At 37.6% G+C, this 144,179-nt stretch overlaps 2 protein-coding genes, 3 long non-coding RNA genes, 4 other non-coding genes and 1 pseudogene across 9 annotated transcripts; 8 read left to right on the top strand and 2 right to left on the bottom strand.

Annotated features, from left to right (window-relative positions):
- Nucleotides 1–44,871: 44,871 nt before the first annotated feature.
- Nucleotides 44,872–47,502, bottom strand: LOC122023404. The gene is made up of 2 exons (XR_006123114.1): nucleotides 47,239–47,502; nucleotides 44,872–45,106 (listed from the first exon to the last, which is right to left on the bottom strand). It is a non-coding gene; the product is annotated as an uncharacterized LOC122023404 (long non-coding RNA).
- Nucleotides 47,503–52,893: 5,391 nt separating this feature from the next.
- LOC122023410 (GBF-interacting protein 1-like) lies at nucleotides 52,894–73,503 on the top strand. Its single transcript, XM_042581504.1, has 11 exons — nucleotides 52,894–53,246; nucleotides 54,768–54,811; nucleotides 54,920–55,016; nucleotides 55,474–55,600; nucleotides 58,537–58,813; nucleotides 58,924–59,062; nucleotides 62,194–62,584; nucleotides 63,030–63,336; nucleotides 68,842–69,006; nucleotides 70,397–70,891; nucleotides 72,717–73,503. Exons 1-11 carry the CDS (start codon nucleotides 53,084–53,086, stop codon nucleotides 73,008–73,010), a joined length of 2,499 nt encoding a protein of 832 aa, XP_042437438.1. The 5' UTR covers nucleotides 52,894–53,083; the 3' UTR covers nucleotides 73,011–73,503.
- A 2,224-nt stretch (nucleotides 73,504–75,727) lies between these two features.
- LOC121997555 lies at nucleotides 75,728–76,214 on the top strand (annotated as a pseudogene).
- Nucleotides 76,215–109,070: 32,856 nt separating this feature from the next.
- Nucleotides 109,071–110,059, bottom strand: LOC122002425. Its single transcript, XR_006117651.1, has 3 exons — nucleotides 109,632–110,059; nucleotides 109,386–109,499; nucleotides 109,071–109,131 (listed from the first exon to the last, which is right to left on the bottom strand). It is a non-coding gene; the product is annotated as an uncharacterized LOC122002425 (long non-coding RNA).
- Nucleotides 110,060–112,746: 2,687 nt separating this feature from the next.
- Nucleotides 112,747–121,187, top strand: LOC122023419. Its single transcript, XR_006123120.1, has 3 exons — nucleotides 112,747–112,882; nucleotides 119,397–120,370; nucleotides 120,479–121,187. It is a non-coding gene; the product is annotated as an uncharacterized LOC122023419 (long non-coding RNA).
- On the top strand, nucleotides 112,943–113,036 carry LOC122039369. Its single transcript, XR_006128199.1, has one exon. It is a non-coding gene; the product is annotated as a small nucleolar RNA R11/Z151 (small nucleolar RNA).
- On the top strand, nucleotides 113,151–113,244 carry LOC122039371. The gene has a single exon (XR_006128201.1). It is a non-coding gene; the product is annotated as a small nucleolar RNA R11/Z151 (small nucleolar RNA).
- On the top strand, nucleotides 113,375–113,468 carry LOC122039370. Its single transcript, XR_006128200.1, has one exon. It is a non-coding gene; the product is annotated as a small nucleolar RNA R11/Z151 (small nucleolar RNA).
- On the top strand, nucleotides 113,620–113,713 carry LOC122039367. The gene has a single exon (XR_006128198.1). It is a non-coding gene; the product is annotated as a small nucleolar RNA R11/Z151 (small nucleolar RNA).
- Nucleotides 121,188–123,786: 2,599 nt separating the features above from the next.
- LOC122002431 (protein MONOCULM 1-like) lies at nucleotides 123,787–126,811 on the top strand. Its single transcript, XM_042557595.1, has 2 exons — nucleotides 123,787–123,950; nucleotides 125,208–126,811. Exon 2 carries the CDS (start codon nucleotides 125,350–125,352, stop codon nucleotides 126,511–126,513), a length of 1,164 nt encoding a protein of 387 aa, XP_042413529.1. The 5' UTR covers nucleotides 123,787–123,950; nucleotides 125,208–125,349; the 3' UTR covers nucleotides 126,514–126,811.
- Nucleotides 126,812–144,179: the final 17,368 nt, after the last annotated feature.

Below are 144,179 nucleotides of genomic sequence, written 5' to 3' on the forward strand. Positions count from 1 at the left end.
ATAAATCCAAAATCTGTAGAAACCAAAACGTGGAAGCAAAACATGGAAGAGATCATCAGCAAGCAAAACCCTTCTCTTCCATGTTTATCTATTTCATTCGTTAAACTAGAACAGATCTAAACCATTCAAATCCCTTCTCTTCTTTCTTTAGGGTTCACGGCAGCAAGCAAAACCGAGAAGCTTCACGGCAAAATCGAACAAACAAGGAAACACCAAAACGAATCGAAATCCGGAACTATCCTACTGCAGGTGAGTAGCGACTTACCTTGCTGTTCTTGAGCTTACTACCGAAAGAAAAAGGCGGCTCTAGGGTTCCCGAGATACTTGAGTTCCCGGTTCCTCCTCGTGCCCACAAGCTCTCCTCGACGAGAAGATCACAATGGTGTAGAAGACTCTCGGCTTTGATCCTATGCTGGCTGCCGGAGACCAAAAACCCAGCTCCTTCGCTGTCGCCCGAGCAGAAACGCCGCACGCAGACGGAATCGGGAGGAGGGAAAAGAATTAGGTTTTGGTTACGGAAAATTAAGGCCTTAAGTTCCCCTCTCTTATAACCTCATATTCTGTTAACTTGTTAATAAATTTTCTTACCTTTTTTAAACAAAACATACGGTTGGATCACTTTGTCAGCCGGATTTTAACCAATTCTAAGGTCACGGCTTCGATTCCTTAGCCGCGCACTTTCTGTTTTGATTTATTTCCAATGTTCCTAACTATACCTTATATACATTTTATTCCATATATAATTAACAAAACCTTTGCAGACCAGCTGGTTGGTTGGGTTCGGTTAAGACACGGGCTAAGTCCGAGGTCTTGCGTTCAAAACCCGGCTGCCATATTTTCTTTTTCTTTTCTTTTTTTTAAACTTCTTCCGTTTGGTAAAAATACCAAACGAACTCCAAAAATTACATAAAAATACTCTATAAATTCCTAAAAATCTCTAGAATTTTTATAAAGTATTTCTAAATATTTTTAAGAACTTTTAGAACTCCTAATGAGGAAAATTGGGTCGTTACAATCCTCCATACCTTATAAAAAGTTCGTCCTCGAACTTAGAATAATTATGTGACTATTGTGGGGCACCGGCAGCTTCTTCCTTAGTGACTGAGACAGGGTCCTTCTAGCGATGTTGCCATGTGGTGTAACTGTGCAGGCTCGTCTCTATATTGCAGTAACTGTTGCTGAGGTGCCTTAAACTTATTAGGACATGCTCTAGCTAGATGTCCTTCTTGACCACATGAATAACATCCAGTTGTACCCAAAAGACAGGTTCCTGGATGTACTCTTCCACACTTAGGACAGGGAGGAAACCTGGTCTGCTTGTTTGCTGGGCCTTCCTCTTGGCTACCTCCAAAATTCCATTGTTTCCTTTTGTTACCCTTGCCCTTCCAATTTTGATCACTTGACTGGGGTGTCTGATTCTCCACTGTCTTGTTTTTTATCTTGTCTGGCTTGTGTTGCTCTCGTTGTGCCTTGATGTTGTTCAAATAATGCTCAGCGACTAATGCTCTGCTGACCAGCTCTTCGCCAGTCTGTGGCTGGTGTGTTCCACTACTCACATTAAGTGCTATCACTGGTCTCAACATCCTAAGCATCAGTCTGACTCGTTCCTTCTCCGTACTTACTAACTCTGGGCAGATGTGAGCCAGCCTGTTGAACCTCTTGACTGCTTCTTCCACTGGCAGATCACCTTGTTTGAATTCTATAAACTCCTCATAATGCTTGTTGGTGATTCGTTGACGAAAGAATTCTTCGTAAAACTCCGTCTCAAAATCAACCCAGTTCATCTGATTGACTATTCTCTTGCTCTTCACTCTTTCCCACCACATACGGGCATCTCCAGATAAGCATAAAGAAGCACACTTGACCTTCTCGACTTCTGGCCAATCAAGAAGCTCCATGGTGCTCTCCAGTGTCTTGAACCAAGCCTAAGCATCCTAGGGCTCATCGTGCCTGAAAAACTTTCTGGCTTCAGCTTCAACCACTGTATCAGGTAAGCTTCTTGTCTTCTAGGTGCTGTGGGGACTCCCAAGGCGGCTGGTGGAACCTCAGTTACCACTGGAGTTTCCACATTAATAGTTGGAGGAGTGGGAGGGACTGGCTGCTGATTCGCCATCAGATTGACGATTACTTGTTGCTGCTCCGCCACTTGTCTCTGGAGTTGAGCAACAACTTCAGAGAGATTCGGTTCAGCTATTCTGGGCTCTTCGTTCTCTTGTGCTCGGCCCTCAGTACGAACGGTACGGGGACGTCCTCTTCTTGACATCTAGTTATGTAGAGAAACTTAAAATCGTCCCTACGCTTTCTAGACATATATACATATGTAAACAAAAGAAATCAAGAACTTCTATCTTACTTAAACATTTCTAAGCAAATACTCTATACTGCAATTAACAAGAAAAGTATAAAAGAAAACTTAAATACTTTCTTACTTGAAGACGGCAAGGATGGTGCTGATGTGTGATGCTGGAGAATGGGAACTGCTCTGATACCAACTGTAACGACCACCCTTCTTACTACTACTATTCTCTAAGGATGACCGTTACTTAACTACTAACTCTACTTAACCGGTGTGATTAAAAACCACATGGAAATCCTACCGAAAAATTTCGACAGAATCTCCCCTGTACCGGTGACCTTATTCAACAATACATGCAATATATATACTCAGCCACATGCGGCTGGAACGCATATCAATCACCCAAAGAAATAACATCACCACGCAGTTTAATGAAATCAAATCATGCAAGTAATGAATAAAATAAAAATATACAATTAACTAACAGCGGAAGACTAAATGACTCATCTAATACATTCTTAATAAATGACAATCTTAATAAATTCTTAAACTGAGTCCCAAGGCTTCCATAGTCCTGGCATCACACACCATCCGCGCCACCTTGTCGCCTTCCTTTCTATATCTTTTCCTTTCCTGTATCTGCAGTAAGAGGAAGTGTAGTCTATAAGCAAAATTTGCTTAGTAAGCGCTATCTAACTCACAAAATCTCGATATGCATGAGAATATACTGAAATCTAAAACTGAATGCTCAAAAGGAAATCTACTCATGCTCATCTACTAGCAAAAGAAACATACTAAAAGACTAAACATGTAAAGCAAAGCTATACCATCATGCTAGCATAAAGAAAGCTAAACTTACTGAATTCTAAGCATCTTCTGAATCTTATTTCACTTGCTTTTAGACTTATTATTTAATACTTATGTGAAACTTCTTTTACTTGTTCAGAAACTTATACTTATAATACTTCAAAATAATAATCAACTTCTTCTTAGGCCCAGGCGTAGTACCATCTTATGCGCGTTCCCTAATAGGTTGGGGTAGCGAGCCACCAATCCTAAAAGAGCAGACCTCGGTCTACCAGGGCCAAGACCTCGGAATTGGACACCTGGATTTGTTTAACGACAAGCTCTTGGATGTCGGGTACTAGCCTCTTCTTAAAAGTAAAATATTTATAATCTTAATTACTTCTTCTTTTAATGCCTTGGCATTTTAATAGGCACCTTGTGTGCCAAAATCCCTAAAGTCTTGACTTTTGGGATCTACTTAAGGCCTCGGCCTTTTCTTTCTTTTCTTAATCTTTCTTATACTTTTCTTAAACTCTTAAAAAGAACATAGGTATGCTACAGCAGAATTAAATCAAAGGAAAGAAAATCTGACTTCTATAAGCATGCTATATCAGAGGCAAATCAAAAGAAAGCATATCTAACTTCTTCAAACATGCTACAACAGGTTTAATACAAAGGAAAACAATTCTGAAAATCCTGAAATAAACAACATATATATAACTGCTCAGGTTGATCTAATAGCACAGGAAAACTAGAAAGTATACTCATGCATATCTCGTGGCAAAGGAAACTGATCATGCTCAACACATAGCAAACAAAACTAGGAATTAAATCAATACTGCTCATGCTATAATTAATAACAAATAAAAACTAAAGAAACTGCTCATGTATATCTAGTAGTAAAGAGAACTACACATGCTTAACTAACAACAAATAGGAAGGTCTAAACAACATGCTAGAATAAATCAAAAATCTGCAAAGCAAGCTCTGAAGCCAGTATAGGATTAATGGGATGTTCGTGCCACTACATAGTACAAAAGGGTCTAAACAGATGCTAAATATATATATATATAGGGCTGTTCATGCCCACTAACTAGCACCAAAAACTATGACTGAAACTTAGCTAACTTGTTGAAGGAAAACTAAATTAACTAACCTGCTGCATGTGTAACAAAAGGAATAAAACTTGCAGAATTGAAACAAAAGGAATCAAGCTTGCTTAATTGCAACCTAAGAAAATCAACTTGCTTGCTATCAGAAGCCTAACTATTTGCCAAACCCAATGGAACCCCTTCTCATCTTCCCACAAGAACATCACGGCAGGGAACCAAAGGAGGTGAATGCTGTGCTAAACAGATTTTTTACAGCATAAATCCGAAATCTGTAGAAACCAAAACGTGGAAGCAAGACATGGAAGAGATCATCAGCAAGCAAAACCCTTCTCTTCCATGTTTATCTATTTTATTCGTTAAACTAGAACAGATCTAAACCATTCAAATCCCTTCTCTTCTTTCTTTAGGGTTCACGGTAGCAAGCAAAACCGAGAAGCTTCACGGCAAAATCGAACAAACAAGGAAACACCAAAACGAATCAAAATCCGGAACTATCCTACTGCAGGTGAGTAGCGACTTACCTTGCTGTTCTTGAGCTTACTACCGAAAGAAAAAGGCGGCTCTAGGGTTCCCGAGATACTTGAGTTCCCGGTTCCTCCTCGTGCCCACAAGCTCTCCTCGACGAGAAGATCACAATGGTGTAGAAGACTCTCGGCTTTGATCCTATGCTGGCTGCCGGAGACCAAAAACCCAGCTCCTTCGCTGTCGCCCGAGCAGAAACGCCGCACGCCGACGGAATCGGGAGGAGGGAAAAGAATTAGGTTTTGGTTACGGAAAATTAAGGCCTTAAGTTCCCCTCTCTTATAACCTCATATTCTGTTAACTTGTTAATAAATTTTCTTACCTTTTTTAAACAAAACATACGGTTGGATCACTTTGTCAGCCGGATTTTAACCAATTCTAAGGTCACGGCTTCGATTCCTTAGCCGCGCACTTTCTGTTTTGATTTATTTCCAATGTTCCTAACTATACCTTATATACATTTTATTCCATATATAATTAACAAAACCTTTGCAGACCAGCTGGTTGGTTGGGTTCGGTTAAGACACGGGCTAAGTCCGAGGTCTTGCGTTCAAAACCCGGCTGCCATATTTTCTTTTTCTTTTCTTTTTTTTTAAACTTCTTCCGTTTGGTAAAAATACCAAACGAACTCCAAAAATTACATAAAAATACTCTATAAATTCCTAAAAATCTCTAGAATTTTTCTAAAGTATTTCTAAATATTTTTAAGAACTTTTAGAACTCCTAATGAGGAAAATTGGGTCGTTACATAAAATCTCTCTTTTAAACATTATAGATAACTACAAATAAGGAAAGATTTTAACAAAATTAAAATCTCTCTTTAATCTTTTGTAGATAGCTATAAAAGGAAAGATTTTAAAATTTTAAAACTCTCTTTTAAAACCATGAGGATGGCTATAAAAGGAAAAATAAAATCTCTCTTTTAACCATTGTAGATAACTACAAAAAAGGAAAGATTTTAACAAAATAAAATCTCTTTTAATCATTATAGATTTTAACAAAATAAAATCTCTCTTTTAACCATTGTAGATAACTACAAATAAGGAAAGATTTTAACAAAATAAAATCTCTCTTTTAACCATTGTAGATAACTACAAATAAGGAAAGATTTTAACAAAATTTTGTTTTAAACAAAACTTCATTTTCCTTTTATTCTCCATGTGGTCGGCCCTTAGATTGGGCACCAAGCTATGGCCGACCACCTCTTGGCTTCCAAGCTCATGCTTGGTCGGCCCTTTGCACCAAGCAAGGATGTGGTCGGCCCATTACTTGGGTAAGAAGTGGGCTTTGTGGATACAAAAGGTTTTATAGAGGCTACAATAGGGATCGAGAGGAGAAATTGGTTTTGGTCTCCCGATGAGCTTGAGCTTCCTGTGTTCTCCCCAAACACCCAACCCAAGTTCATCAATAATAACTCATACCACTAAAGAGTTATTATTGAACTACCGTACCAATTCCAAATTACATTATGGGATCCTTCTTATTATGAGTGAATTAATCTCCCTATGTTTAAGATATAAAATGTCCACTAATTAAATGAGTTACTGACAACTCACTTAATTAATATCTAGCTCCAAGAGTAGTACCACTCAACTTTATTATCATGTTGGACTAGGTCCACCTGCAGGGTTTACATGACAATCTTTATGAGCTCCTCAAGGGGACATCATCAACCTAGATTACTAGGACACAGTTTCATTCTATAATCAACAACACACCATATAAATAATATCATTTCACAACTTATCGGGCATATTGATTTAACGAACTAAATCACACCCTTTGATAAATCAAAGAAATAACTATTAAGTATACATGTTTGTTATTATATCATGATTAAGAGCACACATTTCCATAATAATAACAGAGGTATTGTTCTTTTATATAGTTAGTATAAAAAGATACTACCTCAAATGGTCCTGCTCAATACACTCATAGTGTACTAGTGTAATTTATTAGTCAAGATAAACTAATACCTATTTACACTACAACCACTCCAATGGTTTGTCCCATTCCATCTTGGTTGTGAACAACTGTTTATAATTTATAAGGAACTTATAACATGAACTTCTGTGTGTCTCCTCACACCATGTTATCTTCAATATAAATTAAATGGACAACTACACTTTGCATAAATGTAGATATTTGACCAATGTGATTCTTAAATATTTATACAAAAGCTAGACTTTTAGTATACACTCTAAGAAGATTGAGGTAGGTTTTTCCTCCAAGATCTTGTTTTAGGCGTGTGGGTGTTGTGCTGATGAGTTGGACAGTCAAAAACAAGGTTAGGCGGTGGCGTATTATCTTGTCCAGCAGATCACGTTATTTCCATCAGCAACAGTGCATCTTGTGTAACGACCCAAATTTCCTTATTTAGAGCCCCAAAAATAATTCAAAAATATTTAGAAATACTTTTAAAATATTCTAGAGATTTTTAGAAATTTTTAGAATATTTTTATGCAATTTTTGGAGTTCGTTTGGTATTTTTACCAAGAGGAAGAAGTTTAAAAAAAAAAAAGAGAAAAGGAATATGTTGAAGCCAAGTTTTGAACCTGCAATCTGTGATTTCGAGCAAAACTAGCCCAACCAGCTGAGCTACATGATTTTTGTTAACCTTATCTGGAGCGAAATGTATATATGCAGTAGATGGAACGTTTAAAATAAATTGGACAAAAAGGGGGCGCGGACAGGAATCGAAGCCCAGACCTGCGGCTTCGAGCAAAGCCCAACGGACCAACTGGTCTAGCAGTTGTTATTTAATCAAATAAGGGTCGAATTATACTTAAGCCGTAGTTGGGAAATCAAAATTAATTAAAACGAGAAAGGGCGCTGCGGGGGAATCGAACCAGCAACGGTTTGATTTGATCAAACGTTGCTGACCAGGTGATCCAACGGGAATTTCATAATAAAAAGGAAGCGAAATATTCTTAAGCTGTAACAGAAGTATTAGGTTATAAAAGAGGTTAAGTTAAGAGAGGAAATTTATTCTCTCGATCCCTCTCCCCTTCTCTCGAGTTCGACGGCGCGACTCTTCTCGGCGAAAACGCAGCCGAGCTTTAGGGCGTCTCCGGTGGCCAGCCAAAGGCTCATTCAAAGGCTTCTTCATCTCCTTGCGTTCCTCTCGTCGAGGAGGAGCCGTGAGCACAAGGAGGGACCGAAAGCTCGAGTTCTCCGAAGCCCTAGAATTGTTCTCGCCGGCTGTAAGTCTAAGGAACCGATGTAAGTTGCTTACTCACCTGCGGTAAGAGTAGCTATCGAGTTTTTGCTTTACTTGTTGTTTTCTGTGATGAATGCCGTAAGGAGCCTGTTGTGAGGTTGTTGCCGTGAGTCTCAAAAGGGAACGAAGAAGGGAAACAGATTGTATTTCTTTGAATTGAAGTTTGAATTCGGTGGATAAGATTAGTAGCTTGTGATCCCTTGCTATGAGATTTGCTGTTTCGAGATGGTTTTGTTTCGTTTCCAGAAATCATTACAAGGTTTTAGATTGAATTAACAATTTGTTGTTTTCTGCTGTAACCAGTTATGTTGTTAGGGAATTAGTGCACTTTGTCTTTGCTTTGGAACCTGTAACAGATTTAGTCTTATTGGTTGGCTTCCTTGTAGTTTACAAGCCTGCACAGTTGGGTGATTTGGAAGTTTAGTTTCAAATCTTGTAGTAAATTCCAAATAAGAACAACCCATTCCTTTTGTGCTATAAGTTGAACAAGAACAGCCCATTAAACCTATCCTAGCTTTAGAGCTTGCATTGCAGATTTTTGATTGTCTAGCATAGCAGATTTTGAATGGTTAGCATTGTAGATTAGCATTTCAGTTTTTTTTTGGTTTATTCTAGCATGCTGTTTGGACTTTCCCATTTGCTATTGAATATGCGTGAATAGATTTCATTTTCTATTTCGTTGCTATAGGTTTGAGCATGAGTAGATTTAGAGTTCTAGTTCCTTAGGTAATTAAATGTGCATGAGTGGCATCCCTTTAAAGCAATCAGTTTCTGGTTTCTTTTGTATTGGTTAGGTATGCAGAATTTGTCATTGTAGCTTAGTTTTCCTTGCTAATTCTATACACATGATTAGTTTTAAGGTTGGTTTCTCCTTGTTAATTCCTTAATTGAAGCATGTGAACTCAGATTATGAGCATGGACAGTTTATGTTAAGTTCAGCAAGTCTAGTTTTGTGTTACGCTTCAATTTCAGCAAGTTTAAATTCCAGTTAGTAGATCTTGTTGTTTCATTACTACCTCATTTAGCATGGGCAGATTTATTTCGGCTTTAGTTGTGGTTTCCTACTAAAGTACCAAAAGATAAGAGTAAAAAGGAGATAAAGAAAAGAAAAGAAAAGGCCGAGGCCTTAAGTAGATCTCAAAGTCGAGACTTGAGGGATTTTTGGCACACAAGGTGCCTATTAAAATGCAGAGGCATTTAAAAAAGAAGTAATTAAGATTATAAGTATTTTACTTTTAAGAAGAGGCTAGTACCCGACTTCCGAGGTTGTCGTTAAACAAATCCAGGTGTTCAATTCCGAGGTCTTAGCCCTGGTAGACCGAGGTCTGCTCTTTTAGGATTGGTGGCTCGCTACCCCAACCTATTAGGGAACGCGCATAAGATGGTACTATGCCTGGGCCCAAGAAGAAGTTGATTATTATTTTGAAGTATTATAAGTATAAGCTTTTGAACTAATAAAACAATGTGTTTACAAAAGTTTACAAGTATTAAAGAATAAGTTTTAAATAAGTGAAATAAAAGAATAAATTTTTAAGCAAGTTTAATAAGAATCAGAAAGTGTTTAGAATTCAGTGAGTTAAATTCTTTATGCTAGCATGATAGTATAGACTTGTCTTACATGTTTAGCCTTTCAGTATGTTTCTTTACTATTAGAAGAGCATGAGTTAGTATGATTATTTGCTATTTATGAGCATGAGTAGCTTTTCATGTTAGCATTCAGTTTTAGCATGTTTTTATTTATATACATGCATATCGAGTTTTTGTGAGTTAGGTAGCGCTTACTAAGCAAATTTTGCTTATATACTACACTTCCTCTTACTGCAGATAAAGGAAAAGAGAAGATTTAGCAAGGAAGGCGACAAGGTGGCGCGGATGGTGTGTGATGCCAGGACTATGGAAGCCTTGGGACTTAGTTTAGGAATTTATTAAGATTGTCATTTATTAAGAATGTATTAGATGAGTCATTTAGTCTTCCATTGTTAGTCAGATGTTTTATTTTGTTTCTATTCATTTCTATTTCGATTTCATGAATACCTGGTGATGTTATTCCTTTGTGTGTTTGATATGTGTTCCACCATATTATGTTATGTATTAATGATTATGGTCACCAGTACAGCGAAATTTTCGGTAGGGTTTCCACGTGATTTTAATCACACCCGTTAAGTAGAGTTAGTAGTTAAATAGCGATCCTTAGAGTAGTAGTAGTAAGAAGGGTGGTCGTTACAGTTGGTATCAGAGCAGTTCCCATTCTCCAGCATCACACATCAGCACCATCCTTGCCGTCTTCAAGTAAGAAAGTATTTAATTTTCTTTTATGCTTTCTTTATTAATTACAGTATAGAGTATCTGTTTATATGTGCTTAGGAAAGAAGAAAATTCATGTTTTAATTTTCTATGTTTGGATACATATGCTTAGAAAGAATAGAGACAATTTTAGTTTTGTTTCTCTTATATTCATATATACATAAGTATGTTTAGAAAGGATGGAGAAGATATCAGGTATTATTATTGACATAACCATCAGTTGAAAGTGAAAGGAGAAGGAAGAGTCCAGAACAGTTTTCAGTATCCGATATGGACACTACGAAGTTGTAGTCAAGCCATTTGGTGACTAATGCACCTATGGTCTCTAGAGACCTTATAATAGGCCTTCCAAGGACCACTAATGGGTATGAATTGATATGAATGATAGAGGACCGAGAAGTTAAGAGATTAAGGAACAAAGAGTACCGTTAGTGAAAGTCATTTGGAATCCGAAGTATGAGGAAATTACCTAGGAGTGTGAGGACAGTATGAGATAGAAATATCCGAAATTATTCTAAGTTCGAGGACGAACTTTTTATAAGGTATGGGGAATTGTAACGACCCAAATTTCCTCATTTAGAGCCCCAAAAATAATTCAAAAATATTTAGAAATACTTTTAAAACATTCTAGAGATTTTTATAAATTTTTAGAATATTTTTATGCAATTTTTGGAGTTCGTTTGGTATTTTTACCAAGAGGAAGAAGTTTTAAAAAAAAAAAAAAGAGAAAAGGAATATGTTGAAGCCAAGTTTTGAACCTGCAATCTGTGATTTCGAGCAAAACCAGCCCAACCAGCTGAGCTACACGATTTTTGTTAATCTTATCTGGAGCGAAATGTATATATGCAGTAGATGGAACGTTTAAAATAAATTGGACAAAAAGGGGGCGCGGACAGGAATCGAAGCCCAGACCTGCGGCTTCGAGCAAAGCCCAACAGACCAACTGGTCTAGCAGTTGTTATTTAATCAAATAAGGGTCGAATTGTACTTAAGCCGTAGTTGGGAAATCAAAATTAATTAAAACGAGAAAGGGCGCTGCGGGGGAATCGAACCAGCAACGGTTTGATTTGATCAAACGTTGCTGACCAGGTGATCCAACGGGAATTTCATAATAAAAAGGAAGCGAAATATTCTTAAGCTGTAACAGAAGTATTAGGTTATAAAAGAGGTTAAGTTAAGAGAGGAAATTTATTCTCTCGATCCCTCTCCCCTTCTCTCGAGTTCGACGGCGCGACTCTTCTCGGCGAAAACGCAGCCGAGCTTTAGGGCGTCTCCGGTGGCCGGCCAAAGGCTCATTCAAAGGCTTCTTCATCTCCTTGCGTTCCTCTCGTCGAGGAGGAGCCGTGAGCACAAGGAGGGACCGAAAGCTCGAGTTCTCCGAAGCCCTAGAATTGTTCTCGCCGGCTTCTTCTCCTAGCAAGAACCAGCCACCAACAAGAACTCCAAGAGAGGGATGCACCAGCCACTAAAGAAGAAGAGAAGAGGAGAAGAATAGGGTCGGCCACACCAAGGAAAAGAGGAGGGGAATACTAGAAGATATGTTGTGAGGTGAGGCACCTCTACCCTCTCTTTTATATTCCTTGGTCTTGGCATATAAGGAAATTTAATTATAATTAAAATTCCCTTATTCTCCTTGTTATTGCTTAATAAGGAAATTTTAATTAAAAATTCCTTTAAACCCTTTACATGGCCGACCACCTCATGTGCTCCAAATAAGGCAAGTTTTAAACAAAAAATTAAAACATCCTTATTTGTTTCTAGAAATTTTTAATAAAAATTTCTCTAAGAATTTTTTCCTTCATGGTTGGTTATAAAAGGAAATTTTATAAATTAAAATCTCTCTATTAAAACATGTGGATGATTTCTAAAAAGGATAGTTTTCTTTAAAATTAAAATCTTCTTTTTAATCTACAAATAAGGAAAGATATCAAATCTTTTCTTAATCTTTTGTAGAAACTATAATAGGAAAGATTTAATTTTAAAACTCTCTTTTAAATCTGAAGATAGTTACAAAAAAGGAAAGTTTTATCAAAAATTAAAATCTTCCTTTTAACTACAAATAAGGAAAGATATCAAACCTTTCACTTAATCTTTTGTAGAAAGCTATAAAAGGAAATATTTAAATTTTTAACTCTCTTTTAAAACCATGATATCCACATAAGAAAAGATTTTTTTAAAATAAAATCCTTTTATTTTATATATGGCTAGCCACACCAAGCTTGGGCTCCAAGCTAGGGCCGACCACCTTTACTTGGCTCAACCTTTGGCTTGGCTGGCCCAAGCTTGGACTCCAAGCTTGCTTTGTAACGACCACCCTTCTTACTACTACTACTACTACTCTCTAAGAGTGACCGTTACTTAACTACTAACTCTACTTAACCGGTATGATTAAATCCAAATGGAAACCCTACCGAAAAATTTCGACAGAATCTCCCCTGTACCGGTGACCTTAAACTGATATACATACAAAGTATACATCAGCCACAGGCGGCTGGAACATTTATCAAACACTCACGCAGTTAAATGAGTATCAAACACATAAATATCTACTTACTAAACTGAACTCATCCTACATGCAATCTAAACAGAATAATCTTAAATGACGTGAACTTAAAATACAACTCAAATGTTTACAATAACTAAAATGTGGAAACTAAAAATAAGGAAAGAGGACTAAAGGAACTCCTTTCTAGTCCCAAGACTTCCATAGTCCTAGCATCACACATCATCCGCACCTCCTCGTCGTCTTCCTTAATCTGCAGTAAGAGGAAATGCAATCTATAAGCAAAATGCTTAGTAAGCGCTATCTAACTCACAAAACTCGATATGCATGTGAGCATACTGAAAACTAAAACTGAATGCTCAAAAGGAAAACTACTCATGCTCATCTACTAGTAAAAGAAATATACTGAAAGGCTAAACATGTAAAGTAAATTTATACAATCATGCTAGCATAAAGAACTAAACATACTGAATTCTAAACACCTTCTGAATCTTATTTCACTTGTTTAAAACTTATTCTTTAATACTTTATACTTAGGTAAAACTTGTTTTACTTGTTCAAAAACTTATACTTATAATACTTCAAAATAATAATCAACTTCTTCTTGGGCCCAGGCGTAGTACCATCTTATGCGCGTTCCCTTAATAGGTTGGGGTAGCGAGCCACCAATCCTAAAAGAGCAGACCTCGGTCTACCAGGGCCAAGACCTCGGAATTGGACACCTGGATTTGTTTAACGACAACCTAGGAAGTCGGGTACTAGCCTCTTCTTAAAAGTAAAATACTTATAATTTTAATTACTTCTTCTTTAAATGCTTTGGCATTTTAACGAGACACCTTGTGTGCCAAAAATCCCTAAAGTCTTGACTTTAGGATCTACTTAAGGCCTTGGCCTTTTCTTTCTTTTCTTTATCTTTCTTATACTTTTCTTTATCTTTCTTATGCTTTTCTTAAACCCAAAATACTGTTAGGGTATCCTTCGTATGCATCTATGAATGAAACTAACTATGTAACACATAATCATGCATAGAATACAAAAGAAATCTGCACATACAATACTTATCAAAAATCTGCACTAATGCTTAACAGAAATCTGCATACTAGCTTAACAAAAATCTGCATATAAGCTTAATAAAAATCTGCATTCCAAGCTTAAAAATCTGCACACTAATGCTTAATAAAATTCTGCTCTAAACAAGCCACTGAAATCTAACTAAACACTTATTACCGGTTGCTACATATTATCACTTATCACTGGTTGCTACATACTAACACTTATACTAGACAGGGAAGATAGATTCTCTAGTATAGCATTTAACACTTACCAACATAGTTGCTGGACAAAAGATGAAAACTCCAATCATAGCATTCTTCACATAAAGACACGAACTAACCAAAAAAAAATCCCACGGAACTCACAAAATTGATTTGAACAGCCGCTAAGCCATTATAATCAACTCTAGCTCAGTTCATAGCATTTAGCATAGTTTTTTTTTTCCACAGGTAATGCATACTATCCTCCATGTTACTCTAGTTTTGTTCCTAGCATTGAGCACACAATATATATCTGCTGTCGAGGATAATCAATTCATAACACCTATAGTCCATACTTGCCTATTCTTCTAGCAGCAAAGCAACCTAAATGAATCCCGTATCAATACCTTTAAAGAACTCAAAAGCACACAACGATCCAGAAAATCACCATGTACCACATCAAAATCTTTTGCATAAACCTTGGAAATCCACAGCTAGATTAAAAATCAGAGCAACATTGAACAGAACCCGAAAATTTCCTCAATTCCAAACACCACCACTATTTTCGGATTGGATCATTCTTGACTTAAATCCGAAACAATACAAGGCTACATAGACTAAACTAAAACACTTCTATAATTAAAAATGCCCCTTTCATTAAAACCGGAATATCTTAACAAGGAACAAGCCTAAATCTCTTCAAGCTTCCAATTCTTTAAACATGCTACTGCCAAATCAAAAAGGAGAAAGCAAATCTCTTAAACTCCTAGCAACATTTCTTTAAGCATACCACTGTCGAACGCAAGGAAAGGAGAAGAAATCGAAGCTCGAAACTACCCTTACTGCAGGTGAGAAGCAACTTACACTTGATTGCTTGGACTTACAACCGAGAGGGAGGGGCGGCTAGGATTTGGCAAGACTCGAAATCGCAGCTCTTCGTCGTGCCCACGGGTCCTCCTCGACGAGAGAGTCTCAATTAACAAGGTCCGTCGGAAGGAAGCCCTCGCCGGCCGCCGGAGGGAGGAAACCCTAGCTCCGTCGTCTCCTTCGCCCAATCACAGCACTGTCGCACGCAAGAGAGAAGAAAGGGAATAGGTTTTGGGTTCGGGAAACACTCCAGCTCCCTTTTAAAAATCTAGGGTTTCCATTATAACTATACTTTATATATATCTCGCTTCATACTTATTAACAAACCACACGTAGCCCAGTTGGTTGGCTGTGTCCGGTTGGGTCAGGTTCGGCCGGAGGTCTTGGGTTCAAAACCCGGCTTCAACATATATATTTATTATTATTTTTTATTTTTTTTAAACTTCTTCCTCTTGGTAAAAATACCAAACGAACTCCAAAAATAGCATAAAAATACTCTAAAAATTTTTAAAAATCTCTAGAATTTTTCTATAGCATTTCTAAATATTTTTGAATTATTTTTGGGACTCAAAATGAGGAAATTTGGGTCGTTACAATTCTCCACACCTTATAAAAAGTTCATCCTCGAATTTAGAATAATTCTAGATCTCTCTGTCTTATATTGTCCTTACACTCCTAAATAATTTCCTCGTGCTTCTGGTTCTAAATAACTTTCACTAATGGTACTCTTTGTTCCTTAGTCTCTTAACTTCTCGGTCCTCTATCATTCATATCGAATCATATCCATTAGTGGTCCTTGAAAGGCTTGTTATAAGGTCTCTGAAGACCATAGGTGCATTAGTCACACCAAATGGCATGACTACAAATTCGTAGTGTCCATTTCTGGTCCTGTAAACCGTTCTGGGTGTATCACTTCCTTTCACTTTCAACTGATGGTTCCCCACAACGCAGGTCTGTTTTAGGGAACTCTATTGTCCCTTCTTAGCTGATCAGATAGATCATTTATTCTGGGGAAGAGGGTACTTGTTCTTAACTGCTACTTTGCTCAGCACTCTAAAATCTATGCACATCCGCATAGATCCGTCTTTCTCCTTAACGAACAACTCTGGAACTCTCCGGGGTGAATAACTAGGGCGGATGAAACCCTTGTCAAGTAGCTCCTAAAATTGTTCTTGTAACTCTCTTAGCTCTACTAGAAAAATTCGATACATAGCTTTTGAAATTGAACTGGTATCAGGAAACAACTCAATTTCAAACTCTACTTCTCTGTTGGGAGATAGTCTAAGTAGCTCTTCTAGAAATACCTTTGGATATTCACAGACTACCCGAACGTCTTCCTGCCTAGGTCTTTCTTGTTATCATTGTTCTTCTAGTTCTAATTACTTAACTGGGGCTTCTGACTCCCCACTGTCTTGTCCTCTATCTTAACATCTAGTTATGCCAAGAATAATACCTGATATCTTCTCTATTCTTTCTAAACATACTTATGTATATATGAATATAAGAGAAACAAAACTAAAATTGTCTCTATTCTTTCTAAGCACATGTATCAAAACATAGAAAATTAAAACATGAATTTTCTTCTTTCCTAAGCACATATAAGCAGATACCCTATACTGCAAATAATAAAGAAAGCATAAAAGAAAATTAAATACTTTCTTACTTGAAGACGGCAAGGATGGTGTTGATGTGTGATGCTGGAGAATGGGAACTGCTCTGATACCAACTGTAACGACCACCCTTCTTACTACTACTACTACTACTCTCTAAGAGTGACCGTTACTTAACTACTAACTCTACTTAACCGGTATGATTAAATCCAAATGGAAACCCTACCGAAAAATTTCGACAGAATCTCCCCTGTACCGGTGACCTTAAACTAATATACATACAAAGTATACATCAGCCACAGGCGGCTGGAACATTTATCAAACACTCACGCAGTTAAATGAGTATCAAACACACAAATATCTACTTACTAAACTGAACTCATCCTACATGCAATCTAAACAGAATAATCTCAAATGACATGAACTTAAAATACAACTCAAATGTTTACAATAACTAAAATGCGGAAACTAAAAATAAGGAAAGAGGACTAAAGGAACTCCTTTCTAGTCCCAAGACTTCCATAGTCCTAGCATCACACATCATCCGCACTTCCTCGTCGTCTTCCTTTATCTGCAGTAAGAGGAAATGCAATCTATAAGCAAAATGCTTAGTAAGTGCTATCTAACTCACAAAACTCGATATGCATGTGAGCATACTGAAAACTAAAACTGAATGCTCAAAAGGAAAACTACTCATGCTCATCTACTAGTAAAAGAAATATACTGAAAGGCTAAACATGTAAAGTAAATCTATACAATCATGCTAGCATAAAGAACTAAACTTACTGAATTCTAAACACCTTCTGAATCTTATTTCACTTGTTTAAAACTTATTCTTTAATACCTTATACTTAGGTAAAACTTGTTTTACTTGTTCAAAAACTTATACTTATAATACTTCAAAATAATAATCAACTTCTTCTTGGGCCCAAGCGTAGTACCATCTTATGCGCGTTCCCTTAATAGGTTGGGATAACGAGCCACCAATCCTAAAAGAGCATACCTCGTTCTACCAGGGCTAAGACCTCGGAATTGGACACCTGGATTTGTTTAACGACAACCTCGGAAGTCGGGTACTAGCCTCTTCTTAAAAGTAAAATACTTATAATTTTAATTACTTCTTCTTTAAATGCTTTGGCATTTTAACGAGACACCTTGTGTGCCAAAAATCTCTAAAGTCTTGACTTTGGGATCTACTTAAGGCCTTGGCCTTTTCTTTCTTTTCTTTATCTTTCTTATACTTTTCTTTTTCTTTCTTATGCTTTTCTTAAACCCAAAATATTGTTAGGGTATCCTTCGTATGCATCTATGAATGAAACTAACTATGTAACACATAATCATGCATAGAATACAAAAGAAATCTGCACATACAATACTTATCAAAAATCTGTACTAATGCTTAACAGAAATCTGCATACTAGCTTAACAAAAATCTGCATATAAGCTTAATAAAAATCTGCATTCCAAGCTTAAAAATCTGCACACTAATGCTTAATAAAATTTTGTTCTAAACAAGCCACTGAAATCTAACTAAACACTTATTACCGGTTGCTACATATTATCACTTATCACTGGTTGTTACATACTAACACTTATACTAGACAGGGAAGATAGATTCTCTAGTATAGCATTTAACACTTACCAACATAGTTGCTGGACAAAAGATGAAAACTCCAATCATAGCATTCTTCACATAAAGACATGAACTAACCAAAAAAAATCCCACAGAACTCACAAAATTGATTTGAATAGCCGCTAAGCCATCATAATCAACTCTAGCTCAGTTCATAGCATTTAGCATAGTTTTTTTTTCACAGGTAATGCATACTATCCTCCATGTTACTCTAGTTCTGTTCCTAGCATTGAGCACACAATATATATCTGCTGTCGAGGATAATCAATTCATAACACCTATAGTCCATACTTGCCTATTCTTCTAGCAGCAAAGCAACCTAAATGAATCCCGTATCAATACCTTTAAAGAACTCAAAAGCACACAACGATCCAGAAAATCACCATGTACCACATCAAAATCTTTTGCATAAACCTTAGAAATCCACAGCTAGATTAAAAATCTTAGCAACATTGAACAGAACCCGGAAATTTCCTCAATTCCAAACACCACCACTATTTCCGGATTGGATCATTCTTGACTTAAATCCGAAACAATACAAGGCTACATAGACTAAACTAAAACACTTCTATAATTGAAACATGCCCCTTTCATTAAAACCAGAATATCTTAACAAGGAACAAGCCTAAATCCCTTCAAGCTTCCAATTCTTTAAACATGCTACTGCCGAATCAAAAAGGAGAAAGCAAATCTCTTAAACTCCTAGCAACATTCCTTTAAGCATACTACTGTCGAACGCAAGGAAAGGAGAAGAAATCAAAGCTCGAAACTACCCTTACTGCAGGTGAGAAGCAACTTACACTTGATTGCTTGGACTTACAACCGAGAGGGAGGGGTGGCAAGGATTCGGCAAGACTCGAAATCGCAGCTCTTCGTCGCGCCCACGGGTCCTCCTCGACGAGAGAGTCTCAATTAACAAGGTTCGCTGGAAGGAAGCGGCCGTCGGAGGGAGAAAACCCTAGCTCCGTCGTCTCCTTCTCCTAAGCACAGCGCCGTCGCGCGCGAGAGAGAAGAAAGGGAATAGGTTTTGGGTTCGGGAAACACTCCAGCTCCCTTTTAAAAATCTAGGGTTTCCATTATAACTATACTTTATATATATCTCGCTTCATACTTATTAACAAACCACGTGTAGCCTAGTTGGTTGGCTGTGTCCAGTTGGGTCAGGTTCGGTCGGAGGTCTTGGGTTCAAAACCCGGCTTCAACATATATATTTATTATTATTTTTTATTTTTTTTTTAACTTCTTCCTCTTGGTAAAAATACCAAACGAACTCCAAAAATAGCATAAAAATACTCTAAAAATTTCTAAAAATCTCTAGAATTTTTCTATAGCATTTCTAAATATTTTTGAATTATTTTTAGGACTTAAAATGAGAAAATTTGGGTCGTTACATGCTTGGTCGACCACCTAAGGTTGGGTAGGAAGGTGAGTATATGTGGGTATAACACTTTATAAATAAGAGGCTACGATAGGGACCGAGAGAAGGAATTGGTTTTGGTCTCCCGATGAAATTAAGCTTCCTGTGTTCGCCCTGAATATCCAACTTAATTTCATCAATAATAATTCATACCACTAAAGAATTATTATTGAACTACCGCACCAATCCCAAATTACATTTTGGGCTCCTTCTTATCATGAGTGTGTTAGTCTCCCTGTGTTTAAGATACAGAATGTCCACTAATTAAATGAGTTATTGACAACTCACTTAATTAGTATCTAGCTCCAAGAGTAGTACCACTCAACCTTATACTCATGTCAGACTAAGTCCACCTGCAGGGTTTATATGACAATCCTTATGAACTCCTCTTGGGGGCATCATCAACCTTGATTACTAGGACACAATTTCCTTCTATAATCAACAACACACACTATAAATAATATTATTTCCCAACTTATCGGGCCTATTGATTTATCGAACTAAATCACACTCTTTGATAAGTCAAAGAAATAAATACTAGATATATGTGCTTGTTATTATATCAGGATTAAGATCACACACTTCCATAATAACAAAGGTCTTGTTCTTTTATTCAGTCAGTATAAAAAGAACTTACCTTAAATGGTCCAGCTTAATACACTCTGAGTATACTAGTATAATTTTATAGTTAAGATAAATTAATACTAAATTACACTACAACTATTCCAATGGTTTGTTCCTTTCCATCTTAGTCATGAGCTACTGTTTATAATTTATAAGGAATTGATAACATGATCTTCTGTGTGTGACACCACATACCGTTATCTACAATATAAATTAATTGAACAACTACACTTAGCATATAAATGTAGACATTTGACCAATGTGATTCTTTATTTCAAATATAAATGTTTACAAAAAGTTAGACTTTTAGTATACACTCTAACAGATCTAGTCTAAACTCTTAGGTCTGAGTCTCATATTATTTGTTCAATTGGGTGGTCTGAGCTGACTCTTATTATTCTAGGTTGTGTTTATTCTTGTAGTTGATTTTATTTAACTTTATGTTCATCTATTGGATTTTCACTTGCTCCCCCTAGATTAGTGCTTGCTCTAGCAAAATCAATTCGTTGGTATTGAGATTGAGTTGAGTTAGGTTCTTTGGAGTTAGTAATTTTGTCAAATTTTACATTGGTTGTTTCCACAATTCTTAGAGTGGTTTTATTGTGAACTCTATATCCTCTACTGTTTAGGGAGTACCCTATAAAGATTACATTTTCTACTTTTGAGGTAAAATTTTCCAAATATTCTCTTGTATTTAATATGTAAATAGGACACCTAAATACCTTAAAGTATTTTATATTAGGTAATTTATTATATTAAATTCCAAATGGGATTTTATTATGTTTTTTATTTATTGTTGTTCTATTTTGTACATAGCAGGTTGTACTAACAGCTTCTGCCTAGAGATATTTTGGTAATTGGTATTCATTAATTGGAGAGTTTTATTTTTTCTTTTTACTATTCCATTTTGTTAAGGGGTATTTGGGCATGAGAATTCTTGATGGTACCCATTTTCTAAGCAGAAATTAATAAACCTATAATTTTTAAATTCCCTAACCATTATCACTCCTAATTCTTTTGATTTTTGAGTCTTTTTCATTTTCAGTTTATTTACAAAAATTACTAAATATTTCAAATGTTTCATCTTTATTTTTTAAAAATTTTACCCAAGTGAATCTTGAGTAATCATCAAATTATTACTTAGACAACATAAATTTCTATTAATAGATTTTATCCCATGTGAGTCAAATAGATCTAGGTGTAACAATTCGAGTGTGAATTTGTTTGAATCTGATTAGTTGGTTTGTGGGTTTATTTGATTTATTTTCCTTGTTGACAGGTATTACAAATCGTTGATTCTAAGTTAGGTAGTTTTGGTAGTCCTCTAACTAAGCCATTTAGTTTAGTGAGGTTTCTAAAGTAAGTGTGGAATATTCTTCTATGTTATAGCCAAATATCCTCTTTTATGTTAAGTGACACTTAAATGAGGAGTTGGCTAGGTTAATTGTATAAATGTTATTATTCCTAAGTCCTTTCAATTTTATTATAGAATCTTTGATATATTTAATTAAGTATTCAGTGGATGTAAACCTAACCTTAAATTCAGAGTCACGCAATTGACTAACACTTAGTAGGTTAAATTTGAAATTTTCAACAAGGAGTACTTTATTGATAATAAAATTAGATTCTAATCCAATATTACCTATTCCAATTACCTTTGGTTTGTCATTATTTTCAAAGGTAACTCTTCCTAGTCTTTTGAAGGTCAACTTTGTGAATATTATTTGATCCCTGGTCATGCGTCAGGAGCAACCATTGTCCAATATCCATTAAAATTCCTAAAAATTAGAAGAAATAAGCTTTTAGCTCAAGTGTGAAATATTTGATTTAATTTAAATTTTATCCTTATTCATCTCACCCAGTCTTAGTTTTCAGACAAGGGATTCTATAGTTTTGTGAGATGAGTTAGGTAGAATTTTAAGATTTGGTTTAACTTGTGTTAGATTCAAGTTTAGCTTAGGGTTCAATAAACTGTCATTCTTTGGATAAACCTCTAAGCTGTGGTGAGTCACCTGGGCATCATTAGAGTAACCATGCCTTCGAGGTTTTCCAAATAGTCCTATCCACTGAACTTAATAACAAAATTTTAGTCTAACCAATTAGGATTGGTAAGGGGTAGCTTCAGTTAGTTTCACTAAGCTAAATGTACCAAGTTGGAGTCATATCTTCCTAGACTGCATAGACACAACTTCCATAACCTACTATCATCCAAAACTTCTCCTGTGCTATTTTTTAAATTAAACTTTTATCCCTTTTTATCCTAATCTTGATTACCCAGTCAGGTAAACTATTATTTTAGACGTGCCAGCTAATTTAGAGCCTCCCTTTGAATTATTGAACTTTTAGGTTTTAAGTTTATGTCAATTATTTTTGTAGTTATAATAAACTTGATGGTAATTTAAATTAACCTTGTAATTATTTGATTTAAATTTATTTGAGTTTGAATTGTTTGACTTCATTTTACGATTTGATTTATTTGATTTTATTTCATTCTGTAGTTTGAAATTTAGCTTTGAAGGTTTATTTTGGTTTGCTTTTGAATTAATAGGTTTAGTTTGATTTGGTTTTAGAAAATGAATTTCATTTTTAGGTACATAAAATTGATTGAGTTTTACTTGTGTGGTTAGGCACGCTTTCGAAACTCAAACTTTAGTTTGTTTCTTATTTTGGCTTATAAGTGATATAAATATTTTGTTTGTTGAGTTGAACTGGTATCCGAGCCCAAATTTATTGTATACAGCTTTTTAGGTTTTAAGAATTAAATCCAAGTTTTTTGATCTACTGGTGAAAGTTTCTAATAATCTTTTAAGTTTATTAATTTTATTTTTTTAAATTTGTATTTTCCTCCTCAAGTCTTATATTTTTATTTTTAATTTATTCATTGAGGTGTTGATTTCCCTCAAGAAGTGATTCATTTATTTTTCACACCTAATTAATTTTTGGTTTAAACATGCAATTATTCTAAAAAAATTAGAGGTTAGGATAGAAGATACCTCGTTCGAACCTTCATAAACGAGTGTGGACTCGTGGCTTGATTCATTTTTGGACTCGTCATCTTGTTCTGTCACGCTTTCTGATTCCAGTTCCATTGCCATCAGTGCGAGGTAGTTGTGATGCTTCTGATCTTCGTCATCCCAAGTCATCTTTTCTTCTTCTTGCATTTCAGTGTTAACTAATTTATTTATAGGTGAGTTTAGTTTGGTTACCTTGGCATTGTTTGTTACCTCGTGTAATTCTATAAGTTTGTCCCATAGCTCCTTTGCATTTTTGTGTGGGTCGACGCAGTTCAATTCTTCCTTCGTTAGCCCACACCAGATTATGTTGAGTGCCTTGAAGTCTATTTGAGCCTTTTTCTTCATCTCCGAATTTCAATTTTCCTAGTCCATTGGAATTCCAGTGCTTTGGTTGATTGGCCCTCATATCTTTTGGTGTTGTTGAACCATTAGTCGAAGTCAGTCTTTAGGTACACCTCCATCTATTTTTTTCAGTATGAAAAATCATCACCATTAAATAGGGGAGGACAAACAGTATTGTATCCCTCATTTTGGGCCATGAACCATGCACACAAAAGACGAAAAAGAAAAGAAATCTCAAGACTAGGTCTTGGATTAGCAGTGTGGGCAAAAAATAAGGGTATTAAGGCTTGATTGGTGTTACACCAAATCAGAATAGTTTGCAATGAAAAATTTATCCAAAGAGGTAATTATACCAGTTTGGATTTTATTGAAAAGCTCAAAAAATGGAAGATAAGTATTAAAAGCAAGAAAAATCACCCCTTGCCTGATTGGTGGTTGTACCAAATCAGAGCGGTACCTACTCTGATACCACTTATAGGATTGGAAAGACGCTAGAGGGGGGAGGGTGAATAGTGATCATCGAAAATTGAGAGCGAATCGAAGTACACAGCGGAAGAAAAGATAGCAATGCTAATAATCCAAGTTTTACTTGGTTCGGAGCCTTTGACTCCTACTCCAAGACCCGCACTCGTCGAGTGCTTTCGTTGGGTAATCTACTATCAGTTTGTAAATGTATTACAGGAATTAGTTACAAGAATTGAAAAGAATAATGTTATCAACACAGAAAGGAAATCTGAAGGACTCTTCGTTCTTCAAACTTTGGAGTAGCCTTTCAGTGTCATCGGAGCTTTTTCGGAGCCACACGCAAGAGAGAAGATTATAGTAGGTGTTGTTCTGAACCTCCTAGTCAAAGGCCTTTAATTAGACCCATTTTGGGTGCCTAGACAATGTGGCTCGGCCAGTTGACACGCTCCACATAAGCTTGTGGATGAATTTTGTGGTCCGGGCGCCTGGACAAACTCCTGGTGCTCAAATCGCTAGGGCGTCAAGTTACTAGCCCTGGCGAGACTGGTCCGGCCGCTCGGACCTCCTTTTTCAGCTCCTTCTCTTCTTGTAAAAAAGGGTTAGTCTTGAGCAACAAAAATAAGTTCATCCTGCAAAATAGAGTTAGTACAACTTAGCATATAGGAGTAGTAATTAGATCTTATCTCCTCAAGACCAGGATTTAGTCAAGATCTCAATTTAGATTACCTAAATAGATCTAAATTGGATCGACGCCTATAGTTCCCTCAATGGGGAACACATCCTCACTGGATCTCTCCTCCAGTTGCCTACCTTCACTTACCAACTACAGTCACTTGACTTGCCTTTAACCCACCAGGTCTTCCTGCTAATTATCAGGTCTACAGACCTAACTGGACTTTAGCCAATTGTCAGGTCCCGCGAACCCAACCAGACTTCCCGCCAGATATTGGGCCCTTCGGACTTATTTGGACTTTCCACCAGCTATCAGGTTCCGCAGACCTAACTAGATTTTAGCTTGGTGTTAGGTCTTTCAGACCAGTCGACTCCTGCATACTTTGTAGAAAGGTTAGACAAATATCACATCTAACTTTAACCTATTTGTCATACATCAAAACTATATTATTAGTGCAACCTACACCAATAAGTACCCATGACATAACTTCTGCTTTATATACTACATTTGTACTTAAAGATCTCTTTATAGGTTTCTTTGTTACAGGTATGTAAAGGTGATTTGTAGCTAAATATCTTTGCATTGCAACTACTTTGTTGTGCATAGGTGTGTGATCAACTTTTAAATAATATTTGCCTTTTGTTATATATAACACAACATTGGCTATTTGGAATTTTTTAAGTGTAAGCAGTGTATCCACTAATGTAGTTTGTATATTTAGGTTTGGTTGATTCAATCATGTAGAGGCGTTGGTTGTGGCCTGAATTTCAATTTTCTAGTTGAAATACATCTTGCATTAGAGTTCTGAATGGGGTGTATAAAATGTATTCTAACCAGTAGCTGCTATAATAGAGAAAATTATATTGTTGTTGCTATTAGTTAGTAGTTGTTATAATGTGTTTGCTAAGTAAACTTTGAGAGGTCATAATGTTTGACTCAAATTAAACCATGAGACGAACAATATATCAAATCAAAGCTTATTCAGAGATCTTTGATTTGATATATTGTGTATTATATAGTTCATCCAGAATTAAAAGTTATGACTTCTCAAATTTTACTTAATAAATACATTGTAGTAGCTACTAACTAGTAGCTGCTACAAGCCTATGACACAATTTTCTCTGTTGTAGTAACTACTAACCAGTAGCTGCTACAACATAGTTTTTACTATGTTGTTGTAGCATCTGCAATCCAGTAGTTGCTATAACAGAGAAAATTGTGTTGTAGCAACTACTAGTTAGTGTTGGACCGCGTTGGCTGGCTAGAACGAGAGTTGAATAGCCTGCAAATAATAAAAAGAAACCCTTCTCGACTTTTCAAAAGAACACTTGCATAACTTATAAAAGCAATAAATTAAAATAGAAAAGAAGAGCCACAAGATGTTTACTTGGTTACAACTGGGGAGGTTGTTAATCCAAGGAAAGTGTCGCACTAGAATATCTCCTTCAGACAGAGAAACCTCTTACAACAATGAAGCACATAAATAAAGAAGCTAGACTACAAACGAAGCACATAAGTATTGAATGAATGAATTGCTTGGAATGATCTCTAGCTTCTGGACCAAGGCTGTATTTATAGCCTTGGTCGGGGCGCCTGGAAGGGTTTCGGGCGCCTTGGGGAGGATAAAACTTTATCCCCGATGCACAGATCTCGGTTTGACTAAGATCCTGATAACTTTTCACTTTGGGCACCCGAAAGGGTTCCGGGCGCCCCGGACTGTTCCGGGCGCTCAGAATGGATTTGGGCTCCCGGAACCCCAAAGTCAACTCCTGTTGACTTTTTCACTCTGGGCCCTCTAATCTGGTTCAGTCCACCTCCGTCCGAGTCTTCCGCTCCGGCTCCGCTTGTTTGGGTGATTTTGGCCAACCGAAATAAGGCTCACCTGAACCCAATTTCGGCCTTCTCGAGTAACCTTCCGCTCCGGCTTCTCATCCCTCAGAAACGTCGAGCGCCTCCTTCTCGTCCGCCCGAGTACTCTTCCGCAACACCTCGTACCTTAGACACACCGAGCCCGTTGGCTCCATTCCGTGTCATCCTTCTCGCTAACTACGTCTTTTGCTCGACTCCCTATGTTCCGAAGCTCCTGCACACTTAGCCACAAGGTTAAAATATAACAGGACCTAACTTAACTTGTTGATCACATCAAAACACTCTTGGGGCTCCAACAATCTCTCCCTTTTTGATGTGAGCAACCCAAGTTAAGCTAGGGTAAATAGACATAAAAAAGAAATAACTAATATTGTAATAAAGTACAAAAAGATAGAGAAATTGTAGAAAAAAAAATGGTCTACCTCCCCCTAGACTTATACTTTTCTTTCTCCCCCTTTGATCATATAAAAAATGGGGTTCTGAGAAAAAAATCTAAGGCTTAAAACCTAGAAAATTTTGAAAATAATTTTAATGATTTTACTTAGCAATTTGCAATGATTTTCAACAATGTTTCTAAGTTTCTTAAAAAATTTTAAAAAAAATCCTAAGTTAGATAATTTGCTAAAGAAATATTTTTGAAAAAAAAAAATCTAACTTACATCTGAGAATTTTCTAAGTAAAAACTTTAGGTAAGAAAATTTTCTGAGTAAAAATAAATTTAAGTAATAATTTCTAATTTTCAGAAGAAATTTTAACTTAGACAAAAATAATTTTGAGAATTTTTCTAAGTAAAAATTTTACGCAAGAAAATTTTCCTATGTATGAAAATATTTTTGAAAGATTTCCAAAAAAATGTATGAAAAACTTTTTAAAGAATTATTAAATTTCAATCTTAATACTTTATCAGAAAGTTAATTAAATATTTTATTTCAATATTTTGGCTTCCAAGCAGTGGTGAGACACTAGACCTTCTTGGTTATTGGAGCAACAACCACTTTCTTAGATAAAGCCTTATATAGAAATTTAATGTCTAACTTTCTCGCTGAAAGCTCTAAATCTAATAGTTCAAGTTAAACATGACTTTGGAACCCAATATAGGTTCCAACCTACTAGATTGACTAAAAATTTCTTAGGGGCATATCTTTTTGAGATATTTCTAATTTGCCCCTTGTGGTATTTAAAATACCAATTTAGATTATTAAATTTTCTAACATTTGTATTAGATGAGTATGCACGGGTTTTCAAGTTATTTACTTGTATTTTTAAATTATCATTTTCTAATTTTAATTTATCTAAGTCCTCTAAAGGGCAAGATTTAGCAAGTATTACTTTTAAAATTTTAATTTCTTTTTCTAACTTATAGCAATCCTTAGTTAACAGCTTAATAAACTTAAATAGTTTATTGGGAGGAAGAGATCATACCTGACTTACCTTGTCGTTCTCATTGTCCGTGTCTCCCCCTGAACTGCTGCTATCTTCTGACGTAGCTCCCCCTTCATCGATGCTCTCGATGCTCATTTCGAAAGAGCTTGACTCTCAGTCATTGTCTTGATGACTTGCCATTAGTGCAAGTCCGGAGAAGACCTCGACTTCCGATTCAGACGACGTATTGTCCCACGTTGCCTTTAAGACCTTGCGTTTTTTGATAGACTTCTTACCTTTGTCCTTGTTCTTATTCCTCAGCTTAGGGCAGTTGTCCTTGACGTGTCTCGAGTGCAGATGCGCAGTTGTTTCATCTTCTCTAAGTCGCAGGTTGGTGAGCTGGTTGCGAAGTAGATCCCGTCTTGTGAGCTTGGCTTCGGACGTCCCTTCATGCAGCTCAAGGAACTTCTCCTAAAGTTCCTTCGCGGAGTCGTAGTTGCCGATTCGATTGACTTCTTGTGGTGGAAGAACGCTCAACAGATGGTACTCTGCTTTGTCGTTTGCCACGTTGTCGGCCTGCTCCTTTTTGTCCATTGATATTTTTCTTTGCCCTCCGGTGCTACAAAATCAAATTCCATTATAAGAAGTAATTCAAAGTTGGTTTTGAAAAATACCTGCATTCGCTTTTTCTAGGTAGCGAATTCCCCGTCGAACTTCGATGGGTATATGCTTGGTCCGACCATCGTCTTCGCTTCGATTGGCGGTTAGTCCTCCTGAAGCAACCTCGCTCTGATATCACTTGTTGGACCGCGTTGGCCGGCTAGAAGGGGGGTTGAATAGCCTGCAAATAATAAAAAGAAACCCTTCTCGACTTTTCAAAAGAACACTTGCATAACTTATAAAAGCAATAAATTAAAACAAAAAAGAAGAGGCACAAGATGTTTACTTGGTTACAACCGAAGAAGTTGTTAATCCAAGGAAAGTGTCGCACTAGAATATCTCCTTTAGGTGGAGAAGCCTCTTACAGCAATGAAGCGCACAAATAAAGAAACTAGACTACAAACGAAGTACACAAGTGTTGAATGAATGAATTGCTTGGAATGATCTCTAACTTCTGAACCAAGGTTATATTTATAGTCTTAGTCGGGGCGCTTGGAAGGGTTCTGAGCGCCCTGGGGGGATAAAACTTTATCCTCCATGCACAGATCTCGGTTTGACCGAGATCCTGATAACTTTTCACTCCGGGCGCCCGGATGGGTTCCGGGCGCCCCGGTCTGTTCCGGGTGCCCGGAATGGATCCGGGCACCCGAAACCCCAAAGTCAACTCTTGTTGACTTTTTCACTCCCGGCCCTCTACTCCGGTTCTGTAAAGCCCGAAAAAAATTCCCAAATTTATTTTAGAATTATTCTATGATTTTTCTGGAATTATTAGATATTTTTCCGGAATTTTCCGAGTAGCGGGAGTAGCAAAAACAAATAGGTCGCAAAATAGCTTAGGCGGGAATCGAACCCGAGACCTATGGTGTAAGGGATAATGTTAGTAACCAGTTGAACCCAGCAGGGCCGTGCTGAAAGGAAGGAGAACCAAATATATTTATATTAGAGTTGGGTTCATTAAACCACTTAATATAAATAATAACCTTAAGTGGGGTTTGGTTTATTTTGGTTCGGCACCTCTTCACCTCACGACACTTTCTCTTCCAAAACCTCACCGCCGCCTCTCCCTTCTTCTCCTCTTCCTCACGCACGGCACACCAAGGCAAGGGTCCATAGGATCATCTTCCGGCGACGACTCCAACACGAAAGGGGCTCTTCTCCGCGAGAGGAACGCGAAGACGTAAGCGGTTCGTCGAGCGGACGTTTTCCGAAACCCCTAGCGAATAGAATCGTAAGAAAACCTTACGATTGAGGTAAGAAACCCCTCACCTGCAGTATAGCTCTCGCTTGTTAGTTTTGGCGTTAGTTCAATAATTTTATAGTTTTCAGTTTTAGGGCATGCTTTTAGTGCACGCCAAGCATTGGTAGAATGCCCAGTTCGAAGGATGTACCAATAGGCGTCCTAACGGCATATAAAATGTAATAGAAACATTTTATTCAGTTTATTATTAGTTATTACAGCTATATGGATCAGATATCCATTGGGTGGGCTCCCACAAGAGCCTCTAGGTTCAGATAACCTAGCTCTAGGTTCAGATAACCTAGAAAAGCAAGTAAAATTAAAGCATGATTCAGATTTTACTTTTATTCAGTGGCATCGTGCTTGGATCAGATATCCATGGGTTGGACTCCCACAGTCGTCCCTAGGTTGAGATAACCTAGTAACCCTACTGGATTCGAACTACCTCGGGTCTCGTAGGGATGCGCCAAGAAGTTACACTGTTGTGGCCCCAAAGAAGATGTTTAGTATTTTCATCTATTATATGTATAGTTTTCAAATTTGAAACCAGTGATGAAAACACTAATTTAGCTTTCAGTTCAGTTCAGGTTCAATTTACATGATTTGAGTTCATGTACAGATTTAGACATATGCATGACTAGTTCAGTTTCATGCTCAGTTTATATGTTATGCCATGTTTCAGTTCCAGTTTATGCTTGGTTTGATATGCCATGCCATGCTTGCATGTTCAGTATGTTTTTTCAAACAACATGATTTAAAATCATAATTGCATCGTATGCATGATTTAGTGAGGTAGATGGTTTCTTACTAAGCTTTAAGCTTACAGGTACTACTTTTCTTATACTGCAGATACAGGTAAAAGAAAAGTGGACTAGCGGAGGCTGGAGGGCGATGCTACAATGATGTGTGTGTGCAAGGGGTCTGGAATAAAGATCCTAGGGATCTAAACAGCTTAAATTTCAGCATTTAGGTTTCAGTTTGCTTAATGTTCACTTTTGAGCTCGTTAAATGTTTTAATCCAATAAAACTATGCACTATTCAGTTTGTCAAGTTTAGAATGCATGTAGGTTCATGTTAGAATGTTTTCATGTATTTAAAATTCATATCTGTGAGTTGTGGCACGTTTAGTGCCGGAAAGTCCTGAAGAAACTCGATTTCATATCAGAGTTGGATCGGTCCCCGACCGATCCGCATAAAGATCAGATCCAGATCGGCCACCGATCGATCTGCAGGCATACAAGATACCATCAGATGCTATCTCGACGGTCGTCCGATCGATCCAAAGACCAAGAGAGTTCGGACGAAATCTGCCGCCGATCGGCCGGCCGACCGATCGGTGAGCACCGGATCGGTCGGCGCACCGACCCGCAGGCGCAATGAAACATAAGAGGCACGATCGTCTACCGACCATCAGAGTGCTTCCGATCGGTCGCAGACCGATCCGCCAGAATGAACGCAGCAGGCTACGAGGCCACCGATCGGTCTCCGACCGATCCGGAGGGTGCCTCCGCGAGATCACCGAACGATCCGTGAATCGTTCAAGGCTCAATCGACTTACGGATCGGTTGAAATGTCCGATTAGCAGGACCTTCAAGAGGCATAGATTGTCTCTCCTAGTATGTGTACAACACTTAGGTACTCTTAGAATGTCAAGTTGAGACTTTACAGATTAGTTTAGCAAATTTCAAATTTGCTCAGTTTTCCGCACAGATTTTCAGTAGTTAATGTAGCGATCCGGCTCACACCTAGTACCCGGGAGTTGCAGAGTGGTATCGAGCAGGTTCCTTACTTCCTACACACACATCAGCATTGTGCCTACAGCTTCCAAGTAAGAACATCTCTCACTCAGTTTGTTTTCACTTTCATATCATTATGTGTGCTTCCATGTTTGCTCTCATGTTGGTAGTTAATTAATTTATGTTTACAGTGATAGTATTTAACATGTTACCGATAGTTAACTATAACATGATAGCTTAGTTATATATATGTGTTCTCTGCTATTTAGAAAATGGTACGAGGACGCCCACTAAGAAAGCAGAGCCGAGCCCAAAGAGAGCGCAGCCAAAGGCCTCCCGGACCTTACAAGATTAGTGGCTCACCACAAGAAGAAGCTAGTCGAACAACAGCAGGAGATAGCCTCCTTAAAGGCTAACCACAGACTACTCCGTCACTCCAGAACCGAACCTCACGACTCCAGTAATCACAGAGGTAGTACCAGCTCACCTGCAGTACCGGTCCCAGTAGCCCCATAGCGGGGCTAAGAGAGAAGCTTACCTTATCCGATGGCAGAGAATTAAGCCCGAGAACTTCTCGGCACCAATGAACCATGGGATGCTCAGCATGGTTTAAAACACTGGAAAGCACGATGGAACTTCTAGACCGCGAGCACGAAGGTGAAGTGTGCCTTCTGCTTAACAGAGACAGACGACGTGGTGGAGCGGATTAAATCGGCGGCCAAAACCGATGACATGGGTTAACTCGAGAAAGAATTCTTCGAGGAATTCTTTCATATGCAAGTCACAAACCGACACTACGACGAGTTTACTGATTCGTCGGCAACCTATCGGTTGAGGAGGCCGTGAAGAAATTCAACAGTTGGCCTGCCTGTGTCCGAACTAGTCACCGTAGAAAGAACGAGTACGCTGATGTCAAGATGCTCGCACTGAGATCGCAATGAATGTAGCCGGTATGCTCATAGGCCACAAACCACGAGGAGCTAGTGAGTAGTGCTCGATCACCGAGCACTATCAGCACAATATCACCCATGAAGCGGTTTCCACAGAGCCCAAGGGACAAACTAGCTCGGTACTCAACAGAAACAACAGGGACATAGCTCCAACTGGAAGGGGAAACGCAAGGCAAGTAGTGACCCAAAAGGAGGACCAGGTGGAAAACATTCCAGACATCCCAAGTGTGCTACTTGTGGGAAACATCATCCAGGAGTTTGCCGCAAGGGTACGCGAGGTTGTTTTGAATGTGGATGTGAAGGGCACATGGCTTCGAACAAGAATAGCCTTCCTCCGCCTCACCGATACAAGATGGAGCTCACCAAATGCCCACACCAGATGTATGTTGTCTTAGATGGTCCACGATCACCAAAGGCATTAGAAGCCCCACACTACCACAAATGCCGTGATTTTCTCACCCACCGCAGAGGACGTAGCAAATGCCTCGCCTTTCAGGTCGATCGGTATTTTCAGATAATGCAACTGTCTTATTCGATCTGGGGCAACCCACTCTATGTATCCAGGCATTTGCCGAGAAACTAGCAACACCTCCGTATACTCAATAGTCGGGCCGACAACGCTACCCTCGGAGACATGGCATCTACGACGGCTCAGAAAGGCTACCATTATAGCGCATGAGGAGCTTTTGGTGATCCGATAGTGCTAGAAATGACACTACGATGTCATCTTTGGAATGGATTTTCGATCGACACGCTATAGAGTGCCGTAAATGTAGTCATATTCCAACTCAAGCAGAGTAGAGCAGATACGGGAAGCAGAGGCTAGGTTTCCTTCAATTGATAATAGCACAATTTTGATCTGTGGATTTCCAAATGTAGTCAACACCATCACTGACAAGATCACTAGGGCTGAGGTTGATGTCCAGCCATATGCCTTCACACTAAGGCTCACTTTGTTGGCAGACAGATTGAGATAGCTCATTCCCAGACAACCAATTTCCAAGGCACCATATCGCATGGCTCAGAATCAAGGAACTTCAGAGCAATTCAGGAGCTTTGACAAGGGTGTTACGCCCCTAGTCACTCACCATGGGAGCACCTGTGTTGTTTGTGAAGAAGGATGGAAGCATGCGCTTATGCATAGACTACCGTGCCTTGAACCAGTCACAATTAAAAGCAGATACCCTCTTCCCGGGATAGATGACCTGTTTGACCAGCTAAAGGGAGCCACAGTGTTCTCTAAAATTGACCTCGGATCGTGATATCACCGAGTTAGAGTCAAGGAAGGTGATATACCTAAAACAGCTTTCAGGACCAGATACGGACACTATGAGTTCGTAGTCATGCCTTTCGGCGTGACAAATGCTCCAGCTACTTTCATGGACCTCATGAACAGGGTATTCAGAGAATACTTAGACAAGTTTGTCATCGTGTTCATCGATGACATTCTTATCTATTCGAGCACTCAGAGGACCATGCAGAGCATCAAAGACAGTTTTGCAGATCAGCAAAACCAGTTGTACGCCAAATTCACGAAATGTGAATTCGCTGGACCAGGTAGCTTGGTCACATCATCTCCAAAGATGGTGTTATGGTAGATCCCGAAGATAGAAGTAGTAATCGGAAGAGACCCAGAACGCCAAAGGAAATCAAGTTTCGGGATTAGCAGCACAGAAATTGCAGAGGACTTCTCCAGATAGCCTCCCACCGGCCTCACCAGAAGAACAAGAAATTTCAAAGGATGAGGATCATGAGAATTTTAGCGAACTAAAACGAGATTGACCGGTTCTATTTTAGCTATACCAAAACATGCAACTTGACATCTACAGTGACGCCTCTAAATTGGGATTAGGAGCAGTGCTGATGCAAGATGATGCCTCCCGACAACTCAAGGATTATGAGAGGAACTATCCTACTCACGACCTTGAGCATAGCAGTGGTGTTCGCCTCAAGATTTGAGACAATATTTGACGGAGCTCAGGAGTGTATATGGATCATCAAAGTCTCAAGTATTTTTTACCGTAAGGATCCGAATATGCGACAACAGAGATGGTTAGAACTAGTCAAAGATTATGACATAGATATCCTCTACCATCCAGAAAAGCTAATAAGGTAGCAGACGCACTCAGAAGTCCAAGGCTACCTTATTATCTTTAGCAACTATGTCACCACCCCTAAGGAAGGAGATTACCTTTAGTCTCGAGCTTATAGTCGGACAACTTTCCACTATGACCTTAGAGTCTACCTTGCTTGGTGATATTCAGTCAGGATCGGGACCCTGAAATTCGGAAAATCAAGCAAGGGCTAGCAGAATCGGAAAGTGGAGAATTGAGTGTCCCAATGGGTGTTGTATTTGGCCATGCACTGTGTTCCGGATCGAGGAGCTACGAGATGATTTTAGACGAGGCTCACAGGACTCCTTACGCTATGCATCCAGGCTCCACCAAATGTATCAAGACCAAGAAACGCTTTTGGTGGCCCGGATGAAGCGAGACATCGCCAGATATGTTAGCATCCGCCTCACCTGTCAGAGGGTCAAGGCTAACATCAGCGACCAGGAGGAGTTCTGCAGCCTATACTGATTCCAGAATGGAAGTGGGAGGATATCTCCATGGATTTCATAGTGGGACTACCCGGAACCACGAATGGTTTTGATGCCATCCGGGTAATAGTCGATAGGTTGACTAAATCAGCCCACTTTTAGCTATCAAGATATCCTACTCTATGGAGAAGCTAGCTCGGTTGTATCTCCGAGATCGTCGGACTACATGGAGTCCCACGAACCATCATTTCGCATGAGACAAAGATTTACATCACACTTCCGAAGTGTGTACACCATGGGCACCCGCTAAAATTCAAGATGCCTTCCATCCCCGCATGTATGGTCGACGAGCGAGTGAATCGTGCACTCAAGATATGCTCCGAGCTCAGGCCCTAGATTTCAAGGAAGTTGGTGCAAATATCCCGAGTCAGCGTAATTGCATACAACAACGCTATCGTGCCACCATCTGCATGGCTCCTTATGAGGCACCCATGGGCGAGGTGCGATCACCAACTGTACGAGAGTGGTGAAGAAGGAACTAGAGCTTCAGATGCATCTAGTGGCGATACCACACAGCCCATACAGCAGATTCGCCAGAGGATAGAGACAAGACAGAGTCCAAGAGCTATGCCGACACACCACGCACCCTAGAGTTTCGATAGGGACATGCTTTTCGAGTAGCTCCCATGAAGGGAGTCATTCGGGAAGAAGGGCAAGCTAGCTCCAGATATGGGACCATACCTTATCACGAAGAGAGTGGGCAAGGTAGCATATGAGCTAGAGCTACCTCGGGAGATGTCAGCAGTCCACAACGTATTTCATGTCTCCATGCTGAAGAAGCATATTCCAGACGCCACCCAGGTGATTGAGCCCCAGTTGGTACAGGTCCGTGATGATCTCAGCTATGACAGTCGGCCTATTCGGATAATAGACCGAGCAGTAAAGAAATTACGGAACAAGGAAGTACCATTAGTTAAAGTCACCGGCAAAATCACACAGCAGCAGAGGCGACTTGGGAGACAGAGGCCAGCATGAGACGAAGTACCCAGATTGTTTTAAGTTCGGGACGAACTTTTATAAGGTATGGGGGATTGTAAAGCCCAAAAAATTCCCAAATTTATTTTAGAATTATTCTATGATTTTTCTGGAATTATCAGATATTTTTCCGGAATTTTCCGAGGAGCGGGCGTAGCAAAAACAAATAGGTCGCAAAATAGCTTAGGCGTGAATCGAACCCGAGACCTATGGTGTAGGGATAATGTTAGTAACCAGTTGAACCCAGCAGTGCTGAAAGGAAGGAGAACCAAATATATTTATATTAGAGTTGGGTTCATTAAACCACTTAATATAAATAATAACCTTAAGTGGGTTTGGTTTATTTTGGTTCGGCACCTCTTCACCTCACGACACTTTCTCTTCCAAAACCTCACCGCCGCCTCCTTCTTCTCCTCTTCCTCACGCACGGCACACCAAGGCAAGGGTCCATAGGATCATCTTCCCAGACGACTCCAACACGAAGGGCTCTTCTCCGCGAGAGAAGCCAAGACGAAGCGGTCTCGTCGAGCGACGCTTTCCCGAAACCCCTAGCGAATCGAAGAAAACCTTACGATTGAGGTAAGAAACCCTCACCGCAGTATAATTGCTCGCTTGTTAGTTTTGGCGTTAGTTCAAGAATTTTATAGTTTTCGCTTTAGGGCATGCTTTAGTGCACGCCAAGCATCTTGTAGAATGCCCGCTGTAAGGATGTACCAATAGGCGCCCTAACAGATATAAAATGTAATAGAAACATTTTATTCAGTTTATTATTAGTTATTACAGCTATATGGATCAGATATCCATTGGGTGGGCTCCCACAAGAGCCTCTAGGTTCCGACACTAGCTCTAGGTTCAGATAACCTAGAACAGCAAAGTAAAATTAAACAGTATTCAAGATTTTACTTTTATTCAGTTGGCATCGTGCTTGGATCAGATATCCATGGCTGGACTCCACATCGTCCCTAGGTTCGATAACCTAGTAACCCGCTGGATTCGAACTTGCAATCCCGGTCTCGAGGGACGCCAAGACAAGAAGCACTTGTTGTGGCCCCAAAGAAGATGTTTAGTATTTTCATCTATTATATGTATAGTTTTCAAATTTGAAACCAATGATGAAAACACTAATTTAGCTTTCAGTTCAGTTCAGGTTCAATTTACATGATTTGAGTTCATGTACAGATTTAGACATATGCATGACTAGTTCAGTTTCATGCTCAGTTTATATGTTATGCCATGTTTCAGTTCCAGTTTATGCTTGGTTTGATATGCCATGCCATGCTTGCATGTTCAGTATGTTTTTTCAAACAACATGATTTAAAATCATAATTGCATCGTATGCATGATTTAGTGAGGTAGATGGTTTCTTACTAAGCTTTAAGCTTACAGGTACTACTTTTCTTATACTGCAGATACAGGTAAAAGAAAAGTGGACTAGCGGAGGCTGGAGGGCGATGCTACAATGATGTGTGTGTGCAAGGGGTCTGGAATAAAGATCCTAGGGATCTAAACAGCTTAAATTTCAGCATTTAGGTTTCAGTTTGCTTAATGTTCACTTTTGAGCTCGTTAAATGTTTTAATCCAATAAAACTATGCACTATTCAGTTTGTCAAGTTTAGAATGCATGTAGGTTCATGTTAGAATGTTTTTCATGTATTTAAAATTCATATCAGTGAGTTGGCACGCTTTAGTGCCGGAAAGTCTGAAATCGTAAACTCGATTTCATCAGAGTGGATCGGCCCGCCGACCGATCCGTACAAGATCAGATCCAGATCGGCCACCGATCGATCTGCAGGCATACAAGATACCATCAGATGCTATCTCGACGGTCGTCCGATCGATCCAAGACCGAACAGAGTTCGGACGAATCAGTAGCCGATCGGCCGGCCGACCGATCGGTGAGCAACCGGATCGGCCGACTGCACACCCGCAGGCTAATGTAAACATAAGAGGTAATCGATCGGTCTACCGACCGATCAGATGCTTCGGCAGACCGATCCAGCTGCGTACAGAACGCAGCAGAAGCACGGAGGCTCACTGATCGGTCTCCCGACCGATCCAGAGGGTGCCTCCGTGCCAGTATCAGCTGGAACGATCTGTGAATCGTTCCGAAGGCTCAATCGACTTACGGATCGGTTGAAATGTCTGATTACAGCTAGCAGGACCTTCAAGAGGCATAGATTGTCTCTCCTAGTATGTGTACAACACTTAGGTACTCTTAGAATGTCAAGTTGAGACTTTACAGTAATTAGTTTAGCAAATTTCAAATTTGCTCAGTTTTCCGCACAGCATTTTCAGTAGTTAATGTAGCGATCTGGCTCACAGCCTAGTACCCAGGAGTTGGGACGTTACAGGTTCAGTCTGCCTCGGTCCGGGTCTTCCATTCCGGCTCCGCTTGCTTGGGTGATTTCGGCCAACCGAAATAAGGTTCACCCGAACCCAATTTCAGCCTTTTTGAGCAAACTTCTGCTCCGGCTTCTTGTCCCTCATAAATGTCGCATGCCTCCTTCTTGTCCGCCCGCGTACTCTTCCGTAGCGCCTCGTACCTCAGACGCACCCAGCTCGTCAGCTCCCTCTCGTGCCGTCCTTCTCACTAGTTGTGTTTTTTGCTCAACTCCCTATGCTCCTAAGCTCCTGCACACTTAGACACAAGGTTAAAAACACGACAGGACCTAACTTAACTTGTTGATCATATCAAAACACCCTTGGGGTTCCAACAGTTAGTAGCTGCTACAACGTATTTACCGAGTGAAGTTTGAAATGTCATAACTTTTAACTCGGATTGAACCATAAGACTCACAATATATCATAAAATGTAAAATGTAATATTTATATATTTTTTTATTAATCATCATATCCTAGTCGTATCATGTCTTATATTTTTTAAAAAAAATTGTATCGTCGTATACGTGTCATGTCTGATATGATACTTGTACCTGTATCTTAGCCATTCTAATATTGTTGTTTAGTTTATAAGCTAGGATTATGTATGATTTGCAAAATTATTATTTGGTTTGCCAGAGATTTGGGAATACAAATACAAAAAATACCATATTTACCCTTTAAACAAACCATAATATTCCTATAAGGTTTCTATACATTGTCTCCAAAATTGCTTCTATAGTATTTTGTAATTATTTTCTCATTTGCTATTCTAAATAACTTGAAACATTTTTTATTATTATTATTTGGAAATGAAATCAATTTTTCATGTTGTAGCAGCTACGGTTTCATAGCTACTACAACTACAATTATTTTTCATATTGTAACAACTATGATTTCATATCTGCTACACAGTTGTAGGAGCTACGAAATCATAGCTGCTATAACATGTGTAGCTGCTACACTTATGTAGAAAACTTTTGAACACCATAACTTTTGACTCAGATATCAGAATTAGACGATCTTTTTTTTAATTGAAGCTCATTTAGACATCTATAATTTAATAAAAAAAAAGATTATCTCATTTTGATATTCGAGTCAAAAGTTATGATTTTTAGAAGTTTTCTATATAATTGTAGTAGCTATAAAACCATAGCTGCTACAACTATATAGCTTCTACAACATATGTAGATGCTACAATTGTATAACAAACTTTCAAATATCATAACTTTTAACTCGGATATTAGAATTAGACATTTTTTTTAATCAAAGCTTTTTTGGAGATTTATAATTAAAAAAACATCTCATTCTAATATCTGAGTCAAAAGTTATGATTTTTGAAAGTTTGATTCACAATTGTAGTAGTTATACAATTGAAGCTAGAGCCGTTAATTTGGGTTGGACCCGTCAAATTGGTCTGCCCCGTCAAAAAATTTAAGCGGGTTGGGTTGGAATTTTATCAACCCAAACCTACCACGAATCGACCCACCTAGGCCCACAACTCGTACGAGTCTGCCCACGACGGGCTTGGGTTGACCCGTGGGTTGAGAAACGCATGTAAGCAAAGTTTTATATTAATTTATTATCTTTCTTTATTATAATTTTAAAATAAAAATAGTACTTTTCATCAAACAGAAGTACTTGATTATTTGTGTACATTTACATTTAAAAAAAATCTATTTCTAGATACATTTGATTGATAAAAATTTCTAATGTAAAACATTGATATAAAACTTTTTTATTTTTTTTTAAAAATTTTTTATAGGCCCGCGGGTTGGTTTGCCTAACCCGCAACACTCCTTAGATTGGGATGGGTTGAGGATTTCTCAACTCGCCAAGATGATGGGTCGACACGACTAGCCCTGCCAAATGGTTGACCCGCCATGGGTTGATCCACCCCACCACGAGTTAACCCGTCTACAACTTCAATTGTAGCAGCTACAAAACCATATCTGCTATAACTGTGTAGCTCCTACAACAAGTGTAGCTGCTACAATTATATAGCAAACTTCCAAATACTATAACTTTTGACTCAGATATCAAAATTAGATAATTTTTTTTTGAATCGAAGCTTGTTCAAAGATCTATAATTAAAAAAAAGATCGTCTAATTCTAATACCTAAGTCAAAAGTTATGATTTTCGAAAGTTTGATATATAATTATAGCAGCTACGAATCCATAGCAGTTACAGAAATGTAACTTTTAACTTGGATATCACAATGTGATGATATATATTTTTTTAATTATGGTTTTCAAAAGTTATGGTTTGAAAAAAAATTATCTAATTATGATATCTGGCAAGCATAAGAGCCATATTTGGTAAACATATTACAACCATTAAGTAGATTGTGCTTCTAGAATTACATTTCTTTATCATATTACAACGCCAACACTAATTAACTACTACTTAACTAAATGAACTATCAAACAAATCAGGCACACAACCAAAAACATCAAGTACGAAATGACTAATACCAAGACCAATTTCAGTACATTCCAATTTCCTAGATTATGTCCATGATAAGAAGTGTGTTCACTCCCTAACCTTGACTGTATTGACTCTACTCTTGCCAACCTCCTAAAATATATATGACTATTGTCTTCATTAAACAGAGTCTCGGTCATCACCCACTTTAACTATCCATGATGCTTACATTCATAATAGAGTCTTCCTGGGTTCTTAGTCATTCTAGATACTAACATCAATGCTCTTAATCTGCATTCCCAACATGTTACATTTTCAAATTTGGCATTATCGATGATGATGTTCCTTGATAATGCCATGAAATAACAACCTAATATTCAAAATTTCATTAGTTAAGCAAAAAAAACATAGTATTAAACCCCAAATTGATGAAATACATTCATTAGTTGAGCACAATCCAGAATTAATGCAATAAGTAAATTGAACAAAAAAAAGGAAGGTAGGGTACCTAATCTAAATATGTAATTAAGAGATTGAAAAATCTAATACATGGCCAGATGTTGTGACCCTGAATTTTGAGGGGAGCTTGTCACTGCATAGAATTTTATGATCGGCTTGAAGGGAGAGTACTTATTTAGGGGTCGTGGCTGAAGGGACGAGAAGAAGGGGTTGAAGTGTACAAGTTTGAGCAACCCGAAGGGAGACAGAAGGGAGACATGCTCAGCATTTTTTTGTTGGGAGCAAGGGAGACGAGCCATGCAATTTTGCTCCAATAGCTGTGCAATTTGGGTTTGATGATTTTCTTTTCTTTACCGGCTGGCTAAGAGGAAGAGAAAGGAAAATTTTTTAGTGAACTGGGCTTCATTATAGGGCTGGATGTTTGAAGGGGAAAGAAAGAAAGGATGAAGGCAAATGTAGCAAAAAATGAGAGAGAGAAGGTTCATTTACGGGGTTGAGCTAGAAATTCACATGTTTGAGCCACATCGTTTGCTATCTTTTTTTCGACTTTTTACTAAACCCATTAGGTAACTTTGGGAAATGACGAATCACGTAGGTAAGTTCAAAAATGACAAAATCATGCATACTATACTGATTTTACCCTTGTTTCTATTCCCAGTTGAATCGATTATTTTACTAGTCGAATCAATTTTTTCATCAGCTGATTTCAATCAAATTCAACTGATCAATTGATTTTGGGACCTAGAGATCTCAAAATTATATGAAACCAGTTCCTATGTGTTTGTCTAGTTCTTATGATTATATCCATGCCCTCAAACATTAATTTGACCCAATATATTGAGAGCAATGATTTTTTTAAATATGAAAAATTAATTCATATTAAAAAAATCATTACTCTCAATATATTGAATCAAATTGATATTTGAGGGCATGAATATAATCATAAGAGCTAGACGAACATATAGGAACTTATTTCATGTCAATCAGAGATCATTTGTCCATCAAACGATTGTTTATAAAATAGATTTTTTAAAAATCCATCATGAATAGTATTATTTTTAAAAAAATTAATCCGTGTTCAAACGAACACTGCGCTCAATATATTGTGTCAAATTAATGTTTGAGAGTATTTATATAGCTAGGAGAACTAGATGAATACATAGAGACCTAGTTTCATATCATTCTGAGGACTCTAGGTCCATCAGCCGATTTCGACCAATTTTGGTCGAAAATGATTGATGGACCTAGAGACCTCGGAATGACACGAAACCAATTCATATGTATTTGTCTAGTTCTCCTGATTATAAAATACCCTCAAATATCAATTTGACCTGATATATTGAGAGCAATGGTTTTTTGAACATGAAAATATGTTTAAAAAATTAATTCATGTTTAAAAAATCACTACTCTCAATATATCGGGTCAAATTGATGTTTGAGGGCATTTTTCTTAGGGTTGAAATGTGCTAGAGGGGTGGGGGGTGAATAGCTCGTTGTAAAATACTGAAAATATACGAATATTAATAAGGGAATTTTCAGGAATTTTTGGAAATTTTTCGGGAATTTTTCGGAACTCGTACGGACGAGTTGCCGAGGATAAAAACGGGATCCGGAAAAGCCTGTTTGTGCTACCCCATTTAAGCGAGGAAAAGTTTTATTTCTTTTCCTTTTTCTTTTTCTCTTTAATTTCTTTCTCCTCCCGATTTTTATCCCGCGGCACCGAAGCCTAACTCCTTTCTCCGCCCGTTCCTTTTCTCCTTCTTCCTCGCGCCGGTTTCCTCTCCCAAACCCGATCTTCTCCTCATCTCTCTTGCGTGCACACACTCTCCCCTCTGCCGCCGGCGACGAGAGCCGCCTCTCCTCTACTCTGCACAGTGTCGACGCCGGACGGAAGTGCCGCCGATCTTCCTTGTGTGCCCTAGCGCCGCGGCTTCCTTTGCCCTAGCCCGACCGATCCCCCTTCTCCTCTTCCGAGCGCCGGCAACCGGCCAAGCTCCTTTGCCCTAGCGTCGACAGTTGAGCCCTCTTTGCCGGGAGACCATGTGTCAAGCTGTGCCCTAGTCTCCAGCCGACGTCTCCTCGCCGGCAGTCCGAGTCCCTTCCACCTACGACCACTACAAGAGCTAGCCCACTAGTGTCGAGTTTCCTCTCGCACCTTTGCCAAGATTCCACCAGCCAACCTCACTGTGACCTAGCGCTGTCGCCGGACCCTTATCACCTCCGACCAGTGGAGAGGAAGAGCAACTAGTTGAGGGTTGTGGAGCAACAAATACGGCTGAGAGGTATAGGTATCGTGTCCTGTGGATTTGGAATTTTATTCGCTGTGGATTTCTTTTTGATCTAGCAACTCACTTTGGGTTCGGACAGGAGCAAGGAATTCCAGCCTAGTCTTTCCCTCTGTTAAATCTCTGGTAGAGAGGAAGAACTTGGCACCGTTGCAGGTAAGACATTTATGGGTATTTGGATTGATTGGGGATGCTGACATAGAGAGTAATAGATCCTTGCAGTGTCGGTAATAGACCATTGGTATCAATATTCTTTGTGAAACAAGCTTTGGCAGCAACTTCTCCGACAGTGAGTTATCGGCTGAGGCATTCAACTCAGGTGAATTTTGGTTTGAGTTTATTCTTGGGGATGATTTGGTCAAATAGATAAATTAAATTGTTGAATGAGGTTTGAGTTGTTTTAATTGGGAATTTTGAATAATGTGGAAACTCCAAGGTTTGAGTTGACTTGTGGATGTAGTGAAGAGGACTTTTGTAGATAGTTATCCAAATTATATTGTCTTGGGGGTTTGACACGATGTAGAAGAACCCAGTTTATTTTGTTGTTCTTAAGGATTTTTATTTAGCTATTCATTTGAGTTGTAGCTAAATAAAAATGTATATATGTTGGTGACACAGGACCTTGACACGAGACGAGCATCTCGACGTCAGATTTGGACTAGATTTGGATATCTCTTATTGGAGGCGGGTACTTTGACTTATGTCTTTGATATGCATAATAATATGTTTAACATATAGCAGTGATTGTGTAATCATTTTGTTTCGGTTGGTCACTACATGATAGTTACATGTTTGCTTGTATATTTATTCTGCACTGCATATTATCTACCTGATCATATATGCTTTAGGTAGTGACCCAACCACATGCTACGTTATCTTCTGGATCTAGGGTTTATTTGATGCCCTATCTGATTTGTGTACCTTCTATCTGATACATCTTCCAGTGGTACACACTTTGTATTATTTATATGGTCATTATTATGTTATTCATGAGATTGTCATGCTTAGTGTCATGCATCATGATTGCATGCTGTGCGATTGTTGTAACGACCACCCTTCTTACTACTACTACTCTCTAAGGATGACTGTTACTTAACTACTAACTCTACTTAACCGGTATGATTAAATATCACATGGAAACCCTACCGAAAAATTTCGGCAGAGTCTCCCCTGTACCGGTGACCAAATCCATAATACATAAGATATATACGCAGCCACAGGCGGCTGGAACACATTTTATTCACAACCACGCAGTAATAAATCAACAGGAAGAAAGAAACTACTCTAGCAATAGCAACAACTATACTACTCCAACTCATAATAAAAGAAAACTAATTACAAATGCGGAATAAACTTATTTACAGTCTCAACCCATAATAACACTTAAAAGAGAACTAAAAGAACTAAACAGAAAAGTCTTGGCAATTTGCCAGCTCATTCTGGATCTCTCCATAGTCCAGCCACCACACACATCCATCATCACCACCACCCTATCGCCTCCCTTCATATCTTAGCTTTTCCTTTATCTGCAGTAGGAGGAAAGAAAACAAGATCTATAAGCGAAAACGCTTAGTAAGTACTAATCTATCTCACAAAACTCGAAATGCATAAATGAAATGCATAAGTACTGAAACTGAAATACTAAAACTATCTGCATATGCTCATGGTATACAGAAAATGAACTAGATACAAATCATACTCAGTATCAAGCAGGATAACAAGAAACTAACAATGTAAACTTAGAATCAAAGAAAACTAACCATTCTTATTTATTCTAAGCTTGGAACTTATTTCATTTCTTGTATCCTTGTGTTAGAAATTAATCTTTTAATTTCTATCTTTTACTTTCTTCTTCTTTCTTTCTTCCTTCTTACTTAACTTTTCTTTTCTTTCTTCATTCTTACTTAGGTTTTCTTTTCTTTGGGCCCAGGCCTAGTACCATCTCATGCGCGTTCCCTAATAGGTTGGGGTTGCGAGCCACCAATCCTAAAAGAGCAGACCTCGGTCTACCAGGGCCAAGACCTCGGAAATGGTCACCTGGATTTGTTTAACGACAAGCTCTTGGATGTCGGGTACTAGCCTCTTGCTTTACTTACTTGTTATCTCTTTTTAACTAGACTTTAGTCTTTTTCTTGACTCATACTTCTCATACTCTTTTATTAGAGTTTATTAGAGTCCTGTAAATGTATTTAACAGGTATAAGATTACAATTAACTAAGCATGCTATATACAAATACACTAGGGAAATCAGTTTGAACCCTCTAGCATGTTATAAAACCAAATCAAGGAGAGTGACTTTGAACTTACTAATCATGCCATATAATAGAGCAAAGGAAGGTGATTTTAGGCTTTCTAAACATGCTGTAAAAATAGATCTAACTACTAGGCACGCAATGGAATCAAGTTAAGCATACTGTGAAGATCAAGCTGTGAAAGTTAAACACATTCAACTACTGCTCATGCTTAAATCTATAGCAAAGAAATAGTACATGAAGTCCGATCATGCATGTTCAATAGCAAAGGGAAAAACTAAACAATACTACTCAAGTTTTACTAATAGAAAAATTAGCAATCTGCTCATTGGAATAAAACTCTACTGCTGTGAAAAGAAGTTTTCATGCCCGGTTGCTGGAAATAAACAAGTTTAGGGCTGCATATCAAAAGAATACCACTCCTACTTAGTAACCCAGCAAGAAGAAGAGTCTAAAGCTGATCTGAAATCTAGGGCAAAAATGCTACTTTAGGGATTCTAATCATGTTATAAAACATAGACAAAGAATACTACTTTAGGGTTTCTTAAGCATGCTGTAAAATAGACAAAGGATGCTACCTTTAGTGATCCTAATCATGCTGTATAATAGAGCAAAAGAACACTAACTACCAGCCCCATTAATCCGAGATAATGCAAACCGCATAAGTTAAACCAAATCTGCAATACTTCTTCTACTTATATAGGCTACTCCTGCCACTATTCAGCACCCTGGTAACAAGCAAAAGAGACTAAAAATGCTACCCATGACTATCCATCCCAGTGACCACAACCTGTCCCTTCTTCTCCTTCCTTCAAAGCCCACGGCAGCAAGCACAGAAGCACAAAACATCAATGTTTCAAGCATTAAACACTAATGGTCATGGCTAAATGATGGAGGAGGCATAACTCACAGCTATCTAAAAACCAAACAACCGAATTTTGAAACTGCACTTCCAAATCACTAACTGTACAACAACTCAAAACCGAGTTGTTCGTGCCAATTTAACAGCACAATCCGACACTACATGCTAAAAAAGGAAATCTATACCATCTCATGTATATTGCCTAATAGCAAGAATAACCATACTTCATGCTATGCAAGCTATTTAAATCAAAGTGCTACACGAAATTCCCAACTGAAACCTGTCCACACCCAATCTGATAAATTCAGATTATGGCAGCAACCTTCACAAACCTACCGAACTCACAACAGAAATTTGGAAACAAGGAATCTCATGGCATAATTTGGAACAAGGAATCTCAACAAAGCAAGGAAGAAAAACCCTAGCTTATAAACCCACTCGGCACAGCAAAATCCGCAACAAAAGGAAACGGAAACCCTAAATTCGGAGCAAGGAAGAAAATCGAAGCTCGGAGCAACTCCTACCGCAGGTGAGTAGTACTTACCTAGGGTTTCTTGCACTTACAACTGAGAAGAAGGAAGGAAAAGGCCTTAGGGTTTTCGGAGGCTCGGGTCTTGCAAAAACTTCGGCTTCCTCTTGTGCCCGCAAGTTCTTCTCCGTCGGGATGACCTCGCATAGGTGAAGACTAGCCGGAAAAGCCCTCGCCGGCGCCGGAGAAACCCTTGCTCACTGCTGCGATTTCGTCCGAGATGGGAAGGCGCCGTCGCGAGGGAGAAGGCGAAGAAGAATTTAGAGAGAAGAAGTTAGGTTTTCTAAAATCCCAAAACTTATTTCCTTTTATAAGTAATCGGATATAACTCAACTATACTATAACCTTATTTAACTCTATTTGAGATTAACATAAATCTCTTATCCCAGCTGGTCAAGCCGGTTTGGCTTGGTTTGGTCTGACCCGAGGTCGCGGGTTCGAACCTCTTCTCCAACACTTTTTGCTTAAACTTCTTTGGTTTTGTACAAATACTAAACGACCTCCAAAAATTACGTAAAAATACTCTAAAAATTCCTAAAAATCTCTAGAATATTTTAAAGGCATTTCCAAATATTTTTATGGCCCTTTAGACCTTGAAATGGGAAAAATTGGGTCGTTACAATTGTCGGCTCCACTATGGTTGAGTCCATCGCCAGTTACATGTACTGCACACACCACCACCACCCATGGGTTAGTGGTATATCAGACAGGTGTGTGGCGGTTCTACTGTTTGGCTCCGTTTGTCTGAGGACTCAGCGTGGTAGCCGGCAGTCAGTTCCGCTCTGTTTGGCTCCGCTGGCGTTTAGTGTAACAGCGTGGCAGATGGTGGACTCTGTTTGGCTCCGTTGGTCAGGTGACTCAGCGTGGTAGCCGGCAGAGATATCCTCCCCGTCATCGTGTACCGGGAGATGAGAGCATTGAGCTCCCCCATTTATGATTTGGGGTCGAGGATGAGTACTTCGACAAAGATCCCGTCCACTCGGTCGCCATCGTGAGCGTGATGTCGAGTGCACGGTCACCATACGATTTATTGATTTATTGTTTATGATTCACATTTACTTGATTTATATGGATGCATATGATTGACATGCATGATTATGACTTCCCAATCGACCACTTACCTTTCAGATTGATTCCTAAGGTTATCTCCCGATTTTGTTTGATTGCATTTATCCTTCTCGTATTCGTGAGACCGCATGATTAGTGTTGTCTGTTATTTGTTTTATTATGCATATCAGTTGTACCTGCTGAGTGTTGGACTCACCCCGCCTCCATTGTTGATATATTTTCAGGTTGAGGCTGTCCGGAGCAGTTCCAGTCGCTGGTCCCCACAGCACGTAGTGCTAGTCCATCTGCTGGTTTTTGAGTTGTTATTTTATTTTAGCTTTTCTCTATCAGACTTTGTTTTAGTCTTGTTTTGGATTTTACATATGGATATTGTATGGAATCCTTCCGTTTGATGGACTTTTGGTATGATTTGAATTTTATTCTACTACATGCCTGCCTGGAAGGCAGAAGAGGTGAGTTCGTCGGATTTGAGCTTTACGAGTGTAGTTGAGTATGGTGGATCTCGAGTCAGAGTACTATTGTTTGTGATTATCTATATAAACTGCGTGGTGATTGTTTTTATTTATTGTTATAATTCCAGCCGCCTGTGGCTGAGGTATATGTGTTATGTAGAAGATTCAGATTGTCCGCCATACAGGGGAGATGCTGCCGAAATTTCTTCGGACAGGGACTCCTCTGGGGCGTGACACTCGTCGTCTTGCTTCTTGGTGATGATAGGCAACGGAAAATACAAGAAACAAAAATACAACGCTAACACGAAGGATTTACTTGGTATCCACCTCAAGAAGAGGTGACTAATCTAATGATCCACACACGACATGCACTCTCCACTATAAAAATACTCCTTTACAGTAACTACCAAAAGCGGAGAAGCCTGTACATGACTCACACACAAAGATACACGAGAAGAACAAAATACAAGCTGATACAATAGCAAACCTTACAAGATTTACACGGTAGAAACCCTAGCTTGCCTTTCTTCTTGCGTGTTTTTGCCTCTTGAACCTTGGAAGTGCACCAGCACTTGTTTCCAAGAGCCTCCAAGAATGGGCTGTGAGCTGTGGAGAAATCGCTGTGAAGATCAGAGAAGAATCGCAGCGCTGTGGAATGAAGCAATGCGGAGAAGAACGCTTGCCAACGGATATAACCTACACCAACGGTCGGATCCCAATCGATTGAATTGCTCTCAATCGATTGTGGAGTTTTTGGATCGATCCAGAGCGCCTCTGTGCTCTCTGGAACTTGCTTGAATCGATTTCCCGATCGATTCACTGACCCTTGCGCGATTCTAGTCTCTCAATCGATCACTCGATCGATTAGAGGCTCTCAATCGATCGGGTGATCGATTGGGAGGCATTCTATGCGACGCCGATTCCTTCCCAATCGATTCACCGATCGATTGGGAGGAAGTAATTGTCGCGGGACTCGCCCAATCGATCAACCGATCAATTGGGCATGAGTCAACCAATCGATTGATCGATTGGACTCACTTGTGACTTGCCAAATCACGTCCAAAGTGCCTAAAACCAACATCCAGTCAACCATGACCTGTTGGGACATCATTCCTAGCATCCGGTCACCCTCGACTTGCTAGGACTTCCTCACAAAGTATCCAGACAATCCTTTGACCTACTTGGACTTCTCAATACCAGATATTCAGTCAACCTTGACCCACCTGGATTTTCATGTGTCTGGCTTCACTCACCAGGTCTTTCCATTCTGCCTAGCTTCACTCACTAGGACTTCCCATCTGCCTGACTTCACTCACCAGGACTTTTACCTAGCTTCACTCACTAGGATTTTCATACTGCCTAGCTTCACTTACTAGGTCTTTCACCTGGCTTCACTCACCAGGATTTTCCAACTGCTTGGCTTCACTCACCAGGACTTCTCAGTCAAGTATCCTGTCAGTCTTGACCTACCTAGCTCTTCTTCACATCTAACTGGTCAACCTTAACCAGAGGAGAATTGTACCAACAATCTCCCCAAATGAACAATTGTATCTGCAATCTCCATGTATTGTCAAACATCGAAACCCAAACATCAAGATTCAAGCTTGAGCCATCTCAAGCTTAGTCAACCAGATCAACCTTGACCTAGGAAATATTGCACCAACAATTTTGACCGAAATCGACTGATGGATGGATTTTTTGAAAATCGATTCGATTGGAAAAAAATTAGTCAAATCAATTTCTATTGGATTTTTCAAACAGTTTGGAAATCAATTAGACTTTTTTTTCTAGTCGAATCAATTTTTGAAAAATCCATCCATTAATCGATTTCGGTAAAAACCAACTGATATACCTAAAGACCTTGGAATGACATGAAATCAATTTTTATGTGTTCGTTTAGTTTTCCTGATTATAAAAAATATCTCAAATATCAATTTAACCCGATATATTGAAAGTAATGATTTTTTAAACCATAGAGTGCTTGGAATGAAGTGAACTTATGTCAAATTAATGGATATAGAGTGCTCGGAATGAAGTGCTATAAGTTCTTTTGGTTCTCCTGATTATAACCATGTTCTTAAATATTAATTTGACATAATATAGTGAGAGCAATGCTTTTTTGAATACGAATTAGTTTTCAAACACATTTTTAGGTTTAAAAAATCATTGTTTTCAATATATCATGTCAAATTGAAGTTTAAGGACATTTTTATAATCAGGAGAACTTGACGAACACATATGAATTGATTTTATATCATTCCGAATTCTTTAGGCCCATCAACCCATGCATTAGCCGATTTCGGCAAAACTAATTTTATAAAAGAATAAAATTTTATAATCAAGGGCAACATTATATAATCCAATTACATCCTAAATTTAATGTTTAACTAAAATTTAAATACCAAATATACCCTTAGTTTATTTCATGCATCGATGTTGCGGTGATCGCCGTTGCCTCCGAGCGTCGACACCGCTAGTCTTTGTCACCGTCGACCACTGCGGTGGCAGAGGTCACAGAATATTTTTATCATTTATAATAATATAAATTACATTTATTATAAAAATAATAGATACCAAACAAAAGAATGTAATCAAATATTACATACCTAACATATAACTTTTTCACCAAATATAGTAATATAATATTAATTACATTACAAATTTTATTACATTACAAATTGATTACATTATTCAGCTTAAATATATATTTTATACCCCATGAGCATGTAAAATTTTTTAGTTTTATTTTATTTTTAGTTTGAACTCTATAACTCAACCTCTAAATTCTAAAGGTAAAATTTAATTGGTTTAATCCCAGAACTAAAAAAAATAAATCTAAAGGTAAAATTTAATTAGCTTAATCCCATAACTAAAAAAAAAAAAATATTAGACACCCTAAATATATATTTCGTGAGCACCTTATTTTCTTTTAGTTTTATTTTTTTTAACATAAACACTTTTATTTTTTTTAACATAAACACTATAATTTAGCTCTTAAACACTAAAGATAAAATCTAATTCACTTAACCTAAGGGTACATTTGGTTCGGGGTTATTCTTGATAACCTTGGTTATCCATCCAAGGTTATCAACAAAAACCTTGTTTGGTTTAGGTATTCGATGATTCCCAAGTAATGTTCCATGCCCGACACGTCAGCAAAAGGGTCATGCAGCCCGGAATCAGAAAACCTTAGAAAACTAAGGTTTTTGTTGATTCCGGGGTTAACGAATTTTTTTTACCAAAAATACCCTCCGATAAGAAAAAACATGAAAAAAAAAGAAAAAATGTAAAAAAAATATTAAAAAATGTAAAAAAAAATAAAAAAATGTTTTAAAAAATTAAAAAAATTATTTTTTAAAAAAATAAATAATTTTGAAAAATAAAAAATAAAAATTGTAAAAATAAAAAATAAAAATTTTAAAAATGTTAAATTTTTTTTAAAAAATTTAAAAAATTTATAAAAATTTAAAAATTAAAAAAAAAATTATAAAAATTTTAAAAATTAAAAAAATTAAATAAATAAAAATTAAAATTTAAAAAATGTAAAAAAATAAAAAAATATAAATATAAAAATATAAAAACATTAAAAAATAAAAAAACACATAAAAAAGTAAAAAAATATACAAGGAAAAAGAAAAGTAAAAAAACATTAAAAAATAAATAAATAATAATAATAATAATAATAATATTATTATTATGTATAGTTGGTTTTGTAACTGAGGGTAATACGGTAAAATATTAAACTAGGGTATTCATTAAAACCTTCAAACAAACAAGTTTTTGTTGCATGACTTAAGTTGAACCAAACAACATTTGGTTATGCTTTATTCCCTATAACCTTGGTTATGTGATTACCTGGTAATCACATAACCAAGGTTATACATGATGACTTGAACCAAACGCACCCTAAAAGTTAAAACTACTGAATCAATTGAGATGCCTTGATCAAACATTATCACGGAGAAATTCCGCGACACTTCATCCGCAGCCTATTAATTTACTATATATATATATATATATATAATAAACTTAAATTAAAAATAACTGACTTGACTTTATGACAACGATACATTTATAAGTAGCTCCCTAAAAACTCAAATTTAAACTAATTTGCCCAACTCGCACTCGCTGCCGCAACTCGCCAAAGATCGGAGAAGGAAATAAAAGGGCCAAAAAAAAAAGGGCGGCGAGAGTTCTTTTTCAATTCTCCCTCTTCTCTTCATCGCTCGCAATCCCCTTCTCCCATCTTCTCCTTCTATCCCTAAACCCTCCTCGTCCCCGTTTCCTCTCTCTGTCTCTGTCTCTCTCTCGCTTGCTCTCCCTCCCCCCTGGATCGCAAGATGAGCGGAGGAGGTGCTAGGGTTTCGATCCCCGCGGGGGTCCGGCGGACTATCCAGAACATCAAGGAGATCGCCGGAAACCACAGCGACGAGGAGGTCTATGCAACCCTCAAGGAATGTTCCATGGATCCCAACGAGACAGCACAGAAGCTCCTCCTCCAAGGTCGCCCCTGTCCCTCCTCCCTCTCATTGCTGACTTGTTTGCTCCCTCACATCCTCCGATTCTATGGTTTCAAATTTTGATCATGTGCGGGATGTGGTCGTTTGGAATGCTAGGATTTCTGTTTCTGTGTGAATTGAGTCTTAGCGGTCGTGCTGTGGAGTATGCTGAAGTTCGATCAATTTTACACCTCCCCTACTTTCTGCGGCGATTTTGACGCCTCTGCCACCAGACTCGAGAATTTAATTAGCTAGTTCTAACAATTTTTTCTTTTTTTTCGTTTTCCTTTGCTTTGTCCATATCTTCTGTGTATTCGTTTTGCACATTTATGGTGCTGCATTAAGTTGGTGGTTCCTATTATGACAGACCAGTCATTGTTTTTTAAGATAAAAATTAGTTTTTGAGAAAATCGAATACACTATTCATCCATTAACTAGTTTTGTGTTGGCTTCATTATTAATCCTGTTCAACTTGTTTGGACCCCTCAATGAGACAAGAATGCTATTGAATGATGCTAGATTGTTTTTCCTCCATTGCACTAAAACTGGCCAAAATGGCATAAATCATTGCTTTGATTAACATTTATTTGTATAATGGGGTAATTGCTTTCTCTCCTCTTGCTATGGCGTCCGTCGCCCATATCATCTACTCTTGCTCACTTTGCTGATTTACGGATTCATTTATTTGGATGAAAGAGGGAATGTATCTGGTTTCACTAGTAGACTTATTCAAGGTTTAGAGTATGTCATGCATTGGAGTTTTTGATCCCTGATCAAAATGGAACAATGTTGTATGGTTTTGGTATTTGGCATTTGGCATGCACCAAGACATGCTTACACTAATTTAAATGGATTTCACTTCTTTAATGCCCTTTTAGATATTTTTATTTTACTTGTAAAAATAAGAATATACTAATTAGATAGTCAATGGAGGTAAAGTTTTATTGTACTATATAGTATTCGATATGCTTCAACATATGTAACACTATGCTGAGATGAATTCAAATTAAGTTTACAGATCTATTTTGTTCACTCAGACTTTTTTCTTCACAATGTATGATTTACTCATAATATTCTTCTTCGTTACTTTTAAAAATATGAATATGACAATTAGATAATAAATCACATTAGATTTTTGGAGAAACTAGTCAAAAAATAATAATAAAGGTTATTGAAATTATCTTGACGTGTGTCAAAGCATACTGACTGATGGTGTTGAATGATGCTATTGGTGCATGTGACACAAGTTATACTGTTTATGCCAATCAATATCGGATTCCAATGATTCACTAGAATGATATATTTTTTGTGCCATTTTGATGCGATGGAAGATTTTAAACATTGGTCCTATTTGCATTGTCTCTTGTCCTTTACTTTTTAGAATAGCTGCATGGCTTTGTTGGATGGGTTTCTAATTGATTTCATTGTCAGTGCATATTTCTGTACCTACATTTAATATTCTGTCTAATCAATTTCCTTGTCTTTCTATTATATCCTAACAAGCTTGTTTTTTCTCCCTTGTTAGACACCTTCCATGAGGTTAAACGCAAGCGCGACAAGAGAAAGGAGGTAATCCTTTGTGGTCTGTCATATTATCGAGCATTCTACTTTTTTTGGCATGTCATATTCTCGTTTGTTGAATTTTTCATGATCGACTTGTTTTGCTATTATTACCAGAGTGCCAGGGAGCCTGCTGAGCTTAGGTGGGGGACTGGGGTGCACAGACGAGGAGGTAGGGGAGGTCAAGCAAACTATTCACATTCGTTGCCTAATGGTATGAATTCATTTTTTTTTTAATGTTGTTCTACTTACACTCTATGCTGTTATATTTCTGTTTGCCTTGCTTGTCTCTACGTGTCTTGCATTTAAATATGAAGGTCTTGCTAACTTAGTCAGAGTCTAACTTATATTAGGCAGACAGGTTGATACCACTTATAAAGAAATCTTACACTATGAATATGAACTTTCCTGATAAGGTATCCAATATAAATTCAGATATGCTATCAATACCTGCCTTTTTGCAAATTCTACTTTCTGTTTCCTTTTTGTACATATATTCTTCATAATGCTATTCCGGACTTTCCCTAATGATCTTTATTGAATTCATTTGTTGGAACCTTTAAGGGCAACTTAAACATACCTAAAACACGTATGACTATTGTATTGTATTCAATTGCTATTGTTGGAAACTGGTAGTGAATATTAACCCCAGAAATTTCATTGTTTACAAGATGCCACTGCTGGAAGAAATACAACATTAGGGAAGGAGAATGGGCTAAATCAAGGTGCAAATAAAGCGAATACATCATTCTCCACCACTCCTGATACAGGCAATAAATCTGCAATTTCACTATCAGGGTATGTAGGATTTTTTTCTTCTTTTGTGTGGAGATTAGTTCTCTGTTAAGGTAGGCTGCAGTGATACCTACAATAATATAAGATGTTCTATTTCGTTACATAGGATGGACACCTGATTAATTGTGTCTGTATTAAACTTGTGTTTATCATTCATTCATCATTCAAAGTATTCCTCCATTCTACGTATTAAATCTGGATCTATTCAGAGCTTAATGTAGCTAATTCATTTGTTTTTCATTATGGAAGAACTTAATTAGATATTATTATTCCCTCATGCTGACTTGTTTTCCATAAACATACTGTAGTTTTTTACACACTGAGTTCTCTTTTTTGTTTTTCACTTATTAAACCTGAATCTGTTCCGAGCTTAATGTAGCTAATTCATTATGGAAGAACTTAGTTAGATATTGTTATTTCCCTTCATGCTGAGTTGTTTTCCTTAAAGATACTGTAATCTTTTCACTTTGAGTTCTCCTTTTTGTTTTTTTATTCGACAAATTACTGAACCACGAAGTCGATTTCTACAATCAATTAAAAAATCCGATTATTGTTTGAAAAATTGTTGGTCTCAGTATGACATATGAAAATGATGTTTGAGGACATTGATTTAATCAGGAGAACTAGACGAACATATAAGATCTCGTTCTATGTCATTCGGAGTTCTCTTGGTCCATCAGCTAGTTTTGGCCAAAACCAACTGATAGATCTTAGAGAGCTCGGAATGATATGGAAGGTCCTATGTGTTCGTCTAGTTCTTCTAATTATATTCATGCTCTCAAACATCATTTCCATATGTCATATTGAGAGCAATAAATTTTTTTTTTAACACGAATTGGATTTTTCGGGCATATTCGTGTTTAGAAAATTACTGCTCTCAATATGATGTATCTCAATATGTTTGAGGGAATAAATATTTCTATGTCATTTTGAGCTCTCTAGATTTATCAGCCGGTTTTTGTGTTAAAAAATTTACTATTCTCAATATAGTGTGTCAAATTGATGTTTGAGGACATGGATATAATCAGGAGAACTAAACAAAACATGGTTTCATGTCATTCTGAGTTCTCTAGGTCCATTAGCCGGTTTTGTCAAGTTCTAAACTGGTTGATAGATCTAGAGAGCTCGGAATGATATGAAACATGTCCTATGTGTTGGTCTAGTTCTCTTGATTATATCTATGCCCTTAAACATCAATTTGACAAGTTATATTGAGAGCAGTGATTTTTTCAACTCCTGATCGAGTTAAATTCCACCAATTGATTGGTGGAATGTTACACGACCACATAATCATTCCCAATTGATTGATAGTTTTACTAATCGATTACTACACTTGTAAATCTTTCAATCAATTGGAACAGTAAGAGGGGTAAAATGGATATTGGGTACATGAATTGGTAATTTTGAAACTTGGGTACATGATTTGGGTGGGTTTTTACCTTTTTATACTGCCTTTAGTAATTAGTTTATCAAATCTGAAACTGATGCAACTCTCCATTATTTTGACATAATTGAATGACATATTCAGATTGCTTGATGTCTTTGGAATTAGTGTGTGTTGCCAAAACATGATTGACCACCCAAGATGTACTTATACCGAAGAACAAAGGCTCTTGGAGCTTAATAAAAGTTGGGAGGCTAAGATGTATGCTTTAGTCAATCAAGCCACATTGTCACAGACTATATATATTTGTGATATGCAATACAATATATTTGGCATTGGCTCATTGTTCATTACTTAATTTTGCTGGTACAATAGCTCAAAATTCAAGGTTAAGGAAATGGCATAAAAAAATATTGGAAACATTAATAATGATGAAGGGAAAACTAAAAAATAAGAGGCTGCAGTTGTAAAGTCAGCTGTTTGAGCTTTCTTAGTTTATCCTTTTAGACAATGATAATTTTTGGCCATTATTATGATTTGGTAGACTGTCTTTACTTTTTGACAACTAAATTAGTATGATCGGTTTCAACCCTTGTTTATATATGGAAACTGAAAACTGAGTGATGGAGATACAATTTAATATATTGAAATGGTTCCTTGAAGACACTTTTCAATCATACTTGAGTAGAATTTGTAGATTGGATCAAAGCATTCTGGATGGTTAGTTTTCATGGGCAAGTGAATACCTATCATCTGGTCTACCATTAGATTTGGATATTATTGCTACAGCAATACAATTTTGCACTTTATGTTGGAGATTTGCCTTTCTTTAGTTAGTTGGTAGTTGGGAATGTGGCAGGTACGTTATTGTATTTTGTAGTAAGTTCAGCTGTCAAAACTGTGAACTACTTTTTATTAAGGAAGTGATGCTTGTCATTCTCTGGTTAACACTAATGAGAATGAGGGAAACCTTATTCATATAGAGAGCTTATCCCCTACCACAATCCTGAGTTTGCTATTATGGTATCTGAGTTTCATGTGTTTTAGTTATTGAAAGTTAGAAAAACATATACTAGAATTAGGTAGTTTACTGGAACAGCCTTTGCACTTTTTCATTTGCATTTACTTTGTGAACTGGATGTTTCAGTTGGACAATTTTCATTTGTATAACAATGATAAGATGTTGTCAAAATATATATAGTTAGAGAAAAATCAAAAGCTTTGGAATGTTTAGCTGCAACCTTTTCTACTAATATGATGCAAAATAGCAAAAATTGAATTATGAAAATTGCATATTATCAATTTCAATGCAATTTTGGTACTTCAATTTTTGCTATTTTGCATCATATTAGTAGAAAAAGGTTGCATATCATCAATTTCAATGAGTCCACTTAGTGGGATAAGACTTGGTTGTTGTCGTCGTCGTCGTCAATTTCAATGAGCAATTCTTCCTTTTTTCTTAATGTCGCTTCTTTTTCCTTTTTTTAAGATTTGACTAGTATGATTGCAATATATTTGACCTTGAATATTCTTTGTAATAATTGTAACTTTTCAGCTCTGTTTCTGGTGTCACGAATGGTCCCAGCAATGCAGAACATTCTGTGTCATCTCAGTTATCTCATTTATCTGGTGTTCATGGCATTCTGTTGGAAGAAGCACGTGATGCTATAAACACTAAGACTGCAAATTCGAGATTACCTCCCAAAGGTGTAAAAGGTGGTTCTGCATCCAGGCAATTAGCACGAGATATAGACCAATTATCTTCAAACAAGCCAGTTGCGGTACCATCTATTGATACACACAGCTCTGCTCAGTCAGGAACTATAAAACAGGTAACCAGGACTCCATGCTCTGATGTTGACACAAGCAATAGTTAGGCTGCAATCGACTTATTAGGATCAAATATTGGTTGAAGTGTGTACTGACATGAGATTTGCTACAGATCAAGTCACACGGATCAGGAACAAATGTATCCTCTGAAAAATTCCAAGTTACATTTTCATCTTTCCCTGCGGCTAATGGCAGTAGACAGTCATCTACTTACAGCAGTCGCTTTCAACATCTGAGTGGTTTTCAGAAAGGTAGACCTGAAAACGTTTTCTTTAGCTGCCTTGTTTATGTAGTCAGTCTGATTGAATGATTCTAGTAAAAACTATTCTGGCATGTGTTTATTATCTGACCCTTGTTTGCTGCATACACTAGAATTTTAGTAGATTAACTCATATATGTAGTCATTCTGACCGTGTGATTCTGGCAAAAACTATTGTACTCCATGTTTATTTTCTGCCCTTTGTTAGCTCCATCACTAGAATTTTTGTAAATTTAACTCTCAAGTATAAGATCTTGCTTCCATGCTTGTTATTGTTGTCACTGGCGGAAATGAAATTATATCAGTTCGAGATTGTCAGCATGTATGAATTGGTGTTGTTTGGTACCAGTCATGAGGGGGAGGAAGATGAAGAAGACAAGGAGGGTAAGGAAGAGCAAGGAAAAAGAAGAGGAAGAAATTGAAGATAAATCGGAGTATGACTTGTTCCTGTTCTTTGCAATCTGCACATCCAAGATTGACTGATTCCAAGAAAAGATTTCTCATTGATCCTTCCAATTTGGGGCTGATTGATGGGATCTTTTACCGAATTTCCAGTGCTCGAACCTTTCTTCATTTTTTTCTTGAATTCTATCATGCATTCCAAAAGAAACTGAAAGCCAATGCTTATCATTCTTAATACTAATAGTCATGGGGTCAAGAGGAGAGGACGAGAGGTAGACCCTAAATCTAATTCATACCTTACATCCAACGAGTAGTGAAGTGTGTGGTAAGTTACGGAAGACCACATTAGTGGGTGATGGCCAGAGGTGGTCGGAGAGGACTTTTACGTGCTCTCCAAGGATGATAAGATGAGGCAACAATTGTTTAATCATGGTTGCAACTGCAATTTTACTATTAATCATGGAAACGATGGAAATGTATATCTATAGATCTATATTATGCAATAGTGGAAATATAGATATGTATTATATATCAAAACCACATTGATATAATACAATATGACATGGTTTGAAATTTTGTGTCATATTGGGCGCCACGAGCGAAACATATCATTTTGTCCATTGACTGGCAAGACACCGACATCAGCACATCTTGAGTGAGCCCCCATGGCCGCACATAGGCCTCATGCGAGGTTGAGTTTTTTTTTTTTAATTTTAATTTTTTATTATTTTTTAATGGTTAATTCTTTTCCTTTTAATTCTTTTTTCTTTTTCTCCATATTTTATTTTATTTTATTTCTTTTATCCTTAAACACATGATTTTAATTTTTTTTATTCTTTTCCTCCTTAAATACATAGGAAAAAAATTTCCTCGTTCAATACATAGGAAAAAATTCCCTCCTTAAATTGATTAAAATAAATTAAATTAAACCTACTTATCCTAATCATTATATCTAGATTTTAGTTAATCCTAAATTAATTTGTACTCATTCCTAATTTTTTGAAATATTAGTTTAACCCATGGTTTAAAGTGCTGTGCCAAGATGGTCGAAACGGGTGAAACATCTCGTTCCGCCTGACGATTGACATCGGCACGACCCCGACACCAAACCTACAACAGCTGCGATGTGCTGCGCGAACTCGTGGTCGCAGTGGAGGGGTCGCATAACCCGGCAGCATCACGCATCCCTTGGCTGCTGCAGAGGGGTCACACGACCACCGCGATAGCGCCAAAGTAGTTACGCGATTCCTGTGGCCATGGCTGAGGGGTCGCACAAACCCGTGGCAGCACCGAAGTCGCGCAAGCTCGCGAGTGGTGTCGAATTTTGGATTTTTTTAATTAAATTTAGATTAATTATTTTAATTAACTCTTAGCTATGATGGAGACAATCTAAATAGGCTTTATTAAATTCTAATAAAATTATCTTATTAATTTTATTTTTCATTTATTTTAATTTAAAAATTATAATAAATTATTTATTTATTTATTTATCTATTTTCATATCTTTTCCTTTTTTTAAAAGATTATTTTTTATATTGTTTATTTTTTAAATATTTATGTTAAATATTTTATTTTTAATTAATATATTTTATATTTAAAAAATACTGAAACTATATCGGCACGGCACGATACAGTACCGAAACCGTATCGTTTCGGTCCAGGATCAAAACCTCGGCACGGGTTGAAATTTTAAATCTTGGTTTAACCTAATAGTAAGTATGGATAGTAATCAAATATTATAATAATAATTTTTAATTAATATATTTTATATTAAAAAGTACCAAAATTGTATCGGTATGACACCATAGGTTATTGAAACTGTATTGTTTCAATTATAAATTGAAACTTTAATACGGCTTAAAATTTTAAACCATGTAGTGAAACGGTCAAAGAATGAAACTTCAACACACTTTGAAACTTTTATTTTTTAATTTTATTTTCACAAGTCAAGCTTCAAATTCAATCTAATTATTGTCTCGTCCCTCTCATCATTTAAGACAATATCATATGCAACTAACATACACTAAGGAGACTATCTACAATGTAGTTGGTATGGCTTAGAGTTAGTGCTTGATGTAAACATACAATATAGGAAAATTATTTTTTCACATTTCCAATAGCTCTAACACTAATAACAATATTACACTACAAATTTCTTTAGTCACATAAATTATTAAATATTCCTTTTTTTCTCTAAATCTCATGATAGTAGTTGTGTAGAGTCTACCATAATAGTTGTCTAGACTTTATCATACGTTTTTTATAAATCAATAAAAATATGTCAAGTTCTTTTCATTTCCTGAATATGAGAATTTTAAATTAACTATTTTGTTTCAAATTCTAATAACATCTTTTGAAAATTTGGTATGGATGACCAATGAAATATTTCTTCCCATTTGTTGGGAGTTATGCTTATCCCTGTTTTATCTCAATGTTCACTCAGGAAAATTTTACCCTTTTTTGCTTCAATTATTCCAGTATCTGTTCAGATATTTAGATTCCTTGGAATTTTGTATTGTATACATTTGTACTTACAGTGCTACTCATGCAATAGATTTGACATATGTGAGATGGAGCAATTCTTGGTTCATCTAGTCTGAGCATCATACCCGAATTATCTTTTGCGACACATGACAATTATGGAATTTTATGTTTGAGTTCTAATTTAATACTTAACTTTGCAAAATCTAAAGTAGATTAACTGATTAACTTTCTTCTCAGCATCTCATCCTAACAAAGAGTGGAAACCAAAGTCAGTACTTGTGAACCCTACTAAGGCATCTGAGACAAACAATACACCTGAAGTAACAGTAGTGACTGAAGCTGTTTCCCAGTCATTGCCAGCTTCTCATTCAGTGGATTCAGTAGAAGACACTGTAAATCTAGAAGAGAAGGTAGAGAAACTGAAGCTATCTGACATAAAGCATGTGATTATTCCAGACCATCTCCAGGTTCCAGAGGCACAAAGACATGGTTTGAGTTTTGGAAGTTTTGATGCCAATTTTCAGTTGAATGTGCTTGTTTCCAAGGACCCTTCCAGAGATGATGTCGAGGAACTACACTATGAACCGTATCATGAGATTGATGAAACTATCGAGCACCATTCTTTAAGGTTCTATAAATTAGTTGCACTATTTTGCTAATTTCATCTGCATATGAGTTGTTCTCATTCTTTAAGGTCATATCTCATTTGCTTGTGTTGAATCATGAAATGCTGATTTTGACACTAACACATTTTTTTTAATGTGATAAATTGAACTCATAGAGTTATCAACTAAGCCCATTTAACATGTCATAATTTCCATTCATCATAGGATGAAGCTTTAATACTGAAAATAATACATTATCATTATATCTTTTTGATGGTGATCTTGCAACGGTAGAAGTCATTATGTGTTCCTTGCTTTATCAACTGCTTGACAATAAGGGTTTACAAACAAAACACTTTTGTGATACTTCTGCAATTAAAATATACCTTTTGGCTTGGTTAGGACTTAGGTATATCAATTGCTACTAACTTTGCCTCTCCTGACATTTTTTTGCTTGCTATGATTCAGCAACAATGAAACATCCTCAGATACCAAAGATGATGACTTTCCTGAACACCCTCAATCCTCTGAACATGCCCCTGATAGTTATTTAATCAAGGAAATTGTTGTTTCCAATAGTGCATCACTTGCAGCAGAATACAACCAGCCCAACCAAGAAATTAGTTTGGCTCCAGAAGTTCCTCAGAATTTTGTTGTTGAATCTGCACCATCCTACCCACCTGAAGGACTGGTATTACAGCTTGGGAGCCAACTTGCACCAGTTGAAACCTCAGAACCCCAGGCACTTGATACCTCACATCTCCCAAGTTTACTGGTATGATGACAAACTGCAATCTTTACATTGGTCACTTAAGCTGTATGTTTTGATGGAAGTTGTTTTATTGAACCTTATTCTCTTTTGACAATTGTATGAATATAATCAGTAGCATTGATCATCGAAGGAACTAATTAGGTAGTGGCTAAATCCTTGGTATCTTCAATTTGCAAATGTGAATCTTTGTTAAGACTTGTTTATTTGATAAATTACCAAAACTGGATACTACTTGGCACTGCAACAATGTCGCCTATGTAGTTGTGTGAATAATGTCGATTGGTATCATTTCATGTAACACTCAATAACTTTTGGCATGCTAAAATTGAGATAATATTATGTCAAAGTTGTAGCATTTGGAAAGCAAATGTTAAGATGAACTGTAGTTGTTTTATCTTTTTCCTTTTCATCTCTCTTCTCTTTTCACCTCCAATTTACTATTGGCACCATATATCGGAATATTGTCACGATATCGAAACAATATCATTCTAGCCAAAGACTAAACATTGGCTTGATTTCGAACCTTGGTTTACCCTTTCTTTTCATGAGAATCTATCTTTTGGATACTTTCGTGAATCTCACAACTTTCTTTGCAACAACAGCCAAGAGCAATTGAGTGTTATTTCATTGAGTCATGTTCTTGTTGGCCAACCTAGATTTCATATGATTTCTGTGAATGTGGAGGGTTGCCATCTTATTATTGTCTACTTTAAGTTGGCTCCCTTGCTTTATATGCAATCACCTAGCTGCAAGTTCCTCCATTTGCAACAAAGTTCAACAACAATAACAACCAAACCTTTTCCCAATAGGTGGGGTCGACTGTATGAATCCTTTACGCCATTGAGTTTTATCTCTTACTATATCATCATCTATATTTAAATAAATTTTATCTTGTTTTATTGTTGCTAATCAAGTCTTTTTTAGTCTTTCTCTTTCTCGTTTGATATGCATGTTTATCATAGTTTCACATTGTCTAACTGGAGCATTTATTGGTCGTCTAAGTACATGTCCGTACCATCTTAAACGTGTCTCTCAGAGTTTTTCTTCAATAGATGTAACTCTGACTTTCTCTCTAATACCCTCATTTCTTATCTTGTCCATCCTCGTATGACCACACATCCACCTTAATATCCTCATCTCTGAAACTCTCATCTTCTGCTCATGTACTCGAGTCATAGCCTAACATTCAGCTCCATATAACATAGCAAGTCTAAATGCAATTTTATAGAACTTACCTTTAAGTTTAAGAGGTATTTTACGGTCACATAAAACACTCGATGCTCCTCTCCATTTCAACCATCCTGCTTGTATTCTATGTAAGACATCCCTCTCAATCCCTTCATCGTTTTGCAAAAAATGATCCTAAATATTTAAATCTCTTGGTTCCGGACAACTCGTCCTTTCCTATCTTAACATTTGTCTCATTGTTTCTAATATTGCTAAACTTAAATTCCATATATTCTGTCTTTAATCTACTAAACTTAAAACCTTTCCCTTCTAGTGTTTCCCGTCGAAATTCTAGTTTAGCATTTACTCCTTCACGTGTTTCATCTATCCAAATAATATCATCTGTAAATAACATGCACCACGGTACTGTGTCTTGAATGTGCGCAATGAGTTCGTCCATAATTAGTATAAAAAGATAGAGAAACTGATCCTTGATGTAACCCTATCTTTATTGGAAATGCTTCAGTTACTCCGCCTAAAGTCTTTACTTTAGTTGTTACATCCTCGTATATATCTTTAATTAGTTTAATATATATTACGCTAACACTTCTTTTTTCTAGAATTCTCCATATAATTTCTCTTGGGACTCTTTCATAAGTTTTTTCTAAGTCAAATACCATGTGTAGATTTTGTTTTTGCTCCAAATATTTTTCAATTAATTGTCTAAGAAGATGTATGAAGGGGAGCCTTGGTGCAACAGTAAAGTTGTTGCCATGTGACCAAAAGATCACGAGTTCGAATCCTGGAAACAGCCTCTTGCAAAAAGCAGGGTAAGGCTGCGTACAATGGATCCTTCGACCCCGTGCATCGAGTGTCCTTTTTGTCTAAGAAGATATATATATCTTATGTTGTCAACCTTGCATGAACCCAAATTGATTTTCGGTCACTGTGGTCTTCTTCCTTAATCTTTTTTCTATTATTTTTTCCCAAAGTTTTATAATATGACTCATTAGTTTAATACCCCTATAGTTTACACAATTTTGTACGTCTTCCTAGTTCTTATATAAGAGAACTAGAGTACTTATCTTCCATTGATCATATATTTTTTTCGTTTTCAATATCATGTTAAATAATTTTGTAAATCATTTAATACCTTGTTTCCCTAGGCACTTCCATACCTCTATCGGAATATTATATGGTCCAACGGCTTTTTCATTGTGTATCTCATTTAAAGTCTGTTTTATTTCTGAAGTTTGAATTCTACGATAAAAATTAAAATTTTTGAAGTTTTTCATTAAAAAGTTGATGAAAATACTTCTTCCACCGTTCTTTTATTTCTCTATCGTTTATTAATACCCTATTACATTCATATTTAATACATTTTATTTGGCTAAGATCTCTTGTTTTCCTTTCTCTCGTCTTAGCTATTCTATAAATATCTCTTTCCCCTTTTTTTGTATCCAATTTTTGATATAATCGTTCAAAAGTTTCATTTTATGCTTCATTCACTATTTTCTTAACTTCTTTCTTGGCTATTGTATATTTTTTTAAGTTTTTCTCATTCTTAGAAATATATAATTCCTTATAAGCTATTTGTTTTTCCTTCACTTTCTCTTGTACTTTCCCATTCCACCAGTAAGATTCCTTACTTAGTGGTACATGTTCCTTTGACTTATTGAGTACACTCTTAGCTACTATTTTCAACTTTGATACCATCTTATCTCATATTGTATTAGAGTCATCGTATATTTCACCTAATGTTTGTAATTCTACCTTCTCCTTAAATATATTTTGCTTCTCATCCTTTAACTTCCACCACTTAATTTTAAGAATCGTATATATTTTTTTTTTATTGATACTATGTTTGAGAAGGGGAGCCTTAGCGTAACGGTAAAGTTATTGCTTTGTGATCAAAAGGTCACGGGTTCAAATCCTGGAATAGCCTCTTGCAAAAAAGCCCAATAAGGCTGCATACAATGGATCCTTCTTCGAGACCCCACATAGCGGGAGCTTCATGCACCCGGCTGTCTTTTTTCTTTTAATACTATGTTTGAGGCGTATATCCAACACTACTAACCTATATTGAATAGTTAAGATTTCTTTAGAGATGACTTTGCAATCTTTACAAATATTTCTATCCTTCTTCCTAACCATAAGAAAGTCAATTTGCGATTTATTATTCCCATTTTTGAATGTGACTAAGTGTTTTTCTCTTTTATTAAAAAAACGTATTAGTTAATATAAGATAATATGCTATCGAAAAATCTAATATAGTTTTCCCTTCCTCATTTCTTGTTTCAAACCCATAACTCCCATGTACCCTCTCATATTCCTCATTTTTTACTTCGACATGCCAATTTAGATCACCTCCTATTAAAATTATTTCATTTGGTGGAATATTTTGTAATATTTCATCTAAGTTATCACAAAATCTTTATTTGGTAGTTTCATCTAATCCTGTGGTGCATATATGCTAATTATGTTCATAGTTTCTTTCGCTACTATTATCTTAGGGGCTATAATTCTATCCCCTTTTCTAACTTCTCCTACAACTTCATCCTTTAACAAACTATGTACAATAATACCCACTCCATTTATTGCTTTAGTCTTTCCAGTCTACCATAACTTAAAACTCGAGTTCTCTATCATCTCTGCCTTCTTGCCTACCCATTTTATCTCTTGTACACACAAAATACTAATTCTTCTCCTAATCATCATATTTACTACCTCCATTGATTTACAAGTAAGAGTTCCTATGTCTCATGTTCCAAATCTTAGATTATTAGTTTTCCTATCATATTTGTTCTTATCCAACTTATGGTGTGAGAACTCTTGCCTATTTAACACTACACCCAAGTTCTCATGGAGATGTAGCGGTCCTTGCTAAGACGTTACAGTATCCTCTGTAACGCGAACTCTTGCACATTTAACACTATATCTGAATTTTAGAGATGTAGCGATCCTTGTCGAGACGTTACAGTCGGACCTTGCAACGCGTTCCTTCTGGGGAACAACCTAGTATTAGCACAATAGTTTAATGGATCCATTCATTGAATATTTGTCATAGTTTTAACGCTGACTGGCAATCTAACGCAATCCTCCTCCTTTATCCGAGCTTGGGACTGGCCGGTCATTCATCTCCTATGTGTCATGTTGGGAATAGCCTTGCTTGGTGCTGGATGTCATTGGCTGTTTGAAAGACTCAAACCAAGAGAATGTTGGTTCTGACTAATATATTTATACACCAAGTAAATCTGTCTTGGGAATATTGCTTCTAATAGTTCATTCAGGCTCTTTACAAGTTCACCAAAAGCAATTGTTTTCTCAAAACCTCATGGTCATCCATCTCCATTCCATAAGGCTTTGTGACATAAAGGCAAGAGGTTCCCAAGTGGCCACATGAAATATTTTGTTGGCCAAGTGACTACAGATATTTGAAACAAGATTACAATGGAAAACAAGTAATGAATAAGGCTATAATTAAATGTGAAGATCTGTCCATGTTGCTCCTAGGAGTCATGTTGATGCAGCATGTAGGTAATTGTGTGCCTTAGTTGGTGATCTCACAGTTGTGTTTGGCACTTAATAACTTTTTTTTTGTTTCTTGTGACTGGTTTAAGCTTGGTTCATCATGAATATAATATTCTATGAGCTCAGTTGACGACAAGTAAAACTGCAAATGTTCAGTGGTTGGCTAAAACTGTGTTGAGTAGTTGTATTTTTCTAGTATCCTTGATTTTTTACTGAAGAATGTATCAGTGTTCTTTACTTAAGGTGAGCTTATTCCTATTTCTCATGCATCACAACCAACCTTGAACAAACTAGAAACTTCTGTCACAGGGATAATAAACCAAAATATCTTCAATAGAGAGGAGAGAAGAGATAAGTATGTTCAAAGTTAAATCACTTTAGTCAATTGCAGAAGTCTGGGTTTTAGATGGAATTATGCAAGTATTAGTTATTTGATCCCTTGTTTTCTAACTATTTCTATTTTTTTTTTTAAAACTAATGATTGTTGATCTTAATCTCTTGAGGATTATTCTCCATCCTCTAAAAGAACTGTCTTTTGCTCCTAAATTTATGTTTCCTTTTCTGATGATATGGAGTAGAATTGGTTGGAGAGAGAAAATTTAATAGGCTATCTGATTTTTGAACACTTCAATCAGTTTGGACTATATCAACTTATTTTGGAATTTGGATTAAAATACAAAAATTGGTTCAAAATGAGCGTTCTTACTCCTGATGAAATTAAGAATCATCAATTTGCTTCAATTTTTCACATATAGGTAGATATGTCTTTCTAAAACTTTTGTAAACCTACTCGGATGATTTCTAATGCAGGTTCGGCAATCATATGATCCATCTGCTAGTTACTACACCTCGTTTTATCGTCCAACACCTGATGCTGATGGCCGAATCTCTCCTTTCTTTGCATCTGGAGTATCTGCTAGGTATAATGGGAATGTTGCTGTTCTGCCTGCTCATACTGGACAGACTTCTCCTGAGGTTTGTACTTCTACCTATTTTCTGGTAATAGAATGGCCATATCCTTTGAACTATGTTACATGCGTCACTTTTGTTACTCTACTATGAGCAATTGTTTCTAGGTAACTTTGTTGATACAACTTTTCCCCTTTTTATGAACAGTTTGTGTTGATAGGTTAGCCACTGATTCTTTATGTTCTTTCTCTACTGCCTGTGTTTAAGACTCCATACACACTGTCCATTATATAGTAAAAACAAATGGACCAGAGATTGGCTCAGTTGAGATTTAGGTTACTAGTTCATCGGTTGGTACTGCGAAACTCTCAGACTGTACAAACTATGTGGATTAATTTTCCCCATGCATTCAAAAGTTAAAGTGCCAACCTCTAATTCATATAATAAAACTAAATAAGACATAACATCACATGTAATCCAACTAAAATTTAACATATAACAAATCTACAGGAATTACTGTCATGCATTTTAAATATGATAACATAAAATTATCAAACATGACAAACCTCTCTAAAATGTAGATAATAAATCAATTAGGAACAACAAATCTCATTAAAAAGTTATTAATCTGCTGTAGTATTAAATTGTTAAGCATGACAAATATTTCCAAACTACTACTCGTCCAATGACATGGTGTGTGAATTACAACAATTATGTTAATTTTAGAGTTTTTGAGCGAAAGCCAAGTTTTCTCATATGTTGGACTTTTGGCCAGTCCTTGACAAGTTACCCTGGTTTCATGGGATGCAGTTGGATCATCTGATTTTCACAAAAGTACCTAGGTGGAGTCCAACCCCATTATTTGTAATTCCATTTTGTTGGCAGTCTTAGGCTAGTAGAGTTTCCATTTAGTGATCGGTTGGTATCCATTTTTCATGACTATGACCAGATAGGTTTGAGTTTTACTGGTCCAACTGAGGATGGGTAGGTGAATCACCCAATTTCAGGATGGACAATAAACTCTATGTGCTGGTCCTACATATCATGAAAATTGGAATTGGGCATTGGCTAGAACTAGACTTTTTTTGTCTTGATTATTGATACTACTACTACAACAACAACAACCAAGCTTTATCCCACTAGGTGGGGTCGGCTATATGGATCCTTCTACGCCATTATGCTCTATCTTCTATTATATAATCATTTATATTTAAATAAATTTTGTCTTATTTTTATTGTTGTTAACCAAGTTTTATTTTTTTTATTTTTTTGCCTTTTTCTCCTTTGTTTGATGTGTGCATTTGTTATAGTTTCATATTGTCTCACTGGGGCATTTTTTGTCTTGATTATTGATGTATGAACGTTTATCAAAATATTTCTTGTTCAGATTATAAGAATGATAATATTTACATCTGATAAGGATTCTGATTGATTCTCTATTTTTTCTCTGTTCCAGAATACCAACTCAGCTGTGCTATCGACAGTTGGTTCAACACTTGGAACTCAAGCTGCAGGCACTTTGCTGGGTTCTCCTGCTTCCCAACAGCCAGTTCCTTTATTCCATCAACCTGCTGGATTCCACATATCTCATTACCCTCCCAGCTACATTCCCTACGGTCAAATTTACCCACCTTTCTATGCCTCTCCACAAGTTCACCATTTCTTGAGTGGCACTGCATTCCCTCATCAACCTCCCACAGGCAGCATGTACTCAAACCCTGGAGCTGCAACTCCTGCCGCTGCAGTCAAGTACTCTCTTCCCCAGTACAAACCTGGTTCTAACGCTGTGAATCCAACTATTATTGGATTACCAGCTGTTTATGGAACATATAACTCAACCCAACCTGGATATAATTCTGGTCATGCTAGTAGCACTGGAAACTCAACTACCAATGAGGATCGCACATCATCCCAGTTTAAGGATAATGGTGTCTACAACTCTGGACAGCAGGTACCTTCTTCGCTTTTGTACAGGCTCATTATTTTGATTTTATGAGCTTTGGTAATATGTTCAAACCAGGTTCCTAATTCTGCTGCTACTATGAATAATGTAATGTAAATCTTGCAGTTCAGGATTAGTTTAAAGAAGTTTATATCAGGTGTTGCATCATAATGCCAAATGGGAATCTTTCTACTATTGCTCTCATCTAAGCTTCTAATCTCAGTTATTGGTTTTTGCCACTCTACCTAAGCTCAAAGATATGATTGGATGTTCTATGTTGAAACACATGGAAGTAAGATCATGGAAGCAATCTGGTGATGCGTTTGAAAATCATGTAGGCCTTTCAGAAAATGTAATTTCTTCAAAGATATATTAGGCAATCCGTAGTTAACAGATATTCACAAATTTATTAAACATTTTAGAAAATGTATAATGTTAAAAGGCAATTTACTCGGTGTTTCTTTAAATGATTATATATTTTTTATATCTTTTAATAGGATCAATTTCTTTGTCCAACATGGATTTTTTTTAATCTTTTCAGGCCCCTTTGTATTTTGACTTGCTGAATTGTAGATTCTTGACCATCAAAAAATGTAAAAAGAATTTGTAATCTTCTGTTATTTGAAGCATTAGAAGAGCAGGCACATATAGTTAAGCTTGATGTAGTTGATAAATGTTTATGTATGTGGAACTTCACATATAGTTAAGCTTGTTAAGGTGGGTTTACCTATTAGCAGCGTATTTTGTTGGTATGTGGTCAAGGTATATCGAAGCTCATATAAGCATCTGAGGTGGGAATGATGTGAGAATGCTCATCACATTTCTAATAGAACACGTTTGTATGAAGTGAGAAATGGTAATTTGTTCTTATTAACTTATCTTATATTCCCGCCCTTCAAATTTTGCAAGCCAAACTTTATGTCTGGGTCAATAATGTCGCAAAGACAAGTATTTTTATGTCTTGGGTCAATAATGTCGCAAAGACAAGTATCTTTATGTCTTGGGTCAAGAATGTCACAAAGACAAATATGATGACCTTGATTTTTAACTACGGGGCATTGCAAGTAAGTTTGATTAGGTTTATATATGGTTTTTCTTTATGCCTGGCTTTTGATCTCATCCGACCTAGTATTATTTTGGTTGTTCTTGAAGCCTTACACATCATTTTCATAGTGATTGACAAGGACTTATTCCTAGAACCAACCTTTGTTTGCTGTGGTTAGTTCAATTCTAGGCTTGTAAGTCCACAGTAATCCTTCCATCAAGTACCATGACTTAAATAGGGTTCCCTGAGAAACTCAACTTTTGACCATTGCTAAAAATGCATGTTGATTTTTCTATGTATCTGAGACGATGAAACCCCATTGGTTCCTTGACACAAATTGACTAAGATGCCTATATTTGAGAAGACCTGTTTCGTCATCATTATATTTTCACCCTTTATTTTGATTATATGGTGGCAAAAGGTGATGACGCTCACCCTAATCACCTCTCACGGCCGGCCTCATGGCCGGCCCCATGGCTGAATGAAGGGTGGTAAATCAAGTACCGAGTAGACTACAAGGTGGGAGGGTATTTCGTGGTTCCCATGATTCACCCTTGCTGTATGATGGCAAATCTACCACCGGGTAGCCAACTTGGCTACGCCCTGGGGGCAAACATTAATTTTCCTTTATTTTGATTATAGATGATACATATACAAGTTAGCTTGTGTAGTATTTGTGAGACATTAACTATTCTGGTGATATGTTCCTTTTTTATGTGCATGATTACATTCAATATGCACTCATGAATATATCTTTGATCATTCATTTTACTTTTGTTGTGAAAGCAGAGTGAAGGCCCATCTGTCTGGATTCCTGCAATTGGAAGAGAGATTTCTTCCCTTCAGGCCAGCTCTTTTTACAACATTCCCCAGGGACAACCCATGACCTTTCCACCGACACAAGCTGGCCCTGGCTCCTTCAGTGGTGTCTTCCCACCTACACAGACAGTTGCTAGCTCCATTCATCCTTTGCTTCAGCAGTCACGCACAGTTGCTGGGGCGGCTGCTGAAATTCTGAGCTCCCCTGCTGGTGTTTATCAACAGCCACAACGCACACAGATAAATTGGACCAATAATTATTGAAGGATTCAAACATAAGCTACATTGGCCACAGCCCAATTATCTGCTCTACGAGGTTTATTCAAGAGTATCTCGAGTGAAAAGAGTAATATATATATATATATATATATATATATATAAAGGGTAGCCATCCTCCATGGCAAGGCTTCAGGGTTCGGAGTCAATAAACTTTCACAGTTTGCAATACTTGTGACTGATACCGACTTTGTTTCCTGCTCATTCTTTGCCAGTTGCTTGTTTTTTATTTTCGGTTGGTGTTTTTATTTCACTAGGAGGTTACTGTGAGTTGATGAAACGCACTTTACCTGCATTTGCTTCGGCCACTTGAGATGAGGCCATAAAACATTAGATGCTAAGAATTTCTAAGCTAGGGAATTTTCATTCATTCCACTGTCTTGATGTAAATTAAATTTTGCTTTTTTGGGGGGGAAAGTACATTGTAGATGAGATGTTTGGTCAATCTGTTAGCAGGACATTTGAAGTTATATTCTATGAATCTCTAATGCAAGGCATACTTATAACCACTATACATGCATTCCAAATATTTGTAGGCTATACTTGAGCAGAATTCATGTTTGGCACGGTGAAATGGAACGGAAGAAGAATGCATCTCAGACGTTCTGTAATTTTGTATTCTTAATTTGAGCATTATTCTTGTTTGAAAGTTGAATTAAATGAAATGGAAGAGGAATCATTCATCGCTGTTGAATATGCAAAATTAATAATCACATTATTGAAATGCCATGTCGCTACTTTGTTTCTGCACTCATGTGATATTGATTACAACTTTTCTTCTAAAGAAGCAAATAATTTTTTTTTAAAAAAAAGATAATTTTTTATTATTTTATTTTATTTTTTATATTGACAACTAATATACATGCCTGTCTAGGTCGAAGGAAAGATATTTTCCTTATCTCCACTCAAAACCAATAGCATGATAACAAAGATAAAGCGGTTCTTCTTTGAACACGTGTCCTCCTCTAGTTGCAGATTCTCCATGGAATACTTTCTCTTGTAACTTATAAAACGCTTTCGATTTTTTATCAAAACGGGGCAGCCACGTTTTTTTATTTATCTAAAAAAGTACTATAATTTTAAAAACAAAAAAACAATAGTATAAAAATAGTATTATTTTTTTTCTATCTCTCCCAACAACCTTTTAAATCCCCTCTCTTTCTTATCATTTTTCAATACATCCTCTTTCCAGAATAAAAAAGGATCTGACATTTTTTTCCAAATCAAACCCACACACTAGTGTAACACCCGCTTCTCTATACATCAACGATAACATTCTCCAGGTACTTCTTTGAACACGTGTCCTCCTCTGGTTGCAGATTCTTCATGGAATACGCTCTCTTGTAACTTATAAACACTTTCGGTTTTTTACCGATATGTCTTCTCGTTTATCCAAAAGGTATTCTAATTTTAAAATTATTAGAAGGTATAAAAAAATAGTGTTAATTTTTTTTTATCCCTTTTACCAACCTCCTAAATATTTTTTTTCATCATTTTTCAATGCATCCTCTCTCTCCAAGATTTAAAAAATGTCTGATATTTTCTCATATCAAGCTCAGCGTGGGTTTGATATTTTCTCACATCATGCCTAACGTGAACTTGATGTTAGACCATATCAGGCTCACACTGGACCTGATATTTTCCCATATCAGGTCCACTAGGGGATGCATTGGAAAATAACGACTGGAGAGAAGGGATTTAGGAGGTTGACGAGAAGGGTAGGAAGGGAACAATATTATTTTTGGTGCTCTTTTTGATAGTTTTGAAATTAAAGTGCTCCTTTGGGTAGATAAGAAAATATAGCCGCCCTTTTTGGTAAAAATCCGAAACACTTTCATTTTCTAGTAGATTTCTTTTCTTCTCATTTAGGCGGTATGATTCGGGGTAATATAATTAAGTTTGTAATATAATTAATTTTTTTTAATATATATAATGTAATTAATATGATATTATTATATTTAATAAAAAGGTTATATATTTAATTTTTTATTAAAGGATAATTATATTTTTTTATTTGATGTCTATTATTTTTTATAAATAATGTAATTTATATTATTATAAAATAATAAAAATATCTTGTGATTTTTACTGGTGACAGTTGGCTACTGTGGCCAACTGTGACTGCGGCGCCCTCGCCGGTGACAGGCGATCGATGGTGACGGGTGACGGCGTGAAAAGTGGCAGACGACGACCTACAAGAAATGAACTAGGAATATATTTAACATATTAAATCTTAAGATTTTAATATAATCATATTATATAGTATTAATCTTGTAATCTAGATTATAAAAATTTATTATCTTTTATTATCTAAATTATATTACATTGTATATGTAAAACTGTACTAAGTAAAATAATTAATCTTATAATATAATCCTGATCGGCAAAACACCATGTCTGCCTTTGTTGGGAAATATACCGCTGATTTATTTTATTTATTTGCCCAATTTTTATAATTTTAATTTTAAAATTGTGGTTTAAGTTTCTCTTATTCTTGGAGTTGGGATAGCTCAGTAAAGTATTTGACATATAACCATCTGTCTAATTAATTGAACTGAAAATATAGGGGGTACACATGTAATTTCCTAAATAGTCGGGAGTAAACGCAAAGATTTGAAATTATGATGATTTTTTTTGTAAAATTAATTATTAATCTGAAGCATGAGAAACACGCGCAGAGGAACTGATAAAAGAAGGCCAAGTACATGGCGACGCCGGGGAAAGGAATTCTTGCCGCTGCCGACAGCACCGGGACCATCGGCAAATGACTCTCCAGCATCAACGTTGAGAACACCGAGACCAACTGCCAGGCCCTCCGCCAGCTCCTCTTCAGCACCGCCGACGCCCTCCCTTTCCTCTCCGGCATCTTCCTCGTCGAGGAGACCCTGTTCCAGTCCACCCTCGATGGCCAGCCCTTCGTGGACCTCCTCAATGGCTCTTGTGTCATCCCTGGAATCAAGGTCGACGAGGGCATCGTGGAGCTGGTTGGCACCGCCGGCGAGACCATCATGCAGGGCCTCGACGGCTTCGTCGCCGTCTGCGCCAAGTACTAAGTACGCAGCTGGTGCCCGATTTGCCAAGTGGCAGGCGGTGCTCAAGATCGGACCCACCACCATCGAGCCGTAGGAGGTGGCGGTGCAGCAGAACGCGGGGTTGGCGCACTACGTGATTGTTTGTCAGGAGAACTGTTGACGGATGACTCATATTTGGATGAAGTCAATGCAATGGATGTTATGGAAGAAAAATCTGTTAAAATTTTTCGTAATAAAATTCTATTACGATTATATATAACAGAATTCTGTTACGATTTTTCATAACAAAATTCTGTTGCGATTTTTTATAACAAAATTCTGTTATGATTTTACCGTGTTTGGATTTATGTATTATTTATATGGATCATTGTAAACCTATTGTACAACAACAATCATAAAAATCATGTAATATGATTCTCATGTGTAGAGAGAATTCTAATAAACCTTCGGCCGTTTTATGGAGTAGGCACGTCGCCGAACCACGATAACTCGTGCATCTTTGTCTTGTTGCTTCACACGATCTCTTTTCTCTCTTCCTCTTCTTCCACGCGTTAGAGGTTGAGAAGTGTTGTTGCCCCCTTCTTTACGCAACAATTGGTATCAGAGCTACAGGTTTTGGCGGATTTCTTCAACATGTCGTGGGCGACTTCTGCGAAGTTTGATATGGTGAAGTTTGACGGAACCAGAAACTTTGGATTATGGCATAGAAGGGTCAAGGACTTGTTGGTGCAACAAGGCATGGTAAAGGTGCTAGGAGAAAAAAAAATTAGAAAGCATAAAGAGATCAGATTGAGAAGAACTACAGGTGAAGGCAGTAGCAATAATCAGACTTTGTCTTACGAATGATGTGATGTACCATGTCATGGACGAGGAGTCACCGGTGATAGTTTAGCACAAGTTGGAAAACCGGTACATGTCAAAGTCATTGACAAACAAGCTGTATCTCAAGTAGAAATTATTCGAGCTGAAGATGATAGAAGGAACCGATCTGAGCCAACACATCAACGTATTCAACCAGATTGTAAGTGATCTGAAGCGGGTTGATGTGAAGATCGAAGACGAAGACAAGGCGCTGATGTTGTTGAATTCTCTACCTTCATCTTCTACGTACGAGAATTTGGTTACTACTTTGATATGTGATAAAGAAACTCTCAAATTGGAGGAGATCACAGGTGCGTTGCTAGGTTTTTACCCAAGGAAGAAAACAAGCAATAAAATTTCTTAAGGAGAAGGACTTGTGGTAAATAACAACCAAGAACGTGGTAAGAGCAAATCTCGACATGGATATGACAACAACAACAAGGCTCGTTCTAAGTTGAGAAGGAAGAAGGTGATCACGTGCTATAAATGTGGAGGCAAAGGTCATATCAAGAGAGATTGTCCAAAGATAAAGAAACATGTTGCAAAGAACAAAGGTAGTTTGACAAAGTCTGCAAACATAGTTGAAGAGGAAAATTCAGAGAGCGGTGATGGAGATATGCTATCAGTTATGTCGAGTTCGGAGTAGCCGACGGATGCATGGATTTTAGACTCTGCATGTTTATATCACATGACTCCAAACAAGGATTGGTTTGACACCTATAGGGCAATGAATTCTGGTTCAGTGTTGATGGGAAATGATGGGTCATGCAAAGTTATCGGCATAGGGAATGCTAGAATCAAGATGTTCGATGGTGTGATCAGAACCCTATGTGATGTCAGATATATACTAGAACTAAGGAAGAACTTGATCTCACTAGGTACACTGGATGGTATTGGTTTCAATTACAAATCAATGAGTGGGGTGATGAAGGTCAGCAAGAAATTAAAGCTCTAAAGGTGTGTTTGGTTCAAGTTATCGTAACCTTGGTTATATGATTACTTGGTAATCACATAACCAAGGTTATGGGGAATAAAACATAATCCTAATCTTGTTTGGTTCAACTTAGGTAATCCTATAATCTAATTTGATATTTACTATATTACCCTTTTAAATTACATGATTAATTTTTTAGAATAAATTAAATTATCAACAATTATTATTAAAATGATATTAATTATTAAGTTGATAATATATATAATAAATAAATATCTGCGTGCAACTACAAATCAATGGGAAATTCACGAACATATTAGCAATTTCGTTGTTCAACACTTCATGAAGCACACTGTTGTCCACACGACAACATCAGAAGAAAAGCGCACCACAATCTTGTGTGCATCTTAGAGCAGAACCTTTGGCCTTGCAGGATCGAAGTTTCAGGTATCATTTCAAAATTATACATGACCTGTGGTTCATTAAGGGAGGTGACACCATTTGCCGTCCTGGCTTTCCGCTTCTCATATTCAAGATCATCCGTTGTAATTCAAATCTACAAAGGGGGAAGGTGTTTCTGATACATAGCCATGGCAGGATGGTGTCCGCCTCCAGGCCACCATTCAGCACCACAGGTGTTAGAGTGTATACTAAAAGCCTAGCTTTTGTATAAACATTTATTTAGAAATAAAGAATCACAATGGTCAAATACCTACATTTATTTGTTAAGTGTGGTTGTTCAATTAATTTATATTGTAGATAACATGGTGTGTGGTGTCACACATAGAAGATTATGTTATCAGTTCTTTATAAATATAAATAGTTGCTCACGACTAAGATGGAAAGGAACAAACCATTGGAATAGTCGTAGTGTAATTAGGTATTAGTTTATCTTGACTAATAAATTTCACTAGCACACTTTAAGTGTATTAAGTATGACCATTTTAGGTAAGTTCTTTTTATACTAACTTGATAAAAGAACTAGACCTTAGTTATTATGCAAGTGTGTACTTTTAATCCTAATATAATAACAAACACATATATTTAGTATTTATTTCTTTGACTTATCAATGGATGAGATTTAGCTCGATAAATCAATAAGCCTGATAAGTTAGGAAATGATATTACTTAGAGTGTGTGTTGTTGATTATAGAAGGAAACTATGTCCTAGTAATCTAGGTTGATAATGTCCCCAAGAAGAGCTCATAAGGATTGTCATGTTAAACCCTGCAGGTGGACTTAGTCCGACATGACGATGAGGTTGAGTGGTACTACTCTTGGACTAAGATATTAATTAAGTGAGTTGTCAGTAACTCATTTAATTAGTGGACATTTGACATCTTAAACACAGGGAGACTAACAGACTCATAATAAAAAGGAGCCCAAAATGTAATTTGGGATTGGTGCGGTAGTTCAATAATAATTCTTTAGTGGTATGAATTATTATTGATGAAGTTAAGTTGTGTGTTCGGGGCGAACACATGAAGCTTAATTTCATCGGGAGACCAAAACCAATTCCTCCTCTCAGTCTCTATCGTAGCCTCTCGTATATAGAGATTTATATTCACCACATACCCACTTCTTACCCAACTCAAGGGGGCCCGCCAAGCTAGCTTGGAACCCAAGCTAGGGTCGGCCAAGACCCAAGGATGGAGCCAAGATTAGTGGTCGGCCCTAGCTTGGAGTCCAAGCTAGGTGTGGCCGGCCACATAGAAAATAAAAAGGAATTTTTATTAAAATGATTTCTTATGTGGATATCATAGTTTTAAGAGAGAGTTTAAAATTTAAACCTTTTCTTTTATAGCTTTCTACAAAAGATTAAGAAAAGATTTGAAATCTTTCCTTATTTATAGATTGAAAGGTAGATTTTAATTTTGAGAAAACTTTCCTTTTTTAACCATATTCATGATTTAAAAGAGAGTTTAAAATTAAATATTTCTTTTATAAGTTTCTACCAAAGATTAAGAAAAGATTTGATATCTTTCCTTATTTATAGATTGAAAGAAGATTTTAATTTTAAAGATAACTTTCCTTTTTAGAAATTATCCACATGTTTAAAAAAAGATTTTAATTTATAAAATTACCGTTTTATAATCCACCATGAAGGGAAAAATTATTGGAGAAATTTTATAAATTTCCGGAAATAAATTAGGAAGTTTTAATTCTTGTGAATAAAAACTTTCCTTGATGGAGAATTAGAGGTGGTCGACCATTACAATTGAGAAAAGGATTTTAATTTTAAATTAAATTTTCCTTTTCATGGCAAAGTAATAAAGAAGTTTTTATTTAAAATTTCCTTATTTGCCAAGGACAAGGATTATAAAAGAGAGGGTAGAGGTGCCTTCAAAAGTGAACTACTCTATTCTTTTTCTTCCTCTCTTTTCTTCCTTGGTGTGGTCGGCCCTAGAGGTTTTCCCTCTCCTCTTTTCTTCTTCTTTAGTGGTCGGTTTCATCTTCTCTTGGAGCTCTTGTTGATGGCCGGTTCGAGCTAGGAGAAGAAGGAGAGAAAGGAGGTTTTGTTTTTAGCATCCCTTGGAGCTTGGTGGTGGTGGCCGGACCTTACTTTTCATGGAGTTATTGTGGTGGCCGAATCTTACTTGGAGAAGAAGGGCTTGGGTGGTTCTCATCTCGGAAGATTGTTGTCCACACAATGTTCGAGATTAGAAGAGGAATACGGTAGAAGATCAAGAGGTTATTTGCTTATAAAGAAAGGTATAACTAGTAATTGTTTTCCGCATCATACTAGTTTTCTTTGTATAGTTATTTTTTGAAATACCAAACACAAGAGACATATGATTCTAGAGTTTCGAATTTGTTTTGAATTTGTGTTTTTGTTTTGTTTTTCGAATTTATGATTCGATTGTTCTTTTTGATTAAACCTAATGTTATTTTAGGAAATTAAATATTGAATTTCTATTAAAGGCTTTGTCGAGACAGTGGTGGATGATCTCATACCCAAGAAGGCATAGTGCCTCGCCATGTTTGACTTGGGAACCGATTTTAGAAATAAATATTTAATTAACTTTGTAACATAGGTTGGACTTGGATCAATAGTGTTAAGTTCCACTTGTGATCTAAGTCTAAACCATTAAGAACAGATAAGTTAAATTTGGAATCAATAATGTTAAGTTCCGTTTGCAATTCCTAATTTAATTTCTAAAGAACACAATAGGTTGTTTAGGATAGGTTCGACACTTGTACAAAATTTTTGTACAGTGGAGTCGGTATGATCTTCCTAGGACCAACCAACAACAGGTCCTTGCAGCTCAGGCCTCGGTAAATCCGTACTCGGCAGCGGCAGAAGCACAATCAACGCTCTCGGCTCAACCATCCCATCTACAGGCGAGCCGCGGTCCGGATCTCGTTCCCCACCATTTTTGGCAGGTGAAATCACCCAACTCGAGCCTTCAGGGCTCTTCCCACGCCGGTCGGAAGGACCAGAACCATTCGCCTCCGCCGCTCGGGTTGGAAGGAAGCGGGAAGGGGATGAATAGGAAGGGAAAGGCGAGAGCGATCCCTTCTGGCCCCAGCTCCTGGCGCCGATGGGGGACACCAGAGAGGGCGGCGGGAGGTCGGCCTCGGGCGAGAAATCCGCGTGATCGTCAAGCGTGAAGAAGGGTGGAGTAGTCGGAGGGCAATTTTGGAAGAAAAAGATTGATAACCCCGAAATCATGAAAACCCTAAGCTTTCCAAGGTTTTCTGATTCTGGGTTATATTCCCTGATTGCTGACGTGACGGGTGCTATGGCAGAGGAGATGGAGTCATTGCATAAGAACCAAACATGGGATCTAGTGGAACTTCCTAAAGGAGAGAAAGCTATAGGGTGCAAGTGGATATTCAAGAAGAAAGAAGTAATGCCAGAGGGAGAAGAAGTAAAGTTTAAGGCTTGGTTGGTAGCAAAGGGATATTCACAGAGAAAGGGGATTGACTATGATGAAATTTTCTCTCCGGTGGTAAGACATACGTCAATTAGAGAGGTGTTGGCTTTGGTGACACATCACAATTTGCAGCTGGAACAAATGGATGTGAAGATGATATTTCTTTATGAAAATTTGGAGGAGTAGATTTTTATGTCACAACCCGAGAGATTTAGTCAGCCTAGATAAGAGTGGTTGGTTTGCAAGTTGAAGAAATCGCTCTATGGATTGAATTAATCTCCTAGGTAATGGTACAAACATTTTGATTCATACATGATTCAAAATGGATATAGGAGATATGAGTATGATTGCTGCATATATGTGAAGAGCCTTGAAGATGAATCACTGGTTTTTTTTACTACTATACGTAGATGACATGCTCATTGTTGCGAAGAAAATGAAGGAAGTTAATAAATTGAAAAGACTACTGAGCAAGGAATTTGACATGAAACATTTGGGAGAGGCCAAGAAGATTCTTGGGATGGAGATTCACAGGGATAGAGCTGCAGGGAGATTATGGTTGTCTCAACGTAGCTATGTGGAGAAGGTGCTGGATAGGTTCAATATGAAGAATGCAAAGTCGGTGAGCACACCCCTGGTACATCACTTCAAGTTATCCAGTACACAGTGTCCAAAGATGGATGACGAGATCCAAGAGATATCAAAAGTTCCTTATGCTAGTGCAGTTGGTTGTCTGATGTATGCCATGGTTTGTACGAGATCAGATTTGGCATAAGCAGTTAGTATGATAAGCAAGTTTCTGTCAAATCCTGTCGAACACATTGGGATGCAGTGAAATAGATTTTCATATACTTAAGAAATACAACTTATTATGACATCATGCTCAGTAGACAACCGGAAGATCCTTTAGTTACCGGGTACGTAAATGCAGACTATGCAGGAGATTTAGATAACAAGAGGTCTACTACAGGATACATGTTCACTGTGGTAGGAGGATCTATTTGTTGGAAATCTACGATACAATCTATTATTGCATTGTCTACTATGGACTCCGAGTACATGGCAGCAGTTAAAGCAGCGAAGGAAACTTTATGACTTATAGGGTCGGTCAGAGAACTCGGTGTTCGGCAATGTGGAGTTAAATTGTTATGAGATAGTCAGAGTGCTATCTATTTAGAGAAGAACCAGGTTTATCATGTGAGAACTAAGCACATTGATGTGAAGTTTCACAAGATCATAGAGTTGATTGCTTCCGGAGAAATTCAACTTGAGAAGATTCACACTATAGACAATGCTGCATACATGTTGACAAAGCAATGACCATAGATAAGTTCAAGCATTAATTGAACTTAATCTATATCTCTAAATGCTAGAGGAAGGAAGCCCAGACCCAGAGATCCGTATGAAGCTTTATTCAGATACTCGTATTCCTCGAAGGGGTGAATATTCTCCAAGGTAGAGATTGTTGATGGGTGGCTCATATTTGGATGAGGTCAATGCGATGGATGTTATGGAAGAAAAACCTATTAAGATTTTTCGTAATAAAATTCTGTTACGATTTTATATAACAGAATTATGTTACGCTTTTTTATAACAGAATTTTATTGTAATTTTTCATAACAAAATTCTGTTATGATTTTACCGGGTTTGGGGTTTATGCATTATTTATAGGGATCATTATAAACCTATTGTATAACAACAATTATAAAAATCATGTAATGTGATTCACATATGTAGAGATAATTCTAATAAAGCATCGGTCATTTTGTGGAGTAGGCACATCGTCGAACCACGATAACTCTTCTTCTCCTTCCTCGTATTTGCTCTCCTTTTGTGCATCTTTGTCTTGTTGCTTCGCGCGATCTCTTTTCTCTCTTCCTCTTCTTCCATGCGTTAGAGGTTGAGAGGTGTTGTTGCCCCCTTCTTTGCGCAACAATTGGTATCAGAGCTACAGATTTTGATGGATTTCTTTAACATGTAGTGGGAGACTTCTGCGAAGTTTGATATGGTGAAGTTTGATGGAACCAGAAACTTTGGATTACGGCAGAGAAGGGTCAAGAACTTGTTGGTGCAACAAGGCATGGTCAAGGTGCTAGGAGAAAGAAAATCGGAAAGCATAGAGAGATCAGATTAGGAAGAACTACAGGTGAAGGCAGTAGCAACAATCAGGCTTTGTCTTACGGATGACGTGATGTACCATGTCATGGACGAAGAGTCACCGGTGACAGTTTGGAAAAAGTTGGAAAATCGGTACATGTCAAAGTCATTGACAAACAAGCTATATCTCAAGTAGAAATTATTCGAGCTGAAGATGACAGAAGGAATCAATCTGAGCCAACACATCAACATATTCAACCAGATTGTACGTGATCTGAAGCGGGTTGATGTGAAGATCGAAGACGAAGGCAAGGCGCTGATGTTGTTGAATTCTCTACCTTTATCTCCTATGTACGAGAATTTGGTTACTACTTTGATGTGGGATAAAGAAACTCTCAAATTGGAGGAGATCACAGGTGTGCTGCTAGGTTTTCACCAAATTAAGGAAGAAAACAAGCAATAAAATTTCTCAAGGAGAATGACTTGTGGTAAATAGCAACCAAGAACGTGGTAGGAGCAAATCTCGACATGGATATGACAACAACAACAAGGCTCGTTCTAAGTCGAGAAGGAAGAAAGTGATCACGTGCTATAAATGTGGAGGCAAAGGTCATATCAAGAGAGATTTTCCAAAGATAAAGAAACATGTTGTAAAGAACAAAGGTAGTTTGACAAAGTCTGCAAACATAGTTGTAGAGGAAAATTCAGAGAGCGGTGATGGAGATATGCTATCAGTTATGTCGAGTTCGGAGTAGCCGACGGATGCATGGATTTTAGACTCTGCATGTTTATATCACATGACTCCAAACAAGGATTGGTTTGACACCTATAGGGTAATGGATTCTGGTTCAGTGTTGATGGGAAATGATGGGTCATGCAAAGTTATCGGCATAGGGAATGTCAGAATCAAGATGTTTGATGGTGTGATCAGAACCCTATGTGATGTTAGATATATACTAGAACTAAGGAAGAACTTGATCTCACTAGGTACATTGGATGGTATTGGTTTCAATTACAAATCAATGAGTGGGGTGATGAAGGTCAGCAAGAAAGCTCTAACAGTAATGAAAGGACAAAAGGTAACAAGAAATATCTACAAGTTGATAGGGACTATAGTCATAGATGGAGCCACCTCGGTGGAGTCTGAATCAGACAGTACTGTCTTGTGGCATATACGGCTAGGGAATATGGGTGAATGTTGGATGCTAGAACTTCACAAGAGAGATTTGTTGAAGGGTGTCACAACGTGCAAGCTTGAATTCTGTAAATTTTGTATTCTTGGGAAACAGAGCAAAGTGCAATTCAAGACGACAACAAACAAGATGGAGAGGATTCTAGACTACGTACATACGGATCTCTGGGGACCAGCCAGTGTAGCATCACGTGGAGGACACTTATATTTTGTGAGTTTTACTAATAAATTCTCACGAAAGGTCTGGGCATACTTTATGCGTCACAAGTTGGAAATTTTTACAAAGTTTAAATTGTGGAAAACTGAAGTGGAGAACCAGACCAGAAGGAAGATCAAATGTCTTAGATCAGACAATGGGACTGAGTACACAGATTCAAAGTTTCAGGAATTTTGTGAGCAACATGGGATAATGAGGCATTTCTCGATTCGTAGGACACCTTAGCAGAACGGGGTGGCAGAAAGGTTGAACAGGACAATCATTGAGAAGGCAAGATGTCTCAGGATGAATGCAGGACTTGCAAAGAATTTCTGGGAGGAAGCAATTAACATGACATGCTATCTCATTAATAGATCACCAAAGGCAACACTAGAAGGTAAAGTATTAGAGGAAGTGTGAACAGAGAATCAAGTAGATTGCTCTCATCTTCGAGTTTTTGGATGTCCAGCCTATATGCACATATCTAGTGAGTTTATCAAAGTTGGATGCAAAGTCAAAGCAGTGCATATTTCTGGGATATCAGAAAGGAGTTAAAGGCTTCAAGGTTTGGGATCCTAAGGTAAACAAGGTGGTAATCAGCAAAAATGTGGTGTTTGACGAGAAAGCTATGTTACAGCGTACTCAGGAAGAAGGAAAGGAAATACCACAAAGCAACATGGAGAAAGATGTTATTCATGTGGAGCTAGAGACTCATGACTCTGATAATTCTTGTTGGAACCCCAAGGTGTTTTGATGTGATCAAACAAGCTAAGTTAGGTCCTGCGTTTGTTTAACCCTTGTGTCTAAGTGTGCAGGAGCTTAGGAACACAGGAAGTCGAGCGGAAGACGAGGCTAGCGAGAAGGACGGCATGGGAGAGAGCCGGCGGGCTCGGTGCGTCCGACGGACAAGGTGACCGCGGAAGAGTACAACGGTGGACGAGAAGAACATGTGCGGCGTTCGAGGGACGAGAAACCGAGAAGGAAGGCTGCTCGAGGAGAAGGCCGGAACTTGGGTTCGGGTGAGCCCTATTCCGGATGGCCGAGATCACCCAAGCTAGCGGAGCCGGAGTTGAAGACCCGGACCGAGACGAGCTGAACCGAAGCAAAGCGACCAGACGAAAAAAGTCAACTAGAGTTGAATTTTGGGGTCCGGGGCGCCCGGAACCCTCCGGGGCGCTCAGACCGAAGTTGTTGACCAGATCGAGTCAAACTCGATCTGAACGTTGGGGGATAAAGTTTTATCCCCTCAGGGCACTCGGAACCCCTTCGGGGCGCCCTGACCAGTGCTATAAATATAGCACTGGTTTGCATAGATCATTCAACTCACTTGTAATCAGTTTTCTCTGTGCTTTCAATTCTGTTTCTTTTATTTGTCATGTCAACGCTGTAAAGAGGCTACTCCGCCCGAAGGAGATAAACAGATAGTGCGCTTACTTTCCTTGGATTAGCAATCCCCTGATTGCAAACCAAGTAAATCTCTTGTGTCTACTCTTTTCTTTTAGTCTCTCAATTTTATTATTACAAGTGTCTTTTAAATTAGTTGAATATCCGAGAAGGGGTTTTGGTTTAATTTTTGTAGGGCAATTCACCCCTCCCCTCTTGCCGGCCTCCAAAGGGACCTACAAGTGGTATCAGAGTAAGGCGCGTCAGGAGGACTAATCGCCGATCGAAGCAACAAGATGGCCGGACCAAGCATCTGTTAGAATTTTTCGGGCCACGAAAACCGCTTTTCACGTCGCGGAAACCCCGAAACACCCTAGCCAAGGATCTCGTGCAAAGAAAAATCCGATTCGAAAAATTCCACGTATTTATATCATGCTTAATACCCGAATATGTTAGATCTACTCCTAGATCTATAGTTTAAAGAAAAACTACCTTTGATGCGTGCCCTTCGCTTATCCCGCTCGACTAAGGTTGAAGTTGGATCTAGAGGGCACAAAGTAGAGCCCCTCTATATGTGTCCACACAAGCAATTAGGTGGAGAAGATGACCGAAACAAGGTGTGCTAGCACCTATGTGGTTTTCGGCCAAGAAGAGGAGGAAGAGAGGGAGAAGTTGCCGAGAGCACCAAGGAAGAAGAAGAATCAAAAAATTGAATTCAAAAATTCAATCAATCCACCATATCATGTGGCCGGCCACATAAATGTTATTAAGTGGGCAATTAATGCTCTTAATTGCCCCCTTAATGTGGCCGGCCACTCATGGGTAACCTCCCATGAGGTGGCAAGCATGAGGTGGCATGGTGATGTGTAGCATCCCCATTGGTTCTCCCATGCCACCTCATCAAATGTGGTGGCATCCAAGTCAAGTCAATATTGACTTTCAACCTTCCTAATTTGGCCAAAGTCAAACATGACCAAATTAACTCCCTTAATTGATTTATCCAACATTTGGATCATACTTGAGTCTAACTCATAGTCAAGTCAAACTTGTGGATTTAGGTCAAGTCAAACTTGCCTTTTATAGACTTTCCATATTTAGCCAAGTCAAACTTGACTTCATCTTTCCTCTTGGTTCATCATATGAACTAGTCTCCATCTATTGCTCTATGTGTGTGACCCTATAGGTTCTTGTCAACGTTGGCAATGTCCCTAAATCCAATTAGGGACATAAGCAATGAGAGGTATCTAGCAACACATCATTGCTACCCAAGTTACAAGAATGTTGAGATCCAACATCACCAATATGACTAATAATTGTGACTCTCACAATATGTGACATTGTCCTTCTATCCTTGATATCTAGATTGATCTTATATGAGGCATAGACCGTGTCATCCTCCAATCAATCTAAGTGTCTTGAACTCAAGTAGACTCACTATAATCAAATAAGCACAATATCACATATTGCCTTATTTGGGCATGGCCATGCACTTAGTGATCTCACTCTATCAAGACTATGATATCACTCCTGTAATATAGGAGGATAGATCCCATCTACATCACTCACATCCCTCCGCATAATTTGTTACATACCCGATAATCGCCTTTATAGTCCACCCAGTTGGGTGACGTTTGTGAAACAAAGTACATAACTCCTTATGTAGGGAACCATGGTGACTTCAGGTCTAAGGACTAAAGTCATACTAATAGTCACTTGAGAAAGTATATGACACTCATATAACGATCCATGATACTTTCTCATGGCGGGTCATTCAGTATACATTCTCCAATGTATACCCATGTGTCAACTTGATATCTCATATCCATGACTTGTGAGATCAAGTCATCATGTTGACCTACATGCTAGTCTCAATGCATTAACATTGTCCTTCTATGTTAATACTTGACTAGGAATAATTAAGTGTAGTGTTCTCTATATCATCTCACTATCGATTTAACTAATCGATTGATATAGATATGAACCTACTACCCTAGGACATTATTATACTTATTTATATAGCACAAATACACACAAGTATAATAATCACAATGCCTTTATTTATATATCAGAAATATATGTACAAGAATATGATACAAAGAGTCCAAAAAGTAACCATCACATGATTGGCTCTAGGGCTCTCACTAACAATCTCCCACTAGCACTAGTGCCAATCATTAGTATCTAATACCCAATGACCTAGTGTGACCATCATGCTTAGTCGTGCGAAAGCCTTGGTCAAGGGATCGCGACGTTAGCCTCTGTGGGTACTCAAAATCTTCACATCTCCTCGATCGATGATCTCGAATGAGATGGGCGCCGTAGTATATGCTTTGTCCGCTGGTGTGAGGTTCCTTAGCCTGCGCAATAGCTCCATTGTTGTCGCAGTAGAGCTCTACGGGATCGGATATGCTAGGAACCACCCCAAGCTCGAAATGAACTTGCGGATCAAGCGCCTCCTTTGCTGCCTCGATGCGACAATATACTCGACCTCCGTTGTAGAATCTGCAATCGTGTCACCTTGAACTCTTCCACTCACGGCTCCACCATTCAAGCGAACACGAACCACGATCGCGATCTGTAATCATCACAGTGGGTTTGGAAGCTAGCATCGGTGTAACCCTTTACAACTAGATGCTCATCACCTCAAATATCAAGAAATAATCCTTAGTCATTCTCAAGTACTTAAGGATATTCTTGACCGCAATCGATGATGCTCACCTGGATCTGACTGGTATCTCAAAGCATACGAGACATCGAGACGAGTACATAACATGGCGTACATGATAGATCCTATGGCCGAGGCATAGGGATCTTATCCATGCGGTCCCTCTCCTCTCTAGAAGAGGGACTTTGAGTCTTCGAAAGACTCACACCATGTGACATCGGCAGATTTCCCTTCTTGGAATTCTGCATGGCAAACCGAAGTAGTACCTTGTCAATGTATGTATTCGACTTAGGCCAAGCAATCTCTTAGATCTATCTCTATAGATCTTAATGCCTAGAATGCGGATGCTTCACTTAAGTCCTTCATTGAGAAACAATTCCCTAGCCAAGTCTTCACAGACTGTAGCGAGGAAATGTCGTTCCCAATGAGAAGTATGTCATCCACATACAATACGAGGAAGACAACTGTGCTCCCACTAACCCTCTTGTAGACACAGGGTTCATCTTCGTTCTTGATGAAACCAAACTGTTTGATTGCATCATCGAATCGAAGATTCCAGCTCCGAGAAGCTTGCTTCAGACCATAAATGGCCCTATGCAGCTTGCATACTCTGCTAGTATGCTGTGGATCTACAAAACCCTCAGGCTGTGTCATGTACACATCCTCGAGGAGGTTTCCATTCAGAAACGCTGTCTTGACATCCATCTGCCAGATCTCATAATCATGGTAGGCTGCAATAGCAAGCATAATCCGAATGGACTTAAACATCGCTACTGGAGAGAAGGTTTCATCATAGTCAATACCATGAATCTGCTTGAAACCTTTAGCTACCAGTCTACCTTTATAGGTATGAGTAAGTCCGTCCATGTTAGTCTTTCTCTTAAAGACCCACTTACACCCAATGGGTTTGACCCCTTCAGGTGGATCAACCAAGGTCCAAACTTGGTTGGTGTACATGGAATCCATTTCGGATCTCATGGCTTCTAGCCATGACTCGAATCTGGGCTCATCACGGCTTCGATGGGTGGTAGGCTCATTCTCAATGAGCATAACGTCATCTGGTCAGGCAAGAGAAATGAGTATCTCTCAGGCTGACGACGTACCCTATCGGACCTGCGAAGAGGTAGGTCTACATGAGCAGGTTGTTGTTCCACAACTTCTTGTGCAACAATCTCATCATCCACAACTCTTTGTGGTTCCTGTTCAGTATCCATCAAGGCTTCAGTGCTATGGTCCATATCTTGAACTTCTTCAAGATCGAACGTACTCCCACTAGTTTTTCTTGAAACAAAGTCCCTTTCTAGAAATACCCCAGTTTTAGCCACAAACACTTTGTGTTGACTGGGAATGTAGAAGTAATATCCCTTCGTTTCCTTGGGATATCCTATAAAATAACACTTATCGGATTTGGGTCCCAATTTGTCTGAGACTTGACGTCGAACGTAAACCTCACAACCCTAAATCCTCATAAAAGACACCTGGGCATCTCTCTCAGTCCATATCCTATATAGTGTCTTTATCACAGCCTTGGATGGAACACGGTTAAGTGTGAAGGCTGCTGTGTCTAGAGCATATCCCCAAAAAAGATATAGGAAGATCTGTGTGACTCATCATAGACCGTACCATATCTAATAGGGTACGATTCCTCCTTTCGAATACACCATTCTACTGTGGTGTCCCAGGAGGAGTGAGCTGGGATAGAATCTCACACTCAGCTAGATAGTTATGAAACTCATGGCTAAGGTATTCTCCACCTCGATCAGATCAAAGTATCTTAATACTCTTGCCTAGCTGATTTTTTACTTCATTCTTGAATTCTTTGAACTTTTCAAAAGATTGTGATTTATGTGTTATCAGATACACATAACCATATCTACTGAAGTCATCAGTAAATGTAATGAAGTACCTATAACCACCCCGAGCAGCGATATTGAAAGGGCCACATACATCACTATGTATGAGTCCTAGCAAGTCTGTCGCTCTCTCGCTATGTCCACTAAAGGGAGTCTTAGTCATCTTGCCTAGAAGGCATGACTCACATGTCTCATATGATTCAAAATCAAATGAGTCCAGCAAACCATCCTTATGGAGCTGGGACAAGCGACTCTCGTTTATGTGGCCTAGGCGGCAATGCCAGAGATAGGTTGGGTTCAACTCATTTGATCTCAACCTCTTGGTACTCACGTTATAGATCCAGGGCTCTCTAAATCTAGAATATAGAGGCCATTCATCAGATGTGCACTACAATAGAACATATCTTTCAAATAAACAAACAACATTTGTCCTTTATTATGAATGAAAAATCTTTATTATCTAAACAGGAAACTGAAATAATATTCTTTGTTAGTGCAGGGACATAACAACAATTATCTAGTTCCAATACAAGCCCAGCGGGCAGAGATAGAAAATATGTTCCTACAGCAACAGCAGCAACCCTTGCTCCATTGCCTACTCGTAGGTCCACCTCGCCCTTTGCCAATGCCCTGCTACTTCTCAGCGCCTGCACATTAGTACAAATGTGAGATGCACATCCAGTATCTAATACCCATGATGTAGAAATAGAAAGGTTGACTTCTATAACATTTATACCTGAAGTAGAAGCCTCGCTTCTTTTCTTCTTAAGATCCTCCAGGTAGATCTTGCAGTTCCTCTTCCAGTGCCCTGTCTGACCACAGTGGAAGCAGGTAGCATCCTTTTGCACCCCGCCCTTGGGTTTGAGTGCTGAAGAGCTGGCTTTGCCCTTGGTCTGGGTCTTACCCTTACCCTTGGGCTTCCACTTGCCCTTACCCTTGCCCTTTTGTACCATCAGGACGGTACTGGTCTTGGTAGTGGTGAGATTGGGCTCAGCAGTTCTCAACATGTTGAGCATCTCGGGCAGTGGTTTGTCTAATTCGTTCATGTTATAGTTCATGACGAATTGACGGTAACTTGCCGGCAACGATTGCAGGATCAAGTCAGTGGCCAGCTCTTGGCCCAATGGGAACCCCAACCTCTCTAGGTTCTCGACGTACCCAATCATCTTGAGTACGTGAGTTCCTACAGGGGTTCCCTCTTTCATCTTACATGAAAAGAGGGCCTGAGTCACTTCAAACCTCTCATGCCTGGCTTGCCCTTGATATAATTGCTTAAGATGGCCAATCATATCAAAGGCATTCATGTTCTCGTGTTGCTTCTGAAGCTCAGAGGACATGCAGCATAGCATTAGGCACGACACGTCTAACGCATCGTCTTGATGCTTCTGATGAGCATCCTTAATGCTACGGGCGGCAGAGGCTGGTGGTGCTTCAGGAACTGCTTGCTCCAGAACATACAGCTTACGTTCCTGCATGAGGACTATCCTCAGGTTCCTGTACCAGTCCAGGAAGTTAGCTCCTGTGAGCTTGTCCTTCTCAAGGACAGATCGTAGGGAGAGAGTGTTCGCGTTTGGTGACATGGCAATCTACAACATATTAAACATGCAGAGAATCAATATCATATTCTATCATCTAATTAGGCCTTTAATTAAATGATGCTCCCACTGAATTTTGTGGGACAAGATCCACATCATACTACATCTTGAGTCAGCTTTGGCTGAATCGCCCAAGACCTAGTATGATCGGTAGGTAGCTAATTACCAATTACATCTCCATGCAACTCTTGTTTATAGGATCAAGATTTAACTTTTACAAATAATCTTGAGTTAGCTTTGGCTAAATCGCCCAAGATTATTTATAAACGTGATCTTGTCCTACCTTTCCAACTATTGGAATACGCCTATAGCTTCACTCGATCCAATTGAGCTTTGCTAGCTACTCAATCTAATTGAGCTCAATCTAACCCGAGCGTGATAGGCGGGACCAAGGTTGTCCCTCCGCATCCTACCAAGATTAAATGCGTTGCTCTGCTTTGGCAGATACGACAATCGCATATGATCGAGGTAGTGATGGGTATCATGGCCCGGTAGGCGTTTACGAGTTGATTTCGATTTAGATCTAATCTAATCGACGATGTGCATCATATTTAGGCGTAAATTAAATCTAATTTAAATCCTAAATGTGTATTGTGCACATCAAGATGTGGTTCCCACATCACATGTGCATCACATACACTCATGCATATTCTATTCTACACAAACATGCATCACATACACATAAGCAAAAATAAAATATATACATTTAAATTATGTGATTGGTCATGGCCCTACTAGGATCCTCTCTAGCCAAAGAGAAGATCCAATGGTCATCCTAAGGTCTAGGTGGCAGCTTCTCCAAGCTCCTCCTTCCGATCCCCATGTGTTGCCGGCATGCTCCCGCGAGTCCGTCTTCTCCGGAATTTCGTCATCTTCAAATTTTGTACATTACAAAATTTATACTCGAGTTACATTCGAGTCTTAAAACTAATTTTTACAGAAATAAAATAATGGAAAAAGGCAACACGCAGGTCGCATCCACAATACAGCACACACAACACATGACGGCACGCAGGCCGTATTATGAATTACACGCATAATTTTTCATAAAAATTCTGGGACTTGGGCCATGACCAACACATACTGTACATAATTCAGAATTGTGTATTTTTTTTTTTTTATTTAAAATTTTTCTACTGATTTTTCTGAATTTTTGAGTCCCTTCTCCACGGCGGTCCCGCTAAGCGGGTTTCGGGCGTAATCGCGGGACAAGGCCCCTTGCGGGGTTAGGGGCAGCGCCCCTATTCGCGAAATAACCTTCGCGAGTGTCCTCTTGCGATTATACAGCGCCCTTACCCGCTGTCCCAAAATCTATTTGGGTGAAACTTGCCGTTTCGGAGAAATTTTTCTCGGTGACAAAAGTGTACAAGTGCTTCGCACTCGTTCTTTCGCCTCTACGAGAAAAATACCCAAAAATTCCTAAAATTTAGAAAAATCACAGAAACTTAAAAGCATCTAAATTTTTGTATCTAATACAAAAATAAATAAATACGTGCTTCGCACGATGGCTCTGATACCACTGTTAGAATTTTTCGGGCCACGAAAACCGCTTTTCGCGTCGCGGAAACCCCGAAACACCCTAGCCAAGGATCTCGTGCAAAGAAAAATCCGATTCGAAAAATTCCACGTATTTATATCATGCTTAATACCCGAATATGTTAGATCTACTCCTAGATCTATAGTTTAAAGAAAAACTACCTTTGATGCGTGCCCTTCGCTTATCCCGCTCGACTAAGGTTGAAGTTGGATCTAGAGGGCACAAAGTAGAGCCCCTCTATATGTGTCCACACAAGCAATTAGGTGGAGAAGATGACCGAAACAAGGTGTGCTAGCACCTATGTGGTTTTCGGCCAAGAAGAGGAGGAAGAGAGGGAGAAGTTGCCGAGAGCACCAAGGAAGAAGAAGAATCAAAAATTGAATTCAAAAATTCAATCAATCCACCATATCATGTGGCCGGCCACATAAATGTTATTAAGTGGGCAATTAATGCTCTTAATTGCCCCCTTAATGTGGCCGGCCACTCATGGGTAACCTCCCATGAGGTGGCAAGCATGAGGTGGCATGGTGATGTGTAGCATCCCCATTGGTTCTCCCATGCCACCTCATCAAATGTGGTGGCATCCAAGTCAAGTCAATATTGACTTTCAACCTTCCTAATTTGGCCAAAGTCAAACATGACCAAATTAACTCCCTTAATTGATTTATCCAACATTTGGATCATACTTGAGTCTAACTCATAGTCAAGTCAAACTTGTGGATTTAGGTCAAGTCAAACTTGCCTTTTATAGACTTTCCATATTTAGCCAAGTCAAACTTGACTTCATCTTTCCTCTTGGTTCATCATATGAACTAGTCTCCATCTATTGCTCTATGTGTGTGACCCTATAGGTTCTTGTCAACGTTGGCAATGTCCCTAAATCCAATTAGGGACATAAGCAATGAGAGGTATCTAGCAACACATCATTGCTACACAAGTTACAAGAATGTTGAGATCCAACATCACCAATATGACTAATAATTGTGACTCTCACAATATGTGACATTGTCCTTCTATCCTTGATATCTAGATTGATCTTATATGAGGCATAGACCGTGTCATCCTCCAATCAATCTAAGTGTCTTGAACTTCAAGTAGACTCACTATAATCAAATAAGCACAATATCACATATTGCCTTATTTGGGCATGGCCATGCACTTAGTGATCTCACTCTATCAAGACTATGATATCACTCCTGTAATATAGGAGGGATAGATCCCATCTACATCACTCACATCCCTCCGCATAATTTGTTACATACCCGATAATCGCCTTTATAGTCCACCCAGTTACGGGTGACGTTTGACGAAACCAAAGTACATAACTCCTTATGTAGGGAACCATGGTGACTTCAGGTCTAAGGACTAAAGTCATACTAATAGTCACTTGAGAAAGTATATGACACTCATATAACGATCCATGATACTTTCTCATGGCGGGTCATTCAGTATACATTCTCCAATGTATACCCATGTGTCAACTTGATATCTCATATCCATGACTTGTGAGATCAAGTCATCATGTTGACCTACATGCTAGTCTCAATGCATTAACATTGTCCTTCTATGTTAATACTTGACTAGGAATAATTAAGTGTAGTGTTCTCTATATCATCTCACTATCGATTTAACTAATCGATTGATATAGATATGAACCTACTACCCTAGGACATTATTATACTTATTTATATAGCACAAATACACACAAGTATAATAATCACAATGCCTTTATTTATATATCAGAAATATATGTACAAGAATATGATACAAAGAGTCCAAAAAGTAATCATCACATGATTGGCTCTAGGGCTCTCACTAACAGCATCGTTCCACCAAAATTCGAGGGGGACTTCGCAGACTGGAAGCGACGTATGGAGGTATTCCTAAGAACTGATTTCGAAATTTGGTTTATTATGAAATATGGTTTTGTAGCTCCGATGAATCAAGATGGAGAAGAAAAAGAAGAGAGTCATTGGACAAAGAAGGAGCAAAATGAGTCTGTAGCGAACAGCCGTGCGGAATACCACCTGCTGAGCGTGTTGCCGCCTCAAGAGGTCAACTGCATCGGAAGCTATTCATCTGCCAAAGAACTCTGGGAGAAATTCCTAGAACTCCATGAAGGCACGTCCGAAGCGAAACTCGCTTGAAGAGACATCCTCCGGAACAAGCTAATGAACATCCGACTGGAAAAAGGTGAATAGGTAGCCAGTCTACACGCAAAGGTAAAAAGAACTGATTATTGGTCTCGAGAACCTCGGAGAAACGGTAACAAATCGGGAAACAATACGCTACGCACTCAACGCGTTTCCCAGAACTTCAGAATGGACATCAATCGTCGACGCCTACTACATTTCGAAAGACCTGGAGGTAAGTAGTTTGGAAGAACTGTTCTCCACTCTAGAATTGCATGAAACCAGGTGTGCAGGAACAAAGGAATCAAGCCAGATGATTGCGCTAAACGCAACCAAAAGGGATGAACCCGAGTCAGACTCAGAGGATGATCAGGAAGCGTACATGGTAAGAAACTTTAAAAAGTTTTTTAGAGCTAATAAATTTAAAGAAATACAGAATAAAAAGAATCCTAGAAATAGAAGAAAAGTGTGTTGCTACCAATGTCAAAAGGAAGGACACTTAAGAGAGGATTGCCCAGAACTAAAGAAGGACAAAATGAAGACACCCAAGAAACACAAGAACCTAAAAGCCACTTGGGACAACACTTCATCATCTGAGTCCGAGATTCAAGAATATGCGGGGATAGCACTGATGGCAAGCTACGAAGGACAAAGTACATCAGAACCCAGCATCGATGAAGGGGGAGCGACCTCAGATGGAAGTAGCGAAACAGGGGGAGATGCAGACTTCAAGTCTGATATGGTAAGTGAGGTATGCCTCTTACCCCCTGATGAACTTTACTTTGGCATTAAGGCAATGACTAAATCCATGTATAAATTAGAAAATAAAAATATCAAATTGGAAAATAAAATTTTAGAAACAAAAAGAATTTTGGCAAAATCATGTCTTATAGAGGATTTTGATAAATTGAAAATTGAAAATGAAAAACTAAAGGAAGAAATAGAAAGATTGAAAAAATCTAATGGTTCAAATATTTCTGCTTTTAGAAATTACAGAGGTTTAAATTGGTATTATAGATTTCATCAAAGTTAAATTAGAAATATATCAAAAAACTATGTACCCAGGAAATACTTGGTTACTCCTATAGGTAGGAACCTCTATTAGGTTCCGAAAGCATGTTTAATTTAAAATTAAAATTAGACTTAGCATTTTCAGCAAGGAAATTAAACAACTAATTTCATTATGAGACTTTGTCTAAGGAAGTGGTTGTTGCTCCAATATCCAAGAAGGTCTAGTGCCTCGCCACGACCTGGAAGCCAAGTATCGAAATGAAAAGTTTAATTGAATAACTGAAAAAGCATTAATTTAAATTACTTAATGCTTTAAAAGAGTTATTCAATTTGTGTAAGAAAATATTTAAAAAAATTTTAACTTGACTTAGAAATTTTTTTATTACCTTAGAAATTTTTATGAAAATTGACTTAGAAATTTTTTATGAAAGTTATCTTAGAATTTTTTTATAAAAATTGCCTTAAGATTAAAAAAAAAATTTACTAAGAATTTTACTTAATTTCTTTTTGAAAAATATTTTACTTAAAATTTTTTTTTGTAGGTCCCTTTGGAGGCCGCCAAAAGGGGAGGGGTGAATTGTCCTACAAAAATTAAACCAAAACCCCTTCTCGGATATTCAACTAATTTAAAAGACACTTGTAATAATAAAATTGAGAGACTAAAAGAAAAGAGCAGACACAAGAGATTTACTTGGTTTGCAATCAGGGGATTGCTAATCCAAGGAAAGTAAGCGCACTATCTATTTATCTCCTTTGGGCGGAGTAGCCTCTTTATAGCGTTGACAGCACAAATAAAAGAAACAGAATTGAAAGCACAGAGAAAACTGATTACAAGTGAGTTGAATGATCTATGCAAACCAGTGCTATATTTATAGCACTGGTCGGGGCGCCCCGAAGGGGTTCCGGGCGCCCTGGGGGGATAAAACTTTATCCCCCAACGTTCAGATCGAGTTTGACTCGATCTGGTCAACAACTTCGGTCCGGGCGCCCCGGAGGGTTCCGGGCGCCCCGGTCAGCTCCGAGTGCCCCAGACCCCAAAAGTCAACTCTGGTTGACTTTTTCCATCCGGTCGCTCTGCTTCGGTTCAGCTCGTCTCGGTCCGGGTCTTCAACTCCGGCTCCGCTAGCTTGGGTGATCTCGGCCATCCGGAATATGGCTCACCCGAACCCAAGTTCCGGCCTTCTTCTCGAGTAGCCTTCCTTCTCGGTTTCTCATCCCTCGAACGCCGCACACATTCTTCTCGTCCACCGGTGTACTCTTCCGCGGTCACCTCGTCCCTCGGACGCACCGAGCCTGTCGGCTCTCTCCCGTGCCGTCCTTCTCGCTAGCCGCATCTTCCGCTCGACTTCCTGTGTTCCTAAGCTCCTGCACACTTAGACACAAGGGTTAAACAAACGCAGGACCTAACTTAGCTTGTTTGATCACATCAAAACACCTTGGGGTTCCAACAATCTCTCCCTTTTTGATGTGAGCAACCCAAGTTAAGTTAGGGCAAGTATATGCAATAAAAACAATTTATATTCAAATAAATCCAAATATTTTTCAATTGAAAAATTATATTACCTCCCCCTAGACTTAACATACTTCTCCCCCTTTGATCACATAAAAATTGGGGTTAGGAACACAAGAAGTCGAGTCAGACTCAGAGGATGATCAAGAAGCATACATGGTAAGAAACTTTAAAAAGTTTTTTAGAGCTAATAAATTTAAAAAAAATGCAGAATAAAAAGAATCCAAGAAATAGAAGAAGGATGCGTTGCTACCAGTGTCAAAAAGAAGGACACCTAAAAGAAGACTGCCCAGAACTAAAGAAGGACAAAGGCAAGATTCCCAAGAAGCACATGAACTTAAAAGCTACTTGGGACGACACTTCTTCATCTGAGTCCGAGATTCAAGAATATGCCGGGATAGCACTGATGGCAAGCTACAAAGGACAGAGTACATCAGAACCCAACATCGATGAAGGGGGAGCGACCTCAGATGGAAGTAGCGAAGCAGAGGGAGATTCAGGCTTCAAGTCTGATATGGTAAGTGAGGTATGCCTCTTACCCCCTGATGAACTTTATTTTGGTATTAAGGCAATGTAAAATATGGCAACAAAATAATATTTAAATAATAAGGTTATTTGATAAATAATTTTATTGGAAATTTTAGGAATTTATAGAAATTTTTCTGGATTTAATTAGAGCTCGTATGATGTATTTTGAGGGGATAAAATTATAGGCTTTGGAAAAGGTCTGTTTGAAATCCCAATTAAATTGCGAGTTGATTAATTAAATTAACCTAAAGTTAGTTTATTAAACCGTAGGTTTAATTATATAAACCTAACCGCCGCACCTCTTGGCCCCAATCACGCCGAACTCATCTTCTTCCCCCTACCTTCCTCTCTTGCTCTCGACACCGACCTGCCGATCTCCTTCTTCCCTCTCCCTCTCACGTGTTCCCGCAACCAGAGCTGCCGGCTTCTTCTTCCTCTCGAGCCATAGTCGCCTGCAATCCTCCTCACGCGGGCATCACAGCGCCGCCGTTCCAGCCCTAGTGCCGGTTGGCTTCTCCCTGTCCTAGCGCCGGCAGCTGGATCTCTTCCACCTCCGGCCACAACAAAAGCTATCCAGTAAGTAGTTTTTCCTTAGTAGGTATAAGATGGATGCTTCTTCGTGTGGGTTTGCAAATCAGCCGATCAATATCCTTGTTTTGTATCAATGTTTTCTCGATTTATTGTTCTAGATTTGGGAGATGTTTGGTTTTTGATGATTGCCAACTTGAAAAGGTTTTGATTCATTGGAACAGGAATTTGGGGAGTAGGTAAACCGATTTGTGTATCCTTTGTTAGGGGTTCTCAAATGCAAATCTGTTCGAAAGGTGAGGGTGTAGATTTGTTGTGTTGTTGGAATTGCCATGGATTTAGTATTAATGCAAATCTGATGTGTCCTACTACTTGAATAATTGTAGATCCTGTGTGGAGGCAATTTGATGTTGTTTGGCTTTTCGAATAGTTGCGGATGTGTGGGTGATTAGTGTGGTTCTTGGCCTCTGTGATGGTTTTAGACCTCCATTTCTGCCGGATTGAATTTTGGTTCAATTTCGAGGGTGTTTTTGCTTCTTCATGATGTTTTTCGAATTTTGGACTGAATCAGTTTGGGTTGGCTAGGATTGGATGAGGTGATCGGTCCTTATTAATGATCTATTAATTAGGGGTTTCTGTCATTAAGTTGGGTATTGGATTTAGCTAATTATTGTACTTTGAATTAGCTGAAACCGTAAATATGTTGATGTAGGACTTCGATTCGAGACGACCGCGATGCAGGAATGGTTTAGCTTGATCTACACATAAGGAGGGTACTTCTTACTTTGATTCTCTAGTTCTATGAACTTAGTGCATGAGCTATTTTGGATAAGAATTGCTTTACCTTGACTCCACTCAAAATTTTTCTATGCTTGATACTTCCACTCAAAACCTTTGAGTTACTCGTTTTTATATCCATACAGTCTCTTGTTGTTGTCCATGATCAGTAGCAGATATTGAATATCATATTGGTATACTTTAACTGTTGTTTATTTATGTACTATATTGAGCATGCTGGCTTCATGTAGCATACCTGTTTCTGCCTATATATATATATGACTGTTGCATTGTTCGCATCATGTCATTGCATGCATGCCGCATCCTCGGCCACTCGAGAGGGTGGTAGCTGGAGTTGATGCTGCTTGTCCTGTCGTGCTACACTCGGCCATTCGTGCGAGTGGTAGCTAGAGTACGAGCAGCAGGGACCCCGTCGTAGATGTAGCTAGTTAGCTACTATGCAACTGTCCCCTCGGCCATTTGTGTGAGTGGTAGCTGGAGTGGTGTACAGTCTGTCACTGACCCGGTCTTTCGACCATACAGGGGTCATGGTGCAGAGAGGTGGGCGGGAGTGACCATCCGTGCATACACTGTTATTATATTTGCTCGGACTGCTGTTGTTTATGTATGCTGTTATTGCTTATTTACTGCTGTTGTGTACATACGCTGTTATTGCTTGTGTATACCTTGCTTGTTGTCTGTGTAGTTATGAGTAGTACTGTAGCAGATTAGTACCAGTTCTGTCCTACTATACCTAGCCTAGGATATGGTTTCAGGTATGAGTGCTTATTTTGGTTCTATTGTAGTATCTGCTATTTCTTTTATGAGACTGTATACTCTTGGCTCACTTTCTAGTTATATGTTATGTTCATGCACTATCTCTTTCCTTACCCGCTGAGTTCCAATACTTACCACCTCGCAAATTGGTTTTCTTTCGCCAGGTAACAGATAGATGAGTCATGGATGCTTGGAGAGTCTCGGCTGCTGGTCCCACGTCACACTCGAGGATAGTTTCTTTTGGGTCTTGTCACTGTTTAGATGTATGTTAGTTTTGCGTATTTTGGTTTTGAACAAGTCGATGTGTTTTTAGAGTCTAGTCTGGTGGTTGTAGGTAATTTAGTTAGTGACTTTGTCGGTCATACATTTGTTTTCTTTTGTGATTTCCGCTGCGTTTACATCCAGCCGTGTAGGCTGAGTATTTATCATTCTGTCTTCCGCTGTGTGTGTTTCTATTTTGTTCCAGCCGTTTAGGCTGATGGTTATAGATGGTGGTTATGTGTTATTTCATTTTGTCCAGCCGGGTAGGTTGAGTATACTAAACTGCGTGTTATATTGTTTCTATGTGTGCATATATTCCAGCCGAGTGTGGCTGATGTATATTTTGTATGTAGTAATGTTTCATATTGTCCGCCGTACAGGGGAGGTGCTGTCGAAATTTCTTCAGACAGGGACCCCCCCGGGGCGTGACAAAGGCAATGGCAAAATCCATGTATAAATTAGAAAATAAAAATACCAAATTAGAAAATGAAATTTTAGAAACAAAAAGAATTTTGGCAAAGTCATGTTTTATAGAGGATTTTGAAAAATTGATAATTGAAAATGAAAAACTAAAAGAAGAAATAGAAAGATTGAAAAAATCTAATGGTCCAAATATTTCTACTTTTAGAAATTATAGAGGTTTAAATTGGTATTATAGATTTCATCAAAGTCAAATTAGAAATATATCAAAAATCTATGTACCTAGGAAATACTTGGTTAATCCTATAGGTAGGAACCTCTACTGGGTTCCAAAAACCTGTTTAATTTAAAATTTAAATTAGACTTAGCATTTTCAGCAAGGAAATTAAACAACTAATTTCATTATGAGGCTTTGTTTAAGGAAGTGGTTGTTGCTCCAATAACCAAGAAGGCTTAGTGTCTCGCCACGACCTGGAAGTCAAGTATCGAAATGAAAAGTTTAATTGACTAACTGAAAAAACATTAATTTAAATTATTTAATGCTTTAAAAGAGTTATTCAATTTGTGTTAGAAAATATTTTTTTAACTTGACTTAGAAATTTTGTTTAAAAATTACCTTAGAAACTGTTTATGAAAGTTAACTTAGAATATTTTTTTGCCTTAAAATTTTTCTTGACTAAGAATTTTTTTTAAAATTGCCTTCGATTTTTTTTTTTTTATGAAAATCAACTTAGAAATTTTTTCTGAAAATTAGAAATTTTTTTTTTTAGATTTGCCATAGAAAATTTGTTTTTACCTTAGACTTGTTTAAGAACCCCTATTTTTATGTGATCAAAGGGGGTGATAGATGTTAAGTCTAGGGGGAGATATATAATTTTTCAATTGAAAAATATTTGAATTTATTTTAATATAAATTATTTTTATTGCATATGTTTACCCTAACTTAACTTTGGTTGCTCACATCAAAAAGGGAGAGATTGTTGGAACCCCAAGGTGTTTTGATGTGATCAAACAAGCTAAGTTAGGTCCTGCGTTTGTTTAACCCTTGTGTCTAAGTGTGCAGGAGCTTAGGAACACAGGAAGTCGAGCGGAAAACGCGGCTAGCGAGAAGGACGGCACGGGAGAGAGCCGACGGGCTCGGGGCGTCCGAGGGACGAGGTGACCGCGGAAGAGTACTCCGGTGGACGAGAAGAACGTGCGCGGCGTTCGAGGGACGAGAAACCGGGAAGGAAGGCTGCTCGAGGAGAAGGTCAGAACTTGGGTTCGGGTGAGCCCTATTCCGGATGGCCGAGATCACCCAAGCTAGCGGATCCGAAGCGAACAAGACCCAGACCGAGACGAGCTGAACCGGAGGTGAAAAAGTCAACGTTGTTGACTATGGGCTCCGGGGCGCCCAGACCTGGATTTTGACCAGGATCGCGTTAGACGCGATCTGATCGTCGGGGGATAAAATTTTATCCCCCCCTGGGCGCTTGGAACCCATTCGGGGCGTCCCGACCGGTGCTATAAATATAGCACTGATCTGCACAGTCAGAACAACTCACTTGTAATCAGTTTTCTCTGTACTTTCAATTCTGTTTCTTTTATTTGTGTTGTCAATGCTGTAAAGAGGCTACTTTGCCCGAAGGAGATAAACAGATAGTGCACTTACTTTCCTTGGATTAGCAATCCCTTGATTGCAAACCAAGTAAATCTCTTGTGTCTGCTCTTTTCCTTTAGTCTCTTAATTTTATTATTACAAATGTCTTTTAAATTAGTTGAATATCCGAGAAGGGTTTTTGGTTTAATTTTTGTAGGGCAATTCACCCCTCCCCTCTTGCTGAGCTCAGAGCACACGGAGCATCGCACTATAGCTAGTGGTAGAACGAGACGAGTCGTAAAACCATCCACTAGATATGGATTCAAAGACTTTGTATCTTATGCGCTTATCACTAGTATCGAAGACCCTACATCTTTTCAGGAGGCGATACACAGATCTGAGAAGGACAGGTGGACATGTTCTATGGCAGAGGAGATGGAGTCATTGCATAAGAACCAAACATGGGATATAGTGGAACTTCTTAAAGGAGAGAAAGTTATAGGGTGCAAGTGGATATTCAAAAAGAATGAAGTAATGTCAGGGGGAGAAGTAAAGTTCAAGGCTTGGTTGGTAGCAAAGGGATATTCACAGAGAAAGGAGATTGACTATGAAGAAATTTTCTCTCCGGTGGTAAGACATACGTCAATTAGAGAGGTGTTGGCTTTGGTGACACATCACAATTTGCAGCTGGAACAAATGGATGTGAAGACGATATTTCTTTATGGAAATTTGGATGAACAAATTTTTATGTCACAACCCGAGGGATTTAGTCAGCCTAGATAAGAGCGGTTGGTTTGCAAGTTGAAGAAATCGCTCTATGGATTGAAATAATCTTCTAGGCAATGGTACAAACGTTTTGATTCATACATGATTCAAAATGGATATAGGAGATATGAGTATGATTGCTGCATATATGTGAAGAGCCTTGAAGATGAATCACTGGTTTTTTTTACTACTATACATAGATGACATGCTCATTGTTGCGAAGAAAATGAAAAAGGTTGATAAATTGAAGAGGCTGCTGAGCAAGGAATTTGACATGAAACATTTGGGAGAGGCCAAGAAGATTCTTGGGATGGAGATTCATAAGGATAGAGCTGCAGGGAGATTATGGTTGTCTCAACGTAGCTATGTGGAGAAGGTGCTGGATAGGTTCAATACGAAGAATGCAAAGTCGGTGAGCACACCCCTGGCGCATCACTTCAAGTTATCCAGTACAAAGTGTCCAAGGACAGATGACGAGATCCAAGAGATGTCAAAAGTTCTTTATGCAAGTGCAGTTGGTTGTTTGATGTATGCCATGGTTTGCACGAGATCGGATTTGGCGCAAGCAGTTAGTATGATAAGCAAGTTTCTGTCAAATCTTGGTCGAACACATTGGGATGCAGTGAAATAGTTTTTCAGATACTTGAGAAATACAACTGATTATGACATCATGCTCAATAGACAACTGGAAGATCCTTTAGTTACCGGGTACGTAGATGCAGACTATGCAGGAGATTTAGATAACAAGAGGTCTACTACAGGATACGTGTTCACTATGGTAGGAGAATCTATTTGTTGAAAATCTATGATACAAACTATTATTGCATTGTCTACAATGGAGTCCGAGTACATGGCAGCAGTTAAAGCAGCGAAGGAAACTTTATGGCTTACAAGATTGGTCAGAGAACTGGGTGTTCAGCAAGGTGGAGTTAAATTGTTATGAGATAGTCAGAGTGCTATCTATTTGGAGAAGAATCAGGTTTATCATGCAAAAACTAAGCACATTGATGTGAAGTTTCACAAGATCATAGAGTTGATTGCTTCCGGAGAAATTCAACTTGAGAAGGTTCACACTATAGACAATGCTGCAGACATGTTGACAAAGCAATGACCATAGATAAGTTCAAGCATTGATTGAACTTAATCTATATCTCTAAATGCTAGAGGAAGGAAGCCTAGACCCAGAGATCCGTATGAAGCTTATTCTGATACTCGTATTCTTCGAAAGGGTGAATATTCGCCAAGGTAGAGATTGTTGATGGATGACTCATATTTGGATGAGGTCAATGCGATGGATGTTATGGAAGAAAAACCTGTTAAGATTTTTCGTAATAAAATTCTGTTATGATTTTATATAACAGAATTATGTTACGATTTTTCATAACAAAATTCTGTTGCAATTATTCAAAATGCCCCCGCTTTGATACTAATTATAGAATTGAAGAAAAGAGCTAGAAGGGTGGGGGTGAATAGTGCATGTGTTTTTTTTTTTCATATTTTCGAAGTAACTTGAGACATAACATAGTAGAAAATAAAGTAAAAAGAACAACCACAAGGCTAACACCCTTCTTTTTACTTGGTTCATAGCCCAATGACCGCTAGTTCAAGGCCCACGATCGGTGATCACTTTCGTTAGGTAATTCACTAAAAGTAGGATGATTACCAAAGTATTTCAAATACAAATATTATCGACAACTTAAATGAGTAGCAACTTTGGTGTTGATTATCGAAGTAGTGTTTGGGCGTCATAACAAAGGTTTTGGAGTAGAGCAAAGATCAGTGATAGGAAAATGATGATTAAGGTGCTAGTTAAACCCTCTTTTAGGAGAGATTGGATCCATTTTAGGTGCTTGGATCATGGCTGACGTTGTGTGACATTGGAGAAGCTCTATTTGTCTAGAGTATGTTGGCTTCCAGGCGCCTGGAATCTAACATGCTCTAGCCAATCAGAATCTGTCACCTCATCCTACTGTTGAGCTAGGTTTATGACACCTAGATCCCTTCGAGACGCTTTGATGCCTTCCAAGTGCCTAGATCAGCTGTTTCTAGAATTTTAACTCCTACATCCTAGAGTTAACACATAATAATAATAATAATAATAATAATAATAATAATAATAATAATAATAATAATAAAGTGTAAAGTAGTCAGTTCAATTTGGACTTTCTAGTCTTGATTTTTAGTTTTCCAATGAAACCCTAATTCAAACTGATGTCTACTATTCCCTCTCGGGGAATGTGTCCTCACCTATTCCTCTCATGAGCGAATTCTTGTTTGCCAAATATCTGGTCCTCTAGACCTATTTAGACTTTTGCTCAGCATTCGATTTTGACTTTCAGGACTTCCTACTGGACGTCCGATCCTCGACCCATCTAGACTTTTGCTTGGTGTCCTCGACTCCCAAAGCTTCAACCTAGTGTCCTCGACCCCTAGTACTTTTGCCCAACATCCTCGATCTACCAAGTCTTCTGCCAATCCACTCAACCAGGACTTCCTTATCCAATTCACTCGACCAAGGCTTCTTTACTTAGCCTTAACCAGGATTTTCGTACACATTTAGTTAAGGTCATTAGATCATAATACACCTTAATTCTGAACTCATTGCCAATATCAAAACTAAGTTTGATTATCTGGTACTTCCAGCACCAACACTCCAAGCACCCAAGAACTGGCAGAAATAGGTCTTCTAGCACCAACACTCCAAACATTTAGTTAGAACTTTTCAAGATAAGTATCTAGTCCTCTCTTGATTTACTCGACTTCTTTCTCACATATTGTCAAATATCAAAACTTAAGCTCTAGCCAATTCAAGCTTAGTCAAACTGGTCAACATTGACCTGAGGACAATTGCATTAACAATCTATCTAGCTTCAAGTCCAGGTTCACTATCTGTCCAGATCATATCTTCTACAAAACCAGCCTCTATTAGTTAATTGACTCTGTCACGCCCCAGGTAGTCCATGCCAGAAGAAATTTCGGCAACATCTCCCCTGTATGTGTGACAATATGAAACTTTCTACAATGTCCTCAGGGCCACATATACATCGGCCAATATGGCCGGAACAATAACAATAAAAAATAAAAGTACAATAAGCAAGCATCCACGCAGTTTAATAGTAACAACGAAACTAAAGCAAATATAAGGAAATCATCGCAAAAATTCTACTCAACTACACCCATAAAGCACAAATCTGATATCCTACTCAACTACACCCATAAAACACAAAACCGATATCCTACTCAACTACACCATAAAACACAAAATTCCAGCATACATCCAAATGAAAACTCATCGACAAATAACAAAACGTATAAGATCCAAATGTCAAAAGCTACAAGTCTGAAAACATAGTCTAACATAATAAGAAAATCGAAATGTGCGAACTCGTCGCGACGCGCAGTGGTGGGGACTAGCGACTGGAACCTCCTAAACAGCCTCAACCTGAAAATGGTAATAACGGGGTGTGAGTCTAACACTCAGCGGATACCTAGTTGACATGCATAGTAAATAATAACCAGCAGTAATAAATATACATACAATCTCGTGGATATCATATAGAAAATGCAAAACTGTAAAACAAAGGAGTATCTATACTAACCAGGACCTGGGTATAATAATATCAAGGCCGTCAGACCCAGAGTATCGTAAATACTGTATGCATGTCAAACATTGCATCCATCCAATATGCAGCATATAAAGTGCAGCAAATACAAGTAATAAATGCATATCCTGTATGCATGTCAAACAATGCATCCACCGAAAATGCAGCATATAAAGTACAGCAACCACAAGCAATAAATGCATATAATGCATATGATGCCATAACATGTCCTAGTGATGTCAATCAGCCATCTCACACACGATGGTGAGACCGAGTGGGTAGGACTGTGACAACCGTGCACTCTGTCGTCACTGCTCCTGATGAGTGACCGAGTAGACGGGATGATGTCGGAGTACACCTATCCTCCTACCCCAAATCATAAGTGGGGAGCGCAATGCTCTCATCTCCCTGAGCCAGTCCAGAGGAGAGATTCCTGCCGGCTACCACACTGCGTCACACTACCCATGAGCGAACCAACGGAGCCAAATAGAGCAACCTGCTGCACACACCATGCCTGAATAAAAACCACTAACCCATGAGTGGTTGTGTGTGCAGATGCGCTTAACAATAATGGAGCCGACTATCGCACAGCATATAATCATGCGAGATGGTGCATGACACTAAGCATAGAAATATCCTGATCCTATCTACCTCCATACAAACATGTACCATATACGTGGATCAAATAATATGATCTAGGTACACAGGTTAGGTATGGTATCTAACCAGTCCGGTATATCATAGAGCATGACATGCCACTACCTCCATAACATAAATAGTAAACAGGGCATGAACGCTAAACAAGTAACAAACAAATCATGCTCGGGAACAAATAGTGACATGCCGATGCAGATATAAACATAATTATTACTACTTGCTAAAATCTACTAAACATATCAACAAGACATATCAAAATAGATTGGTCAAGGTACCCGCCTCCAATATAGATAGAGCTAATCAACCTCTATGTCGAAGTGCTCGTCTCGAATCCGAATCCTGTAATAAATTGTATGGTTTAGCTAAATTTTATTATAAATAAAATAGCTAAACCAAAATCCTTATTCACCAGGAACCCTAATTATTCCAGATTCCCATTTTAGGTGTAACTACAGCAAGGATAAATTCCTCCTCTAATCAAATCCAAATAGTTATTCCTTCGACATTGGCATACTACAATTATCCAATAACCAATCCATCCCTAAATAATCAATCTACTACATATTGAATCAAACCAATCCAAACAAACTCACCTACTTCGATCGTGCTAATGCTGACCCGCGATCGGAGAAGTTTGATGCTGTAAGTTTGGTGGTCGGAGTTGGATGACACTGCTGACCACCCAACGAATGCCCCAAATCAGATATCTAGCATGGTTCTAATGCCCAATTAGTAATCAATACATCCTCAACTATGTCGATCCGATGTCAAGCTAGACGCAGAGGAGAAATACGCTAAAGGTAGAGGTCTAGGGCACCACAACATGCCCCTGTTCGTACCTGTAGAATACCAACTCGAGTTGAATCGTCGGCAGCTGGCTGGAGGGTAGATCAGGCGGTAGATCGACAGAGGCTGGAGTCGGAAGCTAGGGCATCGCAAGGAGGTGGCCGGCGCTGTTCCGTGCGGCGACGACGCACTGCAGAGGAAGAGGGCGACACCTAGGGCATCGATTGTGGCCCTTCCTTCCGACGATCGGGCGGTGGCTCGAGCTCTAGGGCTTCGCGTCGGCGCAAGGATGATCGGGGCAGAGGCTAAGAGGAAGAGAATCGACGCAAGGTAAAGGCTCGGCTCGAAGCTTTTGTACGCATAGGGGAGGAGAGGAGGCGTCGCAAGCGTTGGCGGAGTTGGTGCGTCGGTTGGGCGGCATTGGCACCGTAGGGCATGGGTCGGGTGAGGAAATGGGCACGCGAGGGAAGGAGGCGGAGAAAGAAAGGAAATAAAAGAAAGAAAAAAAAATTAAAAAGAAAAATCAAACATTTCCTCGCTTAAATAGGGTAGCCCAAACAGACTTTCCCGAGACCCAATTTTTATCCCCATAAACTCGTCCATACGGTCTCTGAAAAATTCCAGAAAAATTTCTAAAAATTTCAAAAAATTCCCTTTTGGTGATTCACTCATTTTTGGTATTTTACAGACTCCCTGTTCAATCGACTGAACATCTAAAATTTTCATTTACTCCTCAATCTGATTAATTTCCATTTGCTCCTTGATCCGATCTTATTTGATCTTCGCTTACCATATGTGTTTGGTCTACTAAATTCCTATTTAGTCGACTGAACCATGTTATTTCTTTTGTTGCTTGATCCAATCTTATCTGATCTTCGGTTGCCAAATAGGATCAATCGACTAATAATGCTATTGATCGACACAATCAATATTCCTTTCTTTTGACTTGATTCGAATATGATCTAATCTCATTATATGGGATTGGTCGACTAAACCACGTAGTTCATCAATCAAATCGTTTGATTATCTTGAACTTTGCTTTTTTACAAAACAGAGGTAGCATAGTAAAAGTAATACTAAAGGTCTTGCAAAATAATTTAAAAACAATGCATGAATGAGTTTGACAGTTAGGACTGTCTAATCTTAACTTAGAAACCTCTGTTAGTTTCTTTAGTCGAATCAATGCCTAAGATTGTCCTGAATGGGATGTGCCCTCACTATCTCTCAAAATAGAAGACCTCTCCAAGACTTCCCTTACTTACCTGCTAAATATTTGATCTGACTGACCTGTTTGGACTTATACTTTTGCTCAGTGTCTGATCAACCCACAAAAACTTTTCTTACTTGATGTTTGGTCTAGCTGATTTATCAAGTTCTTTGCCAGATCAACTCATCTATTTCTACCTGGTGTCTTGTCCTTCTAATCTATTAAGACTCCTTGCCTAGTATCTGATCATCCTAACCCACTAGGTTTTTCCAATACCTAATGTCTGGTCTTCCTAAGCAATTAGGACTTTCAATGTTAAGTGACCTGCACACTTAACAACATATTAAACACATAATATTTAACTTTAAACCCTTTGTCATATATCAAACTACAAGTTCGATTATAGTGTTAACTGTATCAATAATAATGATTTGTGAATAATAATTTTGATTAAAGTGAATAGTTATTTTTCATATTATAACCACTATAAAGTAGCTTTATACATTGTAGTAGTTACCGTTAAGTGCTTCACAGTTATAACTAAACCCCGAATATTTAAGCATTGAACCTTAAATCCTAAACTTTGAATATTATTTTATCAACATACTCTGATCAAAATTATTTAAACTTCATCAACATCACTTTAAATTAATCAAAATTATTTTAAAATAGTTAAGTGCTTTTACACGTTATAGCAACTACAGAGTATCTTCTGCACGTTGTAACAACTAGTAGCGTTGGAAGTAAGAAATAACATTGTAACAATTACTTGATAGGTTTTATATATTGTAACAATTATTTAGTAGTTTCCATATGTGATAATAACTATATAGCTGCTACCCTAGGATAAGGAATATTTTGGAAATTAAATTTTCCCTAAATATATTATAATACTCCATAAATACTTAAGTTTATTTCATTTTAATTTTTCTTTTAACTAAATACTATAATCGGTAAAATCTTTAAAAAAAATAGCTTAAAAATTATAATCCAATTGGGAAGCATGAACCTAGAAATAAAATCTTAAAAAAATATTTTAATTAATTTTTTTAATTAAAAATTAAAAAATAATATCTATTATTTTTTTAGATTTTGAACTAAAAAATCAACATTTCTTTATATAAATCCCTAATACATTAATATACCCCCTAAACAGATTACAATACTCCGTAAATACTTAACCTTTCATAGTACCTCGATACTGGCATCCTATGCATCTCATTCGACGTTCTTATTAAGCTTTCCATTCCGACCCCGAGAGAAGCGAATGAGCAAGCAAACGAAGGAACTAAGCCCGAACTAGCGATCTCTTGAGTCCAGTCCAAAGGTCGCCACCAACCTTACTCTAAGTAACCTACATCTTTGTTTGTCTCCATCGAGTCCATTCGATCCTGCCAATAACCAATTCCAATGTTCCATTCCGCCTAGCCAAACCAGCTAACTCAAACCAACCTTAAGTTAAGGAGGTAAAGAGAAGGTTGTATAAAAAGAAAAACAATATAGATCTCCATAATGTAATTTCCAGGGCGAGCCAAGCTCCACTTTCTCAATCCTTGTCTTCCTCACAAGATGTGGTGATTCGGGGGTATAAGAAAGGATGCGCGTACCAACCAAAATATGGAATTTCCTTTAACTAAACACTATAATCAATTGGGAAGTTTAAATCCTAAAAATAAAATATTTTAAAAAAAAATTAACTTAAAAATAATCCAATTGAAAAATTTGAACCCTAAAAATAAAATCTTAAAAAATATTTTAATTATTTTTTAATTCAAAATTAAAAAAAATAAAAAAAAGAGTTGATATATATATATATATATATATATATATATATATAAAATTTGGGAAGCTTTTTTCCTAAAATTAATTAAAGGATAAGCAACTACAGTTTGTTTTAACCGATTTGGTCTTGGTTCTCCCCATAAATAGGACGGCTGAGACGGTTCCATCACCAAACCCTAATCGGTTTCCTATCTTTCGCTCTCGAGTCTATATATAGAAAGCGGAAGATATCGATTTCATCAGTTTGCAGCTACCGCAGCTCGTAGGTTTAGCATCGATTCGGCTATCAGATTTCAATCTCAGTCTTGTTTGTTGGTATGTTGGTTTTGGTAATCTCGTTGATCGTTTCATGGATTTCTTCTTCTGCTGGAGAAGTAGCTTTTGATGAGTGATCTTTATGATCTTAGCGGATTTCAGTGAGGCTTTTCGGTCTATGATCTTAACATTGTTGTTACACGCACTGAAGCTTTACCTCTTCTATCATTTCTGCTTTCCTTTCTCAAAAAAATTGTTTCTTTACTTATTTGATGAAAATTTGTTACTTTCGTCGATCTTTTTGTGCATTTCTTCTCGTCGATAAAAATTGCTGATGATGAATAATCTCTACGATCTTAGCGGATTTCAGTGAGACTTTCTGGTCTATGATCACAAAATTGCTGTTACACACACTGAAGCTCTTTCCATCCCTTTTGTTTCTTCACGCAAAAAATTGATTTGCCATGTTTTTTGGTGTCTCTTAGATGATTAAAAAATATTATTGCTTCCTTTCTTTATCGTTTCATGGACTGTTTGTCTGCTGGATAAAAATGGCTGATGATGAATGATCTGTAAGGTCTTAGCGGATTTCGTTGAGGCTTTAGAGTCTATGATCTTACTATTGTTGTTACACACACTGAAGCCTGATCTCTTGTTGGTCGTTGTCCTTTTCCAAAAAATGCTTCTCTTTTTCTCCTGATGCCATTGTTTTCTTCATGGATCAACATTGTTAGTAATTATTTGTCCAAGCACTTAGTTTAATATTTTACTTTTTATTCGATATCTACGATCAAAATTGGCTTGTGATGAACGATCTCTAAGATCTTAGCGGATTTCAGTGAGGCTATCCGGTCTATGATCTTACTATTGTTGTTACACACACTGAAGCCTGTTGTATCGATGCTGTTATTTTCCCATTTTAAAAAATATTGATTTTCCTCTTCGATGCTGGTGTTTTTCAAGAATTATATTATATATTTTGGTAGTTTCTTAGCTTCTCGTTAATGGCTGATGGCGAGATCTATCTTAGAGTATTTCAAGTTGGTGTTCTGGTTTATGTTCTTACAATTGTTACAGACACTCAACTCTAGTTTGCCCTTTTCCTTTCTTTTTCCTTTGCAATAAAATGAACGATATTTTTCCTCTTTTGACCCTTGATTTTCCATCAAAGATTACTTTTTTTTTTATCAGATTTGACATTCTTCAGTTTGAAAGTTCCATTTTGTTTAATGAATTTATTCATGGATGTTTGATACTATGGTAAGTTTAATTGGTGTGGGCAGTGGCATTGATCCTTGTCGCTGCTGTGAGCCTGCTCTTTTCACCAATAAAATGACTTCTTCCACTGGGTTCACGATTCTTGAATCAACTCTGGTTATCAAAACTTGAGTTTTTCATTATCTAGGGTTCTTGAATTTTCCTGCGTCGAATAGCTAATCTCTCCGATTGTCACTGTGTATGAGGTGATGCCACACCATCTTCCTCCGTCGTCTGCTCTCTTCCAGTGAGGAGCCTCGTTCTCGATGAGACATTTGCTATCATCATTCGTTTGTTTTAAGTTTCATATTTTATTGTTTCTTTTGAGGTGTTTCTTCTCCCAACGATGAGCAATGCTATATCAGTATTATCCACTGCTAATTCTGATCCGAATTTGCTTCCTTTACCTAAGCTTATAATGTTTGAGTGACAGGTATCTACAAGGGATCGCAGAGCTACAAAGATGCCTTTTTTTTTTCCAGAAATTAGGTTTTCAACTACCTGAACTGAGGCCTCAAAGTCGTCAAGCGTGGATCCTTTGGTCCACTTTTTTGTTGACTAGAGGAGGGTGTCAAATAGGTGGGGGCCATTACTCCCCATCAAATGCATGCAAGTGGCCCTTTTCTAGTCCGCAAATAGCGGACCAGAGGATTTGGGCTAAAAGTCGTCGAGTGCATTTCAGATCATAAATGATTATGTGTTTCTAGATTGAGTTAGACATTGAGTTAGCATTGCACTTGCTGCTAAGGTTTAAAATTTTGATCCGTGTCGAGATTTTGGTCTCAGATTGGAACGATATGGTTTCGGTATCATATCGTGTCGTGTCAATAGTATAGGCGAGATCTAAACTGCCTTCTGTTCCCGGAAGAGCATAGGCATTGGCTTCTCCTTCCTCTGGTCTTCCATTCACTCCTATCTCGATTTACTGGCATTTCGCTCTCTGTAGGTACTCGACCCATGATTCTTACATTGACTCTTCTTTAGAATATGCAGTTGAATCTGTCTTTACGGACTAGAGGATATAATTTTGGTATTTTTATTTATTTATAGTAATTATAAGATAAATATGTTTATTGTGTATATAAAAATAAGTTGTATATTGATTTATTATAAGTTCTCAATTATTAAATAATTTAATATTGTTAGAAAAAATAATTTAAAATAATTTTATTTAAATAGAATTGATATATCAATAATTCAAATTAAAATGGAAGTATCTATAATAATAATAATAATAATTATATAAATTAATTAATTATTTATTTAATTAATTATTAATTAAATAATATATATTTTAAATAGTAAAAAATATCAAGTAAAAAATTTTTTAAAAATAAAAAAAATATCAGAATATAAATATAATTTATTAGAGTTTTTTAAAAAAAATTTAGAATTTTTTTACATTTTTTTAAAAATTTAAATGAAATTTAAAATAATAAAAAAGATATTAGAATATAAATAAAATTTATTATTTATTTTTAAAAATTTTTAAATGAATTTAAAATAATAATTTTTTCAGAATATTAATTAATAAGTTTTTTTAAATTTATTTTAATTTTAAATATATTTTTTATATATTTTATTAGGATAATTTAATTAGAATTTATAAAAGCCTCTTCGAAATATCATATATTTTTCACACATCTTCTTTGGAAATTATTTAAATAAATAAAATAAAATAAATAATTATTAAAAACAGAAAAAAAAAATTGAGTACACAGTACGCGAGATCGCGCCTGCGATGATCGCGGGCGTTCTCGTGGGGCGGCGTCTGACGATGTGCACGACGCCTTCGGCGCTACAGGATGCTGCCTCCTCCGATGTCGACGGAGGCGTCCTGCGTCTCCTCCGGAGCCACCGATATGAGGACACCTCCTGTGTCAATTTTGGCGATCTCACTTGGTTATCAGGATTCATAAACTTTAATACTTAAGCCTGGAGGTTTAGAGTCCCAGAGGCAAAAATCCACTGCCAGGGGTGAAAAGTCCTAGTGAGTAACGGCACGGTCAAAGGGTCGTCGGTCGACGACATGAGAGGTCGCCAAATGGGCCGACGACATAAGGGCCGCTAGTTGGGCCGTCACAAGGGTCGCCCAAGAGGCCAAAGGACCGGGTCGTTACAATAAAAAGGTGCATTTTTATTGTAATGACTCAACCCATTTGGCGACCCTTGGGTCGTCGACCGTCGGTCGTGCCGTTACTCACTAAGACTTTCCACCCTTAGCCAGTGAATTTTTGCCTCCCCAAGATTCGAACTCTAGACTTCCAGACTTAAGTACTAGAGTTTATGAATCCTGGTAACCAAGTGAAGTTACCAGGATTCATAAACTCTAGTACTTAAGTCTGAAGATCTAGAGTTCGAATCTTAGGGAGGCAAAAATCCATTGACCAGGGGTGAAAAGTCTTAGTGAGTAACGGCACGACCGACGGTCGACGACCCAAGGGTCGCCAAATGGGCCGCCAAATGGGTCGGGTCGTTACAAAGGGTGGGATCTAGCATTACCCAGGCCTAGTTGGCCCATTGAGATCACCCACTTGAGACCTTCGTCACTTCAAATTTTGGCTTTGACTAGATCTCCTCATTGTTGCCTGACACATTGCATGTACCCTGCCTTCGTCTATACAGGTTGATTGACAACTAGTCTCAATCTTGAGACCAATTCCCGTTCCATTGTGAGATTGAAGGAGTTAAAGAAGACGTAATGAGAATGAAGGAGTTAAAGAACTTGTTTGGCCGTCGCAAGGTAGTAGGACTTGATCTTCAGCTTCTTGTTCAGAGGGAACCTGTAGTCATTTGATGCCCACGTTTGATCATCCCTAAGTCTTTCAGTGTCTCACTGCCTACATATTCAATGACTCTAGGCTACCCTTTGCCTTGTCTTGATTTACCACAGCTACTGTCATCTCTTGACCACAAAGAGGCTTTCCTGTGTGTCATGAAAATCAAGCTTCTCTAACTTCAGGATGAGACAAAAGATACAACCATTTCTTATTAGTAGAAAGGGTGCTCAAAGGCGATAATAGAGATTGGTTTTTGAGAAACAAAACAAAGATGAAAATCCACCAATTTCTTACCTTTTGAAAAGGCTGCCTAAGAAGAAATTTTGAAATACTCAATATATTTGACGAGTCTATTACAACTAATACTTGGAAACAACTATTGGAAAAAAAACCCAACTTGGACGGAGTAAGTTCTCTTTATGGTCAGGAGTATGATATGGTTCAAATATTATATCAATTTAGAAATTTTCTTTATAATTTTAGAATTTAAAACTATATATTCTTAAAAAATCTATATTTTTTATTTTTAAAAGCTCTTTAAAAGGTTGTTATAGCTTTGAGAGATGAAAGAGACTTTTTAAATTGGTTATACTTTTTAAGGTAAGATAGACCTTTATAGATGAGTTGATCTTAATCAAGTACAAGTCTATAAAGAGTTAGAAGTTTTTACGGTGGACATAAATTTAGATAATCCCTTAAAATTAAGGAGTTAGCTCCTAAGTAGCATATTTGAAACATCTAGAAGGGAAATTTTTTACTCCAGTTAAATTTCAGGGACTGATTTTTTTTTTTCAGTATAAACATGTTAATGAAACACATGTTCATGCATACAAGCATGTAGCTTTATTAAATGTACAATGTATGAATTCAACTGTGTCAATTAGCAATTATGATATCTAATTAAATCTATTTAAACATTTTCATTATCTGCTGGCATTGATACACATATATCCTTTTTAAACTGCTTTTCTTGTCAGTTTAATCAACAATGCTAAACTTTCTTATTAGTAAATGTTCTTTTTCACCACAGGATCATGTTTAAAATCAGGTTCAAATTTGAATAGTATATAGTATGTGAAATATATTAATACATTACTAGTTTTTTTTTTTTTTGCTTTTGATAATCTAGGTATCCAGCTCTTCGACCCGACTAATCCTGGAGATGACTGGTCCGGTTCTGTGGAAGTTTTCTATTGACCATCAGAATAAATCGGGAAGTGCTCGTAGATATCCATCAAAGTGGTCAATGTTCTTAGAGTTGTTATCCCACTAGAGGAAAATCCTTACAGTATGCCGTAGCTAGGATTCGACCCATAGATGCTTGATTAACCGTTTAAAAGATCTAACCGTTGTATCATTGCTCGGGGGAAAAGCATACGAGATAGCATCAGAGTAAATTGCTTTGAGTTGTTTCAGTATAACTGAGAATGAATTTCCAAGTGTCGTTTGGCATGTCTTGCTCCCCTTCCAGGTCGGCCCTGGAGGAGGGTGACACTGGGCGATGGCCCTGGGCCCCTAGTTTGAGAGGGCCCAATTTTTTTTTTTTTTAGTATTATGTATTATAGGCATGTAATTGGGGCCTTGAATAGTTTGGTCCAAATTCATATTTCAGAATCTTTTGATATTGTCTTTTACTTTTATCTTTTTAGGCATGTAATTGGGGCCTTGAGTAGTTGGGATCCAAATTTATTTTGGACCTTTTTTTTCCGCCCCGGGCCTCCTCTGTAGAAGGACCGGAGCTGTCCCCTTCTCATCCTATGGTCTCATCTATCCTCCAAAAGTTATCAGTGAATTTGATCTACTCGTAGAGTCCTGGTTGCAAATCTTATCCACCCTCAGCCATTGAAAGCCAGTTTGTTTATTAGAAACAACCTGAACTGGAGGATAGACACTTGAAATACTGTTGGAAGATATGGTTTTGATATCTTCTCCTTTGCATGTACCTTAGCCTAGTTAGACTGATGGAATTAGAGAGATAACTAAGTAAATGATGAAGAATGCTTTAATCTAACTTACAGCACTAGGAAATTTGATTCAACTCTTTGCTCTTTCAGACACTGATATATTTCTGGTCCATACTCTTGACTACAATTTATGAACTCATTGCATTGTTGTCATTGCATTGTTGTCACTGTATTGATGAAATGAATAGAACGAATAAGTAGATAGTTGAATCTTCTGTGATCGTTGAGTGTTTCTTAGATTAAAAGATAAATTTTATATGACTATGGTATGACTTGTCATGCTCTATGGATTAGATTATTAACTATTAGAACATGACATATACAAAAATTCATACACTAAAGAGGTGAATGTTAAGATTGATGTGTTAAGTTATTAGAAAGGACAAGATTGATGTGTAAAAGTTATTAGATAGGACAATCAAGTGAAGTTTCAATAAGTGATAAAGTGAAAGTAGATTTAAATGATATGTAGATGTTTAAAGTGTTTTTATTGCAAATGCCTCTGATATCATAAGAAGGGATTGAATGCCACTTTAGTACCACTTGGTAGCCCAGTGATGATTTTTTCCTTAGGTGCATAAGCGGCTGGATTAATGTCAACAATGTGGTCAATGAAAACTCAGTAGGAGAACACCCGCCGTCATCTTGAAAGCATTGAGATAACTGCTCCTGCACATTGTATATCTATTAGGCGGTATTTGTATGACTACGTTGTTCAGCTTCTGATTTCATTAGGAACTAGATGGTGCCTTTATCCCCTAAATTCAATGCAGATGGATATCAAACAATCAGCTTCTTATAATGCCACTCAGAGCTTCCTTGTCAAGCCACTTGGCGAAGGATCAATGGAAAGCTATTCACCTAAAGACATTTGATTGATTAATTTGTAACATGAAGAAGGTTAGCAAATGTGCCTTGGTATTCTCGATGAATTAAAAAAAAAATTCTTATATGGAAGTATCTCTGAGTGAATTGATCATTTTACATCGGAGAGCTAAAGAGAAGAAGCTTCAGGGATAGTTATTAGCACTAACAATTGGTCTTATTTTATTACCTGACAAGACATTTCTGTTGATTCCAGATGTATATTGTCTTAACTTTGCAGCTGAAAATTTTAGTAGCTTTCTGGCTTGGCTCGAAAGTTTTGTAAAGCAGAACCTTTCTGGCTCGGCTTGTATCTATTCACATTTTCCTACAATTTATTTGTTTATGTAGGTATGACAATATGAAAAAAAAAAAAAAAAATGCATTTCATTCCTCTGTTTATTTCAGATTTTCTGATAGAATCGTATGAGTTGTTGCTTCTGGGCATAAGCTCTGCGCTTTTTTAGCTGCAATGTTGCAGCGGCAACGATAGCTTCCAGGAACTGGGAAGCATTTGTTTCCTGTTATTGAGGCTCAAGGCATGATGGCTAACCACTGCTAACTACTACTTTCTTGTGCGCTCGTCTTCCATGATTAAACCAGAAGACTTCATCTAAAATTTATGCTTACTTTTCTCCGATCAATCCAGGGGTCTGAAGTCTGAAGCTTTCTACAAATATAAGGTAAAGTGGGAAAAAAAACATTTTTGTTCTTATAATGAAGTATCTTTTTCACATCCTCTTATTGCTCAGTGGCAACTAATGTTTGACTTAGAAATGATATCTTTGTAGAGTCACGAAGCATCCATATCTTGGGATAAGAATCTCACAAGGGATCATGGAAACTAATTGGAGGACTGATGTAAGCCCAATCATTCCTCCATTCACATCCACAACCATCTTCCCCACTTCCGTATCTCATATTCAAATGCCCTCACTGTCACTGCAAATGATCATTAACATACTCCAAAGTGGTGGTTATTGCCACTCACATCACTTTGTGCTGCTCTTTGTAGTCTTTCTTTCTCCCAACAAAGATATACTGTCACAGTCAGCTTGTTCCATGGCATCTGAAACGTGACCTGCCATCCCTAGACTAGTATATATGCTGATCCACCATTGGTGGCCATTGGAACACCTGAGGCTGCGGATTTAATACTGCAAATGGCATTGAATTGGAGGAAAAGTACTCCTAGAAATGATGGGCAGCGTGCTAGATGGGAGGTGGTGGATACAAACAAGTTGCCTTATTTTTTTAAATACAGGGTTCATTAGGTGATAAGGGGAATCTTCTTGAGTTGCATCAATTCTTAATCATCCCTTAGGAGGATTGATAACTTTTAGGCCTTTTTTGTCCTTTCAATTAGTGAGTTTATTTTTAGAGAGATGACTAATAGCACATATATAGTAATGAAGCTTCAAGACATTATCTTGTACAACTTTGTAAATTTTATACATGGAGGAGAAGATTCTTGTGTGCCTGTTTTTGTAAAATAATCATGAATATATAAGATTGAGGCCACGGTTGGTATCTGGGGACTCTATTTTATTTATTAGTGTGTCTATTTACATGTATCTTGGGAAACAAAATTATAGTTTAAGGATTTTACTAAGAATCTGTTTACTCCTGGAGAGGAGGGAACTCTAGGGTTGAATTTACCCTTCCCTTTCTTGGAACATGATGTTGTAATTGACTTTGATGTTAACATTCCTAAGCAAAGATCAAATTGATATGGGTTAGTGAAGTTGGAGGGTGTAAGCAAGTTCAATGTCTACAAACTAAGGTTATAGTTTAATAGAAATTGTCTTTTTTAAAAAAATAAGAGACTATATCTTTTAGGCACTTATAGATCATATTGTATGGTTGTAGTTTACACCCCTCATCCTTTTCAGAAGGATTTCATATTTTTTTTCAAAAAAAAAAAATCTCTATTATTTTAATAGACTATTGTTTAGGCACTTCATAATAACTTTAGGCCATATTTCTAGATTGATTCCTAAAGTGTTATAGTGTAATCACTAACACACACTCTTCTTAATAATTATACAAGGATATCATTTAAAAATTAAATTGTTAATGAACTTTAGACAAATAAAATAAGATTGGTAAACTTTAAATATATTTTCTCTTTTTACCAATGATGGGTATTTGATCATATCAGTGAGCAATGCCAAGAAGGAGAAGGGAGATGGCACAAGAACTTTAAGAGTAAGGTCTAATGGAGGAAGTCCCAAGTAGAGCTTAGCTTGTCATGTAGTGGCAAGGGAATATATATCACTGTCTCTTGACAAGAAAAGCATTTGATTACTAGTATAACATTAAAAAATAGCTTGAATCTAGAAAAATAAATAAAAACATTCTTTGTTTCTAATCAATTAATTAACCATTAGATTATGGCATGCCAAGGTGGATGATGAGTGGAAGATAAAGCTAATGGTTATGTTAGGTTTTCATTGCCACTTCACTTTGCATGATCAGAAAAATTTGTCTTATATTTTAAAGATCGAGATGGTGGTGTCCTCTTAAGCCGTTTGATGAGGCATTATCCTTCATGTATATGTATATGAGAGAGAAAAATAATTCTGGGATGAGTTGGCGGGGGTGCTGGGACGAGCGTATTCATCTTTTTACCATCATGAGAGAGAAAAACACTTCAAATCTTGAGCAATTTGATGCAATTATCCATCACATTGTTTAAAATTAACATGAGTATATGTTTTATTACTAATTTTATCAAATTGAATTTGCCTTAAATTTACACAAATATACATGTTTAAATGATCATTTTAAATAACAACAGAGGTCGATATACTACTTTCTTCGATCATCATCCTCTCCCTATTCCTACCTTAGAAGACTTGCAATTTTAAAAGTTGATGACAAAATGACTACAAGCTTGTAATTGAAAATAAATAACCACGTCTAATACTCACAACATAAGAGTAAATTTTTCCATTGATGATTTGATGTTGTGCTTCCTTGATTTATCTTTAGGGACCAATGAAAAATTTTTATAAAGTCGGACTGATCACTTTCAAAATTAATTGGATTACAAGAGCTACATCTAGATAATAAAAAAACAACATAAGAGTGTGAATCATTGCACACCGATGCAAGTGCAACTTAAAAGTTATATCGATGTTCAATTGATCCTCGCCTCTAATGATATTTTCTACAAAGAAATCTATATAAATATCACCCCAGAACAAAAAAAAAAAAAAAAATGGCCACTAATCGTTATTCCAATCCAACATAATAAAACTAATTAAAAGCCGAGACCAATAAATACTACTTGAATATGTAAACTCTCCTCACTTTCTAAATAGAACAAAACTAATACAAAATAGTTCTTACAAAGAACTATTTTTTATTTGATGAAAGTGAGGGGAGTAACATCATTTTTTTATTTGATTTATCATCTCATCCCATCCCATCCCATTTTGTTCAATCCATTTTTATTTCTAAAAATATCTATATTTTTTAAATTATTGTAGTAATTATGAGATCATAGTTATTATATAGTTATAACAGTTATACGATTATAATTGTTACATCTACACAATTAAGACAACTACAATCCTAAAAATTTACTACAATTAAATAGTTATAACAATTATAACAATCAATGTTAACAAGACATGAAATATTTTATATTATAGTAATTACAATTCGTAACTACATCCTACAATATAATATTGATCTTTAACCAAAGATGAAATATTCATATTGCATTAGCAATGAACTATAACGATTACAATATGATGTTACTAATGTTGATCAAAATTGAAATATTTATATTGTAATAATTATGAATTATAGTTGCTATAATAATATTTAAAAAAGTTATTTTCAAAAATAAAAATTTACCGAAATAGGAGGATGTCTTATTTTAATGATAAATAAGAAAAAGCCTCTTTTGAATTTTTTTTTCTTTGGATATATATATATATATATAGATTGTGATGAGTGTGACAGATCAATAAAAAGTGGGCTCCTCTTGCGGACATATGAGTATAAATTTCTCCTCATAATAATATCCACCTAATTAATTCCCTGGTTTTTGTTTCATAATAATAGATAGAGTGGTGTCCTCCTTTGGTCCCCATGTGTTCTTGAGTGAGTTACCTTTTCCTGCCTTGAACTCCACTCAAAACTCCTGCTCTCGCTTCCTCCCTTCCTTCTCATTATTAAATGCCCAACCATATAATTCATCCCGTCGTGGAGGAAAAAGTTGGACCTTCGAGCTTGTCAGTCATTTCACAGGTAAGTTTTGGCAAAGAGGCAGCGAGCAAGTTATGTTTGTTCCTTAGTTTATTTTTATTTTTGGGGGCATTTTGTTTTTATTATGTTACTTGCATAAGCTGTGATGCATGCAGTTGATCAGGCCACCAGATTCTATTCCTATTTAGGGATTAGAGCTCTTCAGTTTCCACTAGTAAGATCTCCTCCTCAGTCCTCACCACTTGGCTTCTTGGATAACACAGTGGGAGCAAAAGTAAGCCCAAACTCCAAACCCCTCTGTCTCACTCTCTCACTCATATGCAAGTGCTGCAAGGGAAGAGAGGAGATCTTTTCCTTGCTGTTCCTGTTGGTGCCATGCAAGGGGGGAGGTGGGCATGAGATGCATGCACAAGGGCATTAAATGTTAATGAGTGTGGTAATCAAGTACTGTGGCAAGGGGGGGATTGCAATAGTTTCCTTATCCGGAGGAGTGTTTCCTGAAACATTCCATCCTCGATCCATTTTGTCAAATGAATTCTCTCTCCCACCCTCTCCCCCTTCCCTGCAATATCTCATTTGTTTGCTAATGAGTTGTACCGAGATGCCTCTTGGTTTTCCCCTCTTTGTTGTGATGTGAGAACTCACTGCTCGTCTGTGTGATGGTGGCCAGACCTTTAGCTGTTCCCATCCCGCTCCCCTTCCTCCCTCTTTTCCATCCATCAAAGCCAGAGAGATTGCTTGCTCCAACAGTCTAATTTGTACATTAAAAGCTTTGCGTGGGTAATTAAGCGATCAGACTCAGCTAGCTTTTGATGCACTAGGAGTGTATGATGATCAGGGTTTAGTATACAATGTTATCCTTTATGTTACAGGTCACTTTAGAATGTTTTAGATTCCTGCCTTCTCTTCATTTAGACCCTTTATCATTCCTAAGCTGACAACAAATCAGTCCCCCCCTCCAAGCTCAAGGCACCAAAGTCCATGTAAAAAAGACAAGAAAGGCATAAACTTTTCCCCACCCTGCCACATTGCCCCACTTTGGAAGAAAGACAAGTGGTGAACAGTGTCTCTACTCCCTGCTCCTGCTGCTGCTACTCCTACTGCTAGTTCAATCCATCTCATCTCATCTCATCTCATCTCATCTTTTAAGTCTTTCTTTCTTTCTTTCTTTCCACCACCATTGCATTCGTCCATCTACTACTTACTACTGCTACAGCTGTTACTTGAGACTTAAAACAAGTATAGTATACTACTTACCACTTGGCGACTATCATTCCCACACTTGTGTTTTGTTTGCAGATCATGTCCTGTCAAGGAAGCTGCTGCATTCTCAGATGTCCTTTTAAAGCAAACCAATCTCTATTTCCTCCCATTTCACTTCAATCTCCACTCACTGTTATTGCTGCTGCAATTCTGGTGTAGCTCCATCGCTAGGCTAGACATGCTCAGTTCGCTCAAGTCCTCGGCGTCCTCGTCCTCCCACGAAGAGCAGGACCACCACCACCGTCACCACCCTGCCGCGAGGCAGCTTCTGATCAGCTGCGCGGACCTCGTCGGCCGCGGGGATCTCCCCGCAGCGCAGCGCGCCGTGGGGTTGCTACTCGGGACGGCGTCCCCGTTTGGGGATGCTGCTGACCGGCTGGCGCACCAGTTCGCGCTCGCGCTGTCGATACGGGCCGACGGCCGGCTGCGCCGGTCTTCGGCGCCGGAGGCGGTCCAGTCGGCCTACCTCGCCTTCAACCAGATCACGCCGTTTTTGCGCTTCGCGCACCTGACGGCGAACCAGGCGATTCTTGAGGCCGTCGAGGGTAGCCCCTGCGTCCACATCCTCGACTTTGATACCTCCCACGGCCTCCAGTGGCCGCCGCTGCTGCAGGCGATCGCCGAGCGCGCGGACCACGAGAACCCCCCTCCGGCCATCCGCATCACCGGCACCGGAACCTGCCTCGACGTCCTCCGCCTCACCGGCCGCCGCCTCCAGACCTTCGCCGACTCCCTCAACCTCCGGTTCGAGTTCCATCCCTTGCTTCTCCCGCCGGACTCCGCCGTCCCCGCCGATCTCAACCTCAACTCTCACCTTCGCCCGGGGGAAACCCTCGCCGTCAACTGCGTGCTCTTCCTTCACAAGTTGCTCAAGGACGAGGACGACGACCGCGGCGAGCTGCGCGCGTTCATGGCGGCGGTGCGGGGGGCGAACCCAGCAGTGGTGGCGGTGGCGGAGCGGGAGGCGAGCCACGGCTCCCCCGTCTTCCTGCAGCGCTTCGCGGAGGCGATGGACTACTACGCGGCGGTGTTCGAGGCGCTGGAAGCGACTCTGCCGCCGACTAGCAGGGAGCGGGTGGCGGTGGAGCAGGTGTGGCTTGGCCAGGAAATCAACGGGGTCGTCGTGGGCACGGTGCGGCACGAGGCGTTCGCTCGGTGGGAGGCGGCGATGCGCGCCGCCGGATTCCGCAACCGCCCTCTCAGCCCTTTCGCTCTTTCGCAGGCGCGCCTCCTCCTCCGGCTACACTACCCGTCGGAAGGATACCAGCTCCAAGCTGCGCGCGACGCCGCCTTCTTGGGCTGGCAGAACAAGGCGCTCTTCTCCGTCTCCTCATGGCATTAGCAAAAGCCATGCGCGAAGAAAATTATCACAACGGAAGAGACAACAAATCAATTCATGAGGGAGGGAAGGAAGGAAGGAAGAAGAAGAATGAAGATGAAGGCAAAGTTATTAATCTCTCTAATTAATAAGTTGATTAATTAATTAGCTTAATTCTTCTCTCCTTTTAGTTGTTAATTGACTTGATGATTGAGGAGGGTTTTTTGATTTTAGTAGCAAAAAACTCATCAGTCTAATTAATTAATATGTAGGTTAGCATATATATTGTTGTTATTGTCATATATAAATATCTGAACTTGCCTAGCAACCATAAACCCTAACCCTAATTCTCCTGTTCTCCTTCTTGAAGAATGTAGTAGATGTAGCTACTGCACGTTTGCATGGCATTTTGGAACTTGTGGACTAAACCATTAATAGTGCATGAAACTTAATTAATTAACTAACCTTTTATGCGTTTTCATTGATGTTTTCTATCATATTACAAATATTGGAACATAGAAATCAAATCTTCCTTTCTGTATGCTTAATTTCAATTGGTGAGTTGTTTATTTCTCTCATCTATTTTCTAGTAATAGATGACTCATCCACACTGACATTATTTGAATATATAAATATATATATGCTTGCATGACTTGTGCTATAATAATACAAAAATGACTAGGTGCATTAATCTTATCTATCAAGAACTTGCCTGTTGGGTGCTATAGATTTGGTGTTATTATATCTATGATTAATTAAACTAATTAATGATGGTCCACACTAACTTATCTAGATACCACTAGCCACAAGCAAATTAGTTAATTAGGATAAGAATGGCATCTTGTAGGGTGTAACATAATCATGAAATGGAGCCTTTTATTCTGCAAAAGGCCACCACTTTGTGCTTACATTAGTGAAGGCTGCATCTCTTGTGCCTCCAAAGAGGGGGTTTTACTTCTTGTTTCTTGTGCTCTTGTCCCAAGTATGCCAATCACCAATAGGCGCTCTCTCTCTCTCTCTTCTCTCTCTCTCTCCATATCTTTTTATATATATATATATATATATATATATTTGAATACTATATAGTTTATTTATACCTTAAATCCTGCCTCTTGTCCCCTCAAACAAACTCATGGATTTGCTCAAAGAAGGAGAACTTTTTATGGCAAAGGCTAAATGTATTGTTTGGCTTGTCCAACAAATCTCTTCCATGCATGCCATTTCCCATTTGATGTCCCCCTCTTCCCCTTCCTTGGGATCCTTCATGTTGGGATCCAAGCTCAAGCATCAAGGCTTCCTTTCCTCTACTTGCTACCTAATTTGTCCTCTCCATTTGTGTATGTTTCATGAAATGCAAACCCCAATTAGTCCCAACATGTAGATTTCTCCGCGACTGAAAACCTTTTTGCGAACGACCGAGGTCAATTAAGGTAGGAGGCAACCGGCTTCATGTAAGTCCTAGCTAGTTATTCCTTCTTTATGAGCACATATATGATATAACCTTGTGCTCTTTTTATGTACATGATCAGTTAGGTTTATAGCACTCTCATTTCACTATTTGTTTGATATTAGTCACATGCATTAGAAAGATTAATTATGTTATGTATGTAATAGATCAAACTCTCATTTCATTCAAAGAAAAACAAAATCAAGCATATCTATCAGATGACAGACACCATGAAGGGAAATGACATGGCTGATGAACCAACTCCTGCCTTGCCCCTCAAAACCAATTTGCATTTAATGTTGTGAATCTCTGCAAACACAAAGAAAAGAAGAAATCTTTCTTTTCCTTCTTTTCTCATAGTTGTACATAGGAAGAGTTAATGTAAGTTTGCATGCATGCAATGGCAACTTTCATGAGGAAATACTCCTCTTTACCCCTCTCTTTTTCCCTTTGTGTGTGGGTAAAACAAGTGACAATACATTACATGTTGCAAGCAGTGCTGCTGAAGCAAGAAAGGAGGTAGCTGGCTAGGTACGTTGGCCCATTACACACAATGTTGTTGTACAAGTCGCATTAATTGCAATGATAGGTAAGAATGTGATACGTCATAGACCAGAATCTGTCAAAGAGATTCTGCATTTAAGATCTTAATGATTGAGAGCTGAGGAAGGATAAAATTTATGAGATCACCATCTGAATTGGACAGCTGCTTCAATGCCTTTCTCCTTCTAGGGTTTATTTATGATGATTTATGTGGATATGGAATCAACCTTCTGCATGCTCCGGGGCAATTAATTGGTTCATTTAGAAGCTTTTTCTACGTACAAATGCCGCAGCAAAAGAATAAAAATAAATAAATAAAAATTTCAAATGGTATCTTGGAAGTGAGTTTTTGAGTACCTGCTCCAAATTTAATTAAGCAATAGATGATTAAAAAAAAATCATATACTTTTAGGATTAATCTGGCGAACTTTAGACACTTAAAAATAAATATGATATATGCATATGCGATTATCATCGACATATACTTTTAGGAGTATTCCTCGGCACTCTGATTCTCAATAGTGAATCGAGGCATTCGGGAACACACCTGAGCGCTCAAGCATATAAGGATTGTTCAGAAGTATACATCGAACATATTTGTAGGTTAAATTCTCTCAATCTATATTGTGTTCACGAAAATCCTAATTTATCATTGGATCTCATGCGTGTTCAAAATGGTAAAAATCAAACCCTAATTATACATATGTTAGGGAAAATCTAAATTTATCAATAGATATAATCTTGTGAGTTCAAAACATTATGTTTTTCATAGCAACTCATTATTAGTACAAACCATCTTTTATTTTATGTTTTTCTTTCCGCTATGTATTAATCTATTATAAACAAATACATAAAGAAAGTCATTCACCCTCTTCTAGAGACATCATGGATCCTAATACCTAGTTCACCATAATTGATTATTTCATGTATTCAAAATGGAAATAATGAACCTAATTAGTATTCTATCTATATTTGTCCCAAAAAATATATCAAAAAACCCGTCAATCAAGGTGTGCGCAATTAATCCCTCATGTCAAATGAAAAACCTTTCATCAACACACTCAAGTAAATTGAACCCTAATTTATCATCTGATTTACTTCAAAATTTACATATTTTCTTTCTTTGTTTTAAAAAAACGAAACAAAAACCAAAAAAAAAAAAAATCCTGAACCCAAGTCAATCATCCATATATCTTTACATATCTTTTGCAAGAAACTAAAATCTTAATTCCTCACCACATCATGTGCAATGGTAAAAGGTAGGATGAATTCCTATGGAATAAGGATTTGATTCTCTCGTACACTTGTTCGCGGTGTTCGAACTACTCTTGATGTTAGATTGTTTGTTATGATCTATCTGTACTTTCTAAATTTACTTTGATGGTTTTTGTCATTTTCAAAATAAGTCAGTTTAAAAAATTAAATATCTAAATTAATAAAAAAAGAAAGTAATAATAATCTAACACTATATTTAGTTATTTTTATGATCGAAATGGAAACTATCCTAGACAAATTTAAAAGTCATGTAGGTCTCACATCAACTGCTAAATTGCTCACTCCTTTTACTTTACATACATATGTTTACTTTAACATTAATTGTAGAATGAAAGAGAGAGAGAGAGAATCACTTGGGGACAGATCCTCCTGAAAAAGTATATCTATTTTGCATAGCCGTGTCTGGACATCCATCCACTCATGAGCTGTAGGAATTGAACAAAGTTTGGCAACAGTGGAGGAACAGTAAACAAGATCCATGTCAATTGGAGAGGAAAGGAAAGCAAAGGAAAGCTAAGCAAACATCCATGGAGCCATTGCATTAATTGACCCGATCAAGGACAAAAGGGTTCCGAGCCATTGCATGCAATATTGTACTATATGCATTTCTTTAATTAATTTAAAACCTTGAAATCATGCATGTTGCTTGTCTCTCATATCATTGCAGCATTAATGAATATGGAAGACAAGCCAAAGGCGCAAAGAGAGCTATCTACCTACATTCATAGCCACAGCTTGGGGACTGCCAAAAGTCCTCCCTTAAGCTCTCCTGTGACCTGGACATACCATTGAACATGCAAGATTTTATATACATATTTAATTAACAATATCGATATATATTTCTACAGAGAAAATTCATTCTTTGTAGCACAATGAAACACATTATCAACTCATCCAAGAATATAATTATCAACTCATCCAAGAATATAACATGAATGCAACTATATATTACTTAATTATTTGGTGATTGCATTGAAGATCTGTGTTTTTTTCCTATTCCCATATATATTTTATTGTGAAGGATGGGAGATTCAGGTTTTGGACAATTTTAGTATGTAGATTAACAAAATTCTAATTAAATATTTGTAATGAATATTTATATTGTAATAATTAAAGGAAGACATTAGATGGAAATATTTGTTTTACTAAGGACTTAATTGTGATACTTTATTATATGATAACTTAATTAGGATTGTGATAGAGTAATTTAAACAACTCTTCTTTTCTTTTCTCCCTCTCAAATTTTCATTTAACAATTACTAGCCCCTAAGTTCACCGCATGGTAAATTTGCAAAATTGAGAAAGGATCGATTCCTGATTGAATCGATAGAAATACCTTTCCACATGATGACCTATTTGATTTTCTAATTTATCTCTCTACAAATATATATGGGGCCAACCGTGTGGGACGCTCAGGATCAACGTATGATCTTTGTACAGAATTCCTCTAGAGTGAATGTTTATATACACTTTGATAGTTAGTCACAAGAATTGATATATAAGTTGAGTATTTTGTTGTATTTCTTGAGGGATATTGGATAAGTTTATGAATGTGCTTGTGTGTGTTAGTGGTTTTTTTTATCAACTCTTCCTCGATGCCGTCTAATTTATTCACTTATAGAGTATATATATTTTTTCTTATTCAACCTCTTCCATTGAGAATTTTTCTTTATCTTTTTGTATGAATTACTTAGCAACTCTTTATTCTTTGCTTGAAAATGAAATCATGATACATGTATCTTGACAAATCAAATATTACATTCTCAATTAGGTAAGTGATCGAAGGAGACCATCTCCTCAACATATATATTGTCATGTATGGCTTGACCAAGCCATTCAATATCTCTTGCTACACAGCAAAAAAAACTAATTGAATAAGAAAAAAAAACAGTAGTTCACAACTAATACATACGAAAATAAACTGAAAATAAACTCACAAAAATTCAAGATATATCAACTTGTTCATCATCCTATGCAAATTTGGGCTAAATACGAAGCTTCAAAATGGGTCGCTCGATGTTATTAGGATGCAAGAACCACAATATCATCAAAATTTAACATGTTAATTTTGAAATAATCATTTATGGAGTCTTTTTGTTTTAAACTAAAGGTACAATAAGAAGAACAAGTGTGTAGGCACATTTCCACAAACCCCAAAACAAAACTAAAGCCAATTCCCTGAGAGTGATAAACAAAACTTTTTCCCCCCCTTTGTTTGTTTCTTTTCACTGAAGGAGGTAGGTAGAGTAGTTGAGGGTTTGGTGTAAGGAGAGATTTGAAATGTGAGAGGAATCATCTAGCTCACAAGTGTAGGGGGGAAAATGGAATTACTGAGAGTGAGAGTGAAAAGGTTGGATAAGGTTCCTGACAAAGAGTAAACAGCCAAGAGGAAGCTAGAGGATGCATGGCATGCAAGGGCAAGGGCAAGGGCAAGGCTAAGGCTGTGGATGTGAGCGGGAAAGGGAAAGAGAAAGGAAGAGGGAAAAGGAAAGGGAAACAAAGGGGCAGAGGGAGAGGAAAAGGGAAAGGAAAAGGGAAAGATTTAAAGTGAGAGGAGAGAAAAGGTATATGGTATGTGCTTTTGACAGGTGAAATGGCAGAGAAAGGAAAGGAAGCCACACTTACACTGCACAGTCAGAGTTGCTTTTGTGTTCTTTTAGTTGGATCCTAAGACTATCACTGCAGTGCCAAGGGGAGAGGGGGGAGACAAGATCACATGATATATATTTTAGGGTTTACTATCTCAGTAATTATCCTAGTAGTAATGGAAATTGACTAACTACAACATCTTAATTAACTTGAATACAAGATCATGATCATATTGTGAGACTAATATAAATTTATTTACGATTAATTATCATGATTTATGGGTACAAGCCTAGATTTGATTAGAGTTATTTTATCTCGAAATGATTAGTCATTCGGGAGGTACAATGAGATTAATGGACAAAAAACAACCTTAATTAACCAAGTTGGTAAACACTTAAAAGTTAGTGTAAAAAATTCTATTTAAAGTTTACCTTCACCAAAACCCTCTAAGAACTAATTTATTAGCCATTGTTGATTAATCCTTTTAACTTCGAGTGCTCCATTTTTTGAAGAATACATATAAAGATTATTTTAGTGGTCAAATCGCATTTATCAATATACTTGATAATCAATAAAAAAAACACCAAGAAGTAAATAAAATAAAATTGTACCTTTCTTTAATTATTTTGGTGATAAAATAAAATGAAAGGAAAAGGTATTTTTTAAACAAATTATTCTAAATGATTTCTTTTTAAATTTCTTTTGAATTGTATTATTATTTTAATAAAAAAATCTATTAGATTGAATTTATTAAACTCACTTAAGCTTTTTAAGTTTGATGGAGATAAATAGAAAGTTTTGTAAGTACATGCGTTCCTCAAATAAAGAGACAACCTATCTGGAGAACATTATTTTTATTTTATTTTTAATAATTAAGATATTCAAATTTTCCAATCAATTAATTTTGGACGTGATTCATCCGATCCTATAGAAATTTTCTACGGATAAAATAAAAAAACACTCTTAAAGATTCATCCAAGTGAGCATTATAACTAAGGTAATTATTTAGACAATATTTTTGTTTAGTTAGCATGGGTTATCTAGTTTACACAGATTAATCCGGGATAACCGATTTGGCTCTACGATAATTTTTCATCGACTATCAAGATAAATCGAAAAATACTTACAATGAATAATTCATCAACCCATTACGCTATTTCCTAAAATCAGAAAGTGCTTTAGATAATATTTTTTTAATTGGTATAAGATATCTAGGTTACCTAAACTAATTCTAAGCTAAGAGGACAATTCATTCCTATTAAATTTTTTATCGACTATTAAAATAAATCAAAAAATATTTACAGTAAATAACCTATCAATCAATGCTGATCAACCACTTATTGGAAAAAAAAAATTCATCCATTATTATTTTTTAAATATTTGAGAAACTAAGAATTCTCAACCCTGGCGATTGATCGTTGACCAGATGGGCAACTATTTAAGACAATGTTGGATCATGCACGGATGCAAATACTTATAATAATTTTATCAATTTTACAAATACACACCTGGTATATATTTTCACAGACGAAATATTAAAAAAGAAAAATAAATCATAATAAAAAGATTATTTGCTGCATTAATTTCGTCCGGTTATAAAATCGAAGGAAAAAAACAACCGTCGTTGAAATAGGAAGACGGCAATAGGACGTGACAGAGACAAGTCGCACACGTTTGCTTGCCGGTGACTTTGGCCATTTTTAAGAGGCTAGTGAGCGAGGACTTTAGTATAATAATATTAACAATTTTAATAATAATTTTATTATTATTCTTATAGGGTAGGTACTAGCATTCATTTCAGATGGAAGGAGAAGCAAGGCAGCGGCATGGCCTCCCACTCCTTGCTGTTGGTCTGCCGAGGAACTGCCAAGGACTCCCATTCAACTAACTTCATTAAAAAAAAAAAATAATCTCTAATTATTTAAATCAATTAAATTAATTTTTATTACATTAGTCTAATACTTAATTAAGCTCTCACAAACAATATCATTTAAAATTTCACCAAAGCTCCAAAAGCTCTTTTGCTATTCAACTATTCTAGTCAGAAACATCTTATTCAATAACTCATCCAAAATGTATAAAACTACTACAGGAAATCAAATCACAATTCAAATGTTTAGTCCACGCACACACAGAATTCTCAAATATGAGTAGTGAATCCATAAAAATCATATATATATAAATCCTTCCGCCCTTCGCTAATAAATTGGAGTGAAAAAGTGGCATGTACATGGACCACACAAAAGCATCGTATCATTAGAAGATCAATGCCTTGTGCCAACATTTATTGTGTAGGTTTCTTTATTGTGCATAGAATAGCATAGCACACAGGTACATCCTAGTTAAACTATTGCATATGTGAAGAACAGTGGCCAGGATGCTTTTTTGGATCACAACAGATCATTTAAGCACTTAAACGGATCAAATCGATGCAATGACATTGGATGATACGAAGCAAACGAATACCGGTTTAGTATCATCAACTTTGTAGAAAAAAACAGATAGATAAATCATGGAATATTTTATCTTAATGCAACAGTGCAACAGTTCGTTTTATAAAGAATGTTAAACAGATATTTTATACCCTCGAAAAATTGGTCTTAAAATTTATTAGAATAAATATTTATATAGATACTAACTGTGTCAATCCATGATCACAAGAAAACTAATACATTTAATAGTAACAAGTGAAATTATTATTTTGACCGTTGTTTCAGGATGACCCCTCATTATCTGAAAGGGAGATAAATTACGAGACTTCATCCGATAATAATAGTGCACATAATGAAGGATTGAGACAACTAACATGACATTCCATACTCGTTAAGAATCGATATGAACTTATAAGTCTATAGAGACACAAGCAAACAAATACAATTTTTTCTTAAAATACAAGATCAAATCGTCCCCTCTAAAATGACCTTCACTCTTAAAAAAAAAAACTAACTGGAGGTAAATCATAAGGAACTTGTCCCATAACAACTAAAGAGAAATTGAGACGACCAGGACATTACGGGAATCGATCCCAACCTATTGACCCAATTATCATTAGTCTTTTTGCTTCTTGCCTCCGGCGAGAGATTCAGCACAGGATGAAGATCTATTCTGTTCAGCACAGGATGAAGATCTATTGTGCTAAAGAGCAGGTAAACACGCACAAATAATATATATATATTATCGCCGAAGCTAAAGTAGCGAAAAGATGGTACAGGAAATACAGGAACCTACCTGTTCCAAGAAGCATATAATGACATAAACTTCACATCAATGGGTAAACAAAACAATGGCAGTATCTACAAGTGATTCCTCTTGCCAGAGAGTTGTCATGCTGTTGCACGGAATTGAGAGTTCAGTCAAAATCTCAGTAAGGTACGTGCCATCTCTTTGCCTAACTTGCCGCTGACTTAATGGCTCAAGGTATGCTCTGTCCAAGGACACCATAATGTACATGATGGCAGACATGACAGATTTATTGCCTCACCTAATGGATTTAGACAAATCTATCATAGTTCTTGTAGGATTGTCTCCTGAATTAAGATGCCATCGTGAAGTTCGATTCAGCTTAATTACGAGCAACTGACGTATTAGATCCTGGAATACACTAGAACCATATAAAGGAAACAATAAAGATTACTGATTCATTTGAGTTCTTCCTTGTATGTCATTACACCCTGATATTTCCATTTGTACAATCCTGCTTATACTGAATGTGGCCATTAGCTTCTTCTCCTTGTTTCATTGCTGCCGTATAAATTTCCAGTAGGATCCATTGTCGGGTGATGCACACTCTAGTTCAAATTGTAGAATTGCATAGATGCCTTGATTACAAATACAGGTCTCAGAGAATAGCAATCAGGCAGGATGGAATTAATATGAAGGCCACCTGAAAACGGAAACACTGATGGGGTTGAAGTGGGATTTTTTGCTTGCCGTAGTGCAAATCTGTTTTTTTAGCTATCTTTTCTATGCATCGAACAAAGATCAGCTGGAAGTTTACATATTTTCTATATCCCCTTCTTTCTAGCTTCATCATAGATGTCTATGCTTACCATAATTGGTCCAGCACCAGAACAATCATCTCATCTTTCTAGCTAGTTATTCCAGTGCTTCAGTAACATGGTAACAGTTGTCATGGAACAAAAAGCCAATGAATGCCAAAATAGAGAAGACAGAATTATTTAATCTTTTATTATACCTTTATTCTTAAATATGATATATTGGAAATTGAATACGCATTCCATGAAATTGTTTTGCAAGCAATGCTAGCCGTGAATCACAACTTTTCATTGCATAGGACAGAAATCTTTTAAATGGGATGAATTTGCCACTGAAACCGTAATCAAAGCTTCTCACTATTCTGGACTGTTCCAAGCTTCGACTGACCTGAAGTAAAATAATTCAGTTCAACAATGATACGAACCATGATCAACATTGCTAGATCAGTCAAAGTAAACCTATACCAAACCCAAACTGAACAAAAGCAATTAGGGAATGAAAAACTAGCAACATTTTATTGGTGCTGGAAACATTAGCTAATCAAATCTATGTTTTAATATTAGTAAAAATTCAAACTTAAAAGTTGTTGTGATCTAACAAGTTTATCTGAGTGTACAGGTAAGTCTTAGTTGAGACTAGGCAATAAAGTACTAGTTAAGGGATTGAGCACAAAATCCTGATCAAAAGATTTGACATGAAGTCCTGGTCAAGTGGATTGAGCAGAAGACTCAACTGATTAAGGATATCGAGCGGAAGTCCTGGGGTCGTGTACAACAAGAGGAAGTCTAGACCAGTCGAGGATCAGATGCCTAGCGGAAGTCTTAGAGGTCAAAATTGGAGCTTGAGCAAAAAGTCCAAAAATGTATTTGGCAAAAGTAAATTCTTCTAAGAGGAGTAGATGAGGATGCGTTCCTCATTAAGGGAATAGTAGGCATTGATCTGATCTAGGCTTTCAGTGAAATCTGAAAGTTAGGATCGGACAATCCAAGACTGTCAATTTATGTTATTTCATATTATATATTTGTTTGTGTTAACTCTGTGTTGCAGAATTAACTAAGCCTATAAAAGCTAATCCAGACACCTGGATGTATCTAGGCGCTTCAAGCCTATAGAGGCATTTGAAAGGGATTCAAGCGTCTCTATTACCTTGAAGCATGGAGTAGGGTGAAGTGGCGACTTCTAGTTGGTTGGTGCACATCAGATCCAGGTCCCTCAAAGGGATTGAGGGGCCTGGGACAGGATAGAGACAACCAAGGGGAGCGACGCTTAGAGCTCACCACGTCAGCAACCGAGGCGCCTCAAAAGGATTGAGGTGCCTAGACGTAGATAATGCTCGATGAGTACGGATCAGATAAGCTTCGATTTGTTGGTTGCTACTCGGAAAACCTAATGGTTCCACTGTACAAAAATTTTGTACAAAGGTCTGAACCTTTTCCTAGCTACCATGTGTTCTTTTAAATTAAACTTGGATCGCCTGCGGAACTTAACACGTTTGATCCAAAATTTAATCTATTTGTTCTTTTAGGTTTAGACTTGGATCTCCTGCGGAACTTAACACGTTCGATCCAAATCACCTAGGTTATTAATTCCATTAAATATTAATTTCCAAAATTGACTTCCAGGACTGCATAGCGAGGCACATGGCCTTCTTGGATATGGGAACAACCATCACCGCCTAGACAAAGCCTTTTAAGGAAAGCTAATATTTAATTTCCTAAAATAACTTTAGGTTAACCGAAAGGAACAATCAAATCACAAGGAAAAGAAAAAACAAAGAACACAACATCGAAAACAAATTCGAAATACTAGAATCGCATGCCTTTTGTATTTGGTATTATTTCCAAAAATAACTAGTATGATGCGGAAAGGAAAAATACTAGTTATACCTTTTAGAAAGACCTCTTGATCTTCTACCGTATTCCTTTTCTAACCTCGGACATTGTGTGGGCAACGATCTTCCGAGATGAGAAACCTCCAAAGCACCTTCTTCTCCTCCTTGCTAGGTTCGGCCAAATCAAAAGCTTCACCAAGGATGAAGAAAAAACACCAACCAAACTCCAAGGGATGAAAGCTTTCTCTCCTTCTTCTTCTTCTTCTCCAAGTAGTATCCGGCCACCACAAAAGCTCCAAGCAATGAAGAGTTTCGGCCACCACAAAGAGGAAGAGAGGGAAAGAAGATGGCCGGCCACAACACCAAGGAAAAAGAGGGAGAGAATAGTAGAGGTTGTGTCTCATGAAGGCACCCCAACCCTCTCTTTTATATTCCTTAGCTTTGGTAAATAAGGAAATTTAATTACAATAAAATTTCCTTAACTTTCCTTGATAACAATTAATTAAGAAAAATTAAATAAAATTTCCTAATCAATTGTATATGGTCGGCCACCTCATGGAGAGCAAATAAGATAATTTTCAATCAACAATTAAAAATTCCTTATTTGTCTTTGGAAATTTTAAAAAATAAAATTTTCCTTTAAAATCCCTTCATGGTTGATAAAAAGAAATTTCTATAATTTTAATTTTTCAACATGTGAATAATTTACAAAGAGAAAAAATAAAATATCTTTCCTATCTACAAATAAGGAAAGAGATCTAATCTCTTTCTTTAATCTTTTGTAGATCCTTTTAAAAGAGATATTTTAATTTTTAATCTCTCCAATAAATTATATCTTTCACATAAGAAAAAATTAAAATTAAAATTCTTTTTAATTTAATGGGGGCCGGCCACCTAAGCTTGGGTTCAAGCTAGGGCCGACCACCCATGAACCAAGGCTTGGCCGGCCCTAGCTTGAACCACAAGCTAGCTTGGCCGACCCCTATATCATGGGTAAGAAGGTGGGTATAGTACTCTATAAATAAGAGGCTACGATAGGGACCGAGAGGAGGAATTGGTTTTGGTCTCCCGATAAAATTAAGCATCCCGTGTTCGCCCCGAACACACAACTTAATTTTATCAATAATAATTCATTCCACTAGAGAACTATTATTGAACTACCGCATCAATCCCAAATTACATTTTTGGGCTCCTTCTTATTATGAGTGTGTTAGTCTCCCTGTGTTTAAGATATCAAATGTCCACTAATTAAGTGAGTTACTGACAACTCATTTAATTAATATCTTCATCCAAGAATAGTACCACTCAACCTTATCGTCATATCGGACTAAGTCCACCTGCAGGGTTTAACATGACAATCTTTATGAGCTCATCTTGGGGACATTATCAACCTAGATTACTAGGACACAGTTTCCTTCTATAATCAACAACATACACTATAAGTGATATCATTTCTCAACTTATCGGGCTTATTGATTCATCAAACTAAATCTCACCCATTGATAAATTAAAGAAATAAATATCAAATATATGTGCTTGTTATTATATTAGGATTAAGAGCACACACTTCCATAATAACTGAGGTATTTGTTCCTTTATAAAGTCAGTATAAAAGAAACAACCTCAAATGGTCCTACTCAATACACTCTAAGTGTACTAGTGTAATTATATAGTCAAGATAAACTAATTCCTAATTACACTACGACCTTCCAATGGTTTATTCCTTTCCATTTTGGTCGTGAGCTACTGTTTATAATTTATAAGGTATTGATAACATCATCTTCTGTATGTGGCACCACATACTATGTTATTTACAATATAAATTAATTGAACAACTACAACTAAATGTAGTCAATTTGACCAAATGTGATTTTTTATTCAAAATAAATGTTTACAAAATCTTAGGCTTTCAGTATACACTCTAACACGATTAAGGCGCCTCTAAGGCATAGAGGCGTCTGGATACTCCTTTATGTTAGTACCCCAAGGTAGTTTTGATGTGATCAACTAAGTCAGATTAGGTCCTATTGGTGTTTAACCCCTGTGTCTTACTTGGTTCGGATACTCAAGTAGTTTTATTTGGTTCGGAGCTTTTGGTGACTCATACTCCAAGACCTAGGTCTCTCAGACCTATCGATGGGTAATCCACTAAAGCCTCTTTCGGAACTGTTGGAAGAGGGAATCGAGTACAAATAAAAGAATATGAAAGTATAATAAACATACACTTTCCTTTTGCAGATATTTAAAGTAAATACAAAATTGAAACTAGTTACCAATATAAATATGTCAGAGTGAGAGCTCTCATGTTTTGGTGACGACTTGTCTACAATAATCGGGCGTGGAAGTGTCATAGCAGAATAGCAGCATGAAGTCGGAGCAATCAAAACGTCTAACGAACGTGTATGAGCTTGTAGAGGAGATGTGCTTCAGTTGTGTCGAAACCTTGGGCAAGACCTCCTTTTATTGAGTGCCGAAGGCACCTTCCATAGCATTGGAGGAGCTTTCAAACCACCAACTCTTATCACGAACAACCCGCCTCCTATCGTTGACGAAGTTCAATTCTATCTGACTGAAGGCACCTTCCAAGTTCTCGAAGGCACCTTCCATCGCCCAGCTTAAGACGCCTTCTTTCGTATAGAAGGCATCTAGGGTATTGTTCACCCGAGGTATTTTGTGCTCCTTTCGCTCTGCAAAATATATTAGTCCAACACAAAATATCTAACCTACAAAATAAAGTTATCACAATAATAAGGTAGCAGTAATAATTAGATCCCGTCTCACCGAAACCAGGATCTAGTCGCGATCTCAATTTAGATTTTTGAAATGGACCTAAATTGGACATGTGCCTAACTCCCCCAAATGAGACTCGTTCTCATTGGATCACTCTCTTCCAGTGTTTACCTTACTTACCTTGTAGAATCGCTTGACTCTATCTCGGTCCACTAGGTCTTCTTACCAGTTGTCAAGTCCGTAGATTTAACTAAATTTCGGCCAGCTGTCAAGTACCATATGGACCCCATTAGACTTCTCGTAAGATATATGGTCACTCCTTGACCTATTTGGACATGTGTACCAGTTATCATGTCCTCTAAACCTAGTTGGATTTCAGTTTGGTGTCAGACCAGTTAAGTCCTGCAAACTTGGTAGAAAGGTTAGATCACACAACACATCTAATTTTACTTCACTTGTCATTCATCAAAACTCAGGTTTGATCATTAGTGTCAACTGTACCAACAATCTCCCTTTTTGATGTAATGCCATGCAAATATATATAGTAAAAAAATAATTTTAAGAGAAATCTAAAATGAGACAAGTAAATTTCATTCTCTTGATCATTTTAGGGTTAAGTTTTTCAGATTTTCTTTGATTTTTCTTACTTAAACCCTAACGCTCCTCCTTTGACATTCATAAAAAAAAATGCATATAAGTATATCAAAGTATGAAATATTTAAATAGACAAATAAGTATATAAAATTTTCAAAGTAAGTATAAAAACTTGCAAGTTATTTGGAGGTCGTTTTACTGTTATAAAGTAATTTTGAAAATATTTTTTAAAATATTTTTTGCAAAAAATTTTCAAGGATACTACTAAAGAAGGTTATAAAGTAATTTTCAAAACACTTTTCATTTCATTTTCTAAACGGACATTTGAAAAAGTATAAGAGTATTTTTCAAAGTAAATTTTGAAAGTATTTTATTATAAAGTAAATTTCAAATATTTTTCACAAAGATTAAATATAGTAATTTTAAAGTTAATTTTCAAGGCTATTAAAGTCAATATTCTAGAATTAAAATTTTGTAACATACTTTGAAAAGACATTTATCTCAAAATAAAAAGATTTCCAAAGAAATATAATGATTTTAAAATATCTTCCCCTTAACCTGATATTGTTTTGAAAATAATATTCATCTATAAATTGTCCTTAAATGTCTAACCTTTTGTTACTAACTAACTACCAGAAGATAACAATAATATTCACTTGATTAGTCAAGTTAAGTACCATTGTTCAGTTAGATTTTTACTCAAAAATATGATTACTTAACTTGATCAATGTACTGTTATATTTTTTTACCCAGACTTATGTTGATGCACTAATATAAGTATATGAAGTCTAGGCAAAAAGCATACGCATCTCACGCTATTTTAAGTGTTTAAATACACAATCAAGGGTAACACAGAAATGGGCATGCGGACCATCTACATCCCAAACTGTCATATAGTAGGATGGGTGAAAACCTAAAATCCTTATGACCTACTTTGGTAGAGTATGTCAAGTCATTTACCTTAACTAAGTTTTTATAAAATTGGGCACATAAGTTTAAGTTTACTAAATGACTACAGTAAACCAATCTATTTAACTTATAATAGTCTATAACTTCTATAATAGGGTATAATAACGGGAAAAGAATGTCTTACTTAGGTATTTAGATTTTAATGCAACATATGTACGATCTAGGAAATCTAACTTAAGATGCTTAGTAGGAAATCTGGCATCAGCTGAGGGGACATTGCTGGAACTGGCCTAAGACAGAATAATGTTTCGTCGCATCCTATATATATATATATATATAGTTTCAATTTTTGCTTGATTCACTATTCTTTTAGCTTCTTTCTTAACTATTATATATTTTTTTTAGGTTTTCCTCGTTCTTACAAATATATAATTCCTTATAAATTATTTATTTTTCCTTCACTTTTTCTTGTACTTTCTCATTCCACCACCAAGATTCCTTACTTAGTGGTGCATATCCCTTTGACTCCCGAGTACACTCTTAGCTACTATTTTCAACTTTGATATCATCTTATCCCATGTCATAATAGAATCACCATATATTTCACCCAATGCTTATTCTCTAACCTTCTCCTTAAATATATTTTGCTTCCTATCCTTTAACTTCCACCACTTAATTCTAGGAGTCATATATATTTTCTTTCTACTGATATTATGCTTGAGGCGTATATCCAACACTATTAACCTATGTTGAGTAGTTAAGTTTTTTCCAGGGATGACCTTGTAATCTTTATAAATCTTTCTATCTTTCTTCCTAATAATAAGAAAGTCAATTTATGATTTATTATTCCCACTTTTGAATGTGTATTCTTTTCTTTTATTAAAAAACGTATTAGCTAATATAAGGTCATATGCTATCGCAAAATCAAATATAGTTTTCCCTTCCTCATTTCTCATTCTAAACCCATAACCACTGATCCTGTCCGAGCGCTGAGTCGATGGACACTGGGGATGTGGTGCTCTCTGCTGTCTTCGACTGGTGATGTGGATCTCCGGCGAACCTGCAAAGAAGCCGAGCGGGGAGGGGGGTTTCCCGACGACGACCCTTCGATGCTCAAGTCAGGCAGTGAAGAAGAAGAGGAGAAAAGTAACGCTACTGTGGCTACAATGATGAGAATCGCCTCTCTCCGTCGAAGTCTCGGGGTTCTTATATAGGACCCCGGGGAGGCGCAGACACGCTTCTCGATGCGTGCACACTTCCCCAAACATACCTCAGTAGGGTTGTGTCAGAAAAGCATGTCTGACGCCATTCCGCAATCGTCCGAGCATATCCCTGATGTGACGGTGGAAACTTCCACCATACGATACTCTGTCCGCTCCGGCCGCCGACCATGCTGTTTGTCGGCGGCAGGTGTCTCGAGGATGAAGTTATCAACTGTCCTTTTTGTCTCTTTGTGCTCTTACTTGTTCCCGGGCCGAGCGGACCAGCCGCTCGACGCTCATGGCCTCCGGGAATGCGCATACCTCGGCTCGGGCGGGGAAGCCCTGCTCATGTGCTCGGATGGAATTACGCCTTATTGTCCTGTGGCTCGGCCGAGCGGCCTGTCCGCATCCTGTCCGCTCGGCCCATAGACTCTTTTACCTTAAGCATCGGAAACCCGACCCCTGGTCGGGCTGTCTTTCGTCCGGTTCGAGAGACCCCTGGCCGGATGTTAGGTCGGCCGGATGCTCGGTCGGCTTGCCACTCTACTCGACATGACCTCTGTCCGCTCGGCAC

The sequence above is a fragment of the Zingiber officinale genome, chromosome 1A (assembly GCF_018446385.1).
Source record: "Zingiber officinale cultivar Zhangliang chromosome 1A, Zo_v1.1, whole genome shotgun sequence".
In the NCBI taxonomy this organism is placed as follows: Eukaryota; Viridiplantae; Streptophyta; class Magnoliopsida; order Zingiberales; family Zingiberaceae; genus Zingiber; species Zingiber officinale.

Excerpts from the sequence above, each read along its gene's own strand:
- LOC122023410 (XM_042581504.1), top strand. The coding sequence starts at position 53,084 with ATGAGCGGAGGAGGTGCTAGGGTTTCGATCCCCGCGGGGGTCCGGCGG. Across the intron at positions 55,017-55,473 it reads TTCACATTCGTTGCCTAATG|ATGCCACTGCTGGAAGAAAT; the intron begins GTATGAATTCAT and ends ATTGTTTACAAG. Across the intron at positions 55,601-58,536 it reads TCTGCAATTTCACTATCAGG|CTCTGTTTCTGGTGTCACGA; the intron begins GTATGTAGGATT and ends GTAACTTTTCAG.
- LOC122002431 (XM_042557595.1), top strand. The coding sequence starts at position 125,350 with ATGCTCAGTTCGCTCAAGTCCTCGGCGTCCTCGTCCTCCCACGAAGAG.